This window comes from Sceloporus occidentalis, unplaced genomic scaffold, assembly GCF_023333645.1.
Source record: "Sceloporus occidentalis isolate IW3139 unplaced genomic scaffold, rSceOcc1.0.p SCAF_47, whole genome shotgun sequence".
In the NCBI taxonomy this organism is placed as follows: domain Eukaryota; kingdom Metazoa; phylum Chordata; class Lepidosauria; order Squamata; family Phrynosomatidae; genus Sceloporus; species Sceloporus occidentalis.
Genome location: NW_028317027.1, coordinates 3,069,812 through 3,213,990, shown reverse-complemented (window position 1 = coordinate 3,213,990; position 144,179 = coordinate 3,069,812). Strand labels below are relative to the sequence as shown.

Sequence of the window (144,179 nt, the reverse complement as noted above, 5' to 3'; positions counted from 1 at the left end):
TCTATGATAGCCTTGTATAATTCATACATACTCTGGACATTTTCCTAAAAGTTATCTCACTGATTTTATAACACATTATGCAGGGCCTACTCAGCCCACTGGGGTTATCCCCTGAAACACATCCTAATGGCAGTGGGCTCATATATCCAATTCACTTGCAAAACCTGTTTCATTAAATAAACTTTCTTCCTTTTTCTTACTTAGAATATAATTTGCTTACCACTTATAGGATTGGTGCAGCCGGCACATTTCTTGGCATATAAACTGCAAAAGCAATTCAAGCAGTAGGCAAACTCATCTCGAGAAGTAAAACGTTGCCCAGACAGTGGCTTCTTGCATCCTGTACATACAAAGCACTCTTTGTGCCAGGGCTGATCTCTATAGGTGACACCTCCGGTGGTGATAGCCTATGAAATAAAAGAACAGCTATGTTAATTATTTCCTGTACAATCTGCATTTGTTGTTTCGGGATCTGGCAAGTAGTTCCAGACATGAAAGAGAAGTTATGACTAAGCAAACTCTCAGAGGAGACCATGATCTACAACTGTTTAGGGGCATCAGACTATGACTGTTTACCCCTACCCATTGTACACTGGGGTGGAAGTGCAGTGGAAACTTGTTGCAGTAACATTCCAAGCAACGCCATTGTTACCACAAAACATCCTTTACCACTACAGCTGCTCAATCAGAATGGCCATGTCCCCCATCAGCTTTGTGTGATCTACTACCTTCTTACACTGGATACAATGCATTGCAAATTGCTTTTCATAACATGGTACGCAGAAGTTCTGATTTTCCTTGGGGATGAAGCTCTTTGTTCCAATTGGCTGCTGACAGCGGGAGCAGATGAAGCAAGTCTCATGCCAGCTGTTTCCCTTGTACTCCATCTTCCGCGTCCCTGCATTATAATACACAATAATTAGAGGTTACTAATACAGATTATACAGATTCCCCTGTATATTAACCTTATAAAAACATTAATATCCACCAATAGCCATTTTATTATTTGTGTATTTGAACTTGTTTTTCATTATTTGTGATGCCTTTATATAAAAAAAATATATAAAAGTAAATTCATTTATTTAACAAATCAATGCAGTCTGGTTTCCTTTCCAGGCTCCCTGAAAGCTGTTCTAGATTTGAAGTCCGTTTCAAATCCTGAATAAGAGTCGCTCTTATGGACCTTTTAAAACTGAAATCCTGTCGCCGAAGCCATTAGTCTCCGCAGGCCAAGTTGCTCTGAGGTGTACATTGCCCTGCTGAATTTTCTCTTCAGTGTAAATCTGCAAGTTCTCAATAGGGTTTAGGTCAGGTGGGGAAGGGGGCCATGTCATTATTTTTTAATCTTTAAGGCCTTTACTGGCTAGCCACGCAGTGGAGTTCTTCGATGCATGTGATGGAGCATTGTCCTGCATAAAAATCATGGTCTTCTTGAAAGATGCAGACTTTTTTCCAGCACCACTGCTTGAAGAAAGTGTTCTAGACACTCCAGGTAGGTTGCAGTTCTGGAATATGACAGCACTGAAGGGTAATGGGTTCCTGGTAGCTTCGTGTTTGATTCGTCTCAAATCTCTGGCAGTTAAATGCACACTCTCACTGCTCAAGTGATTTTTCCATCCTGTTACTCTGAGCAGTGTTATTTTGCAAGGGTGTGCACCATCTCCTGCAACTGGGCTCCAACTCCTGGAAAGTCCTTACAAAAACGTTTGATGGTTCTGTGATCACGCCCCAATATCTTAGCAATTTCAAGAGTGCTGCACACCTCTGAAGGATTTTTTTCATTTTTGACTTTTCAGAGTCAGCCTAATCTCTCTCTTTCTGTCCATTTTGCCAGAGAAAATGAAGCTGCCTAATAATTATGCACACCTTGACATAGGGTGTTAATATCCTTAGGCACACTCTCCCTCATTACACAAATACACATCAATTCAGGTTTATACAGCTTTTACAATATGCATAAAAATGATATGGTCAAAATACTCACTTGCCTAATAATTGTGTACACAGTGTTTATTGCAGACTGGGTTTGAATACGCCTGCTGTGTTTTACTATAATGGCTCAGAATGACACTTAAATACATCATCCTCACTGATTTATATAGTCATACTGGCATCACCCAGGTGTCATTAGAATGCTTAGAACACTGTGAAAGTATGTATTAACATCTACATTCTTGATTATGTGGAGTCAGTGGAGTTACTAATAAGGTGGTATTTATTCTGACTGTAAATTACCAGTCAAAGGTTATGGCATCTGAAGAGAAATTTCTAGTCCAAAAGCACGCTGCTTGTGCTGATGGGGTCCCTATGTCTTATTCCCTATTGTCCCTTACTGATCCCCTCTCTTTTTTCCCCTTCTTTGTTCTTCCTTTTTTTCCCATGTGTAATGCAGGTCATTTGGGATTAAGCTGCAACACTTACCACCAGGGTGGTAAAGATTGTTGATGTAGTATTAACAGCACCATACACTGATAAATATATCCATGGCACACACCCCATTAACATCTGCATTATTTATAATTCTGTGTAAGCCCCAGCTAACCTGGCATGATGGTTTTCTTGCACTCATTGCACTTTGAGGAATATTCATTTGAGTAGCACTCAGTGCAGATGAGATGCTCATCTTTAGCAGCAAAAGGCTTGTCCACCAAGGAACGCTTGCACTGGAAGCAGTGGAAGCACAACTCGTGCCAGTGACGATCCTTGTAGGAAAGATCCTGAAAGGAAAAAAAAAATGTTTTGTCGACAAGGATGTATGTTTGACAGTGGCGTCTCCAGCTTTCATATTTAGGGGGGGGGACACATGGGGGGCCAGGGACCAAAGTAGGGGGGCCAATTATAAAACTGTACATATACACTGTGTGTGTATATGTATATATATATAACATATAACATATATTGAGTTAGACGTGCATTTTTAACTACATAATATGTACTTATGATGATTTTAAAATAACAGCTCAACTGGCAGTTATTTTTCATTCTTTAATATTAGCCTCTACTGCCAATATATATAAATATTAGACCCTGCTGCGGATATATAGAAATATTAGCCCCTGCTGCGGATATATACTTATATTATACCCTGCTGCCGCTATACATAAAAATTATACCCTGCTGCCGATATATATTAATATTTGACCCTGCAGCCAATATATATAAACATTAGGCCCTGCAGCCAATATTTATTGATAATAGCCCATGCAGCCAATATATATTAATATTAGGCCCCATGCCGATATATATAATTAGACCCTGCTGCCAATATGAAGATAAATATTAGCCCCTGCTGCCAATAAATATTAGCCCCTGCTGCCAATATATTTAATTAGACCCTGCTGCCAATATATATAATTAGACCCTGCTGCCAAAATGAATATAAATACTAGACCCTGCTGTCAATAAATATTATTAGCCCCTGCTGCCAATATATGTTAATATTAGCCCCTGCTGCCAAGATATATATTAATATTGGCCCCTGCTGCCGATATATATTAATATTGACCCCTGCTGCCGATATATATTAATATTAAACCCTGCTGCCGATATATAAATAAATATTAGCCCCTGCTGCCAAAACATTTATAAATATTTGCACCTGCTGCCAATATATATATATATAAATATTAGACCCTGTTGCCAATATATTTTATAGTGAAAAAATTGGACCCTACCCAAGCATTTCCTTGGGCCCCGCTCAAAGCTCCCTTGCATGCAATCACTCTCTCTGCTACCACACCAAAAAAAAATATTTGCCGCACTGACTGAAAATCAGGGGAAGACGGTGAGTCAGTGGAGTCCTCCCTCCTTCTGACTGCACCGTGACATTGAGAGGTCCTCTCCCCTGTAATCATCCCCAGAGTCCCTTTGTCCCCTCATTCACTAAACCATACCGCTCTTTTACTTACACCCTGTAATTCAGGTACAGATCAAATAAACACATGGAAACCGCACATGCAACTGAATAAGACAAAAAAACCCTTGTATTTGCAGGTATACAATAATAATGCATGGAAACATAGCATTGCAGGTAAACACCAACAGAACACACATTGCAGGTACAGATCAACTGGAAATCACATGTAAACTCAGCACTGAGGGTATAGATCAAATAAACAACACATGGAAACATCACTACAGGTCCATTGATCAACTGAATAAGACATACAAATCCTATATTTGCAGGTAAACATAAATAATGTATGGAACATAGCAGATATAGATCAACAGAACAACACAAAAGGTATAGAATAAAAACCCCTAAATGACAGGCATAGATCACAGGTCGCACACCCCAAAGCCAACCCTGGTGTCCATATTGCCCACATAGAACCTGACCAGCACACCAGCAAATTACACACATAGGACGTGCCATCTTTGTCCCCAAACAGCCCAGCATGAGTCAACTTTGTCTCTGAGCATACACCATCTTTGTCCCATAAACACGCTACCTTTGCCATCTTTGTCCCCAGTGCTTAAACACCCTGTTTATACCATCTTTGCTTTTTTGACAAATCAATAATACACCTATGATTCACACAAACACGTTTAGTCACTTACTAATTCACTTTCATTCACACAATCATTTATTCTTTCACACAAATTATTTACACATATTCATTAATGCATCCACACATTAATCCATTCATTCTCTCTCTCATTCTGACTCTTTATTTCAATATTCTTGCCTCCCTCCCTATCTACCCTATCTACCTCTTCTCACTCCCTATCTACCCCCTCCTCACTTTCTACCCTCACCCCCCTTTGAAGTTCACTTACCTTGTAGAAGTCCAGCGGTGGGATCGCAAGGCCTCTGTCTCCCTTTGTGTGCGTGGCTTCACTGCTGAGCGTCGGAATATGACGTCATATACGGGCGCTCAGCATGAAATGCCGGCACCGCGACCAAGGCAGAGGCCTCGCGGAGAAGAGTGAGAGGCGCCGAACGGTTGCTGAAAACTTATTCCTGAGCAACCGCTCGGCACCTCTCTCTCATCCACGTCAGGAAAAAAAAAAAAGACAGCGTTTGAATTGGGGGGGCACAGCATGCTGTAGGGGGGCATGGCCCCCTCTGGCCCTCCCCTGCCGACGCCACTGATATTTGAACGCCAGTGTTTCATCTCCAAAATCATCTTTAAAAAAAAAAAAAGAAAACACCCAAGAAAGATAATGCAACGTGCTTGAGATTCTAATTAGGTTTGTTTTGTGTTCTATGATCTTTAAACTGTTTGAATTAGTTGGATTTAACTGGGAAGGGATATTGCTTTTATTTAAATATTACTGTTTTATATTGATCTATTATATTATATAGATTCTGCAAATAATATGATAATAAAATTGTCTACTTGCATTCTAAACTCTTAGTGCAGATACATAGATTTAAGGATTTAAAAAATCATAAATCCTAAACATCTATCGTTTCTGGAAAAAACCTACTTCTTTTGAAAAGAAAAAAAATATATAATTTTTGTCATTAAATTAAACCAATGTGACAAAACTGCTAAAAACCCTTGACTGCAGCAGCCTGGACTCCTGTGCTAGGCTTTCCCCAAAAATACCTTACCTCCCAATAAATACATGACAACCAAGATTGGGTTATAAAAGGCCACAGCCGTTTTATTTTAACGCTAGTCATTGCCACGCAGACCTAACAGGACGATGACCAACACACTGAAAACCAATAAATAACATAAATTAACATGAATAATTAACATTAACCATTTAATGTAACAAAAACCCCAAGCGTACCAGGTCATCCAGGTACCACACAGGGAAGGACATACTGGGATGCCCAAACCCAGACCTGAGGTTCCCAGCTCCACCTGCAAGGAATCCTCCCACCACAAGTACCACCAAATGCTCTCCCAGCAGCATTAACCGCCTAGATACCTGGTAAGCTTCTGCATGACCGTGACAAAAAACACATACCCCAGGAACACTTATCACAAAAAGGAGAGAGGGACAAAAAACAAGTGGTAAGGTGACGACAAAATGGCGCCTAACCTAATGGCACCCACGCCTTAAATAGCCCATTCTGAACCCCGTTGGCTTTACATTCCTGACATACGCAGATATTTATTATACTTTTTCCAAAAATGTCTACATTATGAAAATGAGCTTAGGTTTTATTGAGTGGATGTCTCTATCTCTACTTATATATACCGTAGTTCATGTGATTAAAAAGTAATGGGGCCCCCTATGGTCATGCCCCTCCCTTAGCCACACCCTATCATGACACACCAATTTTAATATAAGACTTCTACCTGATCCGGCACCCAGTGCCCTTACACCATCCCTATATACTCAGCCAGACACTGAAGGTTGTACAGCATAACTGTAATCACTACATACCGTGCCACACACTGAAAGTCCAGTAAGGTGACGACAAAATGGCACCTAACCTAATGGCACCCACCCCTTAAATAGCCCTCAAGCCCTGCTCGGCACCTAGTCAAGGGCCCGTTCTGAGCCCTGTGGGCTTCATTAGTCCTTAGAATTTTCATTTTTATGTTCTCTTTGTACAGTAAGAAATTCATTTTAATTCAGTTTAAACACAGCAATATTTCTAATAAAAAACATTTAAATTTTTTATAAAATCACCACAGGAAGTTGAGCAATCGGCTCCTCATTTATTGCAATAATAACATTTTATTATAAAAGTAGAATTAGAAGCCCCTTGAGATGTGTTATTAATGAAGCAGAGGGTTGTATAATGTTTGCCATGTAGAGGTGTCTAAAATACCTTTACATTTTTATTTAACTTGGTAAAATGTTTAATTGTGTTATTAAAAAAAAAGATAACTTAACCAAGTATATTAGATCAGATGATGATTAATCACATGGTATACTACAGAGTGCACAAATCTTGGCAAATACCTTCAATTGTGTGGCCAATTGGCAGTGTGTTTTTGTCTGGATTGCTAAAATCATTAACAAATAACCAAGTTCAAGACTATACTTGGTTATGTATACATGCATCCAACCTTGCTGAGATCACTTAAAAAGCATACTTTTCAAACAACTGATTTAAGAACAGAAACAAAAAAGCCACATGCAATGAATGTAAATGCTGCATGGTTTGGAACCAGTGAAGTGATTAAAACCCATCAAGAAATCAAGTGAAAAGTTAATTTGTATCGCCAAAAATGTCAAGAAGCAAGTGCAAAGTAAACTTAAGGAACTAAAATAAACTGGCTAAATGTAGATTCCCACCAGGCTTTTTATCCGCCTGCTTTGCCCTGATGAAGACCTAATGATACTGCAGTTGAAATGTTGATCCAGTTGGTTCAGTCTTAGGGGTCACCATAGCTTCTGCCATTTTCTAAACCTGCAAGGAATAATCTTTTTTGCTTTGTCTTAATAAAGTTCACTGTTAGCTTCTATCATAAATACAAGGCCGTTAGTGGTATAGCTGTGACAAGTCTCATGTCCTTCTACTCAAAATATGCAGCAACATTGTTGTGGATCTACCACCCCCCAGCCTCCGCGATCTTATGAATGTCCATGCTCGGCTTGCTGGCTTATGTGTCTACACTTGCATGGATCAACAGGGGAAAAAAAGATAGGCCTGAGGAACAGCTCTCTCATCTTATTTACCACATTATACTGAATATTAACAGGTACCTTGGAATTAGGTAGACAAGAGGAAGGGGATATCAAAAAGAAGGTGGGTGGTAATCAGGACATTTCATTTAGGGCAATTCTCCCATCTCTAAGATTTAATAGTGGGCCCTGTGTGGTCAGTACTCTTTATCGTAAACCTTGTTGAGGCAACATTATACTGCATACCACTTCTTGCCACCCTCCACACTGAATAGCGTCTATACCTAGACTAGAGGATATAGTTGGGGTGTAGGATAGTACCAAGGAACAAACATAATTTGGGAATGACTACCTCCCAGACTTTATAGTTCATTTAAGTCAAACAGAAATTGGCTGAAATATAGAATGTGAAAACATAGAATTTGTCGGGAGATAAGAACAATTATGGCCCATCTAGTCAGCCCACCTTCTGAGACTTTCAATTATATTCTGGTAAATTATATTTTTACTTGTTCTGTGACAAGATTTATAAAAATTAGACGTTATAGAAACCAATTTGTGGGGAAAAAAGCACCACATAACTAATAAATCTAGGATTCATGAACATATTAGAAATATTTAAAGGTGGTTATTTTACCTTCACCTATAAGCAAAATTTTGCTATGTGAAATAATAATAATAGATATTTTATTCAAGAAAACCTTGGGTCTTATTTTGTTAAATAATGAATATTATATGAGCATGTCTCAAGGTGAATGGGAGATGATTCCTTTATATAGTTCTACTCTGTCTGAGTGTGCCAGTTGGTGATCTGCTTACATCTGTGTTATAGCTGAAATTCCTTCTTGAATACAAGTAGCTTTAATTAGAGCATATTTACCCTATGATAAGTACCAGTAATTTTTCTTACTTTAATCATTTGGTTGCCACTATAAACGAGTCATAGAATCCTAGACTCGGCTCATTTATATAACTCACAGGGATAAGGATCCAGCTTTATAAAAGTACTCTTTTTCTTGTTAAACTGGTAAAATATTATCCAGTAATATCTTTGAAAACAGAGACTCGTAGCCAAATACAGGATAAAGAAGAATAAAACATCTCGATATAAACATTTTAGCCTTTGTCCCCTGTCCACTGGACAGAATAATATTTATTCTTCAGCTCAAATAAGCAGAGGGAAATTCATAGCTACTTTTATCTATTACTTAAGACATTTTGTTCTGAAATGTAAGTTTAGCGCACAGAATCTCAACAATCTTAATAAACATTATCTAAGCCCAGAGTTTACATTCCTGACATACGCAGATATTTATTATACTATTTCCAAAAATGTCTAGATTATGAAAATGAGCTTAGGTTTTATTGAGTGGATGTCTCTATCTCTACTTATATATAGCGTAGTTCATATGATTAAAAAGTCATGGGGCCCCCTATGGTCATGCCCCTCCCTTAGCCACACCCTATCATGACACACCCCTTCTTGGTTAAGCCCCTCCCTTAGCCACACCCTATCATGACACACCTCTTCTTGGTTAAGCCCCTCCCTTGTGGTTACATCCCCTCATATCCAATTTTCTGTATTTGTAGAAATAAAAAAAAGATAACTTTTAAACAGTGTAACCAATTTTAATATAAATATGATTAATAGTAAATCTACAATTGAAAAATATTGTGATTCCAAGCCTGTTTCCTGCCTGTATTAACCTTGTCACCCCAAGTTAATATCCTGATAGATGGCACCCAGGGCTAAAGTGGATAGTAACCGTGAACTGGATCCATCGTGGGTGTGCGTTGACCATGCTCTGAATCCAAGCCTCCCCCTGCATCAAGACTTCTACCTGATCCGGCACCCAGTGCCCTTACACCATCACTATATACTCAGCCAGACACTGAAGGTTGTACAGCATAACTGTAATCACTACATACTGTGCCACACACTGAAAGTTTAATTTTCTGTATTTGCAGAAATAAAAAAAAGATAGCTTTTAAGCAGTGTAACCAATTTTAATATAAATATATTAAATCTACAACAATTGAAAAATACAATACAAGTAATTCTAATTATATAATTACAGACAATCTATCTGAAAAAAATTATAGGGTAAATGTATACTGCCATCGCTATATACTGTTCCAGACCTTGATGGTGGTACAGCATAACTATAATCACTATATACTGAAGGTGGTACAGGATTAGGGCTGCAACAACTAATTGATAAAATCGATAAAAAATCAATAATGAAAATCGTTGCCTACGAATTTCATTATCGATTAGTTGAATAGATTTTTATCGATTATAAAATGAGGGTTTTTTCAGAGCAAACACTCTGATAAAATACCCCTCCTTTTATAATCCATTTCAGTGTGACTCACAGCAGTTCCTACTTACCAGTCCCACCCTGCAGTCACTGCCGATTGGCTGCAAAGAGGGACAGAAATAAAGGGGCGGGGCCAATCGGCAGTGACTGCAGTAAGGGACAGGGAGAAAGAAAGGGGCGGGGGCAAACTCCTGATTGGCCCCACCCATTTCCTGTAGCCTCCACATGGCTCAGGAACTCATCTAACTGTGATTTTAAAATTAATATTTGGGCTGCTGAAAGTTAGGGGAGGTGGGGGTTAATTTAGGGGCAGTTATAGATAATGGGGTGTTTAGGGTTAATTTAGGGGCAGTTGTGGTTGATGGGGTGTTTAGGGTTAATTTAGGGGCAGTTGTGGTTGATGGGGTGTTTAGGGTTAATTTTAGGGGCAGTTGTGGTTGATGAGGTCTTCAGGGTTAATTTAGGGGCAGTTGTGGTTGATGGGGTCTTTAGGGTTAATTTAGGGGCAGTTGTGGTTGATGAGGTCTTCAGGGTTAATTTAGGGGCAGTTGTGGTTGATGGGGTCTTTAGGGTTAATTTAGGGGCAGTTGTGGTTGTGGGGGTCTTCAGAGTTAATTTAGGGGCAGTTATGGTTAATGGGGTCTTCTCAGCTGAGGACTGAGGGTTAATTTAATTAATTTAATAAGGTTAACTTAAGGTGCAGTTAGAGGTAAAGAAGGGCAAACTGAGGGGAATCAAAATCCTGGGGGCAGTGAAGATTAACCCTGTATTTATTTATAAAAGTTTTGTATCTATGAATGGGTCTGTTAATCTATGAGGGCACTATGGCATATCAGGGGGGTATACAGCATACCTGGGGAGGACGGAGTGACATATCTGGGGGTATAAGGCATATAGGGTATATAAGGCATATGTGGGGATGGTGGAGTGCCATGTCTGGGGGTATGTGGCATATCTGGGAGGTAGGTTGGGAAATAAAAACAAGAAATGCATTTTTATCAAAGTTTTTTATTCTGCCGTTTGTTTTTAACATCCTATGTTACTTTATTAAATTATTTTAAATAAATGAAAAATGTAAATTTTTTCTATCCGATTAATTGAAAAAATAATCGGTTAACTAATCGATTATCAAAATAATAGTTAGTTGCAGCCCTATACAGGATAACTGCCATCATTGTATACTGTGCCAGACACTGACGGTGGTACCTGCCTCATGCCCTGCCAGAGGGCTTCCAGCTATGCTCGTGCCTCGTGCCCTGCCACAGGGCTTCCAGCTGTGCTCCTGCCTCGTGCCCTGCCAGACAGCTTCCAGCTGTGCTCTTGCCTCGTGCCCTGCCAGTGTCCTTCTAGTTAAGCTGTGTACCAGGATCAGAGGGCCATCACAAACATGCCTCATGCTTTCTAACACTCTCACAATGTTTCCTTACCTTTCTTGTCTCTCTGTATCCTCTCCTGCAGCCCCTCTTCCTCCACCTTTTTCTTCTGTCTTAGTTTGTTTTGCCGCCTCCTTATGCTCACACTTATACAGAGACATGCAAGCTCACACGCATTTATACGGAGACATCAGTGGCGGAACTACCAGGGTCGCGACTGCGACCGGGCGCTGGAGTTCTGCCAGTCAGGGGGGCCCAAGGGGTGCCGAGCGGTCGTTTTCAGCGCCCTTCTGTCTTCTCTGCTCCCTGCCGCCGCCCTCAGCGCTGCCCTGACTGGTGGGAAGCGTGAGGCGTCTGTCTTGGGTGCCGGCACTTCACGGCCTCGCGCCCCCACTACAGGACTGCATGGTAAGTGTCCTACAAAGGGGGGGGATAGGGAGAGGGTAGATAGTGAGAAGGGGGGTAGGGAGAGGGGTAGATACGGAGAGGGGTAGATAGTGAGAAGGGGGTAGGGAGAGGGTAGATAGTGAGAAGGGGGTAGGGAGAGGGTAGATAGTAAGAAGGGAGGGGGTAGATAGTGATAATGGGGGTAGAGAGAGGGTAGATAGTGAGAAGGAAGGGAGAGGGGGTAGATAGCCTGAGAAAGGGGGGAGAGGGGGTAGATAGTGAGAAGAGAGGGAGAGGGGGTAGATAGTGTGAGAAGTGGGGTAGATGGTGTGATAAGGGGTAGATTGGGTTGGGGGTGGGGGTGCCCTTAACAGATTCTCGCACCGGGGCCCTGAGGCTTCAAGTTACGCCCCTGGGAGACATGCAAGCTCACATGCACTCACAAAGTGCTGCTGCCTGAAACAGTACAAAACTCTGCATTTGTCCTACTAAATAATTATGAATGTGCTGCAAGTACATTGCTCTATAGCAGGGGTGGGCAATTAATTTTCCCATGGGGCCACATGAGAAATTGGAATGGTTTTAGAGGGCCAGACCTCTACAAACTACAAACTCCGAAGCCTTGTCCATTTTGTTAACTTATGTGCTGTTTAATAAAGTTATTCAAGCCTACGTCATTGGTAGAGGTGCTTGAATAAGTAAGGCCTGAATAACTATTAGCACAGCACAGAAGTGAACAAAATGAACAAGGCTTCGGAGTGCATACCGTATTTTTCGCTCTATAAGACGCACCTGCTGATAAGACGCACCTAGATTTTAGAGGAGAAAAAAAAGGAAAAAATATTTTGAGCTAAAAAATGGGCTAAAATATTTATTACAATAACTGAATAAGCTATGAACACAGTAAGACACACGCAGTAAGACACACACAGACACAGTAAGACACACACAGACACAGTAAGACACACACAGACACAGTGAGACACACACAGACACAGTAAGACACACACAGACACAGTGAGACACACACAGACACAGTGAGACACACACAGACACAGTAAGATACACACAGACACAGTGAGACACACACAGACACAGTAAGACACACACAGACACAGTAAGACACACACAGACACAGTGAGACACACACAGACACAGTAAGACACACACAGACACAGTAAGACACACACAGACACAGTAAGACACACACAGACACAGTGAGACACACACAGACACAGTAAGATACACACACACACAGCAAGACACACACACACAAACACAGTAAGACACACACACACAGTAAGACCTCCCTCCCTAACCCCCCTTCTCAGTATCTCCCCTCTAACTCCCTAACCCCCCCTTCTCAGGATCTCCCCCCCCGCCCCGGTCACTTACCTTAAACTCCTGTGTTGGAAGCGTGAGGCGTTTGTCTCGGGTGCCGGCGCTTCACTGCTGATCGCCGGCGTCTGACGTCATATGCCGGCGCCCAGCGTAAAGCGCCGGCACCCGAGACAAACGCTTCCAACACAGGAGTTTAAGGTAAGTGACCGGGGCGGGGGGGGACACCGGACTCATTGGTGAGTCACCAGGACACTCTTTGCGGGCCGGTCCGAGCTATTCAGCGGGCCGGATGTGGCCCGCGGGCCGTGCTTTGCCCAGGTCTGCTCTATAGTCTAAAGACATTTAAATAAAAAAAGGCACCTATGTAAAGTGACACGAATTTTCCATAATGTCAATTGACTAAAGGTGCAGATAAAATATAATATTAACACATGTACCGTCTTCCTTAGCTCATTTAAGTTTACATATGTCTTAGAGATTGCTCCCATTAAATGTTATTTCTTCTTTCCTCCCTTAGTCTTTCCTGATAAATTTTATCCTGCAAAACCCTTCACCATTATGGTAGCCCCCATCTGAACTCTCTTCAAAATGTCAATATCCTTCTGGAAATGGGGTCTCCAGAACTGTGTCAGTGTTTCTCTTTTCACTGAGGTCCATCTACTTCACCTTCCTCTGTAAAAGCATTTTAAAAGTATTTATTTAGGCAGTCAGCTAGATCTTTATCCACATGTATATAATTTGTTTTTAATCCAACTACTCCTTGCTTACATTTCCTCACTTCACCGATATATCTAAAAAAAAAAAGGTTTTATAACCCATTTTTGATAACCAGACACTTAAAAGAAGTATGTCTCTTTCATATATGTCGAACAACTTGCAGCAACTCTGATTCTTAGTATTAACACTTTTTTGGAAGTTTACTATTAAGTATCCCTGATCCTTAAGATAAATTAAACACTAGGGTTAGAGAATAACCCCATTCATCACTTAGCTGCTGCTTTCTTCATAGAAATAGTGATATTAATAAAATATGAATCATGGCTGTACAGTTATGGACTTGAGTGGACTTATTTGTGGACTGCAAAATGCTTGATGGAGCAGTTTTACTAGAGCCACACACAACCCTTGAAAACTTTGCATCACATGGTGCTATATAATTAAATTCATTTTCCACAAGACATTATAGAATTTTAAAGTAAACTCCTCCACACATACCCGAGAATGAGTTGGACGACCAGTATTTTTTATGATGGTAAATTCAAGTACAACTATAAATTAGAGTATATTAAGAAACATTTCTTGGAAGACAGCTTCTAGGTAATGGAATTTACCAAGGCATTTAGATCTTTTCTTCTCTCTGTCCCCGGCATCCATCCATGTTAACAATGAGGTGCATTCCAAGGCTTGGGTATGTTTCAGAACTCTTTACAGGATACTGCCCCACTGGTGTGTGCGTGTGAGCATGTGGGAGAAAAGCAGGGATACTTCAACCAATACCAACATGTTTTTTTTGTACTTAAGGAATATGCAGATGAATAGTAAGACAGTAAAAACACACAAACTGCAAGATTAACGACATTTTTTGCTAATTTGTGCCAGATCCTTCAACCACAAAATATGTGAGTTTTTGTAATCCATGGGCCAGTTATCCAAACAATATCAAGAGTTGATTACATATAACGTGAAGGTATGTGCCAAGTATATTATTAATACCACATGTAGCTGCAATGCTTTGGACGGATTCCGCACAGTCCTCTATGACTAGAAGCCTATTGTGATTTCTGTCTGTCTCATCCAGTACTGCCTAAATTGCTGAATCAGTAAGTTTCATTGTTAGTTATTCCAATTGTTTGCATGATATCTGGTTTTATAAACACTTGAGTCGAACTGGTATTCTGGGCTGTATATCTAAACTAAACAGCCACTGCACAGGACCGGATTAACGTAGGGGCTGATGGAGATGCAGCTCCAGGCCCCTACCTGAAAATAGGAAATTTCCCAGTGGGCCTGCCACATACTGAATTGCCGATGCGGCCACACAACCTCAGGGCTGTGCGAGCAACATCTCTAGTACTGCCCAGGGGAAGCAGGAACCCAGTGAAGTCACGTGACTTTGTCACGTCACATGACCCTGCTCCGTTCCTATTTCCCCTGGGTGGCACAACAGAAATTGCTCGCAAAGAGTGTGAGCAACACGGAGGGAATCAGCGGCCCACACGGAAGTCTGCGAGCAGCACGGAGAGCTCTGCAGTTCTGGTAAGGGGGTGGGGGAGGCTCTATGAACGAGTATGCGTGATTGAGAGAGGGAATGAATGAGTATCTGAATTAATGAGTATCTGTGAATTAATAAGTGAATGAATAAATTAATGAATATGTGATAGCATGGATGTGTAACTGGGGGGGCATAGCACAGGGTGGCTGTTTAAGGCTAGGATGCCACATGAAGGCTGTTTGAGGCTAGGATTCCACAGACAGGCTGTTTGGGACAAACGTGGCAAGTCCTATGCTTCCAATCTAATGGGTGTTGGGTGGATCATGTAGATGCAATCAAGATGCCAGGGCAGACATGATACTAAAGGGGGGCATTCATTCACAAGAGGGGTGGTGGCTGGGGGCGTCACATAAATCAATACTACAAAGCAGTGTGGAAAATACTTTGTTTTTTATTGTTGTATGTAAGCCTGTCTGGATGTGGCAAAGCCTGTCCTGGTGTGTGTGCTTGGGTGTCGGTGTGGCAGAGCCTGTCCTGGCATGTGTTTGGGTGTCAGTGTGGCAGAGCCTGTCCTGGTGTGTGTTTGGGTGTCGGTGTGGCAGAGCCTGTCCTGGCATGTGTTTGGGTGTCAGTGTGGCAGAGCCTGTCCTGGTGTGTGTTTGGGTGTCGGTGTGGCAGAGCCTGTCCTGGTGTGTGTTTGGGTGTCGGTGTGGCAGAGCCTCTCCTGATGTGTGTGCTTAGGTGTCGTGTGGGAAAACCTGTCCTGGTGTATGTGTTTGGGTGTCGTGTGGCGGAACTTGTCCTGGTGTGTGTGTTTGGGTGTCGGTGTGGCAGAGCCTGTCCTGGTGTATGTGTTTGGTCATCTGTTTCCTGGCACTTTACTAAATGTAGGAATAAATTGAACTATTTAATTTGTACTTATCCAGCGATAACACGCCCTCCTAAATTTGTAGTCACTTCAGAAGACAAAACATTCTAAGCCCAGAAATGAATGAGAAGAAAAGTAAAGGTTTTATTTTATTTACTCTATTTCAATCTGCATATCTTATTAAAAAGGATTAGTGGCACTAAATTGTGACTTCAGGCGTCCTGTGTATGATGACTTTTTAGTGTACTGATGTACTTCCAATCCCATCGCATTACATCAATATGCGTTCGAAAATCAGGAAAATATGGGCGTGGATGGTGGGCTGATTTGGTGGTACAATGGGCCACTTGACTAGACTTGCACCCCAGGACTGCCAGTCCTTCCCTTGATTGTATGCAAAAATAAAAATCAGGTGGGGCCCCAGGGGCAATACTCTTACAAGGAGCCCTCACTAGAATAAGCCATTCCCTGTTTAGTACTTCTTAAAATTTATTCATGTGGAATGACATCGGAAAATCACAGACACGTGGAATACAATTTAGTCTGGGATTGGAAAGCTTCAGCAATTATATTTAAGGGCATAAAAAAAGTACATGGAGTGGGGGGCTGGTACCTTCTGGCCAGGGCCGGCCGAAGACTTAACGCCGCCTGGGGCGAAGTTTAAAATGCCGCCCCCCGCCGACGGCGCTCTGCATTACAAGCCGGCACAGAGACCGAACAGGGAAACTCGCCGCAGGGGAGAGAGAGAGGGGCGCCGAGCGGGTAAGCGAAAACCACTCGGTGCCCCTCTCTCTCTCCTCCGCTTCAAAAAAAACAAAAAAAAAACGCTTGGGGCGGCAAAGTGCCGCCCCTTCTGAAGTGCCGCCTGGGGCAATTGCCCCAGTCGGCTCCATTGTAGGGCCGGCCCTGCTTCTGGCACAACAGCATACTCACACTTAACACACACCCACTACACACAATGACATATACACTCAGTTTAACACAAATGATGATTCAAAATAAAACTTTGATTCTGTATCACTTCTCACGCCACATCACACCCTCACCTTGCCTGGTACTCTTCCTTTGTGCTCCCACCATAGCAAGTGGGCCTGTCAAAGGCCAAAGGCATGTACACGCATGCATGCATGCATACACTTGCAGCTTAATAGGCACAACAACATACATTTATACAGAGATATCACACATAAATACACAAGCTTCTACCTGCAGAGTATCCTCTTTTCTGGGAACTGCAGCTTCCGGAATAAAGGATCCTGAACCTTTCCTTTTCATTTTTAGAAGCGAGCCATGCAGCATCCACTCTTACTGACTATAACATGTGAGTACTGACTGATTCTGTCACGATAGAAAGTAGGAAGCTAATTTTGATCATTCTCCAAAAATAGAGTCTGTTTTTTAGCTAATACCCCTGCTGCCGGAATGGGAAGCAATGCACCGACTGGGCATCCACATCACCTGCAGTGTAGCACAGGTTAATACATAAATCTCTCAATTTATAATCTGCTTTGAAATAAATGTATTTTATGGATTTATCACTAAAAGTCATTCAGCGAGGTTCAGCTTGAGTAGGCTCATAAAAGTATTCCTAAACTTTACACCTCAGCAGGGAGAATTAGTAGGTAGTGGTATGTAAAAAATGTCTTCTCCACTAGTCAACTACTTGTCAAAGGTAAGTTGACTGGTGCACATTTCCAGTCCTAAACCTAATGTCAGCATTCTGAGAACCAGTCATTAACTCACTAATGTACACTGTAATATAAGAGTGAGAAAATAGTCTGCTGGCATTATTCCTAGCTGGCAGAAATGGAGAGGAACGGTTAGCATACCTTGCCATCACAGCCAATTGGTTTCTTGCATTCCTCACAAGTGTTCGAGTACAGACTCTCATAACATTTCACGCAGTATGGATTCTCCTCTCTTAGCAGGTACTTCTTACCAAACAGAGATTCCTTACAGTAATGGCAGTCAAAGCGCTCGGCCATTTTTGGGGCGAAATTCTTTTAACCTTGAAGGAATAAAAAATAAAATAGAAGTGTACAATGCTTTGTTTGTTATATACAAACATGGTTACAAAGATAACAAAAGCCAGAAATTCATAAGGTCCAACTTTCCCAATTTCCTTTTTCTTTGAAAAACAAATTTGATGTTATGAATTTCTTCATTCCTTTCTGCATCCAAAATCAGAATTTAATTGAAAAAAGAAAACACACAGATGTAAACTTTTAATTTACATTTAAACTTATGTGAAACAAATATCAAATGTCCACAGTATCTGCCATCACTACTTCCACAATTCCTCTACTACTTTCAATGTTATGTACCGTATTTGCTCAATTATAAGACGACCCCCCCAAAATTGGAAAATTAATTTAGGAAAAAAGAAAAAGACTGAATATAAGAGTATCCTATAGGAAAAACAGTTTTACTAGTTAATATTAATTCACATGTAAACTATTTTTCATATTTAATAAAAACTATGAATATTGAGACAAATGCATTTTTTTGTCTTTATTTCCTTTTATTTGCCACTCTGCCCCAGTTATGCACATCTGCCCACAGAAATGCCTTATACTCCTATATGCCACTCTGCCCCAGATATGCTTTTTAACCCCTATATGCCACTCTGCCCCCCCCAGATATGCCTTAAACACCCATATATATGCCAATCTGCCTCCCTGATATGACACTCTGCCTCCCTGACATGCATTTTAACCCCCTATTTGCCACTGTGCTTCCCAGATATATCGTATACTCACATATATACCACTCTGCCTCCCTGACATGCCTTTTAAACCCCTATTTGCCACCCGATATGCCTTATACACCCCTATATGCCACTTTGCCTCCCTGATATGCCTTTTAGCTTCCTATATGCCACTCTGCCTCCAGAAAACCACTATACACCCATGTCACTTTTACCCCCACACACACACGCTTACCAGTGCATCCCTAGATTTGTCCCCTGTGGTCAAAGAAGCCCCAGAGGAAGTGCTGGCAGCAGCCGAGGTTGTCTGCCTGAATCGCACAGACGCCCACCGGCTGCAAGAGAGAAGGATCTGGGTCCCCTGCAGCGCTGCGGGGATCTGGATCTTAGTCTTGTACAGTAGAAGACGACCTTAAATATAAGGGAATGGTTATTTTTCAGAGCATTTGCTCTGAAAAAAACCTTGTCTTATAATCGAGCAAATACGGTAACATGTCTCTGGCTGCTTAAGGTTAAGTTTTAATCTTTGGGAATGTTCCTATCTACATTTATTATAAGTGAATTTACTCCTATATCATAGCAGCCATGTCTTTTGTGAATTCTGTGGTACTTTGCCCTGTTTCCCACACATAATGCATTTTTGTAAGTTGCTGCACAGAGCTTTTTTCCATGTGCCTTTGAATAATTATTTCTTATGTTGTATAAATGTAATGGACTTAAATGAGATAATCCTGTAAACTAAAAATAGGTGGTTGCCCCTACCCTTACATAAATGAAAAATAAAAACATCTTTTAAGATCTGGCCATGCGGTTGGTATGCTGTTCTTAGTTAACGGAAATAAATAACATGTTACATATTTTCTTGTATATTCTTGCATTTTTGGGAACACTAATTAATTTGCACGTAACATTGAGCCATCTGTTCCGCATGATTACATTGAGCTTTTTAGGATCATTAATACTTTCAGATGTTTCACATTTTTGGGGTGAAAGTACAAGCCAAAAGAAAATATCCAAGGCATGTTATTACAAGAAGGATGCTGTACATTCCTCTGCCAATGTCTTTTGCTGCTTCATAAACCTACATGTGCCTCAAATATGTTTAATCAATTCATAATTAAGATTTGAGCAATCAGTAAGTTTTCCTTGCAACCAGTCATGTAGTGTTCTGGTTTTACAGTGATAGTGTGCCCCAAACACAAATCTTTAAACTACTATTTTCTTCTGCTTTTCCTCAAACCCCCCCCCCAAAAAAACCTTACCACTGTCTTTTTGTTCATTGTTCCTCTAGCTATCTCTCCCTGAACCATTATCTCACTTCTTTCCACTTCAATTACATCATAATTACGCTTTTCTGGCATCTCTCCTTGCCCTTATATTTCATACTTCCTGTCCCACATTCGTTATCTCTCTGGTGTTAGTATACATTCCCGTTACCTGTATACTATACTTTCTGGCTTGTTGAGTGATTTATGTTCTGTGCCTTTTTGCTTGACATTGCCTTCAGCCTCACCTGCTCTCTGTCATTATCTCTGTGTTACAACCCCTTGCTTTACTGCCCATCCTGCCTAATTAAATATTTTATGCATTTACGATGGTGTGTATACAGCCTTTGTCTCTTGGTCTGTAAATGAAAAGCACATGCTACGTTCTCTATCATGTCCTCTCTGGAGTCCTGCCTTCAGCCCTTGAATCATTTTCAGTCTGTGTGCAAGTGAGCAGTAAGACTAAGCAATTTATCACAAATCAGTTTTAGGTAAACTAAAACCCAGCGAAATGCATGCTAACCCAACATGGCACGCAAGGAATTTGCTCCTCAAAAAGCAGCCCCAACATTCTATATGTTCTCCAGAGAACAGTCCACAACAATTGTAGCTGGGAATAGTGCAGGAGCTAAAAAATGTAAAGGAAACTTTATTTAGGGACACCAAAGCTGGAACCCTGTGGTAACAGAGCTAGTATTTTATGTGCTTTTCTCTGACAACTCCAGTCGGGTTGCAAACATGCCTTTTTAGCTGAGATGCCTTTGTTTAAGATGGGGTATCCACAAATTATGGCCTGACCAACCAATTATTGGTTGACATGAGCGTTAACAATGTCAGACTTCATTTCAAGAATGGTACAATAGGTTACACACACAGAACCTTATACACAATTAGTTTCCTAACGTGACTGTGTTCAAAATTGTCATTATGATACAGATTATCGTTTCAATTTAAAATGTCAATATATTTACCTAAATAGGTTTAAAAAAAAATTCTTGAAAGTGATTGAAATGCATTCATAGATTTGCGGATCTCTTCTGTTAGCAATTTCTGGTGCAGATTTGCATTGAATATGTTTAACTTCGTACTGAGCGACAGGAAGCAAGTAACGGAAATCTTTCTGTAACTGTAAAGTCAGCTGGAATGCACATACTTTTGTACAAAGTTACATACATTTTTGCCTTTATCAATGGGGCCGTTATAGTATGTGTATTTTACTTTGTAGACCACCACATGCACATCCACATCTAAATTCAACTCACAATGCGCATTTTTTTTCCTCCCAAGCATCAGTCCTTTTGTGTTAAATGCTAGAATGTGGATATATCCATTTATTTTCCTTTTTTTCCTTTTTGTTTACTCATTTTTAGTTTATTAAGCCACCAAATTTCCTGTACTTAGTGACTGCAAACAGATCAAAGTTCAACTGTATAGACGCAAAGTAAAAAAAAATACAAATACGTAAAAAGAGAATCGCTACACAATAAAACTTCTTAAACTGTTCAGCTAATAAGTCTAGGTTTAGGGCCTTCTGGGAAATTGGGATTCGCTGATGGGTAGAAAAGACACTGTGAAAGAGGAAGATAAGGTCTTTTACATTCAATATATACAGCACACTATATAAACAGTCAATTGGCATATACATTGTAATAAGCGCAGTGTTTAAAGCCAGTGTTTATAATTGTGTTGCTCTAAGACACAGTCAAGATGATTTCATTATGTCAATATTTTTCCCAATAATAAACAAATAAATAGAACAAGACAGACATTCAAAACAGTTGCAATGTACTGGAAGACTATTTAAAAATGGAGGTCTCAAAATAAGGTAAAAAAGTGGATTATATGTGCTGAAATAATGTGAAATGTTAATGTGCATCCACCAGACCTCTTTGAATATACATTCTCACGATGTAGGATAAAATAGTAAAGTGCATAATGATAAAGATAAAGATTTATTTCAGTATTTATAAAGTTGCTCAGACTGGCCATCTGGCACACCAGGCACATACCTGGTAAACAGGTGCCTGATAACTCCTCCCATTTCATATTTAGCCTTTAACGGGGTTGATGTGATGCTAAGAGTGTAGGATACGACTATATGCATTCAGCAGGCAGCCATACGCATGTCATTAGTCATTAATGTAATGTTCATCTCCAGTTAATTCCTGTTTATAACTACTAGTTAAGATCACTTTCTAAGGTGAGGGTTGCCCATACACAAACAGTGCATGGACCTCTCTTAAATCCATGTCTCTCTCAGTGGCATCCCATCAGACATTTACAATTAAAAAGGCTTCATCAAGATAGGAGCTCCATCATTACATTTTCATTTACCCAATATGGCCAAATGTAAGTGGACACCTCCGAATTATTGAGTTTAGGCGTTTGAAACATAACCATTGCTAACAGTTGTAGAAAATCAAGCCCATAGACAGGTCATCTCCATAGACAAATACTGAACAGCTGAGTGGCTTTAAATGTGGCACTGTCATAGGATGGCACCTTTGCCACAAGTCCCTTGTGCCATGCTAGATCGGCCCGGTCCACTGTAACTATTATCGGGAAGGGGAAGCATCTACTAGTAACAACAGCTCAGCCACAATGCAGTGCCATAGTGCTTACTGCACAGTTTGGTGGAGGATGGATGGTCCGGGGGAATTTTTCAGGGTTTGTTGTAGGCCCCTTAGTTCCAGTGAAGAGTAATGTTAATGCTACAGCATTCAAAGACATTTTAGAAAATTGTATACTCCCATCTTTGTGGCACCAGTTTGGGGAAGGTCCCATGGTTTGACAAGATTGATGTTGAGGAACTCGAGTAACACAGAGCTTTGACTTTAACACCTTTTGCATGAACTGGAATGCCGATGGCAAGCAATTTGCTGACCTCACAAATGCTATTTTGGCTGAATAAGCACAAGTTACCTCAGACAGACTCCACAATCTTGTGGAAAGCCATCCCAGAAATCTGTGGGTATATTAATTCATATGTTTTTGGAATGGGATGTCCAAAAAACTCATATGTGGTGGCCAGGTGGCCACATTCTTTTGGTCATATGGTGTGCCTTGCATGTCAGTAAAGCTTTTAATTAATCACATTGAGCCTTTGTACATTTTGTAAGTTAGTCAAAAAGTCTATCTTGATCCTCAATAATATATGTAAATACAGAATGTCTATCTCTGTTCCATTCAAGGTTTTCATCACTTCATCACTCATAATTGTGTTGGAGATGGATTAGCATTAGGGAACTACTGAATGAAAGTTTTCTTTTTATTTGGCATTCTAACAAAAATAGCTGCACTTAGGGGAAACTTTGTATAAACATATAACTTTTGAAACATTTTTCTTTTTTTTTTTTTTTAATAACTGTACATATACCGTAATTGGTTTTCTTGCAGCTCTAAAGAAGGAACATTTACCAACAGGAGCAATTGCTATAGCAGCACAAAAAATATTTTATTTGGTATAGACTTAGTTTATAAACCCTACCTAATTATCTTTTGCTGAAGTCTAATCTGTTGCTTTCCCAAAATCCTACACATTGCAGTTCAGTATGCTTAAGAAGCCCATCCAGTGATATTTATAAAAAAAAGCAATATATGTGCATTAGAAACGTGTTTTGCATACATGTATATGTGTTGAGTATTCCCCTTAAATGGTGGCCCCCCTTTCAAATGCATTGAGGAATTCAGCAGAACACCTCTCACACCCATCTACGCATTTGCCTCTTTCCATGCCCCCCAGTCGCTTAGCTTTTCACAAGATGAGTTCTTTACTCCAGCACCGGCTCGTGCAAGAGATCCAGGGGGTCTACTGAGACACATGCACAGAAAGTGCTCCCACTGCTTTCAATGAGAGTGCTTTCCTGCACGGATTTGCTGCTTCAAGCAGGAATTTTTACCATAGACTGATCTATTATTGATTTATTTGTTGATCGTTAAATGTTTTTTCAAGATGGCCTTCAAATAACTTGTGAAGTGCAAGGTCTTTGGGAGCGTGGCTGCACGCATACTGAGCTGGCAAACAGCATAACATTCAAATCCCACGTGCATTCTACAGCGTTAAGCCAGCTGAACAAAATCAGAAGAGATTTTATAGCCCAATTCATCTATTTACTCCTCCACGTTCAATATGAAATGACCAAGAACTAAAAGCTGTGTTGCAACATTATCGAAAGCGAGACCAAACTACAGACCATTGTGCTGACTTCTTACCTCCTACAGTTCCTTGCACTAGAGCTGGACAGATCTGCTCTAAAATGAAGACATTCTGAACTTGTGGGACATAATAATTAACCTTAAATTACTAATATGTTATATATATATATATATATATGTGTGTGTTGTATAATAAAATGTACTTATAAAATATTGGAAATACATTTTATTATAAAATATATATTGCAAACTTGAACACAACCTTTTCCTCTTAAAAAAATTATCTGTGTAACTATGTAATATTAACCATTTTATGGAGAAGGTCACATGACCACTCTGCATTCCACAGGTATGTTTGTACAATGCATGCTTTGTACTTTCTTTGGGGGGAAAAAAGCACAGGATATGAATGTCTGCATTAACACGTGTACAAAGTGATTTTGCTATCACGACAAGATTTATTACATGTTGCCTGTCCAATATACACATCTAAAATTGATTCCACCAAGAAGAAAGGCAGTAGAATTATATGTACTGTGTGTAAATCTGTTGTGTTATTTGATGAAACACTGGGTTTCAGGGTAAATGTGTACTGCTCGGTGTCTGATTCATTTTGTACCATGTAAACCCCCATGATGCTTGTACAACTAGGCATGATTTATACAGTTTTTCAAACTATTGGGGTAATGTAAGTTGTTGTCCACAACAGATGAAGTGAGATAGGTGGTGTATATTATTATTTGTTTTATATAGCACCATTGTATTCTGTAGCGCTGTACAATAGGTAGACAGGACATAACAAGTAGTATATAACATAACAATTTGACTTATAATATATATAAATACAGAATGTCTATCTCTGTTCCATTCAAGGTTTTCATCAGTCATACAGAAACAACAGGTGAGGTGAGGAGGGCCCTGCTCAAATGAGCTTACAATCTAGAGGTCTGTGTCGGTCTCTACGCAGGTAGAGACTTTGAAGTCTATTCACTAACGAGAGAGTTTACAGAGTTGTGGTTTGAAGTCCTTGACTTTACTATACCTCAGACTTCAATAAGCTTCTGCTGCAGGAAGATCTTGGTCTGCTCTGTATACTTCACAGTGTACTCACAGACTGAATTATGCATCATGCGGGACAGTTAGATGCCAATTATACATACAACTCTCCTGCAAACTCTTCTGAGAACTCTCTCTTTAGTGAATAAACCCCATAGGCCCCACAATTATAATAGTAAAACTAAAATATTTGTTAAAACAACACATTTGTATAGAAAAAGGAAAGGGTTAAATTGTTAAGGGGTATTACAAGTACCTTAGCTACTGTGGGCTATAAGGGTTCTCCAAAAAAGGTTTCATAAGCTCACACAAGGCATGATGTCAAAATCACTCTTGTGGCATAGTGGTATGTATAAACAGAACCGGCAGCCTTTAAACATATGGATGCAGACTAGAATGATGAATATTTCTTATCTACCATCAAATTGCATGCTTCTGTTTATGAATTTATTACGCAACTTGGCAACATAGGATTTTGTGTCTTTTCATTTACAGACTTAAGTTTTGGCTCCTGAGTCGCAAACCAAAAAACAAACAAACACAAATTTGCAAACATAATCCCCTATGTCACCAGCCAATGTTTGCCTCTGTGAACAGGCATTGTAGTGGTTGCATAGCTTTAAGTTTTAATTTACTGAGACGGTAGTAGATAAATGGAACTACCTCCCATCAGGAGTGGCAGAGGCTAATAGAGTAAGGGATTTAAAACATGCATGGGATAGGCATAAAGCTATTCCGACTCTAAGACAAGATCTGAGTCTTACATTAGGAAAAAATCACAGACTAAATAGGTTGAATGGATCTTATCTGCTGTCAAATTCTATGTTCCAATGCAACTGCGAACTACTCCTAATCTTATCAAACTAACAAATCTTATTAAAGATTAACTGACACTCAAACTATACACAGGCCTATTGACAGTGGAATAAACTTGTAAGTGATAAAACAAATATATAAAATAACATTAAATATTTTTAAATAACATTTAAAAAAAAAACACATATAAATGGGTTTTTACACATGCGAACACAAATAAGAATAGCATTTTTATTTTATGTGGTTAGTAGCTTCTAAGTTAAAAAGCGCTGCACTATGCATGAGAGGTAGGTACAGGTAACCAAAGATTATATACTATTAATTATTATTATTAGCATAATCATGTATTCATATCCCACTGAGCATGAGTTCTATGTGAGTTAAATCAATTGAGAAACAGCAATGTGTAAAAATATATACATTATTATTAACATATTTTTAAATATATACATATATATACATACATATATATCATATTAACCTGGAAGCTTACACATTGTTGTGTGTTATGCTACCCCTGGCATGAATACACCTGGAAGCTGCTTTATTTTTTAACCTATCCCAGTGGCATTGAACTGGTTAATACTACATTTAAACGCTCAGTTGTTGCTTTGACAGTGTTCCCTTCTCCATACAGAGCTCTTTATTTTCTATGTGCAGAGCCAATCAGAAGAGTATCCAGTAAAAAAGAAGAGAGCAAGAGGCTATGGATGCTGCCTTTCTGCCTCTCCTTTCTAGCATTCACACTAATTCTGTTCCTTTGCAATAGATGGCAAGAGACCCCAGTAATTCGATGCACAGAAATGTGTACTTACAGATCAGCCAGTGACTGTGTTGCATGTGTCCCTGGAGTGGGGCAGGGAGGAAGTCACACATCCACTATTAGGCAGCACACAGCAGCACATCTGGAGCTGTGTCACTGGAGGAGGCAGCCGTGTGCGCTGCATCCTGCATTGTGTGCACACAGCCCCACTGAAACCCCCTTCATATCATTTTACCATATAAGGAGACAAAAGTATCACACACTCTCACTCTTTTTAGGATCACCACAGCTGGCATTTAACACTTTCACCATTCCAGAGGTTTTAGTTGAAAGATGGTGTCTCTGATGATCTCAGGTTTTGTTTTTTGGGGTTTTTTTTTATTCTTTGAGCTATTCAAACAGAAGCTCTGTCCCTTTAAGAAAAAAAAAGTAATTTACCCAGACTAAATGATGAAGTGAGGAAAGGTAAGTAATGACAGGGATAATTAGCTGTCAATCATATATTAAAACAGGTGAGAATATTTCTGTCTCTTACAGAAGAATAAGATAGTAGAGGTATTTGTATGTTTATATATTTAAAAAACAATCATATTAGGAAGCCCAATTACCATAATATTGTTTATATAGAATTTACAGAATAAAGATCTGGCCGACAGAATTCAGATATGTGAAAAATCTGCATTCAAAATAGCTTGGGTGATTTTCTACTATTTATATTTACTTTTTTTTTATTTCAGGTGTGCATGAACTCTTGCATTTATATATATATATATATATATATATATATAGTGTTTTGAAAACGTAATCCATACATTTGCTTACCATATATAGATCTCCTACCCATAAATATATAAAGATATCCTACACAAAGTACAACCATGACACTTTTTGTTGACACATAAATAGAAAACAACCAAAAATCACATTAATCAGACATAAAAATTCCATTAGTGCTGGAAATTCTTGCAAATGTCTATCCTCTTTGGCTCTTGACAAAGCAGTTTTTATTTGACAGACCCAAGTATCTGTAATAATGCTTTTACAGTAATTCTAAGTGTAATATGCTGTTGCTTCCAACAAGAAAAGGTCAAAGGTGGAGGTGTTTATAACTGTATAATATGTGCGTACTATATTTATCTATGCCATGCAGTCCCCCTGGAAGCATGCTATGTTTAGAATAATACTTTCCAATATTTCCAGTAGTAAATCACCTCTTCTTGTGTGGCGATGAAATACATGTTTGATTTAGGGGACTACAAAGCATATTTCTGTATTGCCACCATTCTGGATTCTAATGTCTTGTCATACACATTTTATTTGTATTTTATTTGTGGAAGTGTAAATCATCTTGGATTTTGTAATTTCGGGCTACCACATTTTCCTTTTTAAGCATACACATATCAGGCTTTATCGTATTTACTTCAGGATAGCGCTGCAGTATTTCTTATAAGAGTCCTCCTCACCAAAACGATGAGGTAGCTGGATATTGTAACCACTTTACTTTCCTAAACACTCTTTTAACAACAATATTTATGAGCAGTAAGTAAACCTTACCATAACCAGTAGCATACAGAGATAGCAGGGTTCTTGGTGAAGAAATATATTAGGGCTCCCCACAAAAATATCACCCCTCTTGCCCACCCTGGTTTAGCCTCTGTAGTCCCATTCAGTTTAGAGAGAGCAACAAACTTCGGGTTCCAAAATATGACAGAAGATGGTGACGCCACCTTATCCTACAGAGCTCCCAAAATGCGGAATAACCTTAAATCTTACCACAACAATAAATGCTCAATATTCAATTTGTCTTAGTTCATGTGTATGGCTATCAACGCTATCCAAGACATACAAGAAAATGAGAGCATTCTTCCCGGTAAAATATTTTCCAAGTAAATAAAATACAACATTGCTCCACATTATAGTAAATGAAATATGAGTTAAAATAGGTGGTCATGTCTGTAAGGTTCCTCTCCACTCCACCACCAGGAAATAAGTACCTCCATAGTTGCTTAACCCCCTTAGGAGAGGTAACCAGGCCCCTGGGAGGCAATCCCCATACTAACCAACAAATAAACTTATCCAATAAATATAATTTAAAACTTAAATTTAAAACACTTCAATATGTTGTGTAGTGGTTTAAAAAAATTAATAAGTAGCTCTCACTAAAGGATAGGTTGGATAGTCCTGATGTTATAGTAAGTTATTATCCCAGGGCTCACCTGCTATCAAAGTGCTGTCTGTTCTGCTAGCAGGAGGTATGAGGAGGCAGATACAGCTGCCTGGAGTTTTTGCTTTCTTGTTTTACCCAAGCAGTGTTGCAATAGGGAAGATGGGCTTTCTTCTGCCAACTGAGCTATTAATAAAATACTATATCTTACAATAGATAAGGACCACAACACCTCAGCGCAACCATCCTTATAAGGGTTTAGAGATGCTGATGTACAAGTCTTGCTACTAAAATGATCTGATGGGTCTACTACCAAGCACCGGGCCTAGAACAATTATATCACTATATCTAAGTAGCTCATTCAGAGCTTAGTATGAGCTCAATAAAACCCAGGCATATGGAAATGGTGGCCTAAAGTTTTATTTACAGTTCCACACACAGCCACTGGGGTGTTTAGACTTGTGTTTTTTTGTGTTTTTTTCTCTGCTTTGCCTTTCTAGTCATATGTTTTTGGTTGGAGTTGCCCCCTGGACAGTTACAAGGCCTCAGCTGTGAGAATCTATCTTTTAGAGTATGAAAATAACTATTTGCTGCCTCCAAAATAATAATAATAGTGAAATTATATTATAAGTATAATGTATTCATTGGTGATATAGTTCCGTTGTATTGTGCAATGGTATACAATGGGAAATAGATTATATATTATAAAAAATAATAATAAAACCAGTACATGCCATTTGCAAATATTCAATGCATCTTTTTGGTCAACTGACTAGGTGCATAAATAGACAATTGCCGTACAAATTGGAGAAACACCACTATTGTTATGCTCATGGCAGTCAAGTAACACTTCCTGGTGAAGCGCTATACCGTCCTTCCCCTATCACTAAATTAATAAATGTGGTTTCTATAGCAACAAAACAAAGTAGTGCAAACCATATAAAAATGCACGTCGCATTCTTAACGTCAATGGGTAATGGTACGTAAATGTCAAATAAAAGCTCTGAATAACGTCACTCCATTACTCAACGCAAGTCCGTTTTAATTGAGTACGTGTTAAACATAGTATTTGTTGGCAGACAAGGGTCCTTTGACCCATTTACTCTACCAATGTATATACCTGTTATAAAATCTCAGACTTTACTTAGCATGCGTTTAGGTTTAGGACTAATTCTGGTTAGACTTAAAGGGATAGAAAAGTGGTTGGAGTGTAGGTGGGAGTGGGCAGAGTTGAGGCAGGCAGTTGGCATGACTCCCTGGAGTGGCTGTTCTATGAGGACCCATCACAGAACAGAAGCATAGAAACATTTGACGACAGATAAGAACCCATCTACAGTAGTCTGCCTATTTAAATGCAGGGGAAACAGAGAAGAATGGAGGAGAAAGACCTGCTAAAGTTGTGTATGGATATACTATGATTATATCAATGTATATCATACAGAAATTCTTTTAAAAAACAAGTATGTTTTGCTTTTAATAATTTGATCAAAATCAAATCCTTTGTGTTCCTGGTGTTGTATAGTAGAAGATGAGAAGAGAAGCAGAACTAGCTAATCATAACAAAGGGGGCAGTGGAATGAGAACTATTTAAAAATAATTTGTGAATGGCTTTAATAATAGTATATTTGCACAGCAGCAAGCAGCTAACACATACAGATATTTTAATCACAGATAGATGAATAGCAATAAAACACAATTTCAGAAACATTTGTATTTAAAGACTTTTAACGTTGTTAGGATGACAATCACAAAAATACAGAAACAAACACTAATTTCATTATAATGTCTAAAAGAGAATGAATTGTTGCATGACATGAACATCTTCTTGGGCACCATTATCCTAGAAAATGTTATTATATTGTAATAACAGTATGATATTATAGAGAGCCGCTTATAACGTGTGTTATTTGATGTGCCATTCATTTGGATTACTAGGTAGAGCTAATTCATTTGGGTACTATTGGAGGGATCCTTCATGTTGAAAGGCAAATCAGACTTTAGTATCTACAGTTGTGCTCAAAGATTTGCGTACCCTTGGAGAATTGGTAATATATGTACCATTTTTAAAGAAAACATGAGTGAGCAGGCAGAACACCTTTCTTTTATTTCTTATGGGATTCGCATTCAACTGTAGGTTATAACAGAATGGTACAATCATAAAACAAAACATGGCAACAAAGAAAAAAAATGAAATGACCCCTGTGCAAAAGTCTCCCTTAGTTCTTAACGCTGTGTATTGCCCCCTTTAGCATCACTGACAGCGTGCAGTCTTTTGTAATAGTTGTCTATGAGGCCCCAAATTCTTGCAGGTGGTATAGCTGCCCACTTGTCATGAACTCTCACCTTTTTCTGCTGTAACCACTGGAGGATCAACTTGGCCTTGTGCTTAGGGCCATTGTCATCTAGGAAAGTCCAAGAGTGTCCCATGCGCAGCTTTCGTGCAGAACAATGCAAATTGTCTGCCAGTACTTTCTGATAACTTGCTGCATTCATCTATAGGCCTTGTTGACCCCTCTCCAAACATAGGGCTTATTGTTGTGACCATAAAGCTCTATTTTGGTCTCATCACTCCAAATTACAGTGTGCCAGAAGCTGTGAGACATGTCAAGGTGTTGTCGGGTGTCACGGGGTCAGGTAGCGAAGGAGGATCCAACTATGCAGATATATGGACGTAGCGCAGTCCAGTAAACAGTCCGTGATCAAAGGGCAACGGCAGGCAGCGAGGTCAAAACGTATCCGAGGTCAAGGCAGGCAGATCAGAAGCATTAACGGTATAAACAGGTCCGGGGTCGTAGGCAGGCAGCGCAGAGTCGTGGTCAAAAAACAGGTCGGTACACAAGGCAATAGATAAATGACAATGAACAGCACACCCTAAAAGCAATACACTTTAAACGGGTAAAGAAAATGGAAACAAATGGGGTTTAAATAGGAGAAGGTACTCACAAACAGGCCGTGACGTGCGTGGCGTTCGTCGCGTGACGTCATCGCGGCCGCGGCAGACCGCCGATGCATCATACCCGCAGTACGAGGAGGTGGCGCGCCTGCACGCCGAGGGTATGGAGGCAGGACTACCCTGCCGACGTAGGGTCACGGCGGAGGCGGAGCCGTGACACCGACATGTCTGCACGGCGTCGGTAGCAGCGACGGGCGAGCCGCCGTGATCTCCTAAGGTACGCGCCTTGGCGGCGCGCGTGACGCCCCATCGACGTCGGGTTGCGGAGGAGACGGAGCCACGACCCCGACGCGCACACGCGGCGTCGGCGGCAGTGACGGGCGAGCCCCCAAGGTACGTGCCGCGGCGGCGCGCGTGACATCGGGCATATTGTAACCAAGCTTTTTTGTGGAGGCGCAGTAAAGGTTTCTTTCTGGCAACTCGACCAGCTCATTTTTGTTTAAGTACCACACCGTGTTTTTCCAGAGCAGCCGGTATTTCTCCTGAGGTTACCTGTGGGTGTAATTCAATGCATGCATCAGTTTTGGGGGTATTCTCATCCTGCATGATTTAACACTGGGCTCACCTCACAAGCATGACTGGAATCAATCTTCAATTCAAGGTTAAAGGAGTAGCTGCGTTGTGTATGAGCACAACCTGGGGGGCACAGTGGTGGCTGCTGCCTAAATCTCACCCCTCAACTCACCTACTAACCATTAATGTTAAGATTACTCATCTAAGGGTAGCTTCGAATGGCACCAAAATACTTTTTTGTAACCAAGCGTGGATTTTGAATACACTTACTACAACACTGATATTTGTGAACAAATACAGATAACTGTCACTCCTACGATAACTCTTTTTAGTTTTGCAAGTTGTGAATGTCACTTTTGAGGAACATTTCTTTCTATGGCACATTTGTAGATGAATCATTTTAACAGTCAGTGTTTCTTGTTTATCTACAACAAAATTCTTTTCATGTTCTTGGTATGTTATGCAGAATACCTCATACGCATCTCCAAGAAGAGGTTTATATTCATAAAGATACTGTACCATGATATGAATTACTGGAATTTTCTTATGTTTAATATATTTGTTGCTACATTCGAAAAAAATATTTTTCTTTTTTTTCTTTCTTTCTTTCTTTCAGAAGTTATTGAAGTACTACTGTGTTTAAGAAGTATATACACAAGTGCAAATACAAAAGATAGCAAATGCAAAATGGACTTCAACATGCCTTAAAATGAAAATACGATACCATATGTTCATTTAATAATAAAGTATTTTCCAACGCCAATAAAGAATGGCTGTCCCAATCTGCATACAGAAAAATACACTGGATTCCACCCAATTATGAATTTTACTTGAAAATACATTTGGAGTTGACCTTTAACTAGAGATTTTTTTTTTTTATTATTTAACAAAATAAAGAAGCACCGAGCCGATGGAACTCTATAAAGTTGTTCTATACGTTTACCCCTGATAAGGTATTGCAAACATCTTAAGACTGTCTCCTTTAGAACCGTTTGTGCGATATTAATTTTCATGTTCTGGCTCGAAGAGCAACACTCAGACAGCTCTTATCTGTCCTTGTCTATCTCTAAAATATTTTGTGCGCACACTATCCCTGAAATCTCTTCTGCTAATTCAAAAATGTTGTGTCTGGTGCTCTGTCAATGATATATTTCTGTCCAAAGCTTTGTTGTAATTACAATACCTATATCTGGCACTTAGGACTTTGTGATGCACCAGGAATGTGTCAGGATTAACAAAACTCAGAGGGATTTTTTTTATTCTAGGAATTCTAATCCATTAGTAATAATGTAATATTTGTTTTTCATTCCAACGGTCAGCAGGAAAATGGAAAGAGTTACCAGAGATCCTCCAGCTGTTATTTGTAGAAGTGACACAGCTCTTATTAAAGTCATGGACAGTTCCAGGTTTTCACTTGGCCTAAGAAACAAGGTAGCTCATCAACACTTGTGATTAATTTTATTATACATAAATAATATGTTTTAAAATAATAATAAATCAGTGTCACCCTGACACCTATGGGAATCAATCTTTATATGTAGTGCGTTGCAGTCAGATTATTTAAGCAGTTTATATTTACATCTGAACCAGCCACTAGAAACCCAAGGGCCAATCGTGCATCTGAATAATCTGAGGTTACTTGAAACTCCAAGGGTCAGCGCTCCATTTTAAAGAACAAAATTGAGGAAGGTGTGCTGTGTACAAATCATTATGAAGAAAATGAACCAAGGTCTGGCCAAAAGGCCAGTGAGAATGGCATGGTCTTTCTACTAGCAGTGCATGGGAGCCCACAAATAATGTACAATACATCTTAATTAAATAGATGGCTATCAAGAAGTCACTTAAAAGGTCTTCTGTCCCCTTGCCATGCTTCTAACCACATCACCTAAACAAATGTGTCTCTCTTTGGCCATTTCAAATGTTTGAAATGATATGTCACTATTTATACGTAAGCACTATGATTAAAATCAAAGCCAAGGAACCTTACTGTTACAGGTCATGGGTGCAATTAAACCACACATTTTACCTTCCATGGCATCCCTAAAGCACCTAATCTGCTTTCCAGAAAATCTGGCAATAAAAGTAAGGATACTCATCACTACCGTATGCAGGTTAACAAAAAAAAATAAATTATTAAAAATATGATATGCTATCAACGTTTGAGGCATATACCTTTAAATCTTGAGTTGGACAAAAGGCAAATGTCCCAGTAACATGACATGGTCAAGCTATCTGAATTTAACCTAATGCTGAGAACAACAGTGTGCTACTGATATTACGCATACTTCTTCTATCCTGAGCTAGGCAAGCACATCAGACTTTGTACTCCACTGCCACAGGTGATGAAGTGTCACAAAAGATTTTCTCTGAACATGAGTGTTGCTTTTAAGAGTGCTTTATGACTTGTCACTCTATGATAACAATATTTCCAAAGCTGTAACCAAATAAGAAGTGTTTTTTTTTTTTTAAATCTACATACTATAGGCAACTACCAATGTCTAGTCTACTTCGCCTTTTATAATACCATTCCGGTCCGGACTGGGACAAAAAATAGGCCCGGACATTTAAGCCTGAGCAGCCCATTTTTATTTATTTATTTATTGTTAAAGCCCACCCTTCATGTACCATCTTTGCATTTACTCACTCATTCACACAAATCATTAACACATTCATTAATGCAGTATCACAAATCATTCAAGCAATGCATCCACACATGAATTCATTAATTGTCATACACATTCACACAATTCATCCACACATTTATTCATTCTGTCAGGAACCAATTTTTCGCTGCCTGAACCATGGCTTTTTTATACCTGTGGCGTTTACATCTGCGACCACTAGTGGCCACCCTCCGCCCTCTGGAGCACTCAGAACTCAGGTGTGCCTTGTTACCTGGGTTGAGCCCTAGTCTACATCCAGCTGGGCCTTGTTACCTGGATTACCCTGCCTTTATGAACCTGCCCTGCCCTTCAGTCAGGGCCTTTGTATTGAAGTCTATGGACCTTCCTGCACCTGCACCGTGTCCTTCCAAGTGGACTCCCTGCTTTGTGTCCTTCCAAGTGGGCTGTGTGCCTTTTGTGCCCTTCCAAGCGGGCTCCCTGCCAAAAGACTTATTACCGGTATTTATTTTGCCATCCGTCCGGTTTCTTGCTTTGACTGTATTACCCTTATTTGCTGGTCCTGTTATATACATAAAATACACTGCATTACCTGGATTTCTGCTTGTGGTGTCTTTGTTTGCATAGTCATGCACTGTGGGTTACATACTGAACCCCAAGTATCCCCTGCGCATGGGCTCCTACCTGACCTGATAACCCGTGTCCTGACACATTCATTCTCATATGCATTCACACTACCCCCTCTCCCCATCTTATCTGCCCCTTCTCACTATGTACCCCCTTTTCACTATGTACCCCCTTCTCAATATGTATCCCCTCTCCCTATTTCTCACTATCTCACCTCCCTCTGCCCCTTCTCACTGCACCCCCCTCCCTCACCCTACTTACCTTGTTGCCAGAGCAAGCAGCAACTGCGACCGGGCCCGCGGCAGGGCCGGATTGACTTAGGTGCTGATGAAGCTGCAGCTCCAGGCCCCTACCTTAAAATAGGCCTAGTCAGGACCGGACTGACTGGGCCTATGCAGCCTCTACGGCCGCATTAACGCAGCCCTTACAAAAAAATTACTGCAGTTTTTCTGAAGTATTACTGCAGTTTTTTGGACATGAAAAAACTGCAATACTGGACTTTTACGGCAGTATTACTGCATTTGTACTTCACTGTACTGCAGTATTACTGCACATTTACTGCACTTTTTTTATACTGCAAACCTACAGTTGTACTTCAATGTACTGCAGCTTTATTGGATTTGTACTTCCGTACAAAAATAACCAGTAAAATTGCAGTACAGTGAAGTACAAATGCAGTAAATGCAAAAAATTAGGGGATTTACATAACTATATTAAATAATCTTCTGGCAAACAGCTGCAATATATATATATATTGTATTTTTTAATGCAACAGGGTTTTACAAAATGCTATTGGTTGCAAGCTGCCTGGGTTCATAAAAGTTAATCAAATTTCCCCACAAAAATAGGATCCCGTAATCTTAACTGTAACCAAAATCCATTTAAATGAAATAGTGATCCTCAATGGAGCTTAAACAAACCAATAAAACACCATTATTATATCAATTACTACTCTGCTCGTTAACCACTCAAACTAATTATGAGCAATACAGATTCCAATTTACCCATTTATTTTTAGAGTTCTTGCTCCCATGTTGCTTACCAAGAAACTAGGAATGCTTATTTAATTGTCTTTAATAACCTCTTAAGGACCAGGCTGTTTTTTTTATTTTTTTTTTCTACCCTTCGTGACCAAGGCTATTTTAACCAGAGGCATATCTAGGGTATGGCACCTATGGCTCGTGCCATAGGCGCCATTTGAAGGAGGCGCCAGTGAGCGGCTTTCAAATGCTGACTTTTTTTATTTATTTTTTTAATGTGGAGGAGAGAGAGGGGTGCCTAGCAACCGCTCGGCGCCCCTCATTCTCCTCCACGAGGCCTCTACCTCCGTCCCGGTGCCGGCATTTCATGCTGAGCGCCGTAATATGACGTCACATTTCGGCACTCAGCAGTGAAGCAGCGGGCACTAGCGAGCGGCTTTTAAACGCTGTCTCTTTTTTTTTTATGCGGAGGAGAGAGAGGGGCTTAGCGCATAACACAGGAGGATCCAGGTCCCCTGCATCTGAGTCCCCGGTGCTTAGTCCGGGCAGCGTGTAGAGCTCTACTGGCATATGTCACTGTCAAACACCCTAATATGTGTTCAGCAACATCTCTTGAGTACAGCGATTCCACCCATGCCACATGTGGCACCTCATAGATCGCTTTTTAAGCTTGTTTAATGCCATGAAGTACCAGGCACGTCATTGGTCGTTAAGTGACTGTTTTTCTGTTACGTGCCTGGCACGTCACTGGTTGTTAAGGGGTTAAGCAATATCAGAAGCTATACTTAACACTGCTTAAACTTTTTAACTCATGACTAAATGCAGCATTAGAAGTAGACTTGTGCATACGTATTCGGGAGAACATGAAAACGAACACGAATGTTGCGTTTTCATTCGTCACACAGAATAATGAATAAATTAAAATGGCGGCGGATAAACGTACATGAAAAAGCACAACATGAAGAATCTTTGTTTCTTCATGTTTGTATATATACTAGGCTAGCCTATTCGTTAAAACAAAATCCCTATATATTTCCTAGCTAATCTCCCTGCTCCCTTCCTCTCATACAAGTCACTGCCTATAGCCTATCTTCTGCAATATAGCAGGGGTTGATACGAGAATCCACAAGGGGGGAAAAGCTAATAGCGTGAGAAAAATAAATTCCTAACACCCTAACCTTAAACTGCCATCGCCCTTGCCACACATCGCAGCAGGGATCAGGGTTTGTTTTTTTTCTCCCAGAATGCTAGTCAACAGATCTCATAATAAATCAGCTGGCAGCGCGCTGGCACTTTAATATCAAACGCATAGTATTGGTGACCATGGTAACAAGCAGGCATATTAAGCTTCCTGTTCCATGTGGCAATCACTGACTACAGGTAGAAATCTAATATTCATTTACTTTTATTTTGTTTAGCAGAGTTACTAATTTGCAGCTTTCTCTTCTCCCCAGAGTATGTTAAATAAGCAAGACTCGTAAAAGCCATTAAAGACAAGGGACTCTGCCGTTCCACCATGTATAGGGTATATGGTTGACTCCTGGGCCCCCTTTGCTGACGACTTATCACATAATGTGGTTGGTAATGAAAGGATAATTGTTTTGTGACACAAAAACCTCTTAAAGGACGATTCCCACCTTTTTGTTTTATCAGACTAAAATAAGTTTTCAATATATTGGACAACATTCAACTGAGACCATGCAACAGTTTTGTTATTGTTTTGTTATGATGTTTTACTAGTTTTTATTATTGATGATTTACTTCATGTAGGCTGTCTAGTTTTCTGATATCTTGGGCACTGAGTATCACATACTAACAGAAAAATGGAATACGGAATAAAATCCAGTTGATGCTTTCTAAAGCCGCATTCTTGTTTCTTTTCACGTATCCTAAGGAGCAGAGGTGGCTCAGCGTCTGATGTGATCTCCTGTACTCTGTAATTCTGTTATCGGCTGGGTTGGGGAGTCCTGGATATGATAGCGTTTCTCCTGTGGGACTACTACAGCATTATCATATCCTGATGGGTACCTCTTGATTGAAAGGCCTATTTGGCAAGATATCAATATGGCGTTATACATTCCTATGTAATCTGTACCTTTGTCAGAGTTTCTTTAATAAAACCTGGAAATAAAATACCAAAAATTTTATTAAATGCTCAATCCCAACAAGCAATTCAGAGTTTGAATACTAGGACCACGGATTGAATTGTACCTGATGTCTAGCATGGCCCAGAAACCGCTCCTCCTCCTAGTATTTATTTTTAACAAATTCTGTACTTTGGGTTGAGGTAGTACATTATGCACATTGTACTCAGATCATCCTTGTTGCCTATTCCCTGCCCTATAACATCTATTGAAGCCCCAATAGATATCTGCATGGTGAGTCCTGCTTCCTCAACTTAACCGATAATATAAATCACAAAAGTGCCTGAAAATTTTGACCGTTGGGTGGTATGCTACAAGTACACCTGAGAATTTCTAGGCTTTGGCAACCTCTTCAGGGGGACTGGTGATATTTGTAGGTGGGTTAAATGTGGCTTTTGGCAAGGACACTCCCAAACTCTTTAACTTTGCATGTGGGTGAGAGGGGAAATCAGCATGGAGTTGGGGGTACCAAACCAAAACACTGCTCCCTTGGCCCAGAGATTTTGCACTGTGACCCAGAAACCAGGAGAAAAAGGCTCTTTACCCAGAGTTCCCAGGTATGGCTATAAAGAATAGAAAGAGAGTTTCAAGAGGGAGCCCTAGGAAGTTCCCAAGTATGATGATTCCATAGTATAGTCCATGCTTACCAACAACACATATGTGCTTAACATGTCCCTGATAACTTGAAAAGCTTATCCACTACATTTGTACTAGAGAAACTGAAAATTATATTACACCACAGAAAACTGTTTCAAGGTACAATTTATTTTGATGACAGATTCTGTTTAATTGCAGAGAAAATGTGCTGAAATAATAAAGCAATAGTTTCATTAATAAACTGGTAAGTTGTTCTAAGAGAACTAGAACAGAGTTTTATTATCATCATAATAATAATAATTTGGTTTCCCTATACAAAAACAATAAATAATAGGAACCTGGCAAGCCCCCAAATAAGCGTGTTGATGATTTTTTCCAGTAGGGCCTGTCAAGAGAAGTTATTTATGTGCTGCATAGAAACACAGCTCATGTTAATATCCAAAATAATCTCTGTTACTTAGTGGCTATGAGATTTCCCAGAATTGCTGGATATAGACTCTAACAAAAATTAAAGATAAACAAATCAGTATTCCTGAAAGGGATAGTTATTGAAATCCTTATTAAAACAAAAAAACATTGAAGGAAACCACATGCAATAAAAGTGGAATTTACATGTAATTTATCAGACGCCTCTTGCTGAATAAATCAAAGAATCAGCTGGCATATTCTGGAGCATTACAAGGTATAGTAACTTGGTGATGGCCTGTTTCTGATGGGTAGCCAAAACATGGATGCCAAATCAAATGGGTACGCGTTGACATTCTTGCACAAAGTCAGGGATTTTGTGGGCTTGTAGGTGAATGATTAAACAATTATACCAAGCAGGTGATAATGATCATCGATTTAATATGTAGGTTGAAACACAACAATTAACTGAAACACAAACAGCTGTGTGGGAGGAATAAAACTGGGTGAGAAAGCCAAATTCACTAAGAAGTGAAAGACTAAAGACAGTTTAATGTCAAAACTCATACACTATGGCAAGTGGTTATAACGTATCAGCTAGGTCTCTCCCAAGCAGAAATCTCAAGGCAATGTTTCAGCGCTATGGAATCTGCTGGCGCTATATAAATAAATGTAATGTTCTTTTGAACTGGCACTGGGAATGTTGAGGACTGCGAAAGGACATGAAAGACACATCATGCTTACTTCCCTTTCGCAATCGGAAGATCTCAAGCAATGCCATCAGCTCAGCATTGGCAGAAAAAACATGTGGCTAAAAAGCCATAAATCCCAGGTGGAAACATGGCAACAATAAAACATAGTGGAGGTTCCTTGCAAGTTTGGGGGTGCATTTCTGGAAATGGAGTTGGAGATTTGGGCAGAATAAACGCTCTCCTCAATGCTTAGAAGAAGAGGCAGATACTTATCCTTAATACAATACCAATAGGGAGGCAACTAATTGCCCCCAAATGTATTCTGCAGGGTGCCAATGACCCCAAACAGGCAGTAGAAAAAAACAAGGAGTCCTGAAAGTGATGCTTTAGCCCACACAGAGCCCTGGTCACAACACTTGCACACAGGTTTTAAAAGAACTTGTCAGGTAGGTTCTTCCAAACATCTTGGAAACAGAAGCAACAGAGGCTGCCTGAATCCATCTAAGTATGGCTAGTTCTCCAAGATGTTTGGAACAGCCCACCTGCAGAGTTCCTTAAAACAACTTTTTGCAAGTGTACGAAGAAGAATTATTGCTGTTTTCAAGGCAAAGGGTGGTCTCAACAGATATAGATTTGATTAAGATTTTTCTTCTGCTTACTCACTTTTGAGTTAAATGTTTTGCATTTTGTTAAATGATAAACTAACGTGCCTACTTTTGACAACATTCTCACCTTACAGCATTTTTTCAAACCTGCCTAAAACAATACGTCCCATTTTAAAGGTATCTCACAAAATATATGTAAAAAATAAGTGATAAATATGGTAAGTATATGGAAAATACATAGAAATTAGTGAAAAAATATATCCATTTAGTAAAATGATCAGTACATTAAGTTATTGGTAAATCACGTTATTCAATAGATAACATTGCTAACTAAATTGATAAATACATTAAAAATTTGAAAAAAATTAGATCAATGTCCATTAAAGTTGATAAATGTATTAGTACCTTATTACAACATAAAGGACGCAACCTGAATGAGCCTATGATTATGTGTCCTCTGAGGCAATAAACGTGTTAGGTGGTTGCCTATTTGTCCTTAATTATTAAAAAATAAAGCACGTGTTTATGGTACCGTATTTTGATGGCTTTTCTTCTGTTTTCTTTTTTTAAGTGGCTGCTTCATGTAACAAGCCTGAATCTATTGATTGCACTACAAACCCGAGAGAAGGATGAGTGCTGCTATGTATTTTTGCTGTTGTACTGGGTTTTTCTTCAGTCACATATTGTATCAAACAACTTGAACGCACCTCAAATGGAGCTCACTGTGCCACTTCTCCTTTTGCTGGAAAATCTTCCAAGTGATGGTTTTTCTTAATCAATATTGATACGAGGGAGTTTAACCCACAACCCCCTACAATCTCTCTCTTTAGTAAATAAACTGTAACATACGGGTCTTAGGTTCTCTGCTTCTGTCAGCATTAATTTACGCGTATGGAGAAATTTAAACCTCTTCCGTTTAAGGTATCTGCTATCCCATTTTACAATAGGAAAAAGTTTGCTGTAGGAATGTGGGTAAAGAAGCATACTAGTCATGGTGAGTTGATGCAGATTTACCTTATTGCCACTGTTAGTGTTGACCTTAGCGTACCAGGGGTAGAAAAAGAAAATTGCTTGATTGTTTTAACCCCTTCAGTCCCCAATGGATGTACCAGTACGTCAATAAAACGCAAGAAACCCTTATGGATGCACCAGTACGTCCTGACCTTCTTGCAGTCGCTACACCGGAGATCAGGCTGTCGTTTGAGAGCCTGAGCTCCCCTCTGTCAGCAGAAGCCAGCATCGCTGGCTTTCTGTTTCAAGATCTGCTGTAACAGCTGCCGCACGAACGCCATAAAACTATTACAGTTTTAAATTCCCTTCCGGATCGCATCACTGCTGACGTCATCCGAGGACAGGATATCCACTGCAGGGTCTGTCTAGACCCTGCTGGGGTATCCGATCGCTCTGATGAGGCACTGATCACAGACACTGTGATCTCTAGGCAAGTCTATTGGGACTTGCATGGAGATCACACTGTGATAGGTGCAGGGGGATCACGGGGAGGAACGCATGCTGAAACAGAAATCAACAACAAAAAAGTGTAACAGATTTTTTTTTTGTAGCAAAAAAAAATTCACTAAAATACAATAAATAAAAAAAATAAACAATAAAGTGAGCTAAGTGATGTAATTGTAAATATAGATAGAAGATTAAAAAAAAAAAAGAAAAAACCCTTACATCCCATTACCCTAACACAACATCTAAAAGGTATAACCCCATTGCCCCCGTTAAGCCATAAGTATAAAAAAATACTACCCTATAAAGTGCTTTATGTAAGGGATGAATATAGCCCTCTGGAATAAAAAGGACGTGGGGCAGCTCCGTAATCAGGAGATGCAGCTAAACAATTTTGTCCCGGTTTCTCTGCCGTAACACATACCCTGTGCAAAAAAAAAATCTAAGCTATGCAGAAGTGTTGGTGAAAAATTATTTCTGCGGCCACCTTTGACAGTGATTGGTGGCCACATAGCTGCATGAAGAATGTCCAAATTCTCCTAATAAGATCGTCTGGGTTTTTGGTTTATTTGTTTAAAATTGTTTAAAATTAGAGTTACAATCCCATCATACCTAGTGTAAAAATTCTACGGCTTTGTAAAGAATAATGTACACCTTATAGTATGTTCCCTACTATAGTGCTGGGAAAGTATGGAAATTCTATATAAATTGGGTATTTCTGAAATCAGGACACCTGATCACTTCACGTAATTTTGTGAGGCTTCATAGAGGAAAATATAAAAAAAAATGTTTTTAAAGTTTTCACTAGTTTTTACTAAATGTCTCATCCTAAATTTTCAGCTAAGCCAACATAACACAAAAATGGCACAATTGCTCCGGGACTTGAGGTAGCAAAAGCCCCATGGGACTGAAGGGGTTAAAAAACACTGGTCTAATGGGAAATCAGGAAGATGGTTCATAACTACTCTCTCCCACACTTCAATTAGGAGCAGCTGCCCTCTCACCTTTTCAATATAAAACATAGCTAGAAAGGGAAAGTCAGAATTATGTGTGTGAGGGGGAAAAAAAAAAACTATAACTTGATAACCGTACCAGCCTGGTGGTTAACACTGCACCCTGCTGGACTACAGAACAAATGTAGCATACTTTCCAGGTTTAAAATGCCTCTAGAATAAAGATTAAACATCAAGTTGCTATGGAAAAGGTTTTTTTTTTTTTAATGCAGTACTCAAAGTATTTTATCCATACCGTATACTTGCCCATTAATATGTAAAGTCTCAACTTCCATTTCCTATGTTCACTTCTCGTAGGGGAATTGAAGTTTTGAAGATCACAGATATCATTGCAAAACATGTAGATACGCGGCAGGCAGACGTGTAGCTTATTGCTTGGTATTCTTCCGTACCCATCCAGCACAGTCAGTTAATGTAATATACCGACGCGTCTCTGGAGCAAGATGGAAACACTAGTGGATTGTAAGCTCGTTTGAGCAGGGCCCTTCTCACCTGTTGTCTCTGTTAGTAAATTTGTTATGTTATATACTACTTGTTATGTCCTGTCTACCCATTGTACAGCGCTGCAGAATTTGATGGCACTATATAAAACAATAATAAATAGAAAAGAGAAGATTGAATGGGGCAAAGAACCGATAGTTGTTTGGTGCCAGGAACCTTAGTTTACAGTTACAATTAGATGTTATTGCTACATTCACCAAACCAATCAAACTATTCCTGTGATTACAGAATGTAACAAAGCAAGAAGATGTGTGGCAATTGCTGTTAAGGAGAGCGAGCGCCGAATATGGGACGTTTAAAACCACAAGGGGGCGCTATCAGCCTACAGGCGCTAAAGAGCCACAATAATTCAAAACATTATTCAGTGTACACTACAGCCTGTCTGAGATCCACCACAGCAATTGGTGGCAATTTCACAGCAGGAGAGCTGCTAGCTACCCTACAAAAGTTCTAAGAGTAAGAACCATCGCTTTCTTGAAACTGTACTGCTAAACCTAAGTCCCCGAGAAAAATTAGACTAGCTTTCACAGATCTTATTCCAACATTTCCAGTATGTCAAACCCTGGTCTAGTCAATTTTAACTACAAGAAAAAGGCATTTTTTTTTTTTATAGTACAGTTTCAAGGATTAATACAATGTACAGAAGTGATTGTTCGCCAAAAATCACATGGGATGTTTTTATTCTGTGTGATCTTGTGTACTCAAGGTCTACAACTTACAATTAAAAACCTTATGGTGAGTAAATGTTTTAGGTTGATTTCATTATAGAGTACAAGATCAAAACATTGTAAAATCATTAAACAGATTTATTTTAACCCAGACAGAGCCAATAAATTTAAATAATCTCTTTACAGGTTCCAACAGACAGACCTTGTCCACAGTTTGTACTGAAAGAAAAGAAACATGGTGTGTGTGTGTGTGTGTATATATGTAACTAGCAATAAAAGAAACTGAAAACCATTCCAACATTTTTTATTTGTAAAATATATATGTATGTAAAAATATAATAAATAATTGTGCCAAGTTTTGCAGTAGCTCGCTACCGTTAAAGGATACCATGAATGTTTTCATTTCATATGATCAAAACCTACACATGAAAAATCCATCCCAGTTTTCAAGTCAAGTTTGAACTGATCTTTACTTTTACTTTTTTCCCCCATAAAAAAAAAAATAAAAAAAAATTAAAATCAGGGATAGACAGTTTTTTTTTCTCTGTTTCCTTCCCGTTTGTAAAGAACCAATTAATTATAAAGACACATAACTATGACAAGTAAAATCTCCCCTAAGGGGCTGCATGAAAGGGGAAAAATAAAACAGTCACATTTAAAAAGAAAGGGGCCTTCCATCATCATGTTACAAAAATTAGAGCTAGTGGATCTCTACAGCAACTTGAATACATTAAGTTGGCACTCAGTTCAAGCTCGCCAGCATCCACTGAACTCCAACTCTCATCAACCTATTTATTTGCCAAAAGCTGGCTGAGACTCACTGGCATTGCACAGGCTAATTGATGGCTAGCCTCAGCTCATACTAAAAGTATATGCCATCCTGTGTACTGAATATAAATCTAAATATTTTTTAATGACCCAAAACTAATTAAAGTCAGCATTTAAATACGTTAAAAGTTGGGTTTGTGTAAACTAAATTTGGCATACTACAAAGCTTAACCTCAAAACCACAAGCATCAGTTTTTTCTATGTTCCTATAAAATTGGCCATTGTCGCCAAACCTACAGGAGATCCCTTACAGAGGCTGTAAATATGCTAGTGCTTGGAATTAATTGAAAACATGCTGGAAGTATATCTGAGAAAAACAACAAAATGTAGAGATTTTCATCCCAAGAAGGATATCCTAAAAAGGATAGTAATCAATCCCATGCTCATCACGATAAATGCTTTGGCATCCTTCACACACACTGCTTGCATGCAATCTGTAGGATTGTAATTTCTGCGTCATCCTAAACATGTTTTCACCAGTCTTTGAGAGGCAAGAGGAAGGTTTTGATCCAGTTGGTATTTCCAGATAGCACAATGAATCGCTGGAAATAACCGCAGTCAGTATCCAAATGGAAAGTCTTGCTCAGTGCCTTTGCGGGTAAGCATTATAAGTAAAAGATACTCAGCACTTTAGCAGCTCGGCTTTGTTGGTCACTGGCTCAGGAACCACTTCCCCCTGCATAAACTCATCCTGCAAAGAACAAAACAAAATATAATGGTGTTTCAAACAAATAACTATGGGGGATATTTAAACAAAAACAACAAAATGCACAATCCAGCTTTATTAATGTCTTTGTCTATCATGTTGAATACCATAACATTTGTTTTCTTTGAGCATTACATACAGTGCTGTATACAGTCATGTAGTTTAGCATTCCCTGCACCACCATGAAAACTCCAGATGAGGTGTAGTTTCTGTGGTTCTATGGACATGGCGCTAGATCACCGGGTGGCTGGAGTGGTGTTTAGGCGGATCCACGCCACACCCATTTCCCCTCCCAATACAAAACAAGGACATGAAGTCTGGTACTAGCCCCACCCACATGTGTCAGCTCCACCCACAACAAGCCACTCCCCAAAGGCTGTGTAGCTGGGGCCTGGGATTTCCCAGGTATGTCTATGGCATGAGCCATATTGGTCAATAGTAACCACAATGCAGTATGATAAGGAATCAGTGTGTCTAGCAGAATGGGCTCAGATAACAGACAAATATGGAGCTGTTAATAATAACTCTGTATCCAAAAACACAATGACAACATTATTTACTATATCGATTTTCTTTTTCCATCCAAACTTAATTCATCAGCTGCTGCCATATTTTCCGACCAAAAATGTTTTTAAATTCATCACATTGGCATATACACCACATTTTCTACCGCACCAATTCTCACCTTGTCATAGATAACTCGTACAATCAATGAACAGCTAGGACAAGTGGCAACCTCCTCCCCACTTTCCAGTTCTTCCTGAAATTAAAGAATGCAGTAATCCATTTAGATTGTTAGCACACAGGGTTAATGTACAAAGGGAGCCTCTTAAACCACACAGATGCACCAACCTCCCACCACATGACATTTCACAAACGCGTGTAACCAGTGGCCACGCTAAGCCCTCCCTTTACCTTAGTGATAGCGAATCTATCTCCGCATGGACACGGGTAATAATAGGTCTCCGTGTCCTCGTCGAACTCGAAATCCTCGATCTCTACCTCGTCGTGATAAACGGCCATCCCAGACCTCCCACCGTGAGCCGAACACTATCAACACCGGTACAAGCTTCCGAAAGTCGCGTGTGTTGAATGTGGCAAGTCGCGTTACATGCGTCATCTGCTCCTCCTCAGCAGCAGGCAGCCATCTTTGTTGATGGCAACTGTTTTAGTTGTAAATTAAAAATTTCGATAGAATGTTTGAAAAAAGTCTAAAACTACAATGTATAGACACTTAAAGGTGCTGTTCCATCAGAAATTCAGTTTTTCGTTTCAAGCACAAAAAAACCCATAAAATGAAGTTTTAAATGTTTTTTTTCAGTTACTATGCCACCCACATATCAGTGCCTGCTTTTGTGCCAATCGTGCACATGTAACCATACTTTGTTGCCCCTACTGCTCAAAATGCACTTAACATTAAAGGACCTAGTCTCAACATTATATATGCACCATAATAGAAAGGTAATACACCAATAAGCCATAACATTATGACAACTGACAGGTGAAGTGAATAACACTGATAATTTTGGCACCTGTCAGTGGGTGGGATGTATTAGGCAGCAAGTGAAAAAATTTTTCTCACAAGTTGATGTGTTAGAACCAGGAAAAATTAGCAACTTTGACAAAGGCCAAATTGTGATGGCTAGACGACTGGGTCAGAGCATCTCCAAAACTGCAGCTTGTGGGGTGTTCCCGGGCTACGGTGGTCAGCATCAATCAAAAGTGGTCCAAGGAAGGAAAGCGCTGAAGCGACGACAGGGTCATGGGCAGCCACGGCTCATTGATGCACGTAGGGAGCGAATGCTGGCTTGTGATGATATCTGTAAAAAAGGTGAGAAAAACCAGTATAGGGAATAGGATAGTGAATGGTAGGAATAATCAACCTTAATGACTTTCCTTGTGTATCTGGAACCACAGCTGCAACCCTTAAGCAACACTCTCCAGGTGTTGAAGTAATACAGCAAAAAGTCCACTAGGGGGCGCTCATATGTTCCATTCAATAAAAAATAAAACAGAGAAAAATATATAGTGTAGGAGTAAAACAGTGTGTTATGCCCTGCGTATCGTAGATTTCCCACTCACAGTGTGTTGATGGGGTTCAGTACGTCATAGAGATGGCCTTGGGGTCCATATACAGGAATATATACCGAGGAAACAAACCAGAAAAGAATCCAATAGTGTATTGTGTATATAGCGCTAGGTACGCAACAAGTGGAGATATACTTACACTTAAATAAATTACGGGCATCTTGACACTTATTTAAGTGTAAGTATATCTCCACTTGTTGCGTACCTAGCGCTATATACACAATACACTATTGGATTCTTTTCTGGTTTGTTTCCTCGGTATATATTCCTGTATATGGACCCCAAGGCCATCTCTATGACGTACTGAACCCCATCAACACACTGTGAGTGGGAAATCTACGATACGCAGGGCATAACACACTGTTTTACTCCTACACTATATATTTTTCTCTGTTTTATTTTTTATTGAATGGAACATACGAGCGCCCCCTAGTGGACTTTTTGTTGTGATGATATCGCAAACAAAATTTCAGCAAGTCTTTGCACTGCTGATACCCTTTAAAAACTCCAGGCAAATAAATATAATTCAGTCATTAAAGACCAAAACAACTACATAATCTCTTTGGTGCAGCATAAAAAACAAAGTAGAGAGGACCAGAACAGTTTGTTGCACACAGAGAAAGTAACACGATATATAATAGAAGACAAGAATCAGTCCTTTTAAGCTTTCAACATACACACTAGAGAACTCAAACCATACATCTCCGGTATGCATCATATACTGTGTCTGGCATGAATGTTCTTAGTGGTGCAACACCTCACAATTCAGCAGGTATTAATGTTCTCGAAGTTGTCTCACCCATGTTACCATACATCAAGAAGCATTCAAAACTAATTTGGGATGCTCACCAAGAACGGACAGCCGCTTGTCCTATGGTGCCTCCCTGCTTGGAAGCATCTCTCTTGCTCTCTTGTGCCATTACAATGAAAACATTCCATCAATATATCAGTCTGATCCTGCCCCAGGGGCAGTCCGTAACTGAAATGCGAGGCAAATTTCCCCTGCGCAAGGAAACCAACAACCTCAGACGTACGTTTTGGCCTTCATGCGCCTTATCAGTGGGGTGCAGTTGGTTTCCCTCTAGGCACAAGAGAGCAAGGAGGCCCAAGTCTGGACTCACCTTGATCCCCAAATCCTGATACAAAATAAATGTGAGATGCGAGATGCAAGCAACTTTCACTTTGAGGTGTTGTAGTTGCCTCGGGTATTGTTAATGATTTTATTATTATTTATTTATCGTTCTGTAATACATTTTGATAGAATTATTTATTGAAGTGCCACCTAATGGTTTGCAGGAAGGTTTTTGAAGGACATCATTAGTGCAAGACCTGTTTTTGAACAGACCTCAGGACCTCAATTAAGGTGTGAGCATTTTATTATTATTATTATTTATATAGCGCCAACAATTTACGCAGCGCTTAATACAATACATATATGAAAGGGGTATGACAAGACTAGAATTGACAGTAACAATAACTACAAGATGCATGTTACATGCAGTGGTGGAACTACCGGGGTCGCAGGGGTCGCGACTGCGACCGGGCCCCGGCGGCAGGGGGGCCCAAGCCAAGGGGCCGCCCGAAATCTTTTTTCCTTTTTTTTTTTTTTTAAATAAGGCAGGGGCGTCCAACATGCGGCCCGCAGCCAGGGCAACCGATCTTACACGAGCCGCACCTCAAGCCCTGCTACTTACTTGTGGGAGGGTCTTCTGGACTGCACAGAGGAAGCGGAGTTCAGGTGACATCTTACTTCCTCTGTGCTTTAGCAGAGAAGGCAGAGGGAGGCCGCACCCCCTGCTGAAGTCAGTGAGCGGCATCGAGGAGCTGCAGTGCAGGTAAGGGGGTGGGGAGGGTGTTTGAATGAGTGTGTGTGATTGAGGGAATGAATCTGTGAATGAATGATTATATGAATAAATGAGTGTGTGTGTGTGTGTGTGATAGCATGGATTTGTAAGTGCTGGAACCTAGGCATGATGGGACTGTGATTGCTGTTAGCAATCACACTCCTATCATGCCAAGTCAGCCAGTACATGCTGAAACCTGGCCAGCTGCCCCCCTTGTGTAGTGATGCTGCCAGCAGTATTGGGTCTGCACTTACAGCCACCCTGTACCAGCATGTACTGGCTGACTTGGCATGATAGGAGTGTGATTGCTAACAGCAATCAGTCCCATAATGCCTAGGTTCCAGCATTTACTGGATGGATGTGTAAGTGCTGGAACCTAGGCATGATGGGACTGTGATTGCTGTTAGCAATCACACTCCTATCATGCCAAGTCAGCCAGTACATGCTGAAACCTAGCTAGCTGCCCCCCTTGTGTAGTGATGCTGCCAGCAGTATGGGGTCTGCACATCACTTACAGCCACCCTGTACCAGCATGTACTGGCTGACTTGGCATGATAGGAGTGTGATTGCTAACAGCAATCACAGAGAGCACAGTCCCATCATGCCTAGGTACCAGCATTTACTGGTTGCCTGGGTATGATAGGACTGTGATTGCTGTTAGCAATCACACTCCTATCATGCCAAGTCATATTGCTAATTTTGTCCAATTGTGTGTTACCTACTTTTATTAAACATGTGAGTTTTTATTATTATTTTTAAAGGTGGGGGTCATTTTCGGTTTTGGCTAAGTGAACCCTGAATGTTTTGGTCCAGAATTTTCATTTTAGTTCATCCCTAGAATAAATCTAGGGAATCCTGAATTTGTAGTCGCAAAACTTTCAAGGCCCAGAAATCAGTGAGAGGAAGAGTAAAGGTTTTGTGTCATTTTACTTTATTTTAATCTGCATATTTTATTAAAGGCCATATTTTTTGTCACAGTGAAAAATGAGTGTGGCCCGCGCACGTATACAATTCTGATTAAGTGGCCCACTGCAGAAAAAACTTGGACACCCCTGGATTATGCCCTTTGTACATGCGCCCCTTTTTCTTTGATTTTTTTACAGATATGATTCAATATGTAAATTGAATTTGTTGAATTTGTTGAAAAAAAATTGTTGGGTAAAAATCATGTTTTTTTGGGGGGGGTGAGGGGGTGGGTGGGGGGGCCCTTAACAGATTCTCGCACCCGGGCCCTGAGGTGTCTAGTTACGCCCCTGGTTACATGCTAAACCCTAGATTAATTCCTGACAGTAGAAAGCCTGACACAGGAAGCACACAGAAGGTAAATTCTCTACTAGGTATCATGTAAATACAAAATAATAAAAATAATTTCAGTCAGGAGTAGAATCTGTGGTTTTTCATCCTAGAACGATGTTGATCCAACACACAGGGGTCTGAAAGGTCTTCAGAAGATAATCAGAATGGAAAGGTGCATCTAAGATTGTTTGGGCCCTGGGCAACTGACCCTGATGTCTAATGGTAAAGATGGCCTTTTAACTTTTTTTTAACTGTGTAGTGCAAAACCATAGTCCTGCATTTTTCCTTGGAAAATAAAAAAACACCCTTGCTGGTTCCCTTCCCTTAGGTTACACATTTAGATTTGCAGAGAAATACACAGATAACAGAGACATAAAATATTAGTATTTGTCTTTATTTACCCTAAAAAAATGGCATATGTTTAAAATACCTTTTCATTTGAACAGTTACTTTTATCCAGTAAGTACAATTTTTATAGACATGGTTATTGGTAAAAATACACATATAAAATTATGTTGATATACCTGCAGATAAAACAGCGCTATCTTGCAGATATTAAACATTGGGGGGGGGACAGACATTTTAGAAAAGTCATGTATTAACACCAAACCTGGGAGGGCAAAATGTCACTTAAAAATACAACAAGTAACGTCAGCTTAAAAACAATCACGTCAAAGACAACAGAGTTTATAATCCAGATATTCTAAAAGCCATCCCATTGTCAATTTATTAGAAAATTAAAAAAAAAGTTTTCACGGCAGTAAGTTTGTGTGCGCTCCAGTTCATCACAATAAAGGTAGATAAGGAGTAACCCATTAAGGGTATTCTAGTAGTTCCCCTATCAGTAATGTCAGAGTTAACACGTTAAATCTAAAGAATTCTCTTATGTTTTAGAAGGATAGGTTACCCCCTAAAGCCTGTAAACTCCATTGTAACCTTGGTTCAAATATGTTCAGAATTCGTTGGCAGCCCTGGTTGAAGTCCTGCGGTAGGATGCAGTAGTGAGCATCTCTCTTTGGCTCCATGCAGTTGAGAAAGAACAGGGGATGATGTCTTAGTAACAGGAAGGTCTGACAGCAGTAACAAATATACTTAAGGTAAAGATCCATACCCAAAGTATTACGTGATGGCAGTTTTCCACCTCTACTCTCCTCTTCAGTGATTGTGGGCTTGTGAAACATGTTTTTCTCAAAACACTAAGAAAAAGATCAAAAACAGCGGCACTGTTGTCTTTTTTTTTGTTGTTGTTGTCATGCTGTCTTCTCAGTTACATGAATCTGTTAATGAAAAACACAACTCAATAGATTAGATGTTTCATTATCAATTTTTAGTTTATTCAGAAATATATAAACTTGTAAAAAAAAAGAATGTAAAAACACACAAAATGGTACATTTCTATACATCCCATGAGCAGCAAGGCAAAAGGTTCGGAAACTCACACAGTGTGAGTATTACTGGAACATTTAATCTGCACTCATTGTGTGGTATGATAAAAGTGTCCTACGATGGGGGGTTAGTAATATCTATTTGGTAGTAGGGTCTATGTACTTGGGCAAATAATTCACCATGCTCTTCAATGAAACCTGGCTGCCAAGTGGCAGTATTCAGTCAATCAGAAAGCACAATCCCCACTACTTTTTTTAAAGCTTAAAGAATCATAAAAATAAGGTCTACTCAATAATCATTAAACATTTATTTGTATACAAGTTTACTTCTAGTGTGCAATTGACATCATTTAATTTAAACTCTTCTAAAAAATGTTTGCGACTCAGATAAGTTGGCTTTTACCAGCACGGTACCTACGTCTTTCGGTCCTTTTTCAAACTTGTGTTAGATACGTTTCCAAAAGCCTGTGACTGAAGAAGATCAGCGGCCGCTTTCCTCTTACTGAATGTGTTAATTTCCTCTTGCAGGTCTTTCCTCTTCTCATCCAGTTTTGCTCGCTCTTCATGGTGAAGCTTTTTCAGTTGCTCAAATCTATTTTGAAGCTAAAACAAATGTGCTTTTCAGAACAATTTTAAGCTTGTGCTGTTCAACTTTTGAAATGTTATGGCTCAGAATGATAATGGTCGAGAGACTTTAAATATATTGTTAAGCCAATACAACCTATAGGTTTTACAAGTAGGTTGGGGACCATCAAAAGTTGCGAGTTGGATGATAATGGATGCAATGTGAGTGTTAAGATACAGTTCTCCCTACTACTTGCTGTGTATTGGGATCTCCTGCTGCTCTGGTTACCCCTATAAACAGGGATGCACTACATACCACAGATCAGTGATGAGCATTTGATAAATATTGGGTATATCACATCACCATGTGGCTTTAGAGTGTCATCAAGGATGGGTCGTATCCATTAAATATCTCCACCACAGTTAATGGTGATTTGGTGAGTCCAAAGTGTTCTGGAACTGTGAATGAATACAGTTTTGGGTAGGATACAGTATACACAGAAAGGTACCTCTCGTTCAGCTTCTTTGAGCACAGTTTCTTTCTCTCTCACTCGCTGGACAAAGGTCTGCCTCATTTCCTCCTCTTTTCTTTGCAGTTCTTCAAAGAACTCATGTCTCTTGGCTTCATAGGTCTCCTGCAGACTGATGAAAAGCCATTTATCACAGGGGATTGGATTGCACACAGGAAATAATTCGTAACAATCAGATTGTTACGAACAAGTTTACCAATTACCAGTGTTTAAAGTTCCAAAGGATGAACAAACGTGTAGTGGGTAAATATCTTCAGTATAGCCTTGGCTAAGTGGATCACCATAATGTGTTTTGTCCTTTTATGCCAAGATAATACATACTACATATGAAAATTAGGGCACATCCGTTGTTGTCGGGGCTTTGTTTTTTAAATTAAAAAAACAGCAGATGGCAGTAGATACACACGACCACTACAGAAGCAGAACAGCACAGCTGCAGATGATGGTACGTCTACCCTATAGGAATCGAATAGTCCCTAGGGGGCTATGGAATATAGCAGACTCACAGTGCTCTTCCACAGTAGAGCTATTAACCCAGAGGCAACAAACACTGTGATATATAGCTACATAAATATTCATGAATTACACACCGGCCTGGATGACATAATCTTTGCTCATACAGTACATGTTACATACTAGCTCATCCAAAGAAGTTGCGAAGCCACGGTGAAGGCTCACATCAATATTTGGCTGCCATGGAGACAAATGAGTGATGTGACGCACTTAATATAGTCATTGTCACCTACACTTATCTGTGTGTCAACCAGTTCTCAACCTCAACACAGGATGATTATGGTGAAATTATATTGAAAGGGGAAATGTCACATCTCACTCCATAGCTGGAATCATTTATTAAAGGGGCAGTGTACTGTCCCCTACAACCCACCAATGAATAACGCATGCTAAAATACTTTAATATAGTGGAAATGTGTGGCAAAGGACAACATAATCACAAAACGTTAGAAAGGGACAATCCAGACTTGATATGCACTCTAATGCATAATGCATTTCATAGCTTAGTGCCCCCTTTGAAACAATTTTTTTGCACGGAGGGAATCAGAATCCCCACCCCCTGATCCATGCTTGCAGGCGATGCATTTGGCCAAACACATCTCCTGTTTTCCAAAGATTCCCTATACTAACATCCAGCCAGCTCCCTCTGGAGCTCCTTGTGCACATGAAGGTGCTCCATTGATTTAAATAGGAGTGCTTTCCTGCCAGTGATTGACTGCTTCAAACAAGCAAAACTGCCACAAAAATCAGACAATGGAGGGGGTATGCTGCAGCTTCTACTAGAGGCGAGCACTTTTGTTTTCTTTCAGCAAACTAAACCATACTTACAATACACACTGTTTGTTGGTGAGGCTGCATGGCGGGCTGGACTCTCCCTTTATATTCCCTTCTCCTCTGTCCCAATAAACTACTACCAAAGAGGGATAAGCAACTTGTCAAAAGTGGCATAAAGAAACAAGAAATCAGGTTACCATACTATACGGAAACTCATAACCTGATGAAAGGGAAACAGCTAATTTATTGCCAAAACAATGCTTACTATGGCACATGTTTTGCACATACAATATATAAGCACGAACATCAGCTCAAACACTGAGTAAACAACACAGTTACAACCCTCTGAGATAGGGGCTAATGTTTGTTCAATCGCTAATTCATAGGCTGCTCAGTGTGACGGACACAGAGCAGCTGTGAAAGAGACTTCGGCTTCTTGTGCTGGTAAAAAGCCACAATCTTTTCACAGCACTGCTTCCCAATTAAAATAAAACAATACTAACAACCGCTTTCTGTTGCACTGAACAGCATGAAATTAACAAGCACGGGCTTAAATGTGTCTCGCAAACTCACGGCATGGAGTGTAATACGCAGTATAATATGGTCCCTCAAACCACAAAAAAAGCCCACTTGGCAAACCCCCTCCATGACTAACGTGTCTTCCATTACCGGACTGTTAAGATTGAACCACAAATTCTTTCAAAACCACGTGATTCGCACTAGGGGCACACCCCAGCTTCTTCCTTTCCCTTCCTCCGAATTCTTCTTTTCCCTGTTTTATTTCCTATCATCGAGCATTCCCCTCTGTCTCTTTGCCTCCCTCTCCTACCCCTTAAACGTTTCTTCCTTCCTCACCTCCTCAGCCTTACTGATACATAAACTAAAATTGTTTTAAAAAAGCAAACGGCACAATATTTTGAAAAGTATTTTTTTTTTAGCTGATACTAGTAATAAAACATGGTGGGACTTCCTCTTTTAATCAGAACACCTTGTTAGTGTGTCATGGAAGAAGCATAAAGTACATCATTGAAAAGACAACTTTCTGATTGCTTTCCTGCTGCTTTCCCAAGTAATAAAACCCTCTAAATTATTAGTCCCATAGTATGCTTTTTCCCTTCATTTACTCTTAACGTCCATCTCTATCTGTGCCTCTTTAGCTTTGTACCCGCATCATTACCTGCTTCGTCCTACATATGATAACTGGACCGGAAAGTGTCACAAGCGTACTTTGGAACTTTCTAACTGAACTGCCCTTAAGTAGTAACTCATGCAGATTCTATGCAGTGACTCTTCAAATGTGTTACCAGAATAGCTTCGAGGCCGTTGTGGATACCCTGACTTGTCATTATTTAAATTTACACTTAATTGAGTCACCTGCATTCAAGCAGGGATATCAACCATAACATACAGTAAACAAAAGCACCAGCTGGGAGACTTTTATGAGATCACAGCAGTGTAGAATAGGAAGTTCCAGACTGTATGACCCTGACAATCTGCCTCTTCACACTCAGAACCCCTGAGACTGGGGCAAAATCCCTGAGACTCGGGGCAAACTCTGAGAGTTCCCAGGTATGGTCACAAGGTAAAGCAACATCACTCTCCTCAAGCGATAGTCACTGTATGTAGACTAGAAGCCTTGTTTAAAAAGCTGATTTTGTACGAATGGACTATATGGTAAACTGAGGCCCTGGTGCTCCACTGGCTGTATGACGTTGGTACTGGGTATGTTACAAAGAAATGGAAAAAGATAGGAAGTCATTGCAAAGTCAGACATCACAAAACAATAAACAATTTCCCTCCTAGAAATTCCCAGCCTCTGCAGGAAAAAATGGCAGGGAAAGTTGTGTTACTGAAGGGTGCCTCCACCACAGGCTTCTTCCTGGCAAGGGAATGCTGTGTGAAAAAAACCCTCGATATTTGGCAGCAGAGTTACATCAGACCAAAGAATAATAAACAGGATGTATGTCTCAGAGAATTAGATTTCATTGCGATTTGTAATAAATAGCTTGGGAAGACTGCTTTGAAAATTACCCCATATCTAAATTGCATCCTGCAATGAATGGGTTAATTAATGCTTATAATATGAGGTGTGATTTCTATAGGACTATTTTATAAAACAAGGCTCACAGAAATATATACCTCCAAACCAGAGCGTGAGTAAAGGGTAATAGTGTACAATTTAATTGTTTTCCTTTTTTCTACAGTAAAATACTGTACCCCAATACTTGCTTTAACCATCTCCTTAGGAAATTCGAAGCTGGACACACAGGAAGAGATAAATCCACAATGATTGACAGCACAAAAAGTTAGGAGCCAGATGTAAAAGATTTAGAAGCTATGGCTGTGTGAGTTCTTTTAGCTGAATTACCTACAGGCTGTGCTATTTGTTTTAAAAGGGACTGTTCTAGCCTGTAGCTGAAGGCTACAAAGCTAGCATGTCAATAGTCCTCATGTTATTTCAACTTCTCCCTTCCACTCCTACAAAGGCTGTCTGAACCCACTTATAACAATCAGCAACTTAACAATAGGGAAGTGATAACTTAATGGGGAGGAATAATGACACAGATCATTATCATACCTGGGAACTCCAGCTTTGACCCGGAGATTGCCGGGAGAAGCATCGCTTCTCCGGTTCAAGACCCGAATCCTCCGGGTCACAGTGTCTTGACACACCCCGTTCCCCGCCCATTTTCCCTTTAAATGAGGGTGACATGAGCAGGACCGCCCACCGACACCAGCAGGACCACCCACCGAATCAGCGGGACCACCCACCGACATCAGCAAGGGAAGGCTACGGGTAGCCGGAGCCCAGAAGTTCCCAGGTATGATCATGATACCTGATGTCATATGTTAAGATGACTGTTGACAAGTTATGCACACAAGTTATGGTTCAACCTAATTGAGCATCCTTTTCCTGTCTAAATGTCTTATTTCTCTTTTATACATTTTGCCAACATTACCTAAATAATCTGCCAACAATATTGGTTATTTTTAAGAACAATCACCATTTGGTTTTGTTTTTAACTTTTTTTTGTGCTCTCTTGAAAAATACTACTCCATTAACAAGAAGACATATTTGGGGGTCACAGGGCTGAACTATCATAAATCTTCATTGGCAGGGGCTAATAACCTTTGCTCAATTGGGTCATCCATCCTGTAGTGGCATGTGCTTTTGGGAGGGGGGGGTATGTGAAACAGAACTTGGGCTCAAAGTCAAACTTTCTTCTGCTGTTATTTACTGCTGTTTAGTATACCGTATTTGCTCGAGTATAAGACGACCCCCCAAAATCTGAATATTAATTTATGAAAAAAAAAGAAAAAGCCTGAATATAAGACGACCCTATAGGAAAAAAGTTTTACCAGTAAATGTTAGTTCATGTAAACTATGTGAACAATTGTTTGTTAATAAAAGCTACGAAATGCCTTATACCCCATATATGCCACTGTGCCCCATGATATGCCTTTTAACCCTCTAAATGCCACTGTGCCCCATGATATGCCTTTTAACCCTCTATATGCCACTGTGCCCCATGATATGCCTTTTGACCCCCTATGTGCCACTCTGCCTCCAGAACTGCCTTATACCCCTATATGCCACTCTGGCATTTAGGGGGTTAATAGGCATATTATGGGGGAGAGTGGCATTAAGGGGGTTAAAAGGTATTACACAGAGCACTCTGCCTCTACGCGATTCGTGTAGACAACTGAGCGAAAGTTGTCTACGCGAATCGCGTAGAGCTCTACACGCTGCCCGGACTACGCACTGGGGACTCGGAAGCACCGGTAAGTCGGGGGGGGGGGGGCATAACACAGGAGGATCCAGGTCCCCTGCATCGCTGCGGGGGATCTGGATCTTAGTCTCATAGTCAGAACTATTTGAGGTCTGATTATAAGATGACCCTGATTATAGGACAAGGGGTATTTTCCAGAGAATTTGCTCTGGAAAAAACCTCGTCTTATAATTGAGCAAATACGGTAATTAACAAAAAATAGGTAGTGGTGTCTAAAGATGTGTATGGAAAAGGAATCATCCTATTCTATAAGTCACATGACAAACAAATGACGGGGGTTAATAATATAATGAAAGTAATTTTTTAAGCAGTGGGGTAAGCTCAGTAATACCTCTCACATTGTGGGTGGCTGGCACAGGACATTCAGCATTGCTGTCTCCAGAGTGGGCATGTCAGGAAGCCCCCACTATAGAAGAATGCATATTAAAGTACTCCGTAAAGTATAATTGTGACCTTCCAGTCCACATTCTGACATTTTTTGCTAATGATTAGCTGCTTGTAGTAGGAAATAAATTGGAAGCAGCCGCTTTAGCTGGGAATCAACTATGTGGCCATACAATTAAAAAGGTACAAATTGATGAAAATCCAAGCTGCTTCCAAGGCAAATATCCCAGCCAATCAAAGCTCACAATTATCCTATATAAACTGCACAACCATTTGCCTGGGATTAGACTTTTAGTCACAAACAAAACAGGGCTCAAAAGTCAGGGATAGTGATAGTGAGAAAAACAGGTGATAGGAGAAGAGATCAGGGTTCTAGCAATTTCTGTAGGTTGAGTGATTGATATTACAGAGGGTGTGCGTGGTTGTCTTGGGCTGTGAGAGGGTGGAACGGGTATGGTGTAGCAGATGGAAGGGAGGCCAATGAGGAGAAGGATTGTAGGTGGCAGGGGCAGAGGAACAGGTTGTAAGGCAGCAGTTGTAAGGAAGCAGAAGGAGGAACCTGGGTTAGACCCACGAGGTTGAGATCCAGATGATGTGCCAGGTATGGTACATGTGAAGGAGAAAGTGGAATGAGAGGAAGGGGCACACAGCCAGAAGAGTGTGGGCACCAGGTTGATGTGATTCAACACTTGTCACCTCCTCATGTTATGGAATGCTTCCATTTTTGTACAAGAACACGTGTCTCAGCATATATATTGCGCGGTACATCCAATAAATACCTTCTGGCAAATGTTTGCCCCTAAGGCTTTTCCAATACAGTCCAAAAATAACCAAATGACAAATCACATCACGCAAAAAAAAAAAGACAATATTTAGTTATTTACAACAATTGTTCTTTAGGGTAGGGGAGGTGCCAAATAGCAAACATGAATGCAGTGAAGTCGCCTATGATCTGAGTCAGCAGTGTATTATGTTCCGCTAGGTCCTGATGACTCAGATCATATGTGAATTTCAAATATTTCCTGTCTATGTAACTGACCAAGACAGACTATTCCACATATGCTCAGACATTAATGTTGTAAAAACTGGCCTATTGGTTCCATTGGAAGACAGACTTTAAAAACCAGAAGCATATCACATGTGGCCTCCTTCTGCTGGCCCAGGGGACAGTATTATAAACACCAGGCTGCCCTGCACAGTAAAACAATATATTAATCACACGCTTGCTCAGCCAGATGATAAATTAGAACATTTTTCTGGCCTTTCTCACATTAGCGCAGCTCTTCATGCATTGTATATAACGTGCAGTCCTGGCGAAAGATGATTGATTTCCTCCTGAACATTCCAGCACCATGTCTAGGGGCAGCTGCATTGTGCATGCGAGCAACAGGTGTTGGGGTTAGCCAGGTCAGCACTCATTATGGTTTATAGGGTCAACGCTGCCGACAGGCATTTTAATGCTTTGATGATTTCTACGGTTCTTTAAATGTTCAATTACATCGAGCATTGCTGTGCTGTTCGCAGGTCTGTAGCTTTGTTATACATCATATATCATTTATTGTCGGATACATTCAAATTGCAACAATTAAAGAGATACAAATGTTTTCTCTTTAATTCAGAACATGTTTAAAACAGAGCCAGACATGCATGGCTGTAATTTAAAATGAGCAAATTAATTAAATGGGGCTTTCTATGGCTAACTCGGTTTTAGCAACACACAGACAGACTGCGGAGTTTATTCACTAAAGCGGGCGTTGTACTTTCAAGTCTCAATTCATGATGCATTATAAATGACCATGCATGGTTAATTTCTCTGCTGGCCCTGTACAATGCATAGTTCACAGCTTTAAATATACATCACACTTGGACATCCAAGCTATTCTTGAAGCTGAAGCTCACTGGCGCTCACCCTTTGCAATGTAAAGTGAAATCAGTGGTGAAACTGCAGCTTTCTGCAATGCTACTGCCAATTCCCACATTCATGTATAGCACTATCTCCCTCTATACTTTATGTCTAAAGTATAATATGTCTTTGTTTTTTTGTCCAGTTTTTGAGGACTCAACAAGATGTAAGAACCCAAAATTAAGATTGCTTTTCCCAAACTAGTAAATCCAGCAAACTAGGCTGAAATAGATAGGTAGCAGCAACTCAAACTCCTGCCTCCAACCACGGCAAACGTCATTGATAGGACCTCTTCCTCAAGTTTAAACCCTGCTAAACAAGTATGAATTCCGCACTTGCTTATCTTTAGATGTATTATGCAGCAGCCAATAAAACTTGATTTTATATATTTATTTGTGGCAAACTACACCAGCCAAAATAGACATTATTGGTTGCAATTACAGCTACAAATGCAGGGTAAAAGGCGGTCACAAGCTTACCTTACTGGTTTATCACCAGGCCCGATATCTTGAAAGCCCATTTCTTCCAGCTTGCAGCGGCGATAGAGTTCATAATGGCGTGAGTGGGTTTGCTCTCTCAGGTCCTCCATGTTAGTACAAATAAGCATCTCGCGCAGCTTCACAAAGTCACAGTGGTTCTCATTCTCCACTAGGAGAAAACAGAAAGTCTTTATGCAATCCAACATCCCTGCAGATTTTAATAGCTCATTAACAATGTAACGATGGGGCAAGTGTTTGTCATCTTTACAGAAAGTCAGAGGGTGTCACTCATAAGAGTTGTAGTTCTACAAGGGCCTGAAGAAGGTATGTTTCCCAGAACTAGACTATGTTCAGAGGCTCAGCGCACATTCCAGGCTAGGGTCAGATTGTCCAAAAGCCAAGTCATAAAGCTGTCTAGGGTGCCGACCGGCTGGAGGAATCATTTTGAGCCAGAACGTGTCAAATACAAAGTATATGAATTAATATGAAGGAGGTGCCAAAAACAAAATAACTATAGAAACCAAGAGCCCTTGGCAAAGCCATACTCTAGGCTGGTGAACATGATAGCAACCTGAAGCACATCTAAAAAAATTATATTAAACATTTTGATTACAAGGTATGCTTGTTTTTTGCTAGGTCATGCAAATATTTCTTAGTGTTCCATGAACTATTGGCAGTCCAAGTGGAAATTATAATTGGCTTCACCACGGACATAACAGGGGTTCCCCTGTGCTAATAAGGATCCCTGCGGCCATAAAAGACCCCAAGTGCATGCTATCTTTTTCTCTGATAGAGAGCAGTGGGAAACATAAATAAAAAAAGTTTAAAAAATGTAGAAATATATATATATATCTAAAGTAACAAAAATGTATCTATGCCTATGATACATTTTAAACACCCTTTCCCACTCCCCCTACAACGCTCCCCAGTTCCCTTAAAAAAATGAAAACGATATATAAAAAATATACAGTTGACTACTTTTTAATAAAAAAGAGATTGATGTTAATATTGCCTGCTAAAAAATGGCCCCAGTAAAATACCCCAGGGTGTCTCCTTTAACATATGGTTTTTTGTCTGTAACCAGTATTGAAGTTAGAGTGCTAACATGCCGAGTTTGGAAAAAAACTGTAGTTTGAAAAAAGTAATGAGCACCTTCTAATATTTTCCCTATAACAGCCAAAGGTTTCCAGATCACGTCAATGAATATATTTTGGGTATTTCCCATTAAATCTGTGTGTAATTTATGTGTGTGTGTGTAAGACTGTAAAAATGTTTTTATGTAATGTCTTAGATTTATGAATATGATTTTATAATAAAGTTTTACTTGTACTGAAAAAAAAAACATGTATCATTTTGAGTTCTCTAATTCAGAAAGAGGGACTTTACGGTTAAACAGTGACATTATAAAAACACAAAAATATGCTGCAGTCCTGTAGTGTAAAAACGCCTTGACCCTTAAGGGGTTAAAGTACTCACAATGTAGTTTAATATGCATTTTTCTATTGTGGGGGTGTCAGGGACATTAAACTGTCCATTTAAATATGTATGATGCAGGAGTAAGGCAGCTGGTGTCATCTACAGCATTACAGAAATTATATGAGGCAATGTTAAGTGAACAGTTCAAAAACATGATTTTTTTATATATATATATAGAATTGGGACTGTCCATAATCCTATTTAAAGTGTTACAGACTGTTTAGCTGAATGTACAGCTGGTAATGATGCCCCCTTCATGACATCTTTATAATCCTGGTTCAAGAGAACTGCTTTAAGACTAAGGATTTGTTACTCATGAAATAGCCATGATTAGAGAATGCAGAGGAAATAAATGACAATTATTTAACTATGATACAGATGGCAATAGACAGTAAATGTGAAAATGCAATGTTTGTGGTGCTTAAATTAATTCCGTCTAATAGCATTTACAGTTAGGAGTATTTTGTACAGATATAATTTACATTATTTTAAAAACACAGATCCTGTAGCAACGTGTTTATCGCTTTTAATCCCTTGCTTAGGACTCGTCGTGTTTTTGTTGGCTTTCTGGATCTGAGCTGCCCTGCCAATTAGTTTAGAATACAAGCCACTGACAGGTGTGTTGGGAGAGAAGAAAAGATTCAGACATTAATCACTCACGTCCAGGCCCAGACTGGGACAAAAAATATGCCCGGGCATTTAAACCCGAGCAGCCCATATTTATTTATTTATTTATTTATTGTTAAAGCCCACCCTTCATGTACCATCTTTGCATTTACTCATTCACACAAATCATTAACACATTCATTAATGCAGTCTCACAAATCATTCAAGCAATTCATCCACACATGAATTCATTAATTGTCATACGCATTCACACAATTCATCCACACATTTATTCATTCATTCTCATACGCATTCACACTACCCCCTCTCATCATCTTATCTGCCCCTTCTCACTATGTTCCCCCTTTTCACTATGTACCCCCTCTCACTATCTATCCACTCTCCCCATTTCTCATTATCTAACCCCCCCTCTGCCCCTTCTCACTGCACCCCCCTCCCTCACCCTACTTACCTTGTTGTCGGAGCAAGCAGCAACTGCGGCCGGGCCCGCAGCAGGACCGGACTGACTGGGCCTATGTGGCCTCTACGGCCGCATTAACGCAGGGCATAAGGGGCACCTGCCCCTTAAGCCCGCCGCAACTGCGACTGCGTCCGCCACTCTAAGGGGCCGGGAAGCCCCCACCAGGGCCGGCCTTAGGGGTCTGCGGCCGCACAGGGCTTACATTAAAACATCGGGGTTTTTTTTTTAACTTTATTTAACATCCTCCATGTTAAATAAAGTTAACAAAAACTTTATTTAACATGGAGGATGTTAAATAAAGTAAAAAAAACCAAAACCCCGATGTTTTAATTTAAACCCTGTGCGGCCGCACACCCGTAAGGCCGGCCCTGGTGGGGGCTTCCCGGCCCCTTAGAGTGGCGGACCCGGTCGCAGTTGCGGCGGGCTTAAGGGGCAGGTGCCCCTTATGCCCTGCGTTAATGCGGCCGTAGAGGCCGCATAGGCCCAGTCAGTTCGGTCCTGACTGGGCCTATTTTAAGGTAGGGGCCTGGAGCTGCAGCTCCATGAGCCCCTAAGTCAATCCGGCCTGGCCCACCGGGCAAACGCCCGGTTTGCCCGATGGCCAGTCCGGGCCTGATCACGTCACAATTTAAATAGGAAGCTGTGTATTCCATTTGTTTCCTACTTTAATATTTCATGGCATAATAAAAGAAAAAGAATATCGGCGGCTGACCTCACATTCTTTTAAAACCTCCCTCACCCAAGCACAGTGTTCTTTAAATATAACACAATGTACCTTGAATTTAATTCAAGGTACAACTCATTCTTTTACCTTGTACAATACCCCAAGGGTACTGTCGAGCTTTCACCATCTTGTTTCCAATCTTGACTTCTTCCATGCTCCCGACCACAGCAAACGGAAGCTGTCCCTTTAAGGAAAATGCATCAAATAACTTTCAACACTATAATGTTACAAAACTTGCAAAACAATAAAAAAGTAATAAAACTAAAATAAATACACTTTTACAGGTGACCCAAGAAGAAGCATAAATAGCAGCAACAGAGATGTGGGATTGGTTTGGTTTATGGACTATTTTTAAAGGTTAATAACTTTATTTAAGTGTTTATTTTCATAACAAATCAATGTTAACATGCTAATACCTAGTTTAGTTGATGCAAATGTAAAACTGTTATTAGTACCGATTCTTGCAAATAAAAGGAAACAATTATTTAATTAAAGGTGAAAGTTATGTTTATACCTACTAACAAGCTTCCTTGCCAAGTCATAGTATTACATATTCTTACAAACCAGCTCTGCTTCCTGATCTGAAAAGCAGGCAACATAATCAGACTTACATTCATAGAAGAATTGAGATTGCTAATTGTCTCATCATCAGTTGGGAACTGGTAGATCTGCACGCCATTGCTGACCAATTCACTCGTTAGCTTCGTTTTAAACTTGTGCAGTTCGGACTTGGCAATGACATCGGCCTTGGCAATGACAGGAATGATGTTCACCTGCAGAGGAAGCATATGTCCCAATATAAGGAAACAGCTTACTCAAAGTAAAGGCTACAAATAATGTCATAACCTTGGGAAAGAAAACACACAAAAAATGAACAGTGCTAGACAGTATGAAATTTATGTAAATTTTTATTCAGTTACAGGTCTGCATAATGTGCGTTATTGGAGTCCCCATGACATTTTTAATGTTTTATTCTTCCGAAATCAAACAACTGGGCATAATAGCTGTACATGTTACAGCCTCACTTGGCTTACAAATACGATGCATGCTACCTTTCTGAATTTCTTTAATCAAAGAGATTACAAACCAACTTGACTCAAAATAATGTCTTACAACATTAAGGACTGTGGAGTGTTACCTTGCTGTCAAGTTTCTTCATCGTTATCAAATCAAGAGACTTTAGAGAATGACCAGTGGGTGCTATAAAGTAAAGGCAGGCATGGATGCGGGTATCATGGTATCTGTATAACAAACGCCTAATCTTCAGCTCTTCCTGTAAGTAGGCTTCAAACTGCGCATCAATGTAGTCCACAACGGGCTTGTAGCTGAAAGATAATTGTATCTAATTTACTATAGTACAACCCCTATTGTAGATCATACGTCTTCCTGGCATTCTAGCAATTGAAAACAATTTCCCTGATAAAAAAAGATAATTAAGCATTATGTATAGCCTTACTGAATAAATATAGAAATTACAACCACGACCAATAAAAGACAAACAACTATGAAAGAACATTTCAGGCTTCTGACTGTACTAAAATAAACAGAGCTAGATAAAATAGGAAGATATGTAACAAGCACAACACCAACCTGTCTTCTTTGTTTATTTGGTCTCCAAATCCTACTGTATTTACAATTGTCAATTTCAAGGACACGTTACTTTCTTGGAGATCATAGGTCTGTGCTCTGAGCTTCACCGAGGGCTCAAAATGAGAGGATTCCAATTCTTCAAAGTTAGTGTTAAATAGGGTATTAATCAATGTTGTCTTTCCAATGCCAGTTTCACCTGCATAATGAGAAACGACGGGCATCATGAGAAGATATACATCTAAGTTAACTTATTAAAAATAAAGATGGAAGGAACCACTGCATTTCTGTTTATAATGGAAATTGTTAGCCTTGTCTGAAATATAAACTAAACAGAGCTGTATTAGTCCTTCATATATTTTAAATTAGAGAATGTATGTTGCAGGTGCTTCTATCAGGAGTAGAATAGCTGTAAGAAGGAACCACTGCCTTGATGTATACTATTGAAACTGTTAGCGCTGTCTTATGTATAAAGTAGACAGTGCTTTATTTTTGCGTAGGCTTCAGAAATACTTACCAATGCAAAGGATGTTGAAACAAAATCCTTGATTGACAGATTTGTTGACTAGCTGGTCAGGTAAACTGTCAAAGCCAACGTGACCAAAAAGTGGCAATTGACGGCCATTTTCACCATTCTGCATAGAAATGATCAATCATGAACGAATATTTTAATTCAAATTACATTTGCATTTACATACAGGCATTATGTAGCTTTTTTTAGCACAAACACTTACAAGTACTAATGTTAGATGAAAATTGGTGATTACAAGATGTGGTTTTATTATGCTCGATGCTCTGAAAGATAGAGGGGCATATAGGGGGTTAAAAGGAATATCAGGGAGGCAGTGGCCTATAGGGGGTTAAAAGGAAAATCAGGGAGGCAGAGTGGCATATAGGGGTGTATAAGGCATATCTGGGGGCAGAGTGGCATATAGTGAGTTAAAAGGCATATCTGGGAGGCAGAGTGGCATTTAGGGGGTTAAAAGGAATATCAGGGAGGCAGAGTGGCATATATAGGGTCAAGAGGCATATCTGGGCGGCAGAGCGGCATATAGGGGGTATAAGGCATATCTGGCGACAGAGTGGCACATCAGGGAGGTAGAGTGGCATATAGGGGGTATAAGGCATTTCTGGGGGCAGAGTGGCACATAAGAGGGTATAAGGCATATGTGGGGGCAGATGTGCAAATAAAAGGAAATAAAAACAAAAAATGCATTTTTCTCAATAATTTTTTTAAATATGAAAAAAATTGTTTACATGTGATTTAATATTTACTAGTAAAACTTTTTTCTGATAGGGTCGTCTTATATTCAGGCTTTTTTTCCTGAATTAATATTCAAATTTTGGGGGGTCGTGCTTCAACAGAAATGAAAATTGTATGATCATTTTAATATGGCAGATAGGGTGTTGAGGGAAGAGATTTGTATGTCATTTGGTTATTATTGATGTAAACTGCAAGGCAGAGGAAATCAGGAATAGCACTTTTGCTTTGCACAACATATCCAATTCAAGGGTTTGCTTTTACTTTCTTGCATCATGTTTTAAAGGCAAAGTAATAATAATAAAAATCAATTTAGTCTGAAGAAAAAGACATAAGGTGTGCACCGCGTCTTCCATGCAGCATTTAACATATAGCAGAAGACACGTTTTTATATATTCCCTTCAAATTAGCTGTCTGTTCTACTGACTGGAGAGCTTCCTGGAGCCCACGCAGTAAGCACTTGAGAAATAAAGTAAAACAAGTATGTGTTTAGCTGCATGTTCATCTAAATACCTGACATCAACATCAACATCTGAAAGAAGGCTTTTCCTTTCCACGTAGCTACTTACAGGGCACAGATGCGCAGTGCAATATATTGAAAGCCACCAATCAGTCATCCAGAGAGGGTAGTTTGGTGTCTAACCTCAGGAAGATTATTTAAGTTGAACTTTGTACATTATCTTAAATGTGAATATATTTTTATTTGAAACTTTTTATTTATTTTTCAACCAATACTGGAAGCAATTTATTTTCTTTATTCAGGGATATTACACTTTAGTAAAATGTCTAGGATGTAAGAACAATTAAGTAGTGGGATAACAAACTTACTTTATGGCCATCTCGGGAATCACAGTTTGAGCTCTCTGGTGATCTCATTCCAAGGTTTGATTGGTAAGCCTACATGGCAAAAAGCATCATGTTAAAATAAATAGCACAACTTTTGGGGAGGCAGCTTTCTGTGTTGCTTTTGTTTTAAATATCTAGTGAACCCCTGATTTGATCAAAGTTCTATTAGCTGTGGACACGGTTGTAGTAACCAAGGAACAGAGAGGACCACTACAACTAAGTAGCATTATGAACAAGTTAACTCCAAAGCAAAAGACGAGATTTGTGTTTAACAAAATGATGCTGCTATACATGTATTTTTAAATACTCCAAAATAACATGTTTTGTCTGCGAGAAAGGACAAGCTGGCCTAAATAGTGTCATCTGTCCTTAGGAAGGAAAAAAAACAAACAATCATGAAAACTTCTGCAAAGATTTAAATTTGTGGGGGAAATTGGTATTGTTCACCGCAAAAAGTTTCAAATAACTAAGTCATTTACAAACACCATTGTGTGTATGACTACAGAGTTAATTCCGTAATCTTACTGAATTTAACAGCAAAAAGGTAGAAAGTAAATAACAGCGAACAACCATCATTGTGTCTATGGTTGCACAATGAAGTCTCTTTGAATTTTGATTAACATGTACCCTGTTGACCTACATTCCAGCTGTAACCGAATACAGTATTCTCTCTGAAAGGTCTGACTTGCAGCACATCTTTCAATCTGTGTGTGCAGCTGACCTTTTCAAATGTCCCCAGTGATGGCATTCCGCAAGATGAACACAATACGCTATTCCACTAATGTCACTCATAACTATATATTCATGATAGAAACTTCCGCTAGTACTCATTTGCACTATAATCAAAAAGTGTTGGTTTTTTTTGAATCCTTTTTTTTCTTAAAATGAAATTAGTGCAATATACACCTGTAAAGGTGATGCAGGTATTTGTGTTTTACAGATGCTTCTACATTTGTGCACTCAAAATGTTATAATTATAGGGCAGAATATAGCGAATATCACCCTTTTGCTCTTGCCTCCTTACTGGGCATGTTTTCAATTCTCCTTTTCCCTACGTATTAAAGAGACACTTAAGCTATCATATGTAATTTAATCCACATGATAGCCAAGTGGTACCAAGTTTTTGTTTTCCCCTTACAAATTTATGAACTGAATTCCCACATTTGTGTTTGCCTCTTTCTCAGAACCCCAGCTATTCGGCTTGCAGGTGATGTGTTCAGCTTCCCCTGTATGGTAAACCTAGCACCAGTCAGCTCTGACATCCTGGGTTCGGGGGCCTCCAAGCTCCATTGACTTCAATAGGAAGGCACTTTCCTGCCACTGATTGGCTGAAAACAGGACGGCCAATGGGGGGCAGTGTGATGCAGCGCCTCCTAAAGGCTAGCCTCTTTTTACACAGGTTAAAAATACCGTATTTGCTCGATTATAAGACGACCCTGATTATAAGACGACCCCCCAAATCTGAATATTAATTTAGGAAAAAAAAGAAAAAGCCTGAATATAAGATGACCCTATAGGAAAAAAGTTTTACCAGTAAATGTTAATTCATGTAAACTATTTTTTTTAATAAAAGCTATGATTGAGAAAAATATTTTGGTTTTATTTCCTTCTATTTTCCAACCTGCCCCCCCAGTTATGCACATCTGCCCCAGAAATGCCTTATACCCCCTATATGCCACTGTGCCCCATGATATGCCTTTTAACCCTCTAAATGCCACTGTTCCCCATGATATGCCTTTTAACCCTATATGCCACTGTGCCCCATGATATGCCTTTTGACCCCCTATGTGCCACTCTGCATCCAGAAATGCCTTATACCCCTATATGCCATTCTGGCATTAAGGGGGTTAAAAGGCATATTATGGGGCAGAGTGGCATATAGGGAGGTTTAAGACATTTCAAGAGGCAGAGTGGCGTATAGAGAGTTAAAAAGGCATTTCTGGAGGCAGAGTGGCATTAAGGGGGTTAAAAGGCATTTCATAGAACACTCTGCCTCCAGAAATGCCTTATGCCCCCATTTAACACTCCCTCCCTCCAAACTTACCGGAGCTTCTAACTCCCCTGTCATGTAGCCGGGGCAGTGTGTAGATGTCTACGCGATTCGCGTAAACAACTTACGCTGCAGCCGGAAGGAGGTGTGGCTAGCAGCGGGGGGTTGTCTGCGTCCATCGCGCAGACCTTCCCCGACTGTCAGAGAGAATTCCCTGCACCGGTATATTCAGGTATATTCATATGCAACCTTTGTTGGTGATGCTGACAGGGACCCTAGAGTAAACTATTTATGTAGTTTAAATGTGTCTGAAACGCAAACCGTTTTAGGTAGCTCCGTTTATTACTACTATACAGCAGAGCAATATTAAGGAAAATGGAGAGCAATAGGAAAAGTGTTGAATATATATTAAAAATACAACACAGATCATATAGAGCCTGAGGACCGTGGTAATACCAAAATTAACACGCAGATCCTTGTTCTCCAAAGCCACAATAACACTCAAAGAGTTGCTCCTGATCTATTAAAGTCTTCAATTGTTGCACAAAATGCAACTGTAAACACACAGGATACATCCTTGTTCATATATATGTATTGGGTGTGTTATAATGTTCTCGTAAGAGATATTATCAACCAAAGTATTCTGAAATTCATAACCGATCCTAAATGATCTGAAAGAAATGCGCAAGAATGAATGCGATCCATGATTTGCTGATGTCTCTATAAATGTTTTGAGTACTTTTTGACTTTTCTGTAACAGTTGAAATATGCGGTGTAATGTGCCAATAAGTTTTCCTTGGGGATAGGTCACATTTCCATTTATTGTAAAGGCTACCTGTGAAGACATGCATGGGGATCGTAAGCCTGTTGACACATCTTTACAGTGTTTAATTGCTGCTGAGCATACCTTTGTGGTCTTGTCTCTGTAAAGGAAGCAGAGCAGCAGCGCTCAGCACAGAGAAGGAAGATGATGCCTGTAACAGCCCACATTCTTATGTCACTAAGTCCTTGACAGCAGTACTGGGAATAGTACAGATGGAAAGCATTATCGAGGAAAGGAATTCCACATATAAGGAGTGGCTTTGGATTGAACAATCCTTCTAGCCTATACTTCCTGAATGTCAAGTTACAGGCACTGTAAATGTTCCACCTCTGATATACTGTAAGCTTTGTTTAAATACCCCACTTGCAGAGGAAGACGGGAGGGGGTGCAGACACACATCTCATTCTCCTCCTCCTCCTCTGCTCTGTCTCACATATAATGTCCAAAGATTTATGGATTGTAAGCTCCTTTGAGCAGACCCCTCCATACCTCTAGTTTCTCTAAGTCAAATTGCAATATCAATTGCAGTCTCTAGTGGGCTAAGCAAACAAACCTTAGCAGAAGTACAAATTGATTAATCCCCCTGAAGGTTTGATCACATAACAACATAGAAACTTTCATTTCCTATGGCAACAACTTATCAGTACCTGGCTTTGTGTCACATGCCAATTAAGTATTCCCAGCAAAAACAAACAAAAACATTTTGAATTAATGTATTTCTGGGAAGAGTTTGAGCAATTCACTATACTTGGAATGATATTTCTATTCCTGCGTGTAGTTACCAATCAACACTAGCTTTAAAAAACATTTATAAAAACTAACCAGCCAATCAGAATCAGTTCATGATAAAGATAAGTGTCTTAAACCATAAACCCCTTTTTGTTGGTTTAAATCTGTGCTTTTGTAGAGACAAAGATGGGCTGGGTTCCCACGGATGGTGACAAACTAGATTTTAAGATTATTCATTTGATTACAACATAATCCTGCTTACTGATTGAAATCAGCACTATATGAGGTATATTATCTGTGATCCCTTTGTCTGGGTGGAATGTTATCTTTAACAATTGGTTGATATAACACAATATTTAGAATAATTGCCTGAACTACATTTGGGATGAATATAGCGTACGTCAAACATTACAATATTCAGCAAACGCAAAAGGGCTGCAAATGTGTTATTCAGAAAAGAAACTTTGAAATTATAGGTTAGTTTTGTTAACTTACATAATTTACTAAGCTCAAAACCAATATATTAAACAATTTAGCCACTTAGTAATACAATAAAAAATAACAATTTAAAAGCATAACACAAAATAAAAAAAATATTACTATTTCCATAGTGTTGCCAAAATCACAATAATTATGTAACTAGTATAATTGAGAATTTGTGCTGTTAAATGAGTTATGAAAAATTAGAGGGTATGTGTATATGAGGGTATATGTATATGAGGGTATATGTATATACATATATGTATAGTTTACTGCTCAGTCGAACCTCCCTTTTCTTTACGATGTCAAATTTGTTTTCTTATTTCTTACTCACAACAATATTTTTCAATGATTTCCCAGTTTGTGGATCATTCACAGTTGATAGGGGAGGTACTGTGCCATCTATAAAGCTGCATTATACATTACCATTCAAAAGTTTGGGGTCAGTTACCTGTGCAAAAGGGTTTTCTAACGATCAATTAGCCTTTTAAACTGAAACCTGGATTAGCCAACACAATGTGCCACTTGAATACAGGAGTGATGGGAGTGATAAGGGGCCTCTGTACGACTATTAAGGTTCCATTAAAAATCAATAGCCATTTAAAACATTAACAACGTTTAAACTGAATTTCCAATTCCATTTTATGTCATTTTAATGGACAAAAATGTTTTTCTTTCAAAAACAAGGACATTTTGAAATGACCCCAAACTTTTGAGTGGTAGCATACACTCAAATCTTTTTATAGATTAGTTGTCTTTCTTTGATTGCACTGCTTCCCAAAATGTGCATCAACAATGCAATGGCATCACACACACCTGCTTGACTACAACACTGAGGTTTATTCACTAAAGGGGGTGTTGTCAGGAGAGAGTGCATTAAATATGAGAGTCTAACTCATGTAAGCTTCTGTTGCATAGTTCAGTCAGAGGGATTTCCTGAAAGTTTCCTTGCCTACTTAATTATGCATTATGCATGGTCACCCATCCCTACTTGCCAGTGTTGGCCCTTCATAATGAATAGTGAAGTGGGGGAGTTGAAAGTAGAACTCTCTTTTTAGTGAATATAACCCAGAGCATAAGCTTTTGTTGATTTACTTACAGAAAACTGTACTGCATTAAACAGGGTCCATTACATTATATGCTATAAAAATGAGTCCATGGTATCAGGCAGATTGATTATGTAATGGGTTTCCTCAAAGTAACCCTGATGACTATACCATTACTGTACTCAAGCGAATGCAGTTCTGCGTAATGGAAGTCAAGCCATTTGGTGCGCCCAGTAAGCAACGCTGCTGAATGTACTTTACTTGGCGACATTACAATCATTTTGAGAAACAATAAAACAAAGTGGGGCATGTTTTAACTCTGTTTATGCTAGGTTACATGCACAGGCAGTCTTTGTGATGATGCCTAATACCCGACCAATATGCAATGAAAATGCTTTCATTATCTAACAAATTAAAAAAAGCATCCATGGATTAGACCCCACTGGCGTATATCAAAGCAGTTGATTGATCCTAATTTTACTTAAACATAGAAAAATATAATTTAACACTACATTAAAACCATTTTTGCCCATCTAGTATTTTGTTTTTCCTGCTGTAAAGACTTTAACAAGTAATTGATCCCCTTTTAGATCTTTTCCCATAGCTTCCTACCCTATAATATGCTTTATTTTGTAATTAAGTCATTTTTGGGTATAGAGGAAATACTACGTACAATTAATGGATAGCACATGAATTCTAGTCATCAGACATAGGAAAACTGTCCACCAGTGTCTGTGGCAAGCACTGTGGAAGTCATTACTGTCCGTGGGACATTTAGTAATGTAATTTAGAGAGAGCATTACAGGACTGTTTTATTCTCATCCTAAAAGTATTTTTGTTATAGTGTGTGTTTTTATTTGCTATTAATAGTTTTTCTGACTTGGTTGAAAACAATCAAAAAGTTAACTTGGAGCAGACAGGTAATATAACCTAAACAAGCTTCTTTGTGAGTTGGGAATCTGTGCTCAAAGGTGACACCACACTTTCGACTGTCGGTAGAGTTGGCCTGTTGTCTACAAAAATAGCTGTCCTTTTCTATTTAGAAAAGGTGAGGCTAGATTCTGGTGGGACTGACTTTTCTGCCAAAATACCGTAGTTTGAGTTTAATCTTACATACCGTGAACAATGCATGTCTTTTATTTCCAACATTTGCTTTTGCTTGTGTGGTGTTAGTTATATGGGGTTAGTCACCAATGATTTTGTCACAATAACCATTTTACTCTAAACAGTACTAGGTATGATGTTTTAATGCAATAAGGGGGTGGAACAGCCCAATGGAGCAGATTCCCACTCTGTATCTATCTGTGGGTTGCTTGGGATTACAAGATACAATGTGTCCTCTATCATCATTTTTCTACATTAGAAAATATACATTTATATACATTGATGCATGCACCCGTGTCACATTAACCGCACAATGATCTTAGCTTGCACAGTGAGAATGTATGCTGTAAATATCCCTTTCCAGTATTATCATTTCATTACCCCCTTCTATTCACTTTACTACGGGCTGGAGTGATCGTTCAGATAGCTGGAACCCTGCCTCTAGCTAGATGCATTGATCTTTGGTTGCTCTGCTCTTTTGAAGCAAAACAAAAGCAGGGTAAGGAAGAGCCAAATATGAATAATTGAAACAAAAGGTTGTCTATATTTGACAAAAGACACTCCACGGCTTAACTGGACCTGTCTATGGTACCTTGTCTTCACTAATTTGCATGTTTGTATGACTAAGTAAAAATATAGGTAAGAAGTACTAAAACATGTTGGCACACTTAAAGGGCTAGAAGCCGCTAAACTGCTCTACTCTCAATTGACAATTAGGCAAGTTCACTTACAGAAGGAAAACTTACATAAAGTTTTTGCATGCGTATTAGTTCCTGATTTTCTCAGTGTGATTTGGATGCAGTACAGCCAGTGTTCGGTACAGTTCCGTATCACCTTTCCTAGCCAGACTTCGGACACTTAGTGAGGGTACTAGCCTGAGTTAGAAGGACCACACCTGGTTAAGAGAGCTGTCTTAAAGCCAAGACAGTCCTGGAGGCAGAGTCATGCTGTAATAACCAATAAAAGATGAGAGTTGGTACCGTGTTAGCCGTAGAATTACAGGAGACAAGTGGAGTTTGAATGATACCTTTATTGGCTAACTGAGTAAATATAGATTGCAAGCTTTCAAGGCCTCTCAGGTCCCTTCATCAGGCATGTTATACAACAATGTGAAAAACCTCTCTTTAAGTATCAATAAAGGTATCATTCAAACTCCACTTGTCTCCTGTAATAACCAATGGCAGAGATCAAATAATTCACGTGACAAAGCCAATGCTTACATGAATTGGCTTGATCTGTAAGTCTGATTCTCTCCTTGACTCTGGTGAACCAAAAAGAAAAACTGTTAAAAGTTTTGGGGGGAAAAAAGATATGAAATAAAATATCCCTTTCCTAAGATGAACCCATTGATGATCTTCATTAGTTGGTGAGCGGTCGGTCTTATTTTTTTGTATGTGATACTTAAAATAAAAGATTGTACAGTATGTCCAACTCATGAGTGTGTGACACAGCTATATGTTGAGCAGAAAAGCAAGGTCACAATTATTGCTACAATGGGATCATAAAATTAGGTTTCCCTAGCATGGTCTTAACATATACGGCAAGAGGGGTATCTGCCCCAGGTACCACAAGATAAGGGGCATGTTTTAGCAGCCCAGAAGTAACGCCCCTGTGCTCTGAGCAGTTGTGAGGTCAGCGCAGAGATGGACCTCCGACCCTGCCTCAGTTACTAATACCCTTTAGTGAGTTCATAAGAATATCTATAAGAATTTCTGAAAAATAGTGTGAATTAAAGGAAAGGAAGATTTAATATATTTCAGCAGTGCATTTAAGACAAACATCCAATAAAGTCAAGTTGCCAGACATTCCTGTTCTTTTGAAAATTATTTTACAAAGGCTATATGGGACCATACTATATTTAAAATAATACATACCCTGATTATTTTTATATGATGAATACTCACTGATTTTGTCCTTGAAATACTTTCTGTACTGCATCACTTGATAAATGATAAAGAGAGGGCAACCCCCCACAGACCTTGTTTTCTAATAAATTAGAAAATGTTATCATAAGCAAGCTGTACTTCCTGTATGTAGACGGTCATTTCTCAGCCTCTAACAGAGGCTCACGAAGATTCTCTGCTTCAGTATTATGCAAAAAAAAGGGAAAGGTCTAGTGAACAAAAATAGAGGACTTTTTCAGGAGCATTTAGTCTGGATGAGTTGGGACATTTTTGAAATTACAATACGTGCCTCAAAATGTCAACTTTGTTAGTCCTAAAACGTTAGTAAATCTGACTGGGTACAAGGTGAGATTAAAGAATTTCCAGCTAAAACACTAGAGCATGGGGCTTCCCAGCTCTAAGCAGGTCATATGTTACACCGAATCTGTCATACAAAATTAACTAATTGGAATACCTAATTGTTTCATATGTTGCCCATTTGGCTGTGAATGCCTCCACCTATTCAACTGGGTGTCTCAATTTCTGAGTAGTAGACTTTGGAGAGATCTTGTTGATTTAAATATGCCTTATACAAAGCAAGCCAATCCTTTCTGGTGGCAGAAGCATACTGGGGTGGGATTAATGCATAATACATGTGGAAAGTGCTGCTGTTGATTTCAAAAGGATCACTTTCCTGCCATTGACTGACAGGTCCAAGCAGCCAATCAGTGGAAAGAACAGTCTCATCGTGGAGTAGGAGGAGTAGGAGGGCTTCTTCTGTGTCAAGTAAGAGCTTAAATTTATTTATTTTCTTCATTTTGGCAGAATGCATATTAAATTACTCACAGTGCGCTCTAACGTACATTCTTTCTTGGAGGGGATGTCAGGGACATTAGACTGTCCCTTTAAATCTAATTAAGTAATAAAGCTTATTAGGGGAGGCCAGTGTTAATTGCAACAATTTACAAGTCTTTATGTATTAAGCAAAAGTTACTTCTAGGCCTGTCATTAATTGCTAGAATTCATCCAGGACCCAGATCATTTAATAAAACGTTACTAGAATATTTTATATCCTCAAATTTAAATGATGCTTGGTACTTTTAAACATACACTGTTTTATTGAATTTGCACTCTTTGTTTAAAAGTGCCCGGGGCTCCATAGTTTTTGTTCTGAATTTGCCTATTGTTTGCAGCCAATTACTGTAGAAGCCACCTCATTTTAAAAACTTAAGTAGACTTACTAGGCAGGTGCGTACATGATGACCACTACCCCTAATGGTGGCAGTCACACTTTGTAACTACAAAAATGGGTACATAAAACAAGCGTGTGCCACCTTATATTTTAGCTTTTTTATCCAAATGCATAGAGTGCCATATTACAATGCCAGCATGCAGCTATCCTCTAAAAAATTAAAGACATGTCATGTGGACTGCAACCCCGATCACTCTCAGCCACAATGATTATGATGGTGATGGAAGATTGCTAAAGCGGATACACCAGTGGTGCAAAATGGGTCTCTTGCTTATGGATCTTTATATGTTAATCTCTTATAACATGTCTGTATCCTGTGATGTACTATCATCTTTACTTGCTCCACGTATGTACCACTACATACATGTAGAAATGCTATACTCCAAGATTGAGTTTTGTTTACTAAAAATATTAGGTAATCGCTTGTTACGCTTATGAATAGTTATGGAAAGAACAAATACAAGACACAGAAAGCTCTTGCAGTTATCGATTACAGTTAAATTCCGCACTTCTGAATACAGACAGCATGCAACGTCACGCCAAATCTGTATACAGCGAAACTGTTTCACTGGATTCACTGCCTGCAGCAAAAAAAAAAACCCTGACAATAACAAAATGGATATTTCCTCTACTGCAGCTTAAATATGTCCAAGTCTGAAATGGATATTTGCTGAGAAATCAGTGGCAAAGGAAATGTCTCACATTTCCTTGCTGTTCCATGAACTTTGTAAGAGAATGGCACCAGCGGCCAATATGTGGAAGTAACCAGTGCTGCTTCATCATAGTAAACCTGGCAATACACTAACCAGTACAGAAAGAACTTTCCATAGAATAATGCAGGGCAGATTTACCAAGAAGTCCCACTTGCCTCATCCCCTGAGTGTGACCTCAGAAGGCCTTACTCAACAGACTTACCTTATGTTCTTTAAAGACATTTAAGTACACTTTGATGCAAATGAATGTCAATTAACATTTTGAATTGTTTGTATTAACCACATATTACTCCACGGCCTTTATACGAGAAAAGCTATGTGTCACCTTTCTACTGCCGTCCATAATGACAGCCTCCAAACCCGTTAGACATGTCATCATGTGCAAGGTCACATGAAAAATATATTTGTTTTGTTCATCTACCCGCAGTTCTTCTAATAGGTCATCTCTAAGGGACACTTAATGCATATGATAGCTTAGAGGTCCTTCACGTGGGATCCCCTTTGCATGGTGTAGAACCTCCCCATGCATTTGCCCTTTTCCCCTGGCTAGTTTCCGAACATGAGTCGTGCTGAACACCACTTCAAGAAGCCAATGAGTGGCGCAGCCAATCATTGAAGGGATATGGAGGCATAGAAAGCTGCAGCTTCTCTCTAATGTATTTGAAAGCACACATGCCTAACCACCGACTTCACACTCTATGCTACAGGTCGACAGTTGCAGATAGTAAAGCGCAGCTGTTTTGCACCAAAATAAGGTAAATAGCTTTCAAGATAAAAAATACCAACATCTGTGTAAACAAATTAGTGAGTGTGGAATGTCCCTTTACATCAACAACAGCATCATTTGTTTTACCAAACAGGGCTCACTATGTGCTCCCTCGGTAACCCGACTTCAGTTGAAATAAAATGCCATAAGCGATACAATCTTCTGACTTAACACTTTAAAATTGACACTAAAAAACACTACAGTAAAATTAAATAATCTCGCAAAGCATACGTTAAAATAAAAAATGCTCAATCTTAAATTGGTCAGGTTTTTTTGTTAGATATGTAACCGGTTAGTTATGTACAAATTGGGCTGCAACTTCCAGACAAAACACAATGAATGGAAAAAGGAAAGGCCCAAGGCTAGGGAGCACAGAGTGGACTCTGTCTGTACACAGGCTGCATGCTGGGTGTGACTGTTCCTTCCACACATATCTCTGCCTGTGACACTATAAGCTGTATGGGGACAAAGTGTTATTGTTCACTAGGCACACACTATATATATATAATATATATATATATATATTATAATATGGACGACTGGGTTCTACAGCCTTGCTATATATATCTAATACAGCTTTCCCATGTTGTCACCTCACTTATAAAGTCTGGCTTACTTCCTTTCACCTAACACAGGATGTTACCCTCATTCCCTCTAAAGTACCCCCCCCCCATGAATACTGTATACTGATGTTTCCCCAAGTCCCAGCGACACTTCATTAGACATAATTACAGTGCTTTATGCCCCCCCATTGCTGAATATACCCCTCTAATTTCCAATGCACCCCCCTGCCCCATCAGAATGTCCCCAAACCCTGCATGTGACACCGTTATGCCCTTTTGTCACTCTGCCATCTGTCCTCCTCCAGCTGGGTTACATTATCAGTGTAGCTCCCCATGTGCGGGCTGTAGTGATCAGTTTTGTTGGGTTCCTATGGTGACCCCCATATTCCTTTGTGCTCTTTGCCCACAGGGTGTGTCACCCTGCCCCCTATGTAGCCTGTATCTGCCCCTAAGCACGATCCACTCAAGCCAAGAGCGTTCCGGGTGCCCTGAATGCACGAATCACACTGTCTTGTCCCGCGACTTCCAGCACTTCGCCTCCCGCTCCATGACACACCCCGTGCGCCCGGATACAAGAAGCGCGCCCGGTAAGCCAAGTACGAACGCAACAAACACGCAAAGTTATATCTCACCAGATGTCGGGAAACTTCAGGAGACGCGTCCATAACTTGAACAGCAAGAGACACAACCCAGAACACGCAAACCCTCCCTTAACACTGCCCGGGGACACCACACCGCCCCCGACACAATCCACACACACGCAGGCTCCTCCTGTAACAAACCGGTTTCCTGTGGGCACAGTCAGAGGACGAGTGGACACGGGTGGGCAAACCTAAATCACACGTTAACGGTCACTGAATACCGCAAGATGAAATAAATTGCCTTACGACTCTACCTAGTATCAGTATTTGGAGCGACTATACTAAGTACGTTCACAAAATAGGAAGGAAAAATACGGTAAATTAGTGTAAAACAAGTATATCTGTGTAAATTAATGGGAAAAAAACTTCTCCTTTTCCATGAATTTTCAATATACTAAAACAAAAACATAAAATTGTATATTTTAAAATATTACGTTATATGTTTCTTGAAATCTTAGTTAAATATGTTTTACCGAGGACATTTTGTGTGTAGGCACTTCTTCTATATTGGAAAGGCCACAGCTTTAGCCATTAAAACCATTAAATAATTTCAGAATAACCTTAAATTCACCAATTTATTTGCGTGTGCTCTGAGATATGGACTCCAATTCTCCATACCATTCAGGGCTCCCAAACTTATTTTGATAACAAAATTGTCCACCTCCATAGAGGTGATAGTAACCCCCCCATATCCTACAATTACAGGGGGGTGGAGGGGCATGCAATTCCAGCATGCTTTTCTAACTTTGGCAGAGAACAGGTTTATATAGTCTTGTTTCCCGCCAATTTGGCCCACATATAAACGTCTCTGCAGTATCAGATTTTGCCTTTACTGACCTGGACTACCTGTGGCTATTCTAACTCTGTTAACCCCTTAGGGGACTCAAGTGCAAGGGTACGCACCAACATCGCTCATGGACATTTACTGGGCTCTGTGATGGACAATTTAATTATGTTCTATGGGCCTTCACTATTCTTGCCATGGACACTGGTGTGACCTTGTAAAGACACTTTGCCTATTCCTGCTCAAGTGGCTATTTTTACTCTGGCAGCTTAAGTTTCACTTATTCTGTTGGCCGCCTATTTTCTTTTTCAGATGTGTTCCAGTGACCCTGCTGCCATCTAGTTATGCAAATAGTACTTGGATATTCTCCATTGTATGCTCTGCCTTGTTTGATATTTTCCACAGTGATGTTGGTCTGCGCCAGAAAGGGAGAGTGGTCTTTATGGTACAGACCTACAGATAAAACAGCTTTAGGATAACCTTGATTGGTGGGGAGATACAACTTAGTGTATCTGTCCCCAAGAAAGCAGATAGGGCATCAGATACAAATGGTGAACTGTCAAACCAGGCTTAAGCAGAGTTTATATATATATATATATATATATATATATATAACATACTATAAGTACAGGTAAAATGACCAATTGGGGAGTGTTTATATTACAGTTCATTCAAAGGTATGACCTAACAACAACAAAACGTGGACAACATGCATAAATTAAACTGGGCAACTTTGGAATTACATTGTCTGATTAGGCAATTCCTGAACACTTCTGAAAAATAGGTGTTTGTGTGTTTTGGCAAGGGGCCTTGCTGAAGCATTAGTGACCAAAACGGAGAAGGCTTGGGATATTTGTAGATCCTCCCAGGAGTAGCCTTTCTACAAAAAGGCCTTTCCAACTTCAGTTAGCCTTAGTATTTATGACCATATAAAGGGCTTGTACAAACATGGGATTCATGACAGAGAAATAAGATCAAAACCAGTGCTATCTAAGAGGAGTAATCTAGAGTTTGTGAGAAAGCACCCTGATGCAACTAAATAGGTCTGGAACAACATTCTATGGACAGACTAGCCAAGGTGGAACCTTTTGGATGACACATCCCCTTAATGCTGCATGCCACAGTAAAAATGTCATACCAATAGTCAAGCATGGTGGTGGTAATGTCAGAATTTTGGGATGCATTGCTGCATCAGAACCTGAATAACTTGCCATTAATAAAGGAACCATGAACAGTGCTTTGTATGGTTATCTACCAGACAAAGCATAAGAGGGTCACGCAGAAAGACCATGATCCAAAGCACATAAGCAAGTGTTGGGCTGGTCTAGTCATACTCCGGACTTAATCCCTATCAAAATGTTGAACCAGGACAACCTGCAGCTCATGTCCAAAACCCACAAATGTCATTATGTCAAAACGGTTCTTCATGAAAGAGCAGGCAAAATTTGTCAATATGCCGTGAGAGACTGATCAATAACTACAGGAACCTTTTGACTCCAGTTAATGCTGGGAAAAGCGTTGTAACCAAGTTTTGAAGAAATCAAAAGATTAGGCATTGATGAGAGTTAGAAGTTAAGGTTCCCAGAAGCTATACAGACACTTAACATCTGGTATAGGTATGCTCTGTTTCAGTTTGAGCATTGCATGTGTGTATTTTGCAACAGTCCCAAGATGCAGCATATTTTCTGGAAATTAGGCAATTTGGACACTAATCTAAGACAGCCGTGTTTAAATGGTTATTCCTTGCAACTGTGGGTCTTCATTATTACTATAATTATTATGCTTTATGAGTAGATGTCCTGTTGTGCTTGTGGTTTACTAAAACATCACATGGCTTACGCAATAGTATGCTATGGTCACAACTATTTCTTGCAAGCATATGGCCCAAGTATACAGCCAATTAAAAAGGAGCACCATATTTTTCAACTTGATTTGGTAAATTGTGATAAGACTGCAGAGATAAAAACACATCAGTATATTGTATCAAAACAGCCACTTATGCTACATATTTGAAAAAGAAAAATCTGAAAAAAACAACATGTTCAATAAAGTTTGGTAGGGCAAAGACAATTTCCAGGTTTCGACTTAAATGGCACTAACTATATGGCAATTCCTGGAAGGGTTGCAACTTTAAAGTGGAAACATTGCAGGCTACCTGCAGAAGGTATGAAACACTTTTGAGAATACAAGATTCTGATATGTTGTGAGTTACTTTAGGCATCAGGTAAAATAGACAATAAATGTATACACCACATACCATAAATCCTCTAGACCAGGGGTGGGCAATTAATTTTCCCATGGGGCCACATGAGAAATTGGAATGGTTTTAGAGGGCCAGACCTCTACAAACTACAAACTCCGAAGCCTTGTCCATTTTGTTAACTTATGTGCTGTTTAATAAAGTTATTCAAGCCTACGTCATTGGTAGAGGTGCTTGAATAAGTAAGGCCTGAATAACTATTAGCACAGCACAGAAGTGAACAAAATGAACAAGGCTTCGGAGTGCATACCGTATTTTTCGCTCTATAAGACGCACCTGCTGATAAGACGCACCTAGATTTTAGAGGAGAAAAAAAAGGAAAAAATATTTTGAGCTAAAAAATGGGCTAAAATATTTATTACAATAACTGAATAAGCTATGAACACAGTAAGACACACGCAGTAAGACACACACAGACACAGTAAGACACACACAGACACAGTAAGACACACACAGACACAGTGAGACACACACAGACACAGTAAGATACACACAGACACAGTGAGACACACACAGACACAGTAAGACACACACAGACACAGTAAGACACAGTGAGACACACACAGACACAGTAAGACACACACAGACACAGTAAGACACACACAGACACAGTGAGACACACACAGACACAGTAAGATACACACACACACAGTAAGACACACACACACAGTAAGACCTCCCTCCCTAACCCCCCTTCTCAGTATCTCCCCTCTAACTCCCTAACCCCCCCTTCTCAGTATCTCCCCTCTAACTCCCTAACCCCCCCTTCTCAGGATCTCCCCCCCCGCCCCGGTCACTTACCTTAAACTCCTGTGTTGGAAGCGTGAGGCGTTTGTCTCGGGTGCCGGCGCTTCACTGCTGATCGCCGGCGTCTGACGTCATATGCCGGCGCCCAGCGTAAAGCGCCGGCACCCGAGACAAACGCTTCCAACACAGGAGTTTAAGGTAAGTGACCGGGGCGGGGGGGGACACCGGACTCATTGGTGAGTCACCAGGACACTCTTTGCGGGCCGGTCCGAGCTATTCAGCGGGCCGGATGTGGCCCGCGGGCCGTGCTTTGCCCAGGTCTGCTCTAGACTTTAAGATCTAGCAGGTAGGTGTCCTAGAGCGGTGGCATGATTGGGTGGGTGAGTGGGAGCAAAAGGAAATTGTTCCTCAGGATAGGGATCTGGTTGCTGCTTCTAATAAAGGCTGGGTCCGGCAGCATGTGCCAATCTCTGTTTAATAACAAGGAGAAGGCAGGCAATTCACTGATTGGTCACCCTTCCTTTAGGATAACATGAAGAAGTTAGTTGCTTCTGCTATTGTTCATCCTCCCCATGAGCTGCCTTATCCCAGCCCTGAGATGTCCTCCATTAATCTGCCTCTCCCAATTTGTTGTTTTGTGTATGCCCTTATTTGTATTGCTTTTTCAGTTCTAAAGCCCAATTTAAGTGTTAAGTGTTATCTATACTTTAATCACTTTCCCATTGTTCTGGTGTGTACTGTTTAAAAGGCCCTGTTTGGTTCCTAATAAATCAGTGCTTGTTTAGCTGCATCCAGTACTATTAGTTTTCTATTTTATTGGGTGAGAAAAGCTGAGAAATATTCTATGTGTAACACATACTCACTAACACAAAGACTTGACGTGCACACTCACATACTTACCTATACGCACATACACACACACTAAAACATCATCACTCTGTCACACATCCACCCTCAAATACCTTGACACCCCTACCTAGAGGAAGGATACATAGTATATCCACTAGCAACCTTTGGTAATGTAGCATGCAAAAAAAGTGTACCATCTTCTCAGCTGTCTCCTACATACTTTCTTGATGCATCCTTCTGTCAGCATGCTGACAGCACTGCTACCTAGTGGTGGAAGTTTCCAAGTATGCTTACCAGGAAATCTTCCCAGTTTCATCTCCATGTATGTAAAAGGCTTGTCATTCCAGGAAGTGTGGGTTGTGCTGGACAGGGCTTTAGAGAAAGTCCAATCAAAGTGCAGGTACTGGAGTCTGACTGGGCCTATACATTAAGTCTCGGTCTCGTGACTGGCAGTTGCCACAGTGATCAACTATTGAGAGTCGCAAATGGATAGCATTGTGTATGGAGGATGGTGAGGGGCTGCTCAATAGCGTTGTTTGCCATGGTGAGGATGTAGGATGGTTTTGTAAATGGCTGGGAATGGGCTGCAAGAGAGCCTTGAGTGCTGGGGTAGAAAGGGACTTCTGTACAGTGTTGTGTGCAAGGTTTGTGTCTTTCCAGCAGAAATTATACACCATCAAATTCAAAGTTTCTATGTTTCAATAACAGTTATCCTAATCTAGAAGGTCATGGTTGAATCCAAATACTGCTCTTCGCATTTGAGCTCCTTCCTCTTATAACTTTTTGTCTCCATATTTGATAAATATATGTTTTCTCACTAAATATTGTGGCCACATGCTAATTTCTATGTAAATTCATAGCTACTGAAAACATAAATTTGTAAATTCTAAAATAACCTTAAAATTATATTTGATATTTCCTTCCAAAGAAAGTCATAAAAATTACACTTAAGGAGAATGATTTGTCCCAATGATCCCATTTTCCCAGAGAATGAGGAAATGCCTGAGGTTACTCCTGATGGCCCCAAAAGCTAACCCTTAAATGACCTGAAACATGATATTCGGAAATTGTTATTTAATAAGTGTTTAATTTTCTGAGTCATTTATCATACTTTAATAGGCAAAACAGTTTATGTGCTGTGGAATCCTACCTGACAGTTTGCCCTGTTGTTCATGTATTGGGGTCTGAAGGGTTAAATATCCATGTATAGATCATTAGGTACAATGTTTGTGTCTATAATTTCTGTAGTGTGATGATATCCTCAGAGTATCCGTTAAATTAGGATAGGGGCTGTATAGCATGTGTGAATCTATATGCTAGCTGAACAGATTGCAAAGGACTCACAAAGAAACAGACGGTATATAGTGTCAACACAAGATCACAAATCTACACAGATTTTAAAGTATTCTTCCTTAGAAGGTTGAGAGTGAGAAGATTACAGGATGCAGATGGAGCTTGTCATCATTACGGTGACTTTTCCACTTTTTCCCTTTCTTTTTTGCAGTACACATATACATTCCTTGTGGTGCTGGTCAGCACAGGTAAACTGCTAGCCTGCAGCATATGAGATATATAACTTAGTAATTGATTCTATACTATGGGTTTATAAACCTCATGTATACCAAACAATGCATATGGGAAGCTATTGGCATAACTATAAAACCTAATTAACCAATACCCAAAATAAACTGGAATGGTTATTATAAAATCAAAGGATGTCTTAACATCACTTAGGCCAATTAGTAGAGGTGGGCAAAAATTGTGACCCAATTTGACTTCGAGTGCGTCGTGACATCAGCAACCGTATATTCAAATTTTTTTGTTTTTATTTGCTAATTTAGTTGGGATACTATATTAACTTGTGGGATGAGAGAACTAATTAAACTTCCATGTTCTCAAAGTATGGTGGAAATCAAGGTGCCGACAGGTAATGAGTTGTGTGTTATTTCAGGAGAGAGTAAAAGTCTGTATAGTGTTTCACTGGCGTGCAAAGAGAGGCCAAAAAAAGATGCTTGCTTAAGCTGTGTGATCCTGAGGATATCAAATGAGGATCCTACATGAAGCTGCCACCCAGCTCAGCACCACAACTGTTAAACATGGTGCTTAAATAGGTGCCTCTATTGGCACTAAAAGCTGTTTAAATTGATTTCACGCACCCACTGAGAAGGCAAAGCTACAGGCAGTTAAAGAGATATAAAGGTAACGTGCATTCCAGGAAAGCAGGAAGGAGACAAATGCCCAATGGTCCTCCCCCATTGCCCTGGAGTGACTTGCCGACTCCTAGTTGCCCTTAGAGCATATAGTGTTATCTTAACCGATTTACTGATGTGTGTTACAGTTATTTCATTCCCAGCATCAGATGTTTTCTTTACTTTGGCGCTGTCCTAGGAATTACCCAGGGTAGGTTACATAGGCTTTAGGCAGCATTTGAAGGTGGGTTCACACAAACATTTAACAGGACCACTCAGCTGTCATATCAATGAAAAATGCATTTGATGCCTGGAGTGTTCCTTGAGTTTAATTTTAAAGGTCAAATAATAATGTAAAATATAATAATTTGTCCTTTTTAAAACAAGCATGAAGAAGATGATTAATAATCACTAAATTACTAAAGTAATTAATACTTAATAAATTATGCCCACCCTGTCTGTTTTTTTACTTTTAAATTATGCCCACCCTGTCTGTTTTTTTAATTTCATGTTTGGACTCGGTTTTTCTTCTGGTTGATCTATTTTTGGATGATTGCATCAATTTTGGTATTATATATATATATATATATCTCATTTGTGTTTCACACTCATTGGTGTGTTGGGTGCAGTCATTTTTGGTTTTGTTTATGGAGTTTTAGGGAAACAACAGTGGGGTTTGTTTCTTATGGTGAACCAGCAGCACTTTATAGTTATATTTGCATTTATTATTATATTTTATTTATTTTGGGCATCACTTTCTATTTATTTTTTATTCTATGTAGTTAAGGTTATTTTTCTCCTGTGGGAGATCATCTTGTTTGAGACACACAAATGCATTTTGACCCAGGTCGCCTCATTAAACATAGTCCTGTGATATCTGATTAAAATCAAACTTCTCCATCGTCCTGGGGCTATAACAGTATACAGATGCAGCTCAACTCTGTCTTGCACAGTTTAAACAGACCACTGTCACATGTTATCTTTAGAGATAAAAGACGTTAATAGGAGCCATTTGGCAGCTACACACAACCATGTTCCCAAAACATTTCCATAAAGTTCCCACACGTTTGTGGGGGAAGGGGTGGAAGTACAGATGTGCTTCAGCTAAGCTAATGAGGACTAAGAGAACAAGAGTAGGAGGAAGGGTCAATTGCTATGCTGGACTTAAAAAGGCTCATGATGCAGGCACTACTCACGCTACTATTTTACGTGTGTCTACCTAGATAGCTGTTCTCCTCCTTGGTCATTTGCCTGATTGCTGTCACCCTCTGCACAGACTTAGCTCCTGCCTTCCTATGTCAGTGTTGTCTCTTTCCTTATCAGCTTTCCTACAGTTTATACTGTTCTATACAGACATCTTTACTAGCTGTCCCACCACATGTCTGCCGCCACCTGTTGATCTATGCCCTTTTTCCCTGAAACTTTCCCCTCCTTGACTACCTTTTTCTGCACACAAACAATGGTTTGACTGTTCATACAGCACAGCAATCAACAGGTGTTTTCTTGGCACAGGACTCCATTGTGACGGGACACCTTTCAGTAAAGAATATTAAAGAGATTGTAGTGGTTACATTAGTAAGAAAGCATGTGAGAAAGGGTTTATAATACAGAATGTTGCTCGGCGCTGATGACATGTTGGGCATCATTGTATTGCTACAGGACAAATGAAAAATTCATGATAAAAATACCCCATATCAAACCCCAAAACCCTTCTATGCATAACTTGCCTTAACATTTTTTCTCCTTTATATTTACTTCCCTTTTGTACTTTTGTGAATCATTTTATGTGTTTCTAAGTTCCTATCACATTCTCTCCAAACTATACATGTTGAGGCCCCCAAATCTTTATTATCCTGCAAATTGTAGTGGCCCTTCTCCGAAGTCTATAACAGGGTAGCCATCCGAAGGGTACAACCAATAGCCATGTATGAGGCTTGGAGAAGCTGAGAAGCTAGGCCCCTGTCATGGACCCCTCATTGGCTCTCAAGGTCTGCTACTTACCTATCTTTTTTGCAGATTTGGGCCCACTTGTCACTTTACTGACTTTATGGTCTTGTGGTCCCATTAAAAGCAGGGGCAGTGGGAGGAACATGGGGTGGGATGGGGCAGGGGAAGCCCTCCTTTAGGTTTGTTATGCACCCCAAAGATTTCTGATGGTGGCTGTGCTTTAGACCTTTATCAGGGTATTTTGAACAATCTTCTGTCATTGCCTTATTCATTCAGTAATTATTACATCCAAACACTGCAATTTATTTAATGTCTTCTATAAGACACAGCATCAAATGTCTTATTGATGTCTAAATGGGCTATTCTACTCCCAGTCTATAGTTTTAGTGACCCAGTCACAATGAAAAAAAATGTTAGGTTAGTTTCACAAGATCTCCCTACAATAAAACCCTTTAATTTCCACAAGTCTTCCCTTTAGACTTTTTTGTGAAGTGGTACAACTGTCAGCTTCCAATCTTCTAGAACTCCTCTTGTTAATAGTGACTGGTTAAAGGGTTTTACCAGCATACGCTGACCCTCCTTTAATAATGTGGGGTGTTTACCATGGGATCCCATGGATCTAGATGTTTTCTCTTTGGAGAGTTCAAGTACATCTTCCACTGTAAACACTCTCATTGTTTTTTTTTAGGTCCCTTTCTCTTTATCCTCAACTGTAACAACTAAACAGAAAGATACATAGAAGTCAGCTAGACCTTTATCCTGCTTTACACGTCTAATTCAGGTCAAAAGGTTCAAGGTACATACATGGGAAGGGGACTCTCAACTCAGCTTGATGTCAAAGTGAATAAAGGGACAATCTTATACATCAGGATCATTAATACCTCTCCCTGACAGTTCTCAGGCATTAATAAATATTTGCACTGGCAGCACTGAGATTGCATTAAGATAATATTTCCCATTCTGCTCATTCCAGGTGTAATACATATCCGCATTCACAAAATGTGAACACACCATTTATGGTTTACTAAAAACGCCCAGGGGTAGAACACCTCTTGTACCGGTGCCATGTGATAGATTACAGGGCTGCTGTTCCACCTGAGGCCATAGATCTGATGCTGGCCTGCAGCTCTTTTCACATTCAAAAAATATTGGCTGGTGGTAATGGGAGTTGTATAGGCTGGACTGGGCTGGAATCTGTGCTTTCAATGTAGGAGGTGCGCACTGGTAGCGGATCACTGACACAAAACCCAAAGCTTCATAGCGCTGAACAGGGTGACTATATATAGTCACGTGACTCTTGTGAGAGGGTAAAGTGCGCGTACGTAATAGGGGTGCACAAGTATCTGGCGGCCCAGTAACGTTATCCGTGAACCACGGGGCTTCTCGATCTGCTTTATACTGATTGGAGCGGAACGCTCTTTGATCGCGTACACGCGCTGGGCTGACGCTGATTGGCGGCCAAGTGTCACACCCCCTCCCGCTCCAGATGGGGCAGCAGGGTACCGGGCGAGGGCGCGCTCTGTACAGCATGACTAGAGAAGAGGCGGTTGCTAAGAGAGAGCAGAGGAAGCCGAGACTGTAGCGCAGTTGCCATGTGTTAGTGTTGCCGCCTCCGCGAGTCTGCCTGATAGGAGGGGCTGCTCTATCACCTCTCCCACCTGCAGCCTCCGCCGCTCAGTCATGATGGAGCTGAGCCGGGAGTCGGTCATCTGCTTCCTGCAAGAGAGGGGCGGACGGGTCGCTAATCAGCATTTGCTGGAGCACTTCAGGGGCCTGCTGACCGAGCCGCCCCCCGGGGAGCCACGTACTGCTATTCGCCAGCGCTTTAAGGATATCGTCAACGATGTGGCCACTGTGCATCCCGAGGACGGGGTTAGGTACGTGTGTCTGAGGAAGAAGTACCGGACTGGGAGCGCTCCGAGCCCAGGAGAGCAGCAGCCTGGAGCTCCAGTACCGCCAAGCCCGGAGCACGCCGATGAGAAGAGCGGGGAACCTGAGACCGAGAGCCTGTCTCCTTCCCCTGTGCAATCCCCCGGCCTCGAGCCGCCTCCCAGCATCTCCGTGACCGAGCCTACCCAGGAATCCCCGGAGCTGCCCGTACAGGATGCCGGCAGCCAGTCAGTCAGACTGTGTCCGGGATCCCCGGAGGTCTGTCTGGGTAGTGGGAGGACCCCCCGGGGCAGTCGTAGGTCTAACCGAGACCCGGTGTCCCCACAACTCCGCCGGGGTGGCGGGCTGCTTCGGACCCGAGATTCAGACAGTTCGTCTCTTCACAGCTCTTCCTCTGTGTCCGGTAATGAGGACGACGATAACGCCAGCGGGACAGGCTCGGTGTCCGGCCCGGCAGCCCTGGATCCCCTGGAACATGCCTGGATGCTGAGCTCCTGCCAGGCCCGCTGGGAAAGCTTGCAGGAGTTGCTGAGTACCGAACCCGGGCTCATCTCCCGGCGGGACTTCATCACCGGTTTCTCCTGCTTGCACTGGGCCGCCAAGCATGGACAGCACGAGCTCCTGGCAGCCCTGTTAACCCACGCCCGCAAGCACCGGGTACCTGTCAACATCAATGCCCGGGCGGCAGGAGGCTACACCGCACTGCACCTGGCTGCCATGCACGGCCACCTGGAGGTTATTAAACTGCTGGTCGGGGCGTACGATGCAGAGGTGGATATCCGTGATTACAGCGGCAGGAAAGCCTGGCAGTACCTGAGCACCGATACTGCCCGCGACATCCAGGGGCTGGTGGGTGCCCAGCCTGGCGAGGAAGAAGAAGAGGAGGATGGAGGCAGCACCACTGGCCGCTGGCGGTTCTCCAAGGTGCTGCCCACCCAGCTCATAGTGCACCGGCTCTCCCAGCTACCGGAGGAAGAGCACGACGGGCCATCGCTGGGACGCAGCCGGGCGGACATTAGCAGGAAAGGATCTGGGGGGAGAGCGAAGCCCCGAATGAACAAAATCCGATTTCGCACACAGATCATCCATACCAACCTTTCTGCAAAGGACCCGGAGGAGGAGGATGATCGCCAACTCAAAAGCCCCATGAGGCACCGTCCAAAGTCCAACGTATTTGGGTGACCGCTGCAGTGACTTATCCAAGACTGTGAATGGAGCACTACACAATGGTACATGATCTATGGTTTGTGATCTCTTCCTGGGTCAACAAAATGTGTGCGCCTGCCTCTCAAATCCAACTGGAGTATATAGCACCAAACACCACTTCAAACCCAGCAAGGAAGGTGGGATGACTCTTCTCTGATCGGTACTCCTTTCACCCCAGTACTCTGCCGTGAATATACCAATGGACGTTTTATGACATCCTTACTCATTTGCTATGTAGCCAGATTACCCTATAACACATCAAGGCACAGTGTCTGCTACTGGTCCCTCTGCAGAGGATGAAAGCCCTGCCAAAATGTTCCCTGGCTAGCATTCCCCTCACTCTATGAGAGCTTGTGGTATTTAATTGTGTTTTTACACACAAAGCACTACTTTAGTGGATGACTATTCTAGTGTCCAGAGGTGAAATGATACATAGGTATTCTTAAGTGTATATGTTTACTAGCACCTGGGAGGAAGCTTTGCCTGGAAGTAGGTACATGTGTTAAGTTGTTGTGCCTTTTAACTTTAATGTTATACACTAATACATGCAATGTGTTGGATTTTTTAAAACTATGTGCGAAACAGGGAGTTTACTTATTTTGCATAACAACCTGTGATAGCTCTAAGCTGCTAAAATGGGCCAAGATATACTTTATTCTAAGAAAATAACTAATATTTTGTGGGGGTGGTATGTAAATAGCAATAAGAGTTCTAACAGCACCTTTTATTCTGTGTACTGGAAAGTGGCATTTTTGAATAATTAACTGTACCAAACAATATACAAGGACAACAAAATGAGGAAGGTCAAAGATTGTTTTGGCTTCAAAACGCTTAGTGTCGTCCTGTGATCTAGTCATTCTGGTTAAGTATGGTTATTCTACACGCCAATGTTCTTGGTTGTTTTTTTCCTCCATGTATATACACTAAATAATTTGTTGTATATGTGCCTACTGCATATAATTAGTTGGTGATGTGGGCTGAGAAAGAAACTCCCAAAGATTTGGGTGTTTGGAGGAATTAATGGAAAATAGCACTTAACGATGTTCCAAATGCTGCGTAAATTATATATGCAGCATGATGATTATATACATAGAGCAAGACTTACTTGTTCATGACTGGCTATTAGTGTTACAAGAAAACTAAAATAAAGCTAATATGTTAAACACTTCTACGTTTTCTTATCTCATAGACTCTTATTTTCTTTGGTAAAGCGAGGATTTTGTATTTGGTTTTAGGGGTCTTAATCCTGTTAACTTGCTTTTTTTTCATAAAAATATTGGTTCCAATATACTGGGTTTTCCAAAGCACGTTCTTCATTCTTTTTATTCTACCGAAAAATAACTTATTTTTACACCATAGAAAAACTGAGCTTTGAATAGGAATGAGCAAAGATTTTCCCACATTTTATTACTGGTGGGAGCACAGCCGATGAATGGGGTCTTTGTATTCAGTGGCCTGAGAAATCACATTAACCTTATCATTGCTGGAGGAGCCTGAGCTAAGAAGGAGAATAAAATAAATTCTTGTTTTCTCGCAGGTCAACTGAAAATACCTGATCAAAAACTTTAATAAGTCGTATTGAAGTTACAGGATGATCTACCTTTTCACCACTGATATTCTTGGTTCTTGAGAGATGGTGTTATATGAGCTGACTTGTTGGCATTCTGAGAAGAATTTGTTAGACAATGTTGCTTGTGTTAGGAGCATACATATTGTCCACCAGAGCGTGAGCTGCATACATTAAACAACCATGTAGATTTTTTATGGTTTCTTTGTCAAAAGGCGACAAAGCTTCTTCACAGGACTGCCAAGTTCACAATTCGAACCTTGAGATGCCTAGTGTATGGCAACTAATCAACATGCCATTTCTTGACTACTCCATAAGCTTAATCACTGTGGATACTGAACAATTTATACAATCCACATATTTTTACCGTTCTGTTTTGCCATGTAATAGTACACTACAAACAAAGTAATTGAACTAATTAAAAAAATAAGACTGAGAGACCTGAAAAACATAAGAAAATAAAAAAAACGAAGTGCTAGTTCAAAAATTATGGCAGCAGTTACAACAGAAATGTCGGGGGTTTTCTCCAAATAGGCCACTCTCAATAGGGTTTGTCTCAGATGGGCAGAAGATGGACCTTTTGTGGGATCAGCATTATTAAACATTGGTACTCCTAAACCCAAAGTTGCCTGTTGGAGGCCACAATAGCAAGCTTCTCCTTAGAATTTTGTAAAGCCAATACAAAGCAAGATGCTGTCAATCAGCCACCATAAAGGGCCTACAAACATTAATTAGCAGCAGGAGGATTATTGGTAGGATATAGGAGATAATTTCAATCATATTATCATGTGTATGTTTATCCATCTATTTTGTTTTTAATAATGTTAAAATCATGAGAATAGCATGTACTGGTATCCAGAAGATGTATGTATAAACTAACCTATAGAAACTGGACTACTCGTATTATGGCTACTCCCAAATGGGGGCAACAAACAGCAGTTGCAGAATCTCTACCGGTCTGGTTTCTCTCTCTTTAGTTAGGGGCTCAGGCAACTAGAACTGAGAATATGAGGAATGTGGAAGAAACACAGGCTCCTGCTTACAAGAGCTAATCTTGGATTCTTAAGTAATGTAGCTTTTCTTCTATGAAATATACTGTTAAACTATTATAACAACTTGTTTTGCAGGCGTTTTAACAATGGCCTAAAAATCAATATCACTAGACAAAAATAAACAAGCGCTTGTCTGGTTTCACCAAAACAGATTGTTCTATAAAAAGTGCTCACAAACCCATAATGGCAGATCTCGCCAGTGTACCCCCAAGTTAACAGGGTCATGGCATGAGATTGCCTTATTTCACTGACAACAACATAAATCTTTTCATGACTTATCATTGTTATCTGATCTATTAAAATGTTTCAGAAGACAATGTACAATTGGGACTACTCTTAAGAGCAAGCAAGGAGTTAGCGTGCAGGCTGAGAGACTGTGCACAATGCGTATCAAAGTAATGATTACTGACGCCCACAGCAGGAGCTTGTATAAGTGTATTTAATAATATTACGGTCGCCCTTCACACCATTATATCTTCGCAGTCCTGTAACCCATTAATTGAGCAGGTCCAAGTATAACGGGTGAAGGGGCAATTTAACTTCATTTTTGCCCAGGTTGTTCCTGCAGAGAAAATGTATGTTCTTTTTTAGCTGAAGCCATGATGTTCTGCAGAATGTACACGTTCCAGATGAACGTACATGACTCAGTAATGTTTAGACATGCTTGGGGATGAATCTGCCAAGTGCAAAATGTTTTGTTTTAGCCAAAGGTTTAGAAAGACGAGCCTGCAGTATCTAGAACTTCCCCGTACATAGTTTTACATAGCTTTATGTTACTTCTTGTCTGAATTAGTTGCTGAGTTGCGTTTGGATCGGTATAAAACTAAACAGAAACGTCATTAGGGTTCCTGTAAAGACAAGAATGTTATTAGAACAGTAGCCTTGCATACATTGGATAAATGATAAATTATGGCCATGCTTGTATGTAGAGACAAATTCTAACATAAGGTAAGTATAACTTCTCAGGAAAAAAACATGCTTAATCTAGTGCTAGGTAATATCAGCGGTTTAAAATAACAGGAAACCAAACTTGTTTCATTAACAGTTAGTAAATCCCACAAAATCCCCACTATGCTGATTTAACCATAAACCCCATGGAAAATTCAAACCGGAATAAATAACATTAAAAACATGTGGACTCCTAAAAACTTATTGAAAGTTGCAATTCTGCAAATGTTAAAAATAGAAGCGAAGCTGGAGGAATGCCAGCTTATTCACCAAGCACAACTGTGATAAACAACAGAAGTTACTAATAAAGTCTCTCTCATAAAACAACATGAACCTCAGCAGCAGCTGGTGAATGTGTTTCAGTGGCTGACACACACCCAATCCTACTTCATTCCTTAACTAGCCAAGCGCCCCGACCACCATAACTAACACAATCACTAGTACACCCACACACAGACACTGTATCACACTCTCTGCCACTCACTCACAAAGCCTATCTGTAGAGAAGCATGCATACTACCGTAAGATTGTGTTAGGGCCGGGCTTGTTTGGAGAGTAGCTGGCCTAGCCATCCCTGAAAGGGAAAGTGGGGAGGCCAGCACAATTCTTCTACATAAAAGAAGCAAATGGCAATGGATTGCCACACAGGTTATACATTTATTTTGAAAAATTAGCAAATTTCTATGATCTAGCTGTATACAATCTACCGGTCTGGGGTGTATATGAAAAAGCAATGTAAATGGTGCATCACCTTTATCATATGATACACCATATCACCAAAAGTATGTGGACACTCATCCTAATTACTGAGTTTAGATGCTTCAGCCACATTATTTCTAACAGATGTATAAAATCAAGTGCATGCTATCTACATAAACAAACATTGTATGATGGGTCATACTGAATAGCTCAGTGACTTTAAATGCACTGCCATAGGATGCCATCTTTGTTCCCTGCTAGATGTGCCCTGGTCCACTGTAAGTCCTATTATTGTGAAGTGGAAACGTCTAGGAGCTCAACCATGAAGTGGTAGACCATGCAGTAGACTCACAGAACAAGGCCACTGAGTGCTGAAGCACAAAGCACGTAAAGAATGGATGTCCCCTGTAGCATCAGTCAAACAGCCTCTGGAGGCAAAGTCAGCATGAACACATCAAAAGCTCCATGAAATAGGCTTCCATGGCCCAGCAGCTGCACACAAGCTGAAGATCACTATGCCCAATGTCAAGTGTTGCCTGGAGTGGTGTAAAACACACTGCAAATGGACTAGTACCAGGGCCGGCCCAAGGCAAAATGCCGCCTGGGGCGAATTTTAAAACGCCGCCCCCCCCCTTATCTACCCTTCCTCTCCCTCCGTCCCTGCCGCCCCCCCCATTATATACCCTTCCTCTCCCTCCGCCCCCCCCCCTTGTACTTACCTTTCAGCAGTCCTGCGGCGAGTCTCCCTGTTCGGTCTCGGTACCGGCTTGTAATGCTGAGCGCCGGAAATCTTCCGGCACTCAGCATTACAAGCCGGCACCGAGACCGAACAGGGAGACTCGCCGCAGCGGAGAGAGAGAGAGGGGCGCCGAGCGGGTACTGACAGCTTGGTAAGCGAAAACCACTCGGCACCCCTTTCTCTCTTTTGCTTTTTCTTTAAAAAAAAAGGGCTTGGGGCGGCAAAGTGCCGCCCCTTCAAAAGTGCCGCCTGGAGCGGTTGCCCCACTTGGCTCCATTGTCGGGCCGGCCCTGACTAGTACAGAAGTGTTCTTTGGAGTGATGAATCTTGGTTTGGAAGATGCCAAGAGAACGCTACATACCAGAATTCATAGTGCCTACTGTAAAGTTTGGTGGAGGAGGGATAATGGTCTTAGACTATTTTTCAGTGTTTGTTGTAGGCCCCCTTATTTCCAGTGAAGGGTAATGTTAATGCTACAGCATACACAATTATATGCTTTCAACTTTGCGGCACCAGTTTGGGGAAGGTCTTTTCATGTTTCAGCATGGCTGTGACCCTGTGGAAAAAGCGAGGTCCATAAAAACATGGTGTGGTGATTTACACAGTTAACCAACAACATGTCAAATTCATGCTACATGAGAAAGAGATCCATAGCTTTAAAATAGTGTAATTCTTTAGGAATGTAGGGGGTGCATTTTTGCATAATAATATTTACCTTTCCGCATATCAACAATTGGTTTTGCGTACATTTCTGTTTTACGTAAGTAATTCTTTGCATACAGTGTGCATTTTAATATTGTGTTTTCAGGAGCCTCTGGCTGAGTTCTGTGTTCTCTACCAAAATGTGTTCTAAACCATCAGGGAAATGTGATGAGGTCACGATAGATATTATAGATAATGGATTCCATGTATATTTTTTGTCAACTAAAAATAACATAGGAGAAAGTATACAAATCCACTGCTTGTATACTGTTAGGTGCAAGGAGAATGCCACCAGATCTCACAAACCCATATGGCATTCCTAGCAAAATGCAGAGGGTTGCCTTCTTATAAATGATATCTTTAAAGTATAGCTTTTAGCTTTTAAAAATAACACATCTGAGACTTTAATCTTAACATACATTTTGTTCCAAAATAGTGAACACTTCTAGGAAGCTAGAAGAATGTGCTCTACCAAATGGTGTGCATGTCTCTGTTATAAAAGTAGTCAATTTGTGATGCTAAAGTAGCAGAGATAGATAACTATTCACGAGTCTCACCACTATGCATCTAACAGGGCTGCTATCAAGGGGGGCATACAACCAGTACCTGTGTATGGGGCCCAGGCATGGCCCCCCACAGTCTCCTGCCTGGCACTGAACTGCTGTGGACTGCTACCTAGGACTAGGCTCTCATGACCTGCTACCCATATCTTGCCCTTCTGAACATTGTATGCTTAAGAGACTCATGGCCTCATTGCTAGCATGGGGTGGGGTAGTGGGAGTCCTTAATAATGATTAGACCCTGGGGAAGCATTTCCACCACATTCCCTTGAATGCAATCACACCCACCGCCACAACAGCAAAAATACCACAAAAGTGCTTGCCACACTGATTCTGAAGATTAGGCGAAGACAGTCAGTCAGTCAGTGGGGTCTTCCCTCCTGCTGACCGGAGCATGACTCCGCGTGAGACACCCTCATCCCAGCCAGCTGGTTTATAGCTTGCTTGATTTGCAGCAGATCTCTTATGATTCTTTTCTTTTAGGGTGCTTACTAGAAAGCAGTTTGGAGGTTATGTACAAGCAAGGAAAAGTGGAATTGGCACCATTTCCAGGGTGTCATCTAGTGGGGGTGCCATGGGAACATGTCTGAAGATACAGGTTAATCAAAACGCTACTCTGGTATTTCCACCACTTGTAGAAATCTCAAATAAACAACTATGGCTCATTATTTAGCATTTAGGTATATTTATTCTAATATAATGTTGATGTGTAAGTTGGTACCCAGCCAAAACTGATGGTGCAAGAATCCTAAATACTCACATGCCAACACCCTCCATGCCTTCACGCTCAGCTCCTGCTACTAAAATCTACCTCCAACACCAACATCCAGGAATGAGAGAGACAGGCATTTGATTTCATGCGCAGCTATAATGTCATGCCACCCATTGCCCTCATTATTGGAATACTTCAAGATCTTCCACTTATTGGTTTCTTTTGAAATGTTGCAGAAACACTTCATGTAGTGGATGTGATGCCCACAGACAGTATAACATTCAAATATATGAAAAGAAAATCCCTAAATTAATCCACCTCACCAGCAATCAGGTCAGAATAAAAAAAACAGAAGCTATTTACACAAACAACAGAAAGACTATGTATATAGAATTATGGTGGCCAAAGAGAGCTGTGCTTCCTTAACATGGGAGGATAGGCATTTTTGTTTGGGTTGTTTTTTTAAGCAAAGGGCCATGAGGACAAAGAGTAAAGTTGAGCTTGAGGGATTCATATGATAGAATGTGAAGGAGTGGAGCCTATGCTTTAAACTGATTCTGCGCTCAAAGGTTTCTAATGGTGGCCCTGACTGATTTGATGATCACCCACTTTTATCCAGTGCCAAAGCATAAAGCCAGAAAAAAACAGGATTAGATGGAACCCCTACAAAGCATTTCATGTGCAAAGCATGAATGGAAGTTGTTACAGTAGTAATAATTTAAAAAAAATAACTGTATGGAAGGTGTTTGAAATGACCTCATAATATTGGAAGCCATATCTCTATTTGACTTACCAGGAATAAAAGATAATCATCTACAGTTTAACCATTTGTAATAAATGAGGGTTGAACAAAACAAAGTCTATTTAGCATTTTTCATTGTTTTTCCAAAACATTATGGTTTTCTACTTATTGTATATATATTGGTGGAAGCCTCCATTCTTCTGGAGCCGCTTTCCACCAGAGTTTGGAGCCCATTTAGCCAAAACATAATTTGTGAGGTCAGGAACTGATATTGGACAAGTAGGCCTGGCTCACAAATTATATTCCAATTAGTCCCAAAGGTAATCAACTGGGTTGAGGTCAGGACAGGCCACTTGAGTTCCTTCACATTAAACTCATCCATCCATATCTTTATGGAGCTTGCTTTGTGCACTGGGGCACAGTCATGCTGGAATAGAAAAGGACCTTCCATAAACTGGCAAACCAAAGTTGGAAATAGAATTGTGTGAAATGACTTTAGAACTAGAAATACCCCCCCCCCGCAAAAAAAAATGAATTTAAACGTAACTTTTAATTTGAATACCTAAGAGTGTTCTGATAATAAACAAAAGGGTTACAAATCTGACTTAAGTAGAAAGTTTCCACAATCAGCTGCTGCTACTCTCTGTAACAAAGAAACATTGAGTGATCCTGGGTAGTAGCAGCCATGAACTTTCTGATATTCTGAGATTAAAAAAAATACATAGGTCTCAAGGGGAGCTAAAAACAAACAAACAAAGATAAATCGTGCTCTCATATTGATCCCTAATGGTGTAGCATTAACATTACCCTTCAATGGAACTTAGACCATAACAGTAGGCACAATGCATTCAGGTAGGTAGCGTTCTCTTGGCATCCAAGAAAACCCAGCTCTATCTATCAGACTTCCAGATAGTGAATCGTGCTTCATTACTCAAAAACATGTTTGCACTGCTGATGGAGTTTAGTGGAGGTGTGCTTTACACCATTCCATGCCAGACTTTGGGCATTGTGCATGGAGATCTTCAACTTGTGTGCAGCTGCTGGTACACTTAAAACCCATTTCATGAAGCTCCTGACTTAGTGTTGATCTTGCTTTCAGAGTTTCAGAGTTACAGTAGTGGAGGTTTCCACAGGCTTTGCGCTTTAGCACTCTGTAGTTCTGCTCTGTGAGTATGCATGGTCTACCACTTTGTGGCTGGGCTCCTAGATGTTTCCACTCCACAATAATAGGACCAAGGCAGATCTAGCAGGGCAGAAATTGCACAAACTGATTGTGGCAAAAGTGGCAACCTATGACAATGCCACATTTAATGTGATCTTTAGTACAATCCATTGTACTATGGAGAAGGCTGTCTATGTGCTTGTTTTTATATACCTGTTAGCAACAGGTGTGGCTGAAACACCTAAACTCAATAATTAGAAGTGGTGTCTACTCTCCACATACTTTTGGTCATATAGTGTGTCAATATAGTATGTGTAGATAAGTGCATTGGATTTTTAGGGGTTTAGGATCTAGGTAGTGCGTAAGGTATATAGGTGCCCTCCTGTTTGTATTTCATATGTGCTTCGCAAAAGAAGGTTCAATAACAAGGCATTTGTGAATAGCTTAACCTGGTAAACAGCTAAAGTGTTAGCTGTTTGCCTGGATATAACTATAGCAAAATAAAAAAAAATGCCCCAGCCTCTCAGGGAGAGAAAAATACCCCCCCCCCCCAACTCAGATAACCAAGGACCAAAATAAATAAAAACAATTTAGTTACCAAATACATAAAAAAAACAGTTCTTGGTTACAACATATCAGTTAAGTCACAATGATAGTATGTAGGGTTTTATCCAGGACAAATTCTGATATTTCATTGTTCGTGCAGATTTGACTTTGGAATTGGCTAACAACTGAGAACCAGGATTACACAATATTTAATTGAGTAAGAAAGTGTCTATACTGTGTCCTTTCACTACTATTGGTAGACCACACAAAAACAATTCTGAAAAAGTATTCTCATGTCTTAGCTTTACATAAGATCCACTGTACATGCATTTTCACAAAATAAAATTTGACACCTGCACACACAAACATATAATGTCACTTAGTTACTATTATTTGTATTGCTATTATTACTACCTCCCTCTCCATTGGATTAGCTGATCTTGCCCTGGTTACATTACAGAGAGAGGCAGACTTTTGGCAGAGAGCAGATGAAGAGAGTACATGGAATTACACACAACTGGGACAAACAACCTACCATGGGCTGAATGACCAGACACCCCACAATACTTGTGTGCAGCTTCCATGCAGGCTGGGCCGGGGGCAGGGGGCAATTGTCTCCCAGGCTGCCCTGAATTTAAATAAAACGGCCGGCAAGCCTCCCACTGCAGTGGCCGATTCGGCCGCGCCAGGCTGTCTTTAATGCAGGGCCAAAGCCTGTGGCACCCATGGTGGGCTGGCCAGTCCGTGGGCCAGCACACCGAGATGCCGATGCGGCTGCGAGTTTTAAAGTTGGGGTTAGGTGGAAGGGGACCCATATTCAAAGGGGGGTGTGCATTGGGACAACAATTAAATACAAAAAGGGGGTGGCTGAGGGGGGTATAAGTACACAACAGTGTGGTTGGGGCATCGCATAAATCAATACACAAAGAGGGGTGGGTGGCTGGGGGCAATACACATGGGTACATTAACCAGAACAAAAGGGGGCATCAATACACAAGGGAGGGGTTGCTGGCTGGGGACATCACATAAATCAATACACAAGGGTGTTGGGGCATAAATGCACATGGGGCAATACACAAGGGTATGGGGGAAATACATTAAAACCAAAGGGGGGCCTGGCTGGGGCATCAATTCACAAGGTGCAGAACAGACAGAAAACCAGTGTAAAAAGCATTTTTATACTTTGTGTAGATTAACCCGTACTGATGCGGGTGTCAGTGTGGCAGAGTCTATCCTGGTGTGTGTGTCTGGGTGTCGGTGTCAGAGCGTGTGTGCGTGTGTGCGTGTGTGTGTGTGTGTGTGTGTGTGTGTGTGTCTGGGTGTCGGTGTGGCAGAGACTGTCCTAGTGTGTGTATGTTTGGGTTTCAGTGTGGCAGAGCCTGTCCTGCTGTGTGTGTTTGGTATGTCAGAGCCTGTACTGGTGTCAGGGCAGGCTGTTTGGGCACCAAGGTGTCTCACACTGGGCTGTTTAGGGACAACGTTGGCTCATGCTGGGCTTTTTGGGGACAAAGTTGGCTCACTCTGGACTGTAATTTGTTTGTGTAATCTGGGTGCTGGTCAGGTTCTGGATGCCTGGGCTGGCCTTTGGGGTGTGCAACCTGTGATCTATGCCTGTAATTTAGGGGGTTTTATCTATACCTTTAATGCTGAGTTTACATGTGATTTCCAATTGATCTATACCTGCAAAGCTGGGTTTGTGTGTTATTCTGTTGATCCATATCTGCTATGCTAAGTGCCCATACATTATGTATACCTGCAAATACAGGGTTTGTATGTCTTATTCAGTTGATCTATACATGTAAGTGCTGTTTACATGTGTTGTTTATTTGATATCTATCTGAACTACAGAGAGGAAAGAAAAGAGAGGCATGGACAAAGGGACTCTGAGGATGATTACAGGGGAGAGGATCTCTCAAAGTCACGGTAGGGCCAGAAGGAGGGAAGACTTCACTGACTCTCACAGTTTTCCCCTAATCTGCAGTCAGTTTGGCAAATATTTTTTTTGTGTGGTAGCGAAGGGAGTGATTGCATGCTAGGGAGCGTGGAGCGGAACACAAGAAAATGCTTGTCTAGGGTCCAATTTTTCAATATTTAAAAAAAAATTTGTTACAAAGATTCGCTGTTTTTTCCTATATTTAATGTATTAAATGTACATTATTTTTACCAGTGTTTCAAGTTATATATTATTGTACGTGTTTGCAAAAAAGGAAATGGGGAGAAAGTGGGGTAGGGGATGGTGAGGAAAGAGGTAACTGATGGGGTTCCTGCCCCCATGCTGGTGTGTGTGTGTATTTAGTCATCTGTTTCCAGGCACTTTGAATTTGTTCAATTTATTCCTACAGAAATATAAAATGAGATAAAACGCCCTCCTGAATTTGTAGTCACTTAAGAGGACAAAACTTTCTAGGCCCAGAAATCAGTGAGACGAAAAGTAAAGGTTTTGTGTTATTTACTCTATTTTAATTTGCATATTTTATTAAAAATAATTGGTGGCAGTAAATTGTGGCTTCAGGCATCACGTGTATGATGACTCAGTCCTTGCATAGTCTGTCTGACTGTACTGGGAATAGAAAATAAGGCAGGACTGACTTCTTTAACCTCTAAGGCTGTCAAGAAGATTTAAAGAAAGCAGTTTTACACATTACACAGACTAAGGCCCTAAAGAGCCAGAAAACTTTAAAATAAAGTTTCCATTTATTCATCAATAGATGTGAGAACTTTGTGAGTACTTTAATATGCATTATTCAAAAATGAAAAAAGAAGCTCTTACCAGTGCTAGAAGCTGCAGCTGTACAACTGCAGATGCCCTTCTCCTACTTGGTCTGATGAGTCTTGCCACTGATTGTCTGCCTCAGTCAAGGGGAGCACTTTCCCTGTATGCGCACAGGGGTTTAATTGACCAAATGGCACAAGCATATGGTGGAATCTGCAGAATCCCCAGTGTATTTGCATGGGGAAACAATGAAAATTTAAAGGGACCACACAACTTAGGGTGACCACATTGGCCATGTTACTTCGCCTGGGCTGGTTCGTAATATGTAAAAAATACATGTCCTGGAAAACATGGCTGTGGTCACCCTAACGTTACATTATAAAGTCTCCCCTCTACAGTGTAAGCTAGCGAGCAGGACCCTCTTTACCCAATATATTGGTTTCTCATAGTCAGTTTTTTGTACATATGATGGTTGGAGTGTCCTCCTAACGAATAAACACTTGTAAACACATCCCAGCCATAATTAATTTACAAAAGCTTGTAAACAAAAGCCAGCCATAACCCAACTCAGCACTACCTCTTAAATAATTAAAGTCTTGGCTCACAAAGAGTCATTTTATAGATTTATATATGGAAGGGTCCTATGCATTGAAAAGCTATGTTTGCTTCACTGACCCCCATCTGTAAACACTGATTATTTACTTAACAGTTGGCTCATTACTGGTTTTAGACACTTCCAGGTCTTTGCACCTATGCGTCCAGAGCATTCCTTGCTAGCAGGTGGTTCAGGGTTGAACCCATCCATGACCTGCCTGTACCATTGACTAGCTATATAAGCTAACATACAGGTGAACAGAAAAGATCAAAGGAGGCCTGGGGGGGTCTTTCATTTATACTAAAAAAATATAATCTCAAGACAAACACAATATTGAAATGATCTTCTAGCGTGTCCAATTATGTTTCTTGGAATGTCATTATGAAAGAGCTTAAACTACAGCCTTTGAGAATGATTGAATAATCTGCCTAGCACCTCCTTGCACATTCCTATGGATTTATTCAGCGGTATTACTGATTCAGTTATTTTGTAAGGGTGTGAGCCAGTTTACGTAGAAACATAGAATGTTACGACAGACAAGAACTATTCAACTCATGTAGACTACCAGTTAAATTAGGATCCTAAAACAACTAAACTGTATAATTCTAACATATCATATGAGCGATAAGACAGTAGAGGTCTTACGTTAAATAAAGGTGTTAGTTGCAAACTACAACTCCCATGATGTCTAGTCATGGTGGACACCTGGCTGGCTGGCCATCATAGGAATTGTAATTCACAGCTAGCATCTGCAGCTTTATCTACTGTTAACTGTACTTCCCATGATGCTCAGTCGGCATTATGGAAGAAGCATGTCTGGCTGAGCCTCATTGTAATTCAATTCAATTGGTTATTTTTAATATGTGCTGACAAAAATGAAGCATGTTTTAAGTGGCGATGCAAGCGTGGACTTGTAAAGCGCAATTGCATGAGCAATTTAAAATTAAAATAAAAAAAGCGTCCCTCTTTCACATTTTGAAATGTTGGGAGGTATGTACATGTCATAAACATCTGACATATTAAACATGCCTTTATGAGTCGTATGGATCACTGTGATGCTCTTAGGCATTTTATTAACTAGTGCACACACAAAGAAGTAGATAATCCTGCTGGTCCGTTTTTATTTATTCCAATGTTATTTTAATGGAGTCAGCTGCCAGCTAATGGGCTATCAGACAGCCTATTGTGTTGATAAATCTTGGCTGGATATGAGACTGATTTCCCAGACAATGGTTTGGCACAAAGTCCTGTAAACTGCAAATGCAACCTGTGTGTTTTAGAGTTAGCAGTTTTTTTTAATCAAATCAGCAGTTTTATATTATATGCTCATACTTGGTTATGTTGCACGCAGCCCCACACATTCTATGAAGAAAAAACTGTCATTGCACATGCTGTTACTAGGCAAACATGCTTAACATTAAATATGGCCAAAAGTATCCCTGGGACTGCAACAACCAAATTGGGACAGGTGGTAGCTGTGTCTGTTTTGTTTTAAACAGGTATCTGATTATATCTACCAAAATGTACCTTGTAACTGGCAGTTTTTTGTAATTTAAAAAAAAAAAATGTAAAAATGGTCAAAACACTTTTTTTTTGTTATAACTAGTGAGCAAATCAGGTGAGATGATTGATATTAGCTAAAAGCCTTTAATGCTCCTTAAGCGTCCATTTAAGAGGGCAAGAAGAAATCAGGTCATCAAAGATAGAATGGCAGATATGTCCCTTGTCCTCCGCGTACTCCCTTGAGTCTCCCAGGTGCCAACTTTCAGGTTTCCAGATTCAGTGCACCATTCTGATTGCTTACCCCCCCCATACCAACTCACAAACGCAGTCCAAATACCATGCACGTTTAGAATTGTACAGACATTATCTCCCTCCTCATCCCCCACCACTAAGGCTAACCCCTGTCAGTCTAACTCCACATGGTGACACACCTTCATCTTAACATCATACGCTTACATATACAAATGCTAAAACAAAAAGAACACACAATCTGGTTTCCATTACTTACAGGGTAACATTTAGATATTTCAACACAATAAACGTCCGTAACCGAACAGAGGAGGGGAGATATGTATAATTTTAAAGAATCGAGGAAGAAATACGTATTTGATTTTGCAGATCCCTATTGTTGGTAACAAATGCGTGTCCCACAAGAGGAAGGTATACATTTATTTCTGAAGATATTTTGAAATAAATGAACTGGCTGGTGACGGACATGGTGGATATTCAGTGTAGAGTTAGTAAGATCGCATGTGTTATGTCAGAGGGTGTAATGGAATTCTGATGACAGCCCTGCTTATGCCATGTCCAACTAGCGAGTCATAAGATGCTCATTTAGATTTTTTTTTCTATCTGGTTATGTGTTTTGTTTCAGTGTAACTAGCCACTGATTAACCGTAGTGTGTTTGTTTTGCTATTAGGAAAGCAGATTAGTCAAAGTTGTGTTATATAATTCGCCAGAAGATGTAAAACACTCACACAAACATCTATATCCATGAGGTATTTTTTGGAATACCTCCCTTTGTTTTCTCTTTCTTTAGTTTCATATAAAATATGTATATACGTACATGTACAACAAAGCAAGAAATAAGGGCACACCCAGCAAATACTATTTAATAGCATTTATCTATATTGAGGATTCCATCACACTATACGTATTTACCATGGGCGCTGCCCTAGGCCCGACCCGAGGCAGTGACGTCTCCACAGTCAGCATCCTGAATGCATTAAAAGGCGCTGTGAGCCTTTAAGACACAGCATGCTGGGATATGACATTATATCCGCACATGCGGTTTCTTAAGGGTGCCTAGCGCCTTTTAATTCAGTCTAGGCTGTGCTGGTACAGCATTAATAGCGCAAGTAGGCCGGTTGGGGAGATCAAAGATGATTTCTGAAGAGGGCAACCTGCCCCTTCCCCTCGGTTTTGTAGCAGCTCCTCGACTGCTGCCCCCTAGTAGCCCTTTTGCCTAGGCCTGGATATGCCACTGACCCTATAGCCAGATATTGCTTAGCCCCCATCTAATCGAATACTTACATGTCTTAGATAAGCGCTTTTAAATTGTATTTGCTTTTTGTACGTAAGGCATAATACATATATATTTCGTGTATTGCACAAAGAGCACACACCCTTGCTCCGTGTTCCATGTTAGGTGTGTCACAGCTTGCTGACTGTACAGAAAGGTTTTGGCAGTTTTAAGTCTGACTCATGTTCATGTTATAATTAGGTGGTTTGCTAATATATAAAGGCATGGAAAAACACTGGAGAATGATCATACAAAAATCTCAGTTCTAACCATGCACCATCCAGATAGCAGCTTCACATGTGATGGACACATCATTTTTAAATGTTATATTAAACACATCTGAGGCCCTTTGTTCTTCCCAGGGTACCTGGAGCACTTCTTCTTGTGTGAGAATGGCTTTGTGAAATGGCGATGTTAGGTCAACACAAAGGACGAGTTAGTCCTAGACAGCCTTTAAGGAGTCAACATGGTCAAACATCACTCCCCTGCTAAGAAAAAGAAGAAACTGGCCCAGAGACCTAGGAAAGCAGTGCTTCACAATAAGATAAAAACTGAAGAGTCCCCAAGTCTGCAAGGAACATATCATTTACATGATTATTTGGCTTATATGTGGTTTCATGTCAGACAGTTGGTGTAGCCCATACCTTTAAGTTCTGCAATGCGTTGCTTCTAATATATATATGGCATGGAAGAGTGGGTCTCCCCTTCCCTGGCTTTTTTATGCCTATGTTATTAGTCTCATGTATGTAAAGCCAATCCACAGCACAATATTGGTCATACAACTGTGGTGAGGCCATGGTTAGCAGCACTTGGGTGCAGTATTTCTTCACACTAACACACAAACCTGCTCAAATACCATACACTAGCACTAGCCATACACACACACATATTCTAATATCATACTTTAATGGATACATACACACACTCTCCCTCTCCCCAGAGCCATTAACAGTAGGCACACCCCTGACATAGTCTGACACAAACACCTATGCTATACACATGCACATAAATTAACACCATATGCTCAGACACCCATATACCAGACATTTACACAACTACACACTCCAACATATACTTATATATTCCTATACATACACACACTCACCATCTCCTTCTCCTCTCCACCCCCTCTCCAGGTGTAGCTCCCACAACTTTCCTTCCTTAGCTTGCTCATGGAGCCTTCCACTGAGGCTACTACTACATGTTTGATGACCCTAAGGTTCTATGGTGCCATAGCTGCCTTAGAGTGCCCCAGTCAAACAAAATAGTGTTATATTTCAATGCGCAGATTAGAAGGCCTTCAACAGTTTCATAGTCAATTTATATTCCCACCCACTCTTTAATTAGGTTTGCTTTAATTTTTGTTTCCAACTTGTATTATAATGAACGTTAAAACCAAATACAGACCATTTATGATTTGAATTTGCATTTAGGCGATATGCTATAATACTATAGTTGCAGTAACACCAACAATGTCTCAGTCTAAAAACATAAGGTACCAGTGAAGACCACTACCCTATACATTGCAGCACCATCTACTGAATCTATAAAACTGTAAGCAACCTCGAAATTGTGATGGTCAGAATCCTAATCAATTGCTATCTATGACAAGATCCGTCCACCTGCAATTCATGGTATACCATGCCCACTTTAGCTGCTACAAATGGAAAAAGCCTCTACATTTTTTAATGCAGCTTATAAGACTATTATCTTCTTAGTACAGTCTTCTACCAGCTTACTTATACTTACTTTCTTTACTTAACAGTTTTACAAAGCTCTAATGAAGCCATGTTAGCTTTATACTGCTTACAATATATCACAGATCACTAAATGACAGACAATGAACCTGTAACTAGATATTATATTTTGTGTCTAATGATACAACATGTGCGATTTTAGCAACTTTCTTGGTGTACAGGAGAGAATGCAGGAACAATTCTCTTTATTATCCTTTAAGGGACTTGTGTCACACTGTCACACAGAATCCTCGGCCGCTTTACAAGGCTATATCAGCTTAATAATTAGAAGAGGATTTTACCGGCCATGTGATGCGTGTCCATTCCTTAATCTTTACTATTTGCTATAGATGGAGTTCTGCATAAGTGGGCGTTTTTTTCTGTTTTGTTTGTTTTAAGAAGTACCTTCTCTATAAAACACAGCATAATACAACAAACCAGTGAACTTACAAGGTCCAATGGGGAAGAACCGATTGCTCTGGGATTTCTATACGCAAAGGCAAAGAGGATACAGTCTATCATGATACGCTTGTCATGGGTAAATTTACACTTCATCTTCTCACATGGCAACCATTCTAGTTTATTGCTAGGACAGGAATTGGAAATGACTGGGGTTAGTCAAAAGCAAAAAAGTTCAGTCTCAGCAAAATAAATGTAAGTGACTTGATTTTATAGTGGTTTATTTTATATAAAACTATTTGCAATAAAACAGAAGTTTTAGTTTGTCAGAATTTTAAGAAATATTGTTTCAGATGAGTGCATTATTGTCAAGTCAATCACTTTTCTATCCATGTTACCCAATGAGAGTTTCTACGAAAACTATAGCAACTCATCTATTTACAGAAATTAAACTTGAGTCGAGATGACAACCGAGCTGAAAAAGGGTATCAATTTGACAAAATCGATCCCATTGCTTAATTTGAGGAGCAGGGACAACAAACTGTTGTGCACAAATTTCTGTGTCCATCTTGGCCACCCATTCAACAGAAGCACATGACAAATTATACAACCGAAAGCAACTCGATGATCCTCTCGAGTCAATTTAACTAGAGTCTTTCAATCGCCATATCAACAGTTACAGCTTATTTGAAATGATTTGCTGTTGTCTTCAAATCAATTAAGTACAGAGGTAACCCTGATATACGCAACATGCCTACGATTACTGCTTTACGAATACAGTGTTCCTCACAACATTTTTAGGAACATTAAATGTATTTGTATAGCTCCTGTTCGATTTCCTCTTTTCCAGCTAAGAGCGATTACAGAGTGGCACTGGTGGAACATTTCATAAGCACCTGGTTAAAGAGGAAATCAAGTCAATATCATCTCCCACCAGCATACGTAAATCAAATGACCTTAATTCAAATGACCATACCCATATCTGGAACTGACTCCACTGATGCAGTCATATGTAAGACTCCCAGTTGATGCTTTTACTACTAGTATGGTTATGGTTGATATACCTGTTGAAAAGCAAGTGACTCGATTAAGTGCATCACACGGGGTCCGGTATTAGAGCCATTTGGTTAAAACATTTGGCGAGTCTTTGGTAGAATACGCTATTCACGATACGCTATTAAATGGTTAATAATTCAAGCATTTATGGGTCAGCTCATTTAGCAATTAGTATGCAAATGACCATAATGTAAGCACTAGTTTCCACAGCATAAAAATTGTCTCCTTTGTGTCAGGAAACCTATCCAAGCATTTTACCAATCTGTCCATAAGTTATACTATTATACATTACACAGTGTAAGTGTCTAACTGGCTACAATTCATATTAAGTAGGTATTTGGACATTGTAGTGATTTTCATAAGGCTACATTAGCATAATTTATTTAGAAAATACATTTAATGAGGATTAGCCAGGGTGCGTCCATATAAAAGTATCAACACAAAGCATTAGTACAGACACCTGGACAGAACTGGAAACATTTACTTCATCATTTTCAATAAACTACAAGCAAGGTCACATTCTTGCCCCAGAAGATCAGTATTCGTTACAGAAGCTGAAGTCCACACACTAGGCCTCATGTTGGTATATCTTATCATATAAAGAGGATCAATACATGATCACAAAAATACGGAGACACAACTTTGTCTGAGATTCTTTTCAGACCCATATACATGTACATAGGGCTGTACACATACAATTTAGAAGTCAGCATACAGCAGTAAAATACTATGTACCAGTAGTAAAATGTTATTAGACTTCAAATTACACAGTACCTGCAAGCTTTCAGGCATCCAAATTACGACACCTTTGTTGGGTGGCATAGTTACACGCCGGGCTGGGACAAGATCATCCTCTTACCTGTCCTGCCACCTTACAGTGCATTGGGGCAAAACGTTGGAATATAACATCATATCACACTGCTCTGCCTCAACACTTAGAGGATACTGCAGGGCCAGCCCTACCATGGAGCAGAGTGGGGCAATTGCTCCAGGCAGCACTTTTGCCGCCCCAAGCCCCCCGCCCTTTTTTTTTTTTTTAAAGCGGAGGAGAGAGAGGGCGCCCCGCTCTCCTTTGCGAGCCATCTAGCTCGGTCTCGGTGCCGGCTTGTAATGCTGAGTGCCGGAAGATGACGTCATTTCCGGCGCTCATCATTACAAGCCGGCACGGAGACTGAGCAGGGAGACTCGCCGCAGGACTGCTGAAAGGTAAGTGCAAAGGGGGGGGTAGATAATAGGGAGGGAGAGGAAGGGTAGATAATGGGGGGGGGGTGGCATTATGCCTTGGGCCGGCCCTGGGATACTGTGATCTGCATATGTGGCGATTTCCACTGTACACAGAAGTAGGACATTGGGGCAGAAACCTGGACTGTCCCAGTCAAAATGGGACACATGGGAGGTGTGCAGACCCAAACCAGCTACACAGGACATAACTGATACATTTTACACATACACTTAGACATATATGTGTATTAAGGTCTTTATGTGAATTCAAAGGATTGTCCTTGGACATGCCCAAATTGGCCTAAGTGTATTTTATTTCACTTGTTGAACATGTTCGTCTAAATATACATACATTCGTTTGAATGGATTAAAGCTGTTTGTATGCAGCACAGGCTCATGCCATTGCAACCCTTTGCTGTACTCAAAGCTATGCAAATAAAGGAGCCCATGTAACCAGGGGCAAGGAATGAAACTAACATGCCTTTTGTCTTCTTCTAGCATTCTGAAAGTGCTTTAGAAACTTCAAGGTGAATTCAGAGCGGGATTGGTTTTAGACACTCATTTTAATGCATTTTTATTGTGATGTATTGGTTTGTGGTCTGTCAGTTCTAGTCTTGTCATACCCCTTGAATATATGTATTGTAAGAAGCGCTGCACAAATTGTTGGCACAATATTAATAAAATATAATAATAATTTCCAGCTAGTTTTATTCTGTGGAGGAATTGTTAACCATTTCATGACTAGGGCTACTTTGTTGCTTACCACTAACCTTAGGACGTAATGCTGATAAAATGCTAATTGATCATTTACAATGATCAAGTACCAAAGCATCATAAGATAACTAATTTCTTAAGGGTATTTTTTGTTCCACAGAAAGACTAAAGTGTTTTAGGGTTTAGTTTATTTCAGCATCAACAATGCCACCTGCTGGCAAATCTTACAAAGTACACTGCCTGCTAACACAAGGAGAGTCTACACATACATTCAGTTGTGAACATCAGTGCCTCTCATATTGCAGTCTAGCAACATGTGCTCCCCTGGGGATTGGAGGTGTGCTAAAACATGGAAATACATTTTCCACCTATCTTTTATATCACCAATGTACACAATAAAATACAGTTGAATGTGAGTGGGGAGATACAGGTCAGAAGGGCCCTTTCGGAAAAATGTTGAACCAGCACAAAGAGATGGGAACAAGTGGTTGCATGGGTTGATGGGGAACCCTATAGAGACGGGCAGCCAGCAAGGTGGCAAGGTTAGTGGCCCAAACAAGCCTTTGCACTTGCAGATGCATTTCCTTACTGGTACCCGAGAGATGTCTAATGACAGCGTGAAATCTATCTTGCCAGTAGGAGATACATGACAAAGGCAAACTTTCTTTTGGGGGAGGTGTTCAAATCATACCATAAATGGACGTCTTATGGCAATTATTACATGAGAAAGACTTTGGGATAAATGTACACAAGTTTGTCTCCAATGTCAGCCCTCTGTTGCAAGGGAGGTATAAAAATGGGATTTAAACATAATTTTGCCTCTATGTAAGTCAATGGCAAGACTGAACACGACTTGCAAATCTAGGCAGAGATCTTGAAAGAGCGCAGAGGATGGCTACAATGTTTAACGCAAGGAATGGGACACTTTAGTTATTACGAAAGGCTAGATGTCTTTATACTAGAAGAAGCAAACCACGCTGTAGACAGGATATGATCTAATTACACCAATACATACAGAAACATGTCTCTTCTGTTCAGAGACAAAGAACAATATGTTTTCCATTTAGACTTGTAGGAAAGACTTTTCACCTAAACTAGCAAAAAAGCTTATTTACTGTAAGGAAAATAAAAGTGTGGGATTCACTACCTATGGTGTCATTAAAATTTACTGCTGTCTTTAAATATAAATTACTTCAATGTGAGGTAATAGCCTTCTTCTAGAGGCCGAGAGGTTCAACTTCATGGATATGTGTTTGTTTGTTTTTTAACCTAAAATTACTGTTGCTACATTAATTTATCAAAACAACATCAATACAATCTTTACATGCATACGAGTTAAAGCCATTTGGTTTTTTCCTGCAAGAAGCTGAAGTATCCACTATGTAGGGCCCTTTATCCTAGATGGCCCTTCAAAATGAATGGAATAGGCTAAAACAACCACTCATGTAAGCTCTCTATAGCCAGTGCCTGCTTTACGGAATAAACCCTTTTGTGTTACTGTGCTTTGATTGTTTGCTTGGCTACATTTCAATAGAAACCCACAAAATAGTAACATTTGTAAAAAAATTGAATTAGGTTTTATGTGATTTTGGGGGTTTTTTTGCTTCCGCAGTACATGATCAGACAGTGAGACATATTAAACCAGATGCCCGTAAAAGAGGATGCTTACATTTCACCAACTTAACCATACATTATAAAGAGCTAACCTCAATGAGCTTGTCCTGGAAGTAGGACCGAGTTGGCTAACACAATCACACCAAATGTAACTACAAATAAAATTTTAACAGCTAAGATACAACACATTTTCTTTACAAAAATATTCTGCATTATACTGCTATTTATTTTAGGAAAAAAAAACAACTTTCTGAGTTCTGATTTCACTCATCCTAATGGGGGAAAAACCCAATAAACACCATACCGTGTAATACCAAGGAGAGCACTCACTAAAAGGAAGAGTTTGCAGGAATGTTCAATATTTCAACAACCGCAATAAAATGCACTTTGAAAGCCAACAGTGAGTTTCTCCTGCAAAAGGGCCTGAGGTGTTAACATGGGAAACCATCTCACGCCTACTCATGGAGGTCTAGTCACTAAAAAGAAGAGTTTGCAATAGAATTGTGGTTTAATCCCTTTACTTCATTATACATTATGAAGGGCAAACTCTAGGGACTTTCTATATCAGTGAGATTGAAGAGAGTGAAGTGAGGAAGTTGAGACCACCACTTTCCAGCCACATTCCAAACTCCTAGTTTAGTGAAAAAATCCTTAAGATATTTCAACTTCACCACATAAAACACAGTAATCTACAACGTGTTGGTGGGGAAGTTTTCAGTAGCAAAAAAATTGTGTTACTACGCAAAATATACACTTTACAGCCAGAGAGGCAGTACTGGATTTACAGACCCACAATGCCAAAATTAACCTTTACACCAGACAGCATTTTAAGGTATTGTTCTAAACAATGCATTTAGGCACAGAAAAAATACGAAAGTTTAAAACTTTAGATTGTACAAAGTTTAATAACTTATGCTACTATCACCCAGCTATTTTTTTTTTTCTTCTTAGTTTGTCTAAGTTGTTATTAGCTCTGGCCTTGTACATCTGCTTTTACATACTATATGATCTCTAATTTCAACAACTTTATATAATTAAATTGAGTGCTTAGTAGCAACAGTCACTTACTCTCTAAGTTTTTAACTTCTTAATTTAGAAATACCGTATTGGCTCGAACATAGGCCGCACTCCCCCCCCCCACTTTAAGTCTTTAAAGTGGGGGTGCGGCCTATATTCGGGGTCTAGCGGGGGTGCAGGGGACCTGCATCCTACTCTCCGATACGCTCAGACAGCCTCCCCTGCCAGCACTTTCCACTGGGGGGATGTGCCAGCACAGGAGGTTGTCTAAGCGCATTGTGCGGACGGTCACTGGCTGCGGAGGTTGTTTACCCGTTTTGCCGCAGCCAGTGACCGTCCGCACGATGCATTTTACCTCTGCCCCCAAGACTTACCAGAGCAGACTCCCGGGTGTCTTGCGGGGCCGGCGGGGGACATCTACGCAATACGCATATACAACTTCCGGTGCTGGCACATCCGCTGAGTGCCGGCACTGGAAGTTGTATACGCATATTGCGGGAGTCTACTCTGGTAAGTCGGGGGGGGGGGGGGCAGAGTGGCAGCATATCTCGGGGGGAGGGGGAGCACAGTGGCAGCATATCTCGGGGGGGGAGGGGGAGAGTGGCAGCATGTTTTTTTGGTGTTTTAAAGAAAAAAACTTTTTCTTTAAAAAAAAAGCACCAAACTTTTAGAGTGCGGCCTATATACGGGGGCGGCCTATATCCGAGCCAATACGGTAAAAGGAACTTCGTATGTAAACATAGTTAAACATAAAAGTTAAAGTTCAGCTTCCTCATCTTTGGGATCCTCCTGGAAGTCCAACACAGGTTTGCTAACATCGTCTTTATGACGGTTTTGGCAATGCGTTTGATGTTTTTTAAATCCCCTTGCATGATCAGTCTGAAAATTACACAGGTTACATTTAAACAAACCTTTGCTATGGGATGCAAGATGAGTTTTTAGATGGGTCTCCATCAAAAATGTCTTCCCGCAGGTTTTGCATACAAATGGACTTGGCAAATCATGCCTAGTAATCAAATGGTGCATCATTGGCCCCTTTTTCAAGGGACGACATACACATAACAGGCAATAAAATTTTCCCTTTGCACGGCGAACATGTTTCATTATTTCTTCATCTTTTATGAAGCCATCCTTATCTTCGGTAGGATCAGGGGTGTCTTGTGGAGCAGCCGTATCCCCTTCATCTGGAGCATCCAACGCATCTCTAGACCAAGATGGCGTACTATAATCTGAAAAAGGTAAAACACTTGCCAGTTGAGCTGGGGTGCTTCCACTTTGTGTAATATTTAGTTTTTCCTTTGCGTGGATAGAATTTCTTTCAGGTGGGAAATCATCTTCAGATAACATGGATTGTTCCTTTGATACCAATGTGTCAAAATCTGCATATTCTTTTGACTGAGTTGGTGTTGAATTACCCTCTAAATATTTTGGCATGTCTTTCGACTGAGGAGATGTGTCCTCTTCCTCTGAAAATTCCATTAAACCTTTTGAAACTGATGGAGTGTCTTCTTCTGAAAACTCCATAATGTCCTTAGATAGGGCTGGGGTGTCTTCGTCTTCTGAAAACTCCATAATGTCCTTAGATAGGGCTGGGGTGTCTTCGTCTTCTGAAAACTCCATGATGTTTTTGGACACATTTGGTGTCTCCTCTTGTTCGGAACAGCCCACAATATTCTCAGATATGGATCTTGTGTCTTCCTCTTCTGGATATTCAATGTTTTTGGCTGTGTTTATTGGCTCATCTTCTTCTGAAAACAGCATTGTATCTTTAGACTGAGCTGGAGTCTCACCCTCCACAGAAAAGTCCATTTTTTTAATCTTAGTAACAGGTTCATCTTCATCAGAAGAGTCTGCCATTTCCTTTGAATGTACAGGAATGTTATCTTCTGAGCCATTATCTGTGGGCTTCCCCTGTGTAGGCATCTCATCTTCAGAAATGTCTTCAATACCTCTTGACTGATCATTTACAGCGTCATCATCAGATGACTCTTGTAGTTCCCTGGATGGTGCTATAGTATCCTCATCTTCGGAAAAATGTGGGATGCCATCTGGTAGAGCAGGTGACTCATCTTCATCATCAGAAAACTCTGGAATGTGTTTTGCTAGTGAAGCTGTGATATCAGTAGAAATCTCTGTGTTGTCTTTTGCTTTAACTGAATTTGTTTTGCTTACTTTACTGCTGGTGCTGCTAGACTCCGATTCTAGCAGTTCCTGATCGCTACTTAAATCTTTATCCTTGGTCTCTGGAGACTCTGTAGATGCCTTTTCTACACTGTTGCTTTTAAATTCACTGTCTGAGCTCTGACTTGGCACTTTGTCTGGCCAAGATGTGAGTGTATCATTTTCATCAACTTCATCTTCCTTGTCTTCCTGCTTCTGTTCATCTTGAGATTTTTCATCCTCACTTGTTCCACTTTCAGAATAATTCTTCTCAGAGTTCACTACGGACCCTGGTTCTGACTTCATCTCCGCAGAATCTTTCTCCTCATTGTCCCATTTTTCAGGCGAGTGCCGAGACAGGATATGGTAATAAACATTTGCAAACATCTTACTTGTGAAGAAGCATTTATGACAATGAAATAATCTTGCACTTTTCTGATAAAAAACTAGCTTTCCTAATCCGCCGGTATCCATTTCATCACAAAACTCTGGATGGATGGTTCCCATATGAAGTTGTGTGCTTTCGTAATCGCTGCCATGGAAACTGCACCGACTGCAGTCAAAACTTTGAGCGCCGACTTTTTCCATGACTTCCATTCTTGAGACTTACTTTGCCAACACCAGATGCAAAGACTGCAGTACTCCCAAATAAACCTTTGAATAAAATAAAAATAAATATTATGGAAGCCGAAACAGGACCATATTAATGGAGAAAGATATTTACATCTTATTATCAATGCTGACATTCATCCGTTCAAAAACACAGGAAGTCCCAAATATTCTGCTCCCCTGAAAGAATATTTGGCATATTTGTTTGATTCAGACACATGCCGCTTTTGCATTTATTTAAGTGTCATTGGCTATAAGTGGGTAAAATTCACAAACTAAAACAAGGTGTATATTAGTGACGTATAAAACGTTTGATATATATTACTGAGGGCGAGAGCCCTATCAGGAACACGCAGGCCAGTGCCTTCATTCATGAATGTAGCATACACCTAAAACATGTTGTTACTACAGCCATTAAAAGACACACAATTGTTACAACACACATTGGGGCAAACAAAAAGTACTAAAGATTAAGAAAGGGATAGGGAAATGATCTTTGGGCTATTCTAAACCAAATCAGCCTCAGAACGAATAGATTCCACTAATATTTTCTGACATAGATTTTGTGCAAGTTACATACGAAAACATGAATTGGATTTACTGTTCTACTATAAATAGCACCAAAATTCACGTGCTTTAGAAAATAACAATAATGCTATCATTTTCCCTAAACCGACATGAGGAAAGTGCGTGGTGTCCGTCTAAACCTGCTTTGCGTAGGGTATGGCATCACTGCCCAAAACATAACCAGTTTACCAAATTACGTCAATTAGCCGGTCTATAGAGATGCGTGCGGATACGCGCCACAGCACAGTTATTTGCTACAATTGCGCACTTTGCGATATCCGTCACATATAAAATAGAAACACGCAAACAGCTACAGTTCCACAAACGTTTGCTTATTAATAGGCTATTAAATACCCTCACAAAAAACAAGTTCGCATAAAATAGTTTTACCCGCTCTTGTAGCCGCACGTGAACAACACCCACAAGCGCCCTATTATCTCCGAACGGTCTTGCCTTCAAGCTTTGGAAAAGGGAGCCAATCGGAGCTAAGCATTACTGCGTCATCACAAATGGACGTCGCCGTTTTTCCCCCCTCTCGCGTGTGCTGCTTTGGATGGAATGCGCAGCTCCGTGAGACATCTTGTGTATGGCAGGCGAACCTGTTAAATGCTTAAGTGTAGTTATACCTTGTAAAGTCTGAAAACACTACTTAAAACCAAGAACAGCGTGGACTTTTTATTTGTCTGTCAGTGTGGTTGTTTTGCGTATATTCTGTTAAAACGTTGACCTTGTAGCCACCAGTGACAACTGACAAGGCTAGATAAATTAGGTAATCGTTCAGCGGTGGAATCTACTGTGTAGAAGAAATCCTATTTTAGGATATGTTTTGATTTTTTACATATTATCATTAATTTATTATTGTTATTAATTAACCAATAATGTCCCTTGCACATCAGGGCATTAACCCCTTAACGACCAGTGACATGCCGTGTCACACAAAAATAGTCTCTTAACGACCAATGACAGGCCTGGCACGTCATGGCATTAAACAAGCTTAGAAAGCAATCCACGATCGCTTTCTTTGCTTAAACAGTGTTGCTGTAATGCCTCAATTTTGAAGCATTCAGCAACACCAAGATAAGCATCGGGACCTGTGTGGCCCCTATCCTGGACGTCAACATCCGCCATACACTGTATGGCAGCAGATGCCCATTTTAAAAGGGCTAATGATCAACAATCGCCTCCTAAGCTTCAATGGTGTTGCTGAAATGCCTCGATAGCGAGGCATTGAGCGACACCCACAACCCACCCCAGGACGCGATATGACCATTCCGGAGAGCAGTCACAATCTCCACTGCGAGAGATTTTGCCTCTAGCAAGATGGTGGTGTCCTTTAAAAAAAAACAAAAAAAAACTTTTCCAAGAAGATCTCTCTCGCTCTCTAATCAGACAGTTGACATCAGCAGTGATGTCTCATGGAAGGAAATGCCTGATCATGCCATCAGCGATCACAAATTCTTGTTGCTGCATAAAAGTTAAGATGTACTGGTATGTCCTAATAGGCTTTATTGGATATATTTTTTTATTGAAACCCAAGGTGCCGGTGATTCAGTATCCAGTGAAGAAAGGGGCAGATATACAGATTGTGTTGGAACAGAACCACAGTGGAAACCAGACCCTGAAATCTTGACACTCCCCAAAGATTTAATGCTGCCACTATTGCAGAGGGGTTGGATCTTTTTGGTCCTCTTCAAGAGTGCCATGAAGGAAACCACTACAGTCTTCAATGAGAAATAAAGGCAAAAAGGAACCACAGCCTCCCCCACCAAATAGCCCAAACTTCTGGCTCCACTGTGGCATTTCCAGTGATCATATCAAATGTGTCCATTTTCTGTGGCTCTGTTGCAATATACAACTCGATATACAAAAATTTATCATGACACATGAACAAGTCTTTTGTGAGGAGAAAAGAATAAAAGAAGGCTTCCCAACCAACTGAATCCTATTTTTTCTTAGTAGAGATCTATGCATATACTGGCATCTGTATCATTTTCCGTGCCTTGGAAGAAATATGTGGACCTGTTTAGGGAAGAATACAAGAAAGCACAATGTGTTATTTAGGGACCAGCCTGGACTGGTTCCTAAATGACACATTGTCCTTTCTCATATTCCTTCCTATAAAACTGGGAAGAAGATAATGGTGGGGTATGTTATGCCAGATGAGAAACACTAATCCTATAGAATGCGTAAAACAAATATATATATATATAATTACTTAATATATGGTCAATACCTATGAAACAGAAATAACAGGCTAGGAACAGAAAAAAACAATCAAGTGAATTGTCTTCCAACCTTGGAGTTCAAGATAAAGAACTTCACTGATGTGTTAGGTGATTGACAGTCAGGCCTGACAGATATGTAAATATAACTTCAAAGTTTTTGTGCCATACTGTCAGTATGTAGCTTGTAAGTCTTTGTAATTCCGGGAATTGGTATATTTCACAATAAGCCTGAAGTTGTTACATTGTACAGGCTAATCCGCCAGGAACTCAGCAGGCTACTCTGTAAACAACATCAAGTTTATCTAAGGAATAAAAGATTATGATTTAAATTGAATGGACTGGATATGGGAACGTGATTCTTATTGCTGCTATGCCAAAGCAAGGAGGGAGGAGAGATCTACATAGCTAAATAACTGCACAGAGAAAGGTAGGGACATTCTGAACGAGGCTGTGGAAAATGTATCATGGCATCCCTACTGCAAGGTACGCTGTATGAAGCCCAGTGTCCGGCTCCAGCCCCAAGCAAAGATTTCCATCACTTCATCGTCACACAGAAAGAGGTAACTGCAAATATTTCATGGTAGTGTATCGTCATGAAACACTATAAATGTATTAAGTTAATACCCGGATACATTGGATGTGACGTATAAAGAGCAATTCTCATTTTCCAATGAAACTTGTAATTTGGTGTATTCACTATACCCATCGGTGGAACGTTCCTGCTGTTTGCTATACTTTGCACCATATCTGTCCTATATAAAGTCCAAATTGCAGTGTGTTGTTACAGCTATCCACGAGTTTATCACCAATAATTTTAATTAATTGACCCGCTGGAATATTTTTCTGAACTGAATATCAACTCACCTAGGAGAGCTATTTGTCGGCCAACCCTGTCCCTTGGAAACGTAAAAAAAATTAAATCATATATCACAAAGCACCGATGTTTGCAAATATACAGCTCCACCATCATATATTTTATGTTTGTTCTAAAATGACAATATACTTTAAAAACAGATTATGCATTAGTGACCTTATAACTGGAAACCACTGAAATGTTCAAATCAGCAATAACATGCCATGGGTTGCTATGGTGATAAGGTCACTATCCAAATATTGCATTAGAATTACTTTTTATATTTTAAAATACGGTATATAATTGAGCACCAGAAAGGAACAATCTGCAATGTGGCACCTACCCATCTGATGCACTGAGAGTTAACTTGTTCCTAACAACGTATTGTTGTGTTGTTCGAATCAAGTACATCATGCCTGATTTTCTCTTCACTAAGTTACTATCGTTTCATCTTTCTACCAGACATGTGTGCAAAACAAGTTAATGTCCTCAGAGCCAGATATGGGGACCGTCGTGTTTGATTCCAGCAGGGGACAGATTTGTAGACCCTAAGTCTCAGGAACTCAGTCTCAAATTCTATCAACAAGAAATGTATATTAGGCTGATGGCCTTTACCAAAATCTTGGTTTTTAAGACAGGCTTTGGCCTAGAATGATTGTCTTGTGGATGTTGGTATTGCATACAATAAGAAGTCATGTGAAGAGGGATAGGTAAAATGATTGAATGTGAACTTACAATAGCTAGTAAAAGACTTTAATTGACAGGTGCAAAGAAAGCCTCGGAAACAAGTAGACGACACACAAAACAGCTATGCCACATTTCTGAATTTAAAAAAAAATGGCATGATATGTGTGTGCATTTGGGACAGAGCAAGAGAGGGAGGCCTGGGGTGCCATTTGCTCCAATGCTCCAAATGCTCCAATGTGTGGTGAAACGTGTCGGGGCTCTGGCCTACGCCCCCTTTTTACTTCATAGGAGGATTAGGAGTGCAGGGACCACTAGTTATTAAAATAATTCCTAATGATTAGGCAGCCATGCCAGCATCTATAGGGTCCTAGTGTGGATTGGGGGATATAGTTTTTTTGTTTAGAATAGGATTTTTTTAAGGATATTAAAGGTTTGATTTTATTTATGTTATCACTAGGGTAATATGATCTTTGATTTTGTTGATTTTATAAAGCTAAAGATGCAGATAGATATTAAGAAGACTATATCGATTAATGCACATTTATCTTTTTCCCCAAACATTACATTTTACAGTTATATATACTTAGTGAACCTAATGTCTATTACAAATTAAAACATCCATTTTATGTATTTTAAACCCTACCCTATGTGCAAACCATAGTGAATGGCACCTTAACATTTTGCCTGTATTAACCATGCCTGAGCTTTGATGATCTATTAGTTATACTGGCTGTTAAGTTGATAATAACTTACGTTTCTGATAACTAAAATATGTACATTTTAGTTAACAAAAACATATATTTCATCTTGGAGAATAAATATTGGAAGCTAAACGTCCTGGGAAAAATACTCTCTCTTTTTTTTTTTTTCTTACAAATATCACAACATATATACAGTAATTATACAAATTCCAAAGGAGACAGCACTGCAAAAATGTACAAAATGTAATATTATATGATGCACAACTATTATTATTTTCTCTTTTTTAATAGGAATGTTTCTCAAAAGAACATTGGCAACCCTATTTTTCTATTAGCAATAGTTCTTCCAACTCATCTAGTCTACCCATTTTCCATGATGTAGAGACTCAGACCTTAATCAGTATATGGCCTTGTCTTAGATTCAGGATATTCTTTACGCCTCTCCCATGCATATTTAAATTCCCTCACTGGACTAACCTCTATTGCCTCTGATTGGAGGATGTTCCACTTATCTACCACCCGCTTGATAAAGTAAAACTTCCATACTTTACATCTACACCTTTTAGTTTTAGATTAGGACCTCATTGGTCTAACATTGATCACTATATTTTATCTATAGAGCGCCACCTCCCCCCACCTAAGAGCATGACATTGATGAGGCCTCCTGCATTAAAACATTGCTTTAACATGATGTACTCTTCTTTTTCACAGGTGATTCTTAGATCATGGAAGATTTCTGTCCGGGCTGAGGAAAGAAAAGCGTTGCCAAAGGAAGTGAAGAAAACACACAGTGAGTTCTTGATAGAAGAGGAGATGCAAAGTAAGTTTCAGGAATACTAGGCCAGCTAGTCGGTATGCAATATAAGTGGATCATCTTATGTATAAGTTATAACCCCTATGCCTTACATTTGAATGCAACAGTCAACTAGAGATCACTCAGCAGTACCTGGAACCTTGATGTTCAAGAACCTTGATGATAAACTGCTAGGATCAGCTCACTCGGCATTGGAACTTCTACGTTTAGCTGCCCCACTGGTGTTAAAGTTACATCCCATGTGGCAAAATTCACCAGAACAATATATTTGCTGACTTATCTGTGTCAAGCTAGATAGCAAAGGAGGCGGAATCATTAAAATTCTGAAAACAGGTAGTTAAGACTGCTGCTACCAATAATGTAGGTTTCTAATAAATGCTTATTTTAGTCCGTATAAACCATTACATAAGTTTAATTTAATGTAGTGAACTGTAAAACGTAGGATTTGGAAAAGTGACAGATCTGCTCTAATGAGTGCTGCATGAATTGCTTTGTTGGCCTAATCACTGACCGTAATGTATTTGTTACCATAGTGCTATAGCTACACAGAATCGCACAATGTTACTTCCTACGTATTCAAACTCCCTGGCCGGTGTTTAATATCCAGTTACTTTCAAGAGGTGACATGATTTGTTTATACTGTGAACTAAGTATTTACAGTATCATTGATTACATTTGATATATCTGTCACGATTGCACCCCAACAATCTTTGATAGTGAAACACCTTGTTCTAATTAAACATGGCACACAATGGCCAGGCATGTCTAGACAATTATTGGAATTTTTTTTCTATAAGCGTGTCAAGATGATCACTCTGCTGGAAATACGGTTCGGTAAACTGGATATTTCACAGCTGGTCTGCTGCTACCTGTGAGCAGCTAGCCGATTGTATATCATGGCAGTAATCCCCCATTTTACCCAGTCTTTATGTAATTCAGCAGTATTTCACTCTGAAACACGGCTCATTCATGTCGCATGCTCATGCGTGAACAGACCTACGTGTTCACACGTTCCCCTTTTGCAAGAATTAAGGATTGAACCCTGCCAGCTTCTGTGCCATCAAGCTAGATTTCCTATTCCTTAAATGACAATATACAGCGTGCACCAGTAATTCATCAGAAGGTTTTCTTTCTGGATTGCACAGGATACTGAAATAATGAATACTTTAGTGATTTTTGTTCCTGCACAGAGCAAATAAAAAAGATCTTCGGCAAAGACACCGCAGACTATGTACTGAATTTGTGCAGAGGACACTGTGATTTTCTCGTGAGAATTCCATATAACCTCAAGATACGGATACTGTCTTTTCTTGATGCCAATGACATCAAGCACCTGTCAGATACGTGCAAAACTTTTCAGAAGGTAAATATTCAGTTTTAAAAGCGAAATTTAGTCTCAACTTATATTTTTACTTTGTAACATGTAATATATGCATGCATATTATTTCATTTTATACATTTAGATACACATATTTAAAATTAAACACATACTTTAGGTATAACAGAGATTTATGGGACCTAGGTGTCCATCCGTTAATCTCTTCAATTATGTAGCTAAACTTTGAAAAGCATATATTCCAAATTGATGAAAGATCTGGTGAGCTGACTTCCATCTGGAAGTCAGCAATTGGGATTTGTCTATGTGATAAGAAGTCTGCGATAATCTCTGTAGTCATAAATAATAAAAACAGATTTTCTGGCAGTTGGTGGTGGCCTATTGGGTAGAGGTAGGGAGCCTTATACCCCCAACTGCAAAAATCTGTTTCCTTGTGAAGTGTCAGATCATTTAAAGTCCTTGAACATATCTAAAGTGTTATGAACAATGGCCAAAACACTAAGGCATTTGAAACAGCTCAAATATTTCATTCATTTATTTGTATGTGGTTAAAATTAATAAAACAAATTAAACAAAAATATAAAAAAATATATCTCCTAGTCCTCGTGGTCTAGTTTAGTAGGAACCTCTTAGATGCAAAAGGGAGTAGTCAAAATACCTTGACAGACAAAAGGGACGTAAGAGATTTTTTTGGGTTATATAGCGAATAATTCCATAGCTCCTAGGAGTTGTTTTAGGGCGAAAGGTCACAATTTCACGATGTTGGGTGAAAGACAAGTGTTCAAAAGTACTTCAATATGGAAAGGGCATTTAGACACTTTCAATAGACTTCTGTTTTCAGGCAGTAATAAAACTCATTTAAGGAAGAAGAAAATATTTGCAATGGAGATGGTTATCCTGTAGACAAATGCAATGTTTTTAGAGCATAAAACTTTCACTTATCTTATACAAGGGGAGGTGGGGGTAAAAATATAAAACTATTTGAAAAATTGTTTTCAAAACTGGTTGTTTAAATCGGTTTTGGGTTTTTATTTCTGTTATAGCTGTGCAGCAGCGATGAATTCTGGGAAAAAATAAAATCAAAACCAGAAAAACAAAGCCGTGCTGTCCACAGATCAGGATTTTCAGTTTCGATGAAGAAATACAATCAGAAAACAGAAGGTCCACTTTGGATGCAAAGAAGACGAAGCACTTTTTTTTAATGGAATAAAGCAATTATTCCAAACTGCATCTACTTTGTCATGGCAACTTCTTATGTTCCCTAATAAATGATAATCTAAAATATTGGTGGCACCAAACATTTTTGATGCTTAATCAAATAATAAGCACTTAGTTACAAGAAAGCCTTTTAGCTTTACCATGAGAACAAAATCCATTTGAATAAGTTAGATTTTTACTTGTTCAATCACAAATGTTCACAAACGCAACACATCCAATTCACAGCAATTTTTATTGATAAACTATTTAAATAAAACACCACATATGCTGCACTGTATTTATACTGATTTTTTTCAGTCTAAATCAGCATTTGCAATTAAAGAGATGAATTAAAGTAAACATATATATTGACTATAATGGTCACATTATACCCTTAACATGAAACAGAGCTGTAGATTGAATGCATTTTTCAATAGAAAGCAATCTATGGGGCTGGCTTTCATTGACATGAGAGAGAATGTATACCCAGACATTTTTGGTTAATGGCTTTGTATTGTTTCAGCTTTGGAATATGCATACATAGGATCAGGTTGTAAACACCAAAATAAACAAGGGACCATCCAGCCATTATATGCGTTTGGCAAAACAGATCTCCTGCTTGCCACTGTGCATTCCCCACAACCTGTTCTCACTCACACTGGCCATGCTTTGCCACGCTGTCACAAACTCAGGCATATTGACCACTCTCAGTAATGATGGTACAAACCGAAACATGCAGGCCAGCCTCACGCATACAAGCTTAAACACAACGGACAACCGCTCAATCACAAATATCATCCTAAACTCAATTTATACAAACAGTATTCACAACCAGAAGACACACATATCACGCATCTTAGCCACATATACCATAATGTGACATTAACACAATTTCCGCGTCACAGTATGCACACTCATCTCAACTTCTTCCTCTTATCCATATATATACATATATATATATATTTCAACTTAGAAATATCCCGTAGCACCGTTAAAACTATTGTGTATTTAAGTGAATGGGATGAGTAATACATTCTAGTTACTGAACGTTAGCAGTAAGAGTTTTAAGGGCCCTTACCGTTTCTTGACTAGACAGGTCAACTAGTCCCAGAGCTCATGTTGGCTTCTGTCTCTGGCAAGGATCAGTTAACCTGATCTGCAACAAAGCCATGACTCCTCTGAGTATATTAAAAGAGAGGAGGATCCTGGAGGTGGCTAGGAAAATCCCAATTTCTGTGCGTTCCTTGTCATGGAATATATGGCTGGGGAGTCTTATATGGATGGAGTGGGCTGGTTGATGCAGACCACAGCTGCATTATACTCCGCAGAAATAGTCGATTCCATCCAGTTCTTCCATTCACAGGGCATTATACATGGAGACCTGAAGCCATCCCTGGGAACTTCTTCACTCAGGCTACCCAGAGCCTTCCCTTGTGGGACGCGGCCAGGAATGCCAACTGCCATCAGCGGGAAACACCCCCACTTAAAAGGGAAAATGGGTGAGGAGCGGGGCGTGTCAAGACCCCGTTCCCGCGACCCGGAGGATTCGGGTCTTGAACCAGAGAAACGGTGCTTTACCCGGAGATCTCTGGGTCAAACCCGGAGAGTTCCCAGGTATGCCTGAAGCCAGAGAATGTCCTACTTGATGGCGAGGGACCCGCATCTGATGAAAGAATATTCAAATGTATAATACGCCTGAAGAAAAGACCTTGATCAGCTCAAAAGCTTGCAATTCATTGTACGTCAGCTAGCCAATAAAGGTATCATACTAAATTTGCTTTAATTTTGTCTGATGTAAGGGTTTCAAACCCATATCAGTGCCAGGTCTGGTCCCATAGTGAGGATAGCTTTATGTCTATGCCATGCATGTTGAAATTCACTCACTCTATTAGCTTCTACCACTTTTGCTGGGAGAATGTTCCATTTATTTACTACTTTTACAGTTAAGTAGAACTTCTTTATATTACATCTAAACCTCTGACCCTGTAGTTTTAGACTAAAAGTATTTCTACTACATCACCACTCTCTCTTCTTTCCTCCAACATGTACACATTTAGATTGCTAACTCTTTCCTGGTAATTTGTACGCTTTAAACGACTAACCATTTTGTAGCCCTCCTCTGAACTAGAATGTGTCAATATCCTTTTGGAGATGTGATCTCCAGAACTGTACACAATACTCTAGGTGAGGTCTGACCAGAGAAATTGTAAATTGGCAGAACCATCTCCCCCTTCCTGCTACTAATGCCTCTACAACCCAGCACTCTGCTTGTTTTTTCCGACCCTTTATTGCATTGTCTGCTTACCTTAAAGTCATCAGAAATAATTACTCCTAGGTCCCTCCCTTCGTCACTGGCAGAACAGCGTCTGAATGCTGTATGCAGCCTTGAGATTCTTCTAATTTACTTAAATCATTTGCCATATGACTAGTTCCAACAGGAATGTCTACCCTGTCTACAAAAAGACATACCTTACCCTTAAGGCAATTTGTAATATTACTAATACAATTATTAAAACATATGGGTCCCAATACTGATCCCTGAGGTACCCCAACTAGTAAGAAGACCTTCCTCTGAAGTACTGACATAAGACTTACAGGTCTGTGGTTGGATGAGTCTTCCCTGCTAGCGAAGTGGTGCTACCAGGGGTATATTTGGGGCTCTCCCAGGCTCCTGCAGACCTTCACTCAAGTGTGGCTTCAGTGCTGAGCAGCTACATTGTAGGAACATACCTCACACTCACTTCATTTTGGGCTGTTCAGTCTGCCTCTGGAGGGCACTGGCAGGGCAGTATCTGTGTATGGACACCCCTGCCTATAGTGTAATCAATACCGTTAGTATTAGCTAGTTTTACTCTAGAACTGTGGATAAAAGTTAGTGGCATATAAATACAATAACATGGCACACTATTTAAGCAGAGTATCAGTAAAAAGAACCAGGCTGGAGTAAATACCAGCCCTGGAAATAATTGAACATCAGCCCCAAATGTCATAGTGCTATCATTGTGTGACCTATATTCGTAGGGATATAACCACATAAAGTTTAAGCCCCCACATGTTCACCTTGCTAAAGAAATACCCCATTATTACACTATACAACCCCTTAATGAGATGCTCATTCGTGATGATCATGCTTTACATTGACGCAAACACAGACACGACCTCAAACATACTGACCACTCTCAGCCATGCTGACACAAACACGCTAACAATCAATCACACACCTATAATCCATAGCCCAAAACACACAGTGTTCTCAATCAAATGGCTCAATCACTAAGAGCCCGACTCACCATCTTTCTGTGAAAATCATCTTATATGAATATATACCGTATAGCTTTATAAAATTATAATAATGTGCTTCATCAGTCTTGCAGTAAGAGTTTTAAAAGCTCTGTGGCAGGGCCACCTAAAACATTGTGAATACTGAGATTATTATATATTTTTCAATAAATGAAAATAGTGCTAAATGTTGTGTTACTGTATGATAAAACAGGAAAGATCTCTAGATAATTAGACAAAAAAAAATAATACCTGTGACTTTAATGGATTCTTATTTATCATACTTATTACTTATGTTCCAAACCATTACACAATATTTCGCATTTGCTGCATTGTAAATCGAGGTGCTGGAAACTTTACTTCTATTGAAATCAGAGGACAACAAATGAAATAAGAAAAATTATCTTTTTAAAACAAAATTACTAAAAAAATCCCCTCAGTCTCATGCAAGGTAATAAGACATGCAATCTATAAAAACAGACATGAACTCAATCAGCATTTTATTTTACACAGCAAATGATGTCCTCAAAACAGAGATTGCAATACAGGCGGCACAGCACCATGTCTAAAAATCAACAGTACACAGAAGGGCGATCACAGGATCACAGTTAGCATCCATAACTGTACATAGGCCAAGTAGGACCACTGCCTGGAAAGAACAGTGTCACATTAATCTACATCTGTCAGGTACCAACCTAGTCTTAGGTTACTTGGGAATTATTAGGCATTTAGATTGTTTAGTGTCAGGCACACAGAAAACCAGAAACTAAACCAGTTAACGAAAAATGTTTTTTTACAGAATTTTAAAACACTTTTTTTTGCCACATCACACTGCTGCACTGCAGGGTAGGTTTAGGCTGTGCTGTCAGTGCAATGACACAGTCTCGCTTTGCTCTGAGAATCAAGGCTGAGATTAATAGAAAATAAAACATTCAAACGTTCGATCCCACCATATTTTTACCCTCCCATCAAAGAGGTTTCGTGATACCCAGATGCAGTTGAGTGCCTTTCCTGGTGCAAAACCAGTTAGAATTTAACCATTTTGACACTTTGACACAATTTGACACAATAGCTGACATCAACAGTTACTGTACAGTCAACGTGCATTTGGAACCACAAGGATTCTTTAAGGTCATTAGTGCAAAAGGACAATGCTCTTCTACAGCTTACTTGTGATACCGGTACTTCATGAGCAACTGAAATAATCATCTTTATCTGCTGTTCTGCCATTCCACCCATTATTGCAACTACTTTTAGTGTGGCAAAGACAAAAGTGGGCTCCCACAGGATTTCAAGAAGATAAAAAGGCTTGATGACTGCAGATGTGGAATAGACAAATCATGTAGGAGCCAGGGATGTGGAGTACCATCTACTGCACTCCCAAAAACATGGCTTTGCAGACCACTGAAATCTGATTTCTTGCTTGTTACTAAAATGTGGGTACAGCTGAGAAACTAGATTGCCAAAAATAAAATCCACCAAGTGAATTTAGTTGTTCTTATTGCTAAAACACAAGCCGTCTACAACAGACCAAAATGTATGACAGATTAAATAAGTATGAAGTCCTTCCAACAGCATGTGTGGTTTATCTAAACTAAATAAACAATGCATTATTCAGTTAAATTTATCTCCTTATAATGACTTAATCTAGAAAAATACAAACCACCTTCACACTGTAGCATTAGTGCGGTTTATTGGGAGCTTTTTGGCACTGGAAGGAGAAGTAAAACACTAATTTGGGGGATGCTTTTATATTCACTATTGCTCATTTCCACGGAAAGAATGAAGCAGGCAAATATAATCTGGCTTCAGCTTCTTTTGTCTCTAGGTGTAAGGCCCCTGAGTACACCTGTGGAACCAGCACCTGGTCTCTCTTCCGCGCGTCTTTCACATCTCACCCAGCTTCTTCGCTCTGTTGCAAAGCTTGTCCTGTTAAAACTTCCGTATCACTCCTTCTGTAGAATTCTTCATCAACACCTTTATTTGTACATCCTGTAGTTCTGTGGCTGCGAGGTCCTGGCTGGTATAGCTGCATGGCCGGACGATCCTGCACGGGGTAAGTCATAATTAACTGTTAATATAACAATAGACTCACAGTTATTCCTTCCCAGTGCTGACAATGCTGCTTGGAACATAGCATTTTTTGGTACATATGGTAATTCATTATCCAACTTAAATGGTGGTTACTTTATATTTAATAAAGCTGTGAATAATTATTCCTACAGACAACTTTATATACTTTTTTTTACATTACCTCCCTTCTTTCAGGATTAAAATGTTTCCTTCAGTGCAGCTAGAATTCCAGTTATACTTTTCAAAACCACCCCAGTGACTGACTGCATTCGCTAGGTGATATGGAAAGGGGATGCCTACTCTGAGATGTCCTTAAAAGCGGGGTCAGTAATGATACCAACAACCGTTAAAACGAAGCTTGGCACAATAGTACAATGGGTTAGGGGTGTCAAACACCAGACCTTGATGGCTATAGAGATAAGGAATTCTGTTTATCTTCCACTGAATACAAATGATATATTCAATAATGGAAATAAGAATGATGAAAGTTCTTAGAAAACTGCAAAACTTTTTTTACGAAATAAGGTAACTTCTTCATGAAATCGAAAAGCCTCAATTAGTGTTATGTAGAAAACTTTAAATGAAACCAATTAACTTAGTAAAATAACTTATTTTTTATTGATATTTAAGATGTTACTTTGTCACTTAGATCAATCAAAATATTCTTTATGCACTTTTTTTGTTGCATAAAGCAAACTTATTACTGAGGCATGTTTGGCTAATGGGAAATTATCCTAAAAGAATAAAAGAACCTTATTTCTTATGCGCTCCTTTTTGGATGCCATGTCATCACACGTGTCCTCTTTACCCAGTTTGTCTATTGCATCCGTTGCAAGGCTAGAGTTGTGGTTCCCTTTCTTGCCTCGGTCTTGGTTGTACGCCTTGCCCCACTTCTGGTCATCTTCGTTCTTCCTCATAAACTTGTCATACTCATAGTGGGGTCTGGGTTTTCTGCCATCGTCCATTCGATATCTTGGCTTTTCTTGTTCTTTGTCACAGAATCTCCTGTCGACATCTCGTTGCTCCTTGTCACTGTCATTCTGTGTCCTGTGACAGAAGAATTGCTATACAGGGATTCCTCACTGACTTGGAAACAATGCATTAATATAGGGCTGGAAAAAATCTAAGTCAGATGTAAGAGCCAGGCAGAAAATAAAGAAGCCAGCTAGAATTTCACTCACAGAGATTTATATTAAAGAGCACAAAAAAACTCTACAACAAACATCTTTTTTGAAAATCATGTGATTATTTCTTCAATGTAGGATGTCAGTTCATGTAAAGTTTTTCCCTTTTATCCTACCCCCTAACAGTTTATCTACATGAAACACAAAACGTATGTTCTCTATCTCCTGCAGAAATCCCGTCCGTTATATTGAAAAGTGGATACAGGTGCTATAGTTTGTCATTTCTATTCATTAATATTACATTTCAAAAAATACAATGAAAGTGTAAACAGATTTTTTATGAACATTGATATTCTTACTTTTCTTTCAGTTCCTTGACGACATTTTCAAATGGTCGCACTTTTATAGTCTCGGATAGAGAGGATTTTTCCCATTTCGCTTCTTCTCCCTCAGTCTCCTCTAGGTTTGCCTTCTGTTTATCACTAATTGTCTCATCTCCCTTTTCAGGTTTCTTAAGAAGCTAAAGATGCAAAGATTTTTTTCAGTAATCAAAAATGATTAAATGCATTTAATAGCTCAGAAACAAGGTACTGAATCAGGTAATACACAAGAGACCCTTTCTACTATATATACACACAAACACACACACTATATAATCAAAAGTATGTGGACATCCCTTTCTAATTATTGAGTAAGCCACCCCCATTGCTAACTTTTCGATGACAGCTAGAGCTTTCCACAATTTTAAACTTACAAGTACATTTCCCTTATCTCTTTAAACACTAAATAATAATAATACCTTAACCCTTATTTCCTTTTCGGATATTTTCTTTTGCTTGTCGGCTTCTTTTCTCTTACGCCTTTCTTCTTCTCTACGTTTCCTCTTTTCTTCCTCCCTCAAGCGCTTTTTCTCCAATTCCCGTCTTCTCCTCTCTTCTCTTTTTTCTTCTCTCATTCTCTTAAAAAAAAAATAATGTTTCAGTTTTACAAGATTGGGTCATACGGCAAATTGTGGTGTTGCTTTAATATGCTCTTACCTGCTTTTCTAACTTTCTGCTTTTGATGAACTCCAACAGGGGTGTAGTTCTCCTCGCTGACAGAAAAATACACATAAATATAAACACATGTTAGTACTAGGGCGCCTGAAACTGAGTTCATGGATAACTGATAAACTGTAGCTGAGAAAAAAAAACAACAAAATCAGAACAATATATAAACAATTCTACTACCCACCCAAAAATAGTCCTAGCTAAAATCTGATTAAAATCAGTTTAAACCTGACCTATCGATTATAAAAATATTTGACAAAAAAAGGACGAAAGAATGAAAAAAAATAATAATGTGATTTTTAAAGTACAGCAAAGATTTCTTGTAGAATAATAACATGATAACAATGTGAGCCACAGCAACACACCAATGAGTTCTTTTGTTTTTGCTTCAATTTCTCCCAGAAGAGTCTCTGGATTGGCACTTATTTTCTCCTCATCAGCACAATAGTTCTCCAGGAATTTCTTGTACTCAAGATCTAAAAAATTAATAATAGTAATTGCAGGGCATTATGATGACGATAAATGTCCTGATCATCAATAATAATGTGTCTCTTGCCTAAACATGTACGCGAGTAGTGAACACAACAGTGACCCATGTGACCAATACATAATAAAATTATTAGCTTGAGAACAAAAATAATTTAAAGGAGATATTCATCTGCGGGGTATGGAATCAAGGAGACTACATACCCATTCTCAATCCCTGTGCCTCTTGAAACAAACATTTCATTTTTCATAAGAGTTTTATAGCTTACTGGCTTCCAGGAAGGGCCTCCATATTGATGCTGACCAGGAACGTAAGCAACTGGTAGGGTTTTAGATGGGTCATTCCAGGACATTTAGCATAAGATCCATGTGAATTCTTTGTTTGTTTACTTCACTGACTGCATTTCGACCCATTATGTTTCTATGTCATATACAGCAACACTAATTTTATATTTTTATTTTTTTTTCTCTGTCATGGGTGTTTCAGAGAAGAGTATCAGTACTAGTGTTGAAGAAATCAAACTAAGACCAAATAACAGGACAAGTGCTTTTTGAGCGTGATTCAATTGCTGTTGTATCTTACATGTGATCAGTCCTCTATTTTGTTTAAAAAATAACGACTGGATAAAGACTAGATGTTTTCATCCAAATAAATGCATCCAAATTTTTTATGGCGGATAGAGGCTGGTGGTTTTCCTTATCTGTCTTTTCTCACTACACTATGTGTCTAAATATGTAAGTCCTGCCAAGAGTCATCTTACAAGTACAAAGATACTCCCAGCATGGATGTGACCCAAATACAAACCATCTGTTTTAATTACACTCAAGTACAAAATAAATCCTCTGTCGCAAACATGTGATGGTACATGTTCTTGCCTATTTAATACATGCAGTGATATCAAGTATTATCACATACTAATCATGGAGCAAGCATTGAGTAATAGCACAAACCCATCTCCACCAGCTGTTCATCGCTACACTCGTATCACTCCATTTCTTACTAAGCACATAAGACAGCAAGAAAAAGAATTCAGTAGGATAATGCTATCACAAGCATTAAAAAATGGTAAAAAATCCTACCATCCGTAATGCTTCCAGCTTTTGTATCTCTTTTTTTCAGCTTCTTTTTTGAAACCTTTTGAAAAGGAGCAAACTCAACCACAGCGGGGTATTCCTGACCTAGGTAAAAAAAAAAAATCCGAAAAAACATTACTCAGACACAAGTAAAAAGAACCAGTAGCAAACTTTTCTGTTGCTAGAACAAAGTTTGCTACTTAGTAACTATCATACACTCTTACCACAACATGAAATATACAATATGTTTACAGTGTATATATGAATAAGGGTGTGTTTTCAAATGTGTATCTATTTTTTTGTATCATAGATTTATGGGTAACATTATTATATGTATATAAACATCTCTGTATAAAGGCTTTGCAACTTTAGTACATCATAAAATATACGTTGGATGACACACTTAAACACACAGAGCGGGTTGAAAACGATATATATTTACCCAGTCAAGTATATATTTGTTTTCAGCTAGGGCTAATCACAATCCATACACTTCACAGACTATTACTGTCAGCTAATTAACCCATGAACTGTTATCATGTGGAGGGTGTGGTGTGGTGTTCTGTATGGCCATTAAATAAACTAAATTATTATGAGGCATATTTACCTTTGTTGTCAATGAAGATAAATCCATCAAATCTGTCTCTAAAGAGAAGAATGTCTTCTGGATTCCTGAAGTTAATATAGGCTCTTGTGTAAAGGTGTGGATATAAACTGCAATAAGAAAAACGGAAGTTATAAAGCTGCAGAGCCATTATGGACAATGGACCTTGGCAGAAATTTGTATTAAGGGCAGCTGTATAACAGACTACAAGTTCTCTGCTTTATCTACACTAATCTGCCCTGTTTTTATGGCGACTAAAATCAGATTTGCGCAGTTTTTCCCCTGATGTCTCTGTTTCTTCGGTGTACTGCGAGCCTCTCGCAATCTCTCGCTCTGTCATATAGACAGCTCTGCTTACCTGGGATCGGCGGTACAGAATTCGAAATAGTCATGTGCTGGGAGCGGGTGCAGCTGCTCCTCCAGTTGTTCTTTACTTATGTTGGGTGGAAGACGACGAATGACCACCTGGAAAAACACGACAGGTTACTGGATCTGATCAGCTCATTTTGTTCTCTTCATGTACAAACAAATGATTAGACTTTTATTATTTATTGCATTATGTTTCGTATGTTTCATGCCAAATTAAGCTGAAATGAAATCAGTGCGTTTAGCGACTTGGTGGCAAACAGTAGCGTTATAATCAATTTCCCTTCTTTGGGGTACCAGAGACGCCGGTAGCCCCCCGTGGTGCAGAGGTCCCCCAAATATTTATTGGTTCCCATCCTTTAATGCTGTCGCTGATGACATCAGAAATCTAATTTTGTCTATTACCAGATATATACAAAGCGTTTCTTATCACACCACTGGCTTATTTACGTGCAAAACCGACACCTATGGTTTATTAGCACTGTAACATCATTGGGGGTCACATGGTCAGACATAGAACACATTTAGCTTTATTATTTCGGATAAAAACTGCGCTTTCTGCAAATGCCCCATCATTCCAGGTTTTTCTTTATTAGACCCATCAGATGACTTTGTATTAAAAAGTTTCTCCTTTCACTATATATATGTAAATTTATAGTTATATAGTGATTCCCAACTTCACCAACTGAAACACTACAAACACTGCATAAAAGAATATATATATAATAAATATAATTATGAAATAGACCAGTTCTGTATCAGTATAATATATATCCTTTACCATTACACTTATATACTCAGCATATCCTATTATGGCTCGCTACAGCTAAAAGCTGCACGGTAGGCGTGGATGTTGCCGATAGCTCCTATTATTGATTTCGGCTTTCGTATCAATCAATACATTATTATAAGATGAATGGTTTTATAACAGACATTGTATGCATGTTGCTTTTTGGTACAGCAAGAAACAGTGACACGACAGACAGATTTTTATGTCTTGGAGTTAAATGGGTTAAAAGAGCATTTCAAATCCAAAAAAAGCTTATGTGTGTTTAAAGTAGTGAGAAGTATCACCAGCGTAAATTGCTTTGCGGCAAGCAGTGGCAATTGCCCCTTTTGCCCCATTGTTAATCCGATCCTGGGAGGCTTCTCACATGATATATACATGCCTAATACATGTGTGTTGCTTCTCTCAGTTAACGCTAACACACATTCATTTAGTGCGATATCTATCAAGTATGCATTTTAAACAGCGTAAAAGTAAACAAACAATGTAAAAAATCCAAATGAAGGCTTTACAGATTTGGGGAAAAAACTTTGGTCCCTTCAATGTACAGATTAAGCTCTCTGCTATTCCAGTTACAGATCAAACGCTGTCCATGGTGCTGCAGGGATAGGATCAACCAAAGGCTTCAGCAACACGAGGGACGCACAAACATCCGCTAAACATAAATGTCGTTATGCTTCATACGATAACATTGTTATGTGTGTAGGTATAAATAAACAAACAGATAATTATACCTCTAAAAAAGATCAAAAGATTTATCAACACTATAAAAAGAACTAAACACAAATCTCAACACGCAGACTATACTGTACTTAGACTGTAAGCTCTTCAGGGAAGGACATCAAAATGCCAGCAAGCTGTAAAGTGCTAAGTACATGTTTTAGTATATATATACACGTATAAAGTATATATACATTCATATATATGCGGACATATATATATATATATATATTTATCATCATAATTATTAGGTTTCTTTCCATCGCTGGTTAAACACACACATATATATAGATTAAATGGTGGGTGGATAAATAATGATGATTATAATGAAATAGTCTATGGGGGGTATGTTGCAGATACTAACAGCACAGCTGCTGTCACATGACTTTGTCTATCCAATGGCAGCTGCTGTGCCATATATACCACAACAAGCTTGTGTACTTCCAGTATACGGCGTACACAATGTGTGTATGCGATGCCTCTATGTATACACGCGTAGTGGCGCTTATCTGCGCACATCGATCAGAGTATGTGTTATATATATATACAGGGTCAGCGTTATGTGATAACTACGTGTCCGTGAGGCAGATCTCGGTGTGAGGGCACCTTGCTTAGGGCCGTTTTCCTCTCCTCTCTGGCTTTCGTGCAGATGTTGGCCGCTGTCCCCACGGTTTCCAGTTCCCGGTTCTGTCTGTCGCTACTCCGGTTCTCCCGGTTTCCCCTCTGCACCACAGGCGGGATCTCCCTTTCGCTTTTCATGCTGGAGTTTCGGCAGCAAGCTCTCAGACTGGCCGGGTCAGACACCGATCCTTTCGGGGCAGCAACCGCCGTCAGCAGCGCGAGTCCCCTTCTGAAGCCGGGGCGCGCTCCCTACCTGCACAGGTGCCGCTCGCTGTCTGGTGCACGCGCCCGCCTCCTGCTTATAGTGCGAGATGCTGGGGCAGCGCCAACCCGCCCCGCGTGCACGGCTCGGCGCGCTCCCGCTGCAGCACATCAGCGTCACTTACCCAGAGGCAGGCATACAGTGGGCACCCGGGGTCGTTCGCCACCCATACTGGCACCTGGTATCATCCAAGCATAAAATACATAACTGAGCCAGAAGGCATGCCAACAAATACTGCTTACACGATTACACGCTATAACGATATTTCTTTTCGAAGCAAATATTTGGTTAATTGAGGTAGAATTCAGGGAAAACTTTATTTAAACTCGACAAAAAAGTGTCTCTATATAATGTAAATCCTGTTCGCGTATTCAGTGAATGAGTAACGTATGTGTGGAAGCCCGCGAATGGTATGGCTGCTATCCGGGGTGCTGAAATCAATTGCTTGATTCAGATAGCCTGCCGTCAGGATCTCTTTACACGAGTGCTTGGTCTCTGCTCTCCTGTGGTATGGGTCCCACTCAAAGTAATAGTTAAACAAAGGATGTCATCAACTGAGAAGGTAGTAGATACGTGGAATGTACTTTCAGTAGACGCAGTACATGTTAATACAATGAGGGAACTTAAATATGTGAATCTGGGATGAGGCCAAAGCCTGGTCAGGAGAAACAGGCATAGTGGATGGGTCAAATGGGTCTCATCTGCAGTTAAATTCCATGCGTCCATCAGCACTAGATGCCAACATCATTAAACTAGTCATAAGACCACGACTGATGATCACATAGCAATACTTTCTTTAAAACTATTTGATTTAATTAACCGCAACTAATGGCTCCAATGGGCACTTACTCATCATATCCTTTTATTTGTTGCGTTTCACACAAAAATATGTCTGAAACACAAATAGATGACATTTTGTAAATCAAATTTTTATCGGCACAATACAATTGAAAAGCAAATGTGTAAAAATTTGTATTTCTTACATACCCTGGCAATTTTTGGATAAAAGAGGAAAGTGAGCTTGAGAGAAGAAAAGGAAAAGAGGGCAGAATGAAGGCTTAAACATAGAAAAAACAAGAAAATATCAGCACTGATCAACTCTGGATTGCAGCATAGACCACTTTTCTGGGGACCATTTTAAAAATGATATAGCAATTATCTAAATATTCCTAAGATCTTATATCAAGACTGCCACTAACTTACGACTGGGGTGGCTCTTGGGTTTATGGGACCCTAAGGAGAAAAAAAATAGTCATCTTAAATATACTTGATGTGTGATGTACTTCCATTTCATCAGAGCAAAAAGATATTGTTACGTTGTGTGTAATTCTCCATTACTTACCTTCTGTCTTAAATGCCAAGTGAACAGCTAAGTCGTACCTGCAGCGGAACTCCAAATGTCATTGAAAATGATGGATTTGTCAGAATTAGCCAACGTTTCATAGGGGCAAAACTTATAAAGCTTTGAGGAAGTGATAATTCGGCATTCCGTTAATTTAGAGAACTCACGCACTTTAATAACCTAGGCAGGCAAACTGAATTCCCCATCACCGGACACGGTGGGGACCTGGAGACCTGATCTGCCTAAATAGTAGCTTCATGTTGGCTGCTAAATCTTAGCAGAATTTTCCCCGACCGATATCATGTTTTAAAGACAAATACAAATGTATAAAAAGAAAAAAAAAGTATGGTGGATCATTACTTTTGTGTAAATACCGTATATATATTCTAAGCAATCATTCTAAACCAAGGGTGTCCAACCTGCGGCCCTCCAGCTGCTGCAGGACTACATCTCCCATCCTCCTCAGCCAGCCCCTTAGCTGAAAGAGCATCATGGGAGATGTAGTCCTGCAGCAGCTGGAGGGCCGCAGATTGGACGCCCCTGTTCTAAACATTCTTCCTTTTCTTAGTGACTATGCTCTTTCACCCAACACTTCATAAATACTTCATTTGTTCGGAATTTTCTAATATATATATATATATATATATATATATATATATGGCAACCCTACTCCCTACACTAAAGAACTTGTTGAAGCAACCTTGACCAAACACTAGTCATTTCCGTGCCAGAAAATGTTAGTTTGTTCAAGTTGCTCATTAAAACATCGTATTAAATGTAATTGGCAATAAAAATGTACATTTCCGGCCCCTTAAGCACAATACTTATATAAACGTATTCATTACATCCTATGACTGAAATAGCCAATAGCGCTATGATAAAAAGAAATGCAAATATGATGTCAGTAACCAAATTAACCAATTAGGATGTTTTTCTCATATTAGCTTTGTACGAAACCTGTCACCCATTTTCCGTGGCGCCGTGCTTTACACCCTTCCAGCCGACGCTTGGCATTGTGCAGATATCTTTGGCTTCTACGCAGCTGCTCCCCATTCACAAAGCTCCCAACGCACAGGGCTTGCGCCGATGTTGAGGACAGGCAATTTTTACATGCTGCGCACTGTATCGCTCTACATCACTCTGTACTCCTAAAAACTCCTCGTTTCATATGAATAGCCCTTACGGTGGATCAGGGCAGAATGATCACAAACTGACTTTCTGTCACTTTCAAAGTCACCAAGCTCTTTAGTACAACCGATTTAACTGCCATTTGTTTACGGAGATGGCATGCTTACTGTGCCGTGAAAAAGCCCCTATTTTTGATTGTCACATTACAGTGTCTCAGATCATATAATTAGCTAATTCTAATATGACAATAAGACTTAACACAAAATGCAGCTTTTAAATAACCTTGTCATTTATTGAATGTAAAGAGTTCATGAGAACCTCTATCACCCATGTGAAAAAGTAATTGCCTCTAAACCTAATAACAACTGCAATGAAACATTTGCAATAACCGGCAATGCTTCTTTTACACCCCTGCGGAGCAATATTCTCTTGGAAGGTTTTTACGCATCAACTGCCTTTTAAAGTTGTGTCGTAGCATCTCGATCAGATTCAAGTTAGGACTCGGCCACTCGAAAACCTTCATTTTGTTGCTGAAACATTAAAGTGTGACAAATATGCAAAGCTTTTTCACAGCACCGGGCATGATTTTATACACCTAAGCTCAATAATTAGGAGGGGTGTCCATATACTTTTGGCCACACAGTGTACACTGCAAGAAAAGTGCAGGCAGCCACATTTGCTTGGCATCACCAGGTACAATTTTTAATGTATGGCTCACAGCTATTCTAAATATCTTTGGTAACATTTGTTGCCCGTCTACTCATTTATTAAAAGAAAACCTGAATTATACTTATATGCGACTGCATAACTATTGGTTATAACATATTTGTGTGTATATATTATATATATATATATATATATATATATATATATATACGTAAGAGTTCCAAAAGCAATCATATCTTCTATTTTGCTCGTTTTCGTCTTAATTGCGGACGATGAACAAAACCGGTGCAACATGTATGGTCGGAAATCCCAATAAAATTCACATTATCAGTTCTATAGTTGGTCACTGACATCAATACACTAAGATGTATTTATTCACATGCTTTTTTGTTCTTTTACGTGTTATTTATTTTGCATGACTTTATTACAATTGTAATATCTATTCAAAGACATACTAAAAAGATTTTTTTTTTATTTAAAAAAAAAAAGCGTAATGGGTGAAGTTCATTCATTTGTTCTGTTATCTGTAAAAATGAAAAAATCTCACAAGAGATTAACATGCTCTCCCCTTTTGTCTACTCAAGAGGCCAGCATTATACTACTTTGGCAGTAGAGAGTCATACTCCCAGTCTGTTTTACATATGTCTGATTCCAGACAGGATTCTGCAGAGTCCAACGTAACCTCTCATGTTCTTCTAGCTTCATGTACTGTGGTCAGACATAGAGGTTTCCAGCATCATATCGCTCTCGTTCATCTCAATTTCGAGGGCCTCTTCTATAGGAGACCTGGTATCTGAAGATTTAGGCAGAAGTTGAGAAGTCTCCAAGGCCATGATGCCACTTTCATCAAGAGACTGGCGTTCAAAATCAAACTCCTTGTCCTCCCAGGGAGGTGAAATTATGTTTTTAAGGGTTTTCATTGTGTGGACATCAAAGTCGTAGCATTGCAGTTTTTCTTTAATCTCCGTTCCTAGGAAGATAAAAATGGGTTTTAAATGCCAATATAATAGTTTAATCCCAAGCCCTTTTATGAAAGACAGGGATCAGAGACGAAACATGTTTAAGAACATGGTTTGAGAGGCCTCACCAATATATGCTTCAGAGTCACCAATGTACATTTCTATGCAGTGCCCGAGCATCGTGACGGAAAACGTATCATCCCTCCTAAGGCCAAGAGCCTGTTACAAGAATAACATATGTTAAGAATAGAGAATAATTTTAATGACACTATACTTGCAATAACATATTTTGGCCCTCTGA

At 39.9% G+C, this 144,179-nt stretch overlaps 8 protein-coding genes across 12 annotated transcripts in view; 2 read left to right on the top strand and 6 right to left on the bottom strand.

The window, feature by feature from the left end:
• The window catches only part of LOC149289230 (four and a half LIM domains protein 2-like), an 18,415-nt gene extending 389 nt beyond the window's left edge, over window positions 1-18,026 (bottom strand). Inside the window, exons 1-4 of the mRNA XM_089490925.1 lie at window positions 17,871-18,026; window positions 2,543-2,717; window positions 729-898; window positions 221-407 (exon numbers count right to left, since the gene is read on the bottom strand). Of these exons, the coding sequence (XP_089347051.1) occupies window positions 221-407; window positions 729-898; window positions 2,543-2,717; window positions 17,871-18,026 (688 nt within the window). The remainder of the gene's footprint in view (window positions 1-220; window positions 408-728; window positions 899-2,542; window positions 2,718-17,870) is intronic.
• Window positions 18,027-46,191: 28,165 nt separating this feature from the next.
• Window positions 46,192-47,298, bottom strand: LOC149289229 (diphthamide biosynthesis protein 3-like). 3 transcript variants are annotated; one of them, XM_089490960.1, is made up of 3 exons: window positions 47,173-47,298; window positions 46,961-47,035; window positions 46,192-46,260 (listed from the first exon to the last, which is right to left on the bottom strand). In XM_089490960.1, the coding sequence occupies exons 1-3, from the start codon at window positions 47,296-47,298 to the stop codon at window positions 46,192-46,194; spliced, it is 270 nt and encodes an 89-aa protein (XP_089347086.1). The 3 variants fall into 3 exon arrangements, with proteins under 3 accessions (XP_089347086.1, XP_089347087.1, XP_089347088.1); XM_089490961.1 differs by having other exon boundaries at window positions 47,191-47,298; XM_089490962.1 differs by lacking the exon at window positions 46,961-47,035 and having other exon boundaries at window positions 47,191-47,298.
• A 6,004-nt stretch (window positions 47,299-53,302) lies between these two features.
• LOC149289228 (septin-10-like) lies at window positions 53,303-68,849 on the bottom strand. The gene is made up of 9 exons (XM_089490808.1): window positions 68,790-68,849; window positions 67,218-67,335; window positions 66,704-66,899; window positions 66,252-66,438; window positions 65,725-65,886; window positions 65,201-65,297; window positions 61,827-61,995; window positions 53,962-54,094; window positions 53,303-53,491 (listed from the first exon to the last, which is right to left on the bottom strand). Exons 1-9 carry the CDS (start codon window positions 68,835-68,837, stop codon window positions 53,303-53,305), a joined length of 1,299 nt encoding a protein of 432 aa, XP_089346934.1. The 5' UTR covers window positions 68,838-68,849.
• Window positions 68,850-91,256: 22,407 nt separating this feature from the next.
• Window positions 91,257-92,645, top strand: LOC149289227 (ankyrin repeat domain-containing protein SOWAHC-like). Its single transcript, XM_089490888.1, has one exon. The coding sequence runs from the start codon at window positions 91,257-91,259 to the stop codon at window positions 92,643-92,645; it is 1,389 nt and encodes a 462-aa protein (XP_089347014.1).
• Window positions 92,646-116,945: 24,300 nt separating this feature from the next.
• LOC149289226 (uncharacterized) lies at window positions 116,946-118,946 on the bottom strand. The gene has a single exon (XM_089490887.1). It carries the CDS (start codon window positions 118,944-118,946, stop codon window positions 116,946-116,948), a length of 2,001 nt encoding a protein of 666 aa, XP_089347013.1.
• Window positions 118,947-122,214: 3,268 nt separating this feature from the next.
• Window positions 122,215-127,343, top strand: LOC149289225 (F-box only protein 36-like). Its single transcript, XM_089490886.1, has 4 exons — window positions 122,215-122,310; window positions 124,703-124,811; window positions 125,996-126,168; window positions 127,185-127,343. The coding sequence occupies exons 1-4, from the start codon at window positions 122,215-122,217 to the stop codon at window positions 127,341-127,343; spliced, it is 537 nt and encodes a 178-aa protein (XP_089347012.1).
• Window positions 127,344-132,511: 5,168 nt separating this feature from the next.
• On the bottom strand, window positions 132,512-139,659 carry LOC149289224 (regulator of nonsense transcripts 3A-like). Its single transcript, XM_089490885.1, has 10 exons — window positions 139,507-139,659; window positions 137,386-137,492; window positions 137,031-137,137; window positions 136,430-136,528; window positions 135,229-135,339; window positions 134,852-134,907; window positions 134,614-134,772; window positions 134,174-134,334; window positions 133,443-133,737; window positions 132,512-132,664 (listed from the first exon to the last, which is right to left on the bottom strand). The coding sequence occupies exons 1-10, from the start codon at window positions 139,657-139,659 to the stop codon at window positions 132,512-132,514; spliced, it is 1,401 nt and encodes a 466-aa protein (XP_089347011.1).
• Window positions 139,660-143,620: 3,961 nt separating this feature from the next.
• Window positions 143,621-144,179, bottom strand: part of LOC149289223 (cell division cycle protein 16 homolog) — a 12,743-nt gene continuing 12,184 nt past the window's right edge. For all 3 annotated transcript variants that reach the window (XM_089490928.1, XM_089490929.1, XM_089490930.1), the window contains 2 exons: window positions 144,007-144,097; window positions 143,621-143,889 (listed from right to left, as the gene is read on the bottom strand). In XM_089490928.1, coding sequence (XP_089347054.1) covers window positions 143,621-143,889; window positions 144,007-144,097 — 360 coding nt within the window. The remainder of the gene's footprint in view (window positions 143,890-144,006; window positions 144,098-144,179) is intronic.

Excerpts from the sequence above, each read along its gene's own strand:
- LOC149289229 (XM_089490960.1), bottom strand. The coding sequence starts at position 47,298 with ATGGCCGTTTATCACGACGAGGTAGAGATCGAGGATTTCGAGTTCGAC. Across the intron at positions 47,036-47,172 it reads AGGTAAAGGGAGGGCTTAGC|GAAGAACTGGAAAGTGGGGA; the intron begins GTGGCCACTGGT and ends CTTTAATTTCAG. Across the intron at positions 46,261-46,960 it reads TACGAGTTATCTATGACAAG|GATGAGTTTATGCAGGGGGA; the intron begins GTGAGAATTGGT and ends TGTTCTTTGCAG.
- LOC149289226 (XM_089490887.1), bottom strand. The coding sequence starts at position 118,946 with ATGGAAGTCATGGAAAAAGTCGGCGCTCAAAGTTTTGACTGCAGTCGG.
- LOC149289227 (XM_089490888.1), top strand. The coding sequence starts at position 91,257 with ATGGAGCTGAGCCGGGAGTCGGTCATCTGCTTCCTGCAAGAGAGGGGC.
- LOC149289225 (XM_089490886.1), top strand. The coding sequence starts at position 122,215 with ATGGCATCCCTACTGCAAGGTACGCTGTATGAAGCCCAGTGTCCGGCT. Across the intron at positions 122,311-124,702 it reads TCATCGTCACACAGAAAGAG|GTGATTCTTAGATCATGGAA; the intron begins GTAACTGCAAAT and ends TCTTTTTCACAG. Across the intron at positions 126,169-127,184 it reads CGTGCAAAACTTTTCAGAAG|CTGTGCAGCAGCGATGAATT; the intron begins GTAAATATTCAG and ends TTTCTGTTATAG.
- LOC149289224 (XM_089490885.1), bottom strand. The coding sequence starts at position 139,659 with ATGAAAAGCGAAAGGGAGATCCCGCCTGTGGTGCAGAGGGGAAACCGG. Across the intron at positions 137,493-139,506 it reads GGAAAACGGCCCTAAGCAAG|GTGGTCATTCGTCGTCTTCC; the intron begins GTGCCCTCACAC and ends GTGTTTTTCCAG. Across the intron at positions 132,665-133,442 it reads AGGAGCGCATAAGAAATAAG|GATCGTCCGGCCATGCAGCT; the intron begins GTTCTTTTATTC and ends TACCCCGTGCAG.
- LOC149289228 (XM_089490808.1), bottom strand. The coding sequence starts at position 68,837 with ATGAGATCACCAGAGAGCTCAAACTGTGATTCCCGAGATGGCCATAAA. Across the intron at positions 66,439-66,703 it reads CAAATAAACAAAGAAGACAG|CTACAAGCCCGTTGTGGACT; the intron begins GTTGGTGTTGTG and ends ATTATCTTTCAG. Across the intron at positions 54,095-61,826 it reads CCTGGTGATAAACCAGTAAG|TCTGCAGGAGACCTATGAAG; the intron begins GTAAGCTTGTGA and ends GCTTTTCATCAG.